General features: G+C 39.1%; 3 protein-coding genes and 1 non-coding gene across 6 annotated transcripts; 2 read left to right on the top strand and 2 right to left on the bottom strand.

The window, feature by feature from the left end:
• Positions 1 to 55,911: 55,911 nt before the first annotated feature.
• On the bottom strand, positions 55,912 to 62,530 carry utp11 (UTP11, small subunit processome component). The gene is given in 8 exon segments (NM_001172278.1): positions 55,912 to 56,288; positions 57,365 to 57,475; positions 57,856 to 57,986; positions 58,374 to 58,467; positions 59,949 to 60,062; positions 60,444 to 60,546; positions 61,185 to 61,246; positions 62,440 to 62,530. Coding segments are annotated over 8 exon segments (762 nt in total). The 5' UTR covers positions 62,503 to 62,530; the 3' UTR covers positions 55,912 to 56,204.
• Positions 62,531 to 71,018: 8,488 nt separating this feature from the next.
• Positions 71,019 to 96,259, bottom strand: maneal (mannosidase, endo-alpha-like). Of its 2 annotated transcripts, none has more exon segments than NM_001102908.1 (5): positions 71,019 to 72,425; positions 77,382 to 77,458; positions 78,629 to 78,738; positions 85,372 to 85,922; positions 95,775 to 95,862. In NM_001102908.1, coding segments are annotated over 4 exon segments (1,299 nt in total). In that variant the 5' UTR covers positions 85,847 to 85,922; positions 95,775 to 95,862; the 3' UTR covers positions 71,019 to 71,788.
• An 11,321-nt stretch (positions 96,260 to 107,580) lies between these two features.
• Positions 107,581 to 129,806, top strand: ppp1r8 (protein phosphatase 1 regulatory subunit 8). Of its 2 annotated transcripts, NM_001017079.2 has the most exon segments (8): positions 107,643 to 107,698; positions 109,954 to 110,014; positions 113,449 to 113,602; positions 115,681 to 115,898; positions 120,637 to 120,781; positions 122,200 to 122,264; positions 126,109 to 126,622; positions 129,276 to 129,806. In NM_001017079.2, coding segments are annotated over 7 exon segments (1,041 nt in total). In that variant the 5' UTR covers positions 107,643 to 107,648; the 3' UTR covers positions 126,457 to 126,622; positions 129,276 to 129,806.
• LOC116409397 lies at positions 111,394 to 111,552 on the top strand. The gene has a single exon (XR_004221838.1).
• Positions 129,807 to 144,179: the final 14,373 nt, after the last annotated feature.

The raw sequence follows: 144,179 nt of genomic DNA, 5'->3' as shown, positions 1-144,179 counted from the left end.
TATGACTAATACTATTGTTCAATCCCACCAAATGGGACTTATTTGCGGGCACCCCTAGTGCACTATAGACAATAGAGCAATAGAGCAGAGCTCTGACAAGTGATTCCTCTGCATAGCGTGGTAATGTACAATTAGGCCACAGCTATACTGTATGTAAGTACTTAAAAAGGAGCAATATCACTATAAGTGCACCCATATTTGCACATTACTGCTTTGAATAAATTTAGATACGTAGGCACATGTTTTTTGGATATGAATTCTTTGAAAAAATTCTATCCAACCACAACTCAGTTTTTGCCATCTCTTTCTGGTCCAGTAGATCACATGTTGTCATTCAGATGGACACATGCTTACGTTAGAAGAAGTTATCACATTGTTTCACACACAAACACACACAATAATTCAGACACCAGTGGTGCTTAAACAAAGTGATAATTTATTGCTGGAAATTGGTGTACAGATGTCACACACATTTCTACAAGATGTTAAATTCTAGACATGATTATTAGTTACAAACTCCCTCTGGGTTTCCAGCCAAAGCATTTAGGGTCCCCCAAGGTAAACTCCAAGCCTAGGCATGGGTCCCCAACCTTTTATAAGCATGAGCCATATTCATGCAACACAAGGGAAGCAACACAAGCATGAAGACAGTTCCAAGGATTTAGTAGCCCCTATGTGGACTGGCAGCCTTACAGAAGGCTTTGTTTGGCAGTACACCATTTTTTTAATGCAACCAAAATGTGCCACTAAGTCAGAAATTCAAAAATAAGCACCGTCTTTGAGGCCACTGGGAGCAATATCCAAGGGGTTGGTGAGCAGTATGTTTCTCCAGAGCCACTGGTTGGGGATCACTGAGGTAATTTCAAAAACACTTGTTCATGAGGAGCCCCTCCCTGACTTGGTCTGAAGTGATTTCTTATACCAGGTTCCTATTCAGTGAGGCCTTCCATATGACAGGATCCAGGCACCATCCACCATTCTTCATGAGAAAAGTTCTAGAGAACTGATTTGCCTACCCATTCATGTTATATATCAATAGGGGGAAACAACCTTGCATCTCAATACCAATACCTCCTTATTATACACAAGGAATGCCTATAACTAGATGCACATTATTATCTCCTGTCCTTGCATACCCAGACAAGCCCTCTATTTAAGGCCATTAACCAATTAACTTGAATGGGGTGCTAACATCCATAGAGCAGTTTGAACCCCTAGTCATCTGATTTGCAAGGAGTCACACTAAATTATCAGTGAATTTTATAGAGATTTTGTGGAGAATTGTGTTTGAACTTCTAATTTGACAGAAAGAAAACACTATTAAAACCTGTGTACAAAAATTAATTGTAATAGAAGGAGTACAGTTTTGAAATGTGCTTATACGGTGAACCACTCTTTTAAAAATTAAAAATTAACTGGACTAGAGATGAATATACCGTAGTAAAGCTGCCAGGAACTCAGTAATTAAGGTGGGCTATGTTAATATATCTTAAGTACATAATTTGCAAAACACTTCTAGACAAGCTGGTTAACAGAACAAATATATGGGGCTTCTGGCAATTCATGTGCACTTGTTTAAAAATACCAATCTCAGAATCATACTGTATTTTAATCATAAGCCAAATAAGTCACTTGATATAGAATGGAGACATAGGTCACTGCCACTGTAGACCAGTAGTCCTGTTTTGTAAAAAAAAATCTGACATGTTGCATTTCTGCATGTCTTCAGGCTAAACGTATTTAAGGTTTTATCACTTCTTCTAATGCCAAGTGTCCATGTGTTGGAGTTTATCAACATATGGGCATTTGAATTTGAGTGGCACTTCTTGCTTGCTTTGCCAAGTCATCCACTTTTATGTCGCCTAGCTTTAAAGAACTAGCCATGGTTAGAAACAGGTCCTTTTTATAATAGAGATGTTTAAAAGCTACTGCTTCCAGAGCAGTAAAGAAATAGATAGGAAAAAAAATATTTTTTTACCATGAGATAAACATTGTTTCCGATTATTAAAAAAAATTGGAGCATGATATATCCCCATCCCCTACATTTTTGGGGTTTTTTCCCAAGTTGAATTCTTTGATAAATTTGGAAAGTATAACAGAGCTTAGGAGTCATCTTGAAGGCAATTTGTATTCTGACTACAGAAGACCTACATTTAAAGAACGTCTCCTAAAACTGCCCCATATCTTCACCCTGTCACTGAAATATTTAGTTCATATTTGTAAGTCCCCTTTAGGTCCAGCACCAGAAACTCAAATAACCTGGAAAGAATTCAGGGTTTCATGGCATGAACCACTGGTGTGTCTGTGATAAGTTTGTATTTCTTCCATGTTGAGTGCAAAATCTAGTTAAAGGGGAACTGAAACTATTGTGAAAAAAATCCACTGGACCCTAGTTTTAATCTGGTTCATAAATAGTCATTAATTTTTTTTCCGTAAAATATGTATTTATTTGTGAGCTTCTCTGCATTACATTTTCTGCTAGCAGCAAACAGCATGCTTATTCTATGAGCTGTTTACAGATTTCACTTTATCTTACTGACTGATTCCAGCATGGTTAGGTTGTCTGCAGTAGGAGAATGTTGAGGGTAGGCTGAGGAAGCAATAAACCATTTTTTCATTTTCATCAGACTACTTATATGATGGAATATAATCAACGATCAAACATGGGCAACCACATGATTAATTTAACCAGTGGCTCAATGGTACCAAAATAAAAAGAAGGAGAGCACAGGACACCCCTGCTTGGTTTTGTTCTCTCCACAGGAATTACCCTAGTTTGGCCCTAGGTCCCGGTGCATTTTGTTTTAATTTTGGATCTTTTATTGATGTTTTTGCATTATGTCTGGAGTGATCTCTTAATGTAATTACCTACTTTTGCTTCATTTTTTTGTTAATAAATGATTTACCGTTTACTCATTTGATTTACCATGGTCAAAGCAGGTTAAGTTACCAGCAGAGCTTTGTTCACAAGAGTCCAGTAGCTTGTAGTAACTGCCCTTGGTTGAAGGCTTTCCTCCTTGGATCTAACATTCCAACTAGATTCCTACTAAATGCTTTTTTCACCTATGCAAACATTATCAGGGCAAAGAACATTTGAAAGAGAAATGATTATACAATACCGTGCAATGTATTCAGTCCCAAGAGACCACTATTCATTAGTCTCATTTGTCATATTTATATTTTCTTGCTGTGTTTCACATATGAATGTTACTATGTAATTCATTACAGACCATATTAATGTGTGTGCATGATATTCATGAAATAGCAACTATAGGATTATCAAATGTGCTTTGTAGAAACCCCTTGAAAAATTGTGCTCTGACCCTCCTTCAAATGGATAAGCAGAATAAGGTAGGCATTGTACATTTATATTAGATAAATATTATATTAGAAGATAAGAACTTTGTTGCAGTTAACTGCATGGTGTTTGTAGGGCTGATGTTCATGAACTGAGCTTCCTATGCAGTCCTGATGTGAAATTAAAAGTAGAGCATGTGACAGCAAATGTACGAAAGACATTGTGAAGCCACTGAATTTTGAATCTAATTTTGCAGAAATTCACAGCCAAATTATGGCCAACTGATAACGCATATTTACAAATTGCATGTCTTGAGTCAATTCAGATTGTTGCCAATCTTTACATTTTCCTTTGGGGGCTATGCAGAAATAAGGAGTGCACAAGTGCACAAAATAAAAGCAAATCTGTAGTTGATTCTATAGCACACCTCACAACATTCTTATTGTAAATGAGATGATTGTGCTCAGGTTCTCCTATGCCAGGTCTCACTATACTAAACACATGATGCACACTTGCCGCACCCCATTGTTTGTGGGCAAAGCCTCATATATAACATATGCATCATAATAACATTTTACACATTCAGTTCTGTTTCTGGACCAAAAATTTACTGTTTTAGCAAACTAGGCAAAACTATGATCCCAACTTGATCCTTTACCCAACTAAGACATAATTAATTTTCATTGGGGGTTATTTATGTTTAAATTATATGGAAAATTATGTAAAAATCCCTTATCTGGAATACCCCACGTCCTGAGCTTTCACAGTAACAGTTCCCATACCTGTACTATCACAGAATAATATGCTCCAATTAGTTTTAGAAAATGTGTAATTAAGTTCCCTAATCTCTTCTACAAAGCCAACAAAATTCACCGGCTTGTTTTGAGAAGGTCTCAAGTTTAGTTGGAGTCTGATACCATCTTCAAATGTTTTATAATTCAGTTCCTGAATGCAACAATCACAATTAATCACAAATGTCATTTCATGAATTATTTTTAAAATTTTTGAGATTAAGAGGCAGATTTATCAAAATGTGAGTTTAAAGCTGAATACATAAAAACTCACCCTTGTTCTATTCATTCCTGTGTGATTTTTAGAAACGTATTTATCGATTGGTGAAAATTAGAACTCACCATTTTGAAAATATGCTTCTAAAAATCCCATAGGGATGAATAGAACATGGATGAGTTTTTATGTATTAAGCTCTAAACTCACATACATCTTCACATACATCTTCTCCTGTGTGTTTGGGATAGGATCTTAGATGAGCAGAGATCTTCAAAAGAGATCAGTTGTCTTCCAACTATACCCTGCTCACTTATTCCTGTTGTAAAAATGTGCTATTTGGGAGAGGTAAAGGTAATCTAATTCTAACTATATTTTCTTTTTATATGCTCTCAGAAAAACAAAAACTAATTCTATAGCGACAAAAAGAAAACAAAAATGTTGCAAATGTTTAATTAATGTATTTTGGAAAATTCGGTGGAATTTAGTGCAGACTTACATTTAAGTGTAATACTGTTTATCCGAGAAATAGTAAATATTTTTATAATTACATAACATCAGTGGCATTAATTAATTAATTAACAAATCAGTATTACAGAAAAAAATGGAAATACCTTTTCTAAACTCTAAAGAAAGGACAAAAGTGGAAAAAAAATATTTTTCGGTAGACCAGTGCTTTTAATCTTACATCTGTTTTTTGTTTCTTTTTTTTTTTTAATCCACAGTGAGACCACATTCAATGATAAGTACTTAACTATACATGTTAAAGGATAAGGCCCATAAAATATGGTGTTTCTTTGTGGCTCGAAACCAGGCTCTAGTGTCACAGAAAAGTGTAACATAAAAGAAACTGTTTGATTCCTCATCTGATCCTCAGGTCTTAAAAGAGGACCACCCCTGTGTTCAGAGCTAGAAGTTTAAGTTGGCATAGGGGGGAATTAAAGTGATTCAGATTATACAAGGTTTAACAGTGTGAATGCTGGGGAAATCTCACTTACACACAGCTGTCAGAGCTTTAATGCCTAGAAAGCTTTGGATTGTTCATTTAAAAAGCTGATCTCATTAAAGAACGGTCTGGTGGAAGCTGGGACATATAGAAAAGATCTAGATACTTTCTGAAGTTGTAAATTATAGACAAACAAGTGTCCACATTCCTATTTTGAGAAAGTTTCACCAAAAAGAAAAACAGTACAAAAATGTGCTTGTTATTTTCTGATTTCTGTGCTGGTATATTTAATATTTAATCGATCAAGCCATGAGCCACTGGTAACAAGCACAATTCTAACTTCTGTGCAAATTGAAAAGCACAGCTGATTTCCAGCAGGATCATGCAGGGTCACAGGCCCAGTTCCTTTATTTTAAATAGCTTGTTGGACCAATAACTTAAGTGTAAATACCTTTACATGGGCAATTTAAAGTGCATGTTATAAAGAAAGGGTATATTTGAATTCCTATTATATAAGATTGCACTTAGAGATAAGAGATATCCCCACTCTGCCCCCACTAATATGGTTCCTGAAGCACAGAATAGTTTCTCCCCATCACAGTCAGCACATGTACAACTCACCGTGTAAGCAGGTGTACATGTACCCTGCATTCTGGGACATCACAATACGTATGTTACATTGTATGCTACAAGCATAGGAGAAGAGGTCACAATGTGGAACCCAGAAGTTAAGTTAGGAGAGATGGAAGGCTCTATCTTGTATGGCATAGGGCAGCTGACTATAGAAAGTGGCTTTAGCTGCCTAGTATTAGACCAGCACAGTACATCAGCCCTGTTAAAAATGTTCCAGCCAAGCATTAACATTGCAGTTTGGAGTGCCATATTACATTAGATCATCCTAGCATGACACTTAGCAGTATTAAAGAAACATTGGCTTACCCTGTTGTTGTCAAAGCTGCAAAAACAAATATTTGTGATTCGGTAGTGTATGTAATGCTTTTACCCTTTCACTTACACCAGGTTTGGCACAGATGAGACCTAGGTATGGCAACACGCAGGCCCACATAGTTCCAAGATATCTGGGAACACTACAGTGTGTCGGCACTCTAGATTCTACAGTGCATTCCACTAAAGGCTTAAAGCTAAACAAATTATAAAATGTTATTTTAAAATGTGGTTCTTTTTGCTCAGCAGCAGAGCATGTTTTATGAATAGTCTCAAGCAGCATGGGCGGCACAAGTGGATCCATATTGCTGATGGATGACAACAGGTTTGAGATCTAGTTTGTATTATAGTAGTTCTATACCTTGAAATTAAAGAAAAGGGAAATGTATTATTTATTATTATTTTATGCATAACAAACCATTGAATGTAATTCATTGTTTGTTGCTTTAAAGTAAACCCAAGTATAAACTGTGAAACAGTGTCTGGTGAAAGGTTTATGCTTACAATTTTTGAAAAGTTTGCACCACATCTGGCATCCCATATCGACCAAACAAAAGTTTTCTTTGAAACAGCGAAATGCTGCCTGATGATTGGTTGTTATAGATTACACTGACTCAATCTTTGCCCTTCTTTTACATTACATACTACTTGCATTGCCTTGGTTTTTAAAAATATGGATACATTTGTATATTTTTGCATGCAGGAAAAACAGTTTTCTTGGATTACTACAAGATTACACTATTCAATTTCTTTATTAGCTTTCTGTTAAAGATAACATTCTTTTTTAAACTGCCACAGATTATTCAAATGTATATCACTTATGCAATAAAAACTTGAAGTATTTTGTAAAAATAAAAGAAGCTTACTAATATGTGCAGATAGTTATTTCCTCAGAAAAGTGACTTAAAGCATTCATAACCCTCTTTAATCTCTATAATCATATCAGCATTAGATGTTTGTAACAGGGTGCCATTGTTTCCCAATTCTTGCAGAGAATGGCACTCTGCCCCTTATATTTTGCCTTCTTTGCACTCAGGAGCATTCTACATTCTGAGGCAGAGGCCAAAAAATGATTGACGTATTAAATGGAATGTGGGTGTATTGGAATGTGGCAGGAAGCCAGACTCATACAACACACACCACTGATCTGGTCAGTCTTTTCTCTACCAAACCCAAGAGGGCCCATTCACTAGAGAGCTGCACTTGCGTGCTATCTGACATTATCATTGGCCTCTGGAGAACTGCTTTGTCTGTGTGCTCAAAGAATAAAACTTCAGAAGATGAAAAACTAATGTTTGGAACTTAAGGCCTTCATTCAGTGACCTAAGCTTTGGGTTGTATTCAGTAATGTACATGCATTGTGTAGACTGCCCAGTATAAGATGTGCTTAAAGAAAGCTCAGAGCTGACATAAAGACAGGGCAAAGAATGCATTTGCCTCCATCTTCAGAAAATGCCCTTATTGGCATTCATTATATGAAAGAAATTAATAGATATTAGGGTGACATATCAGCTTATTGTTATGAATCTAAAGTTCTCTGCTAGCTCTGTCACTGATTTTCGCTGCCCCAAAAAAATCAATGAGTACACTGATATCACGAAGCACTGGAAACACTTCATGTAGTTAAAACCACATTTTTATTTCTTCCATTAAATTTAAAGTCATTAAAATCAGTGATACATGAGGACAAATCAATGTAATAATATCCCATATGCTGAACGCATTTCGTGGCTTTTATCTTTAGCTGATAGCTGGTCAGTAGTTAGTCAGATTAGAGAAGTTTTCTTTCTGTGGACTGTTGTGGCCTGACCCAAAGTGTATGGGTCCAACAGGTTATGGTCATAGAGGAATAGTGTCAATCAGTAAACTAAGCACTAAAGTAGTTTAAAGAAGAGGAAAGACTAAGGTTGGGGTTGTTTTTTTTCTGCAGGGGAAATGATTACTCTATACATGTACATTATAGACAGAAAGCAGGGATTCTTTATTAAAGAGGCCACTTCCTTAGATTAGAGGAATGGTAGCTTTTCTGCCATTTTAAATCCTAAAGTCTGTCCCTCTGGCTAGTATGAAGCACTGGGCTCACACAAAAACCAGGGGCACACACATGCTAGGTTACATCAGCCAATGAATGGACAGAGCTCTGTCTTTTACTTCAACACTTCTTCCAGTTAGAACCTGCAGAGCACAGAACATCATAAAATGGTGGCTCAAGGTAAAATATATGAAAGCAAAATATTTTAATACATATTGTATAATAATTTTATACAATTGTGATAAATTTGATATTATCATATAAATTACCTTCAAAATATATAGTTCTACTTTAACAATAACAAGATGTTTTAGCTTCCATTCATGATTAAACAGTTCTTTTTGATCTCCCTGAAAATGAAATCATCAGCTCATCGTAATGATGGCCCATACACCCATTGTTGTACAGGTACGGGATCCATTTTGCAGAAACCCATTATTCAGAAAGTTCCAAATTACAGAAAGTCTGTCTCCCATAGACTCTATTATAGGAACATAATTCTAATTTTTAAATATTATTTTCTTTTTCTCTGTAATAATAAAACAGTACCTTTTACTTGATCCCAACTAAGAAATATTAATCCTTATTGGGGGCAGAAAAGTCCTATTGGGTTTAAATGATGTTTAAATGATTTTTTTAGTAGACGTAAGGTATGCCAACCTCACCAAACAAGCGTATCTTAATGTGTTTGGTCACCTTAACAAACAACCTCATTAAATTACTGTCCTGTTTGCTCATCTTATACTTAAAAAGAAAGGTATTCTGTTTGTCTGATTGTACTTTATGCAGTATGAGCAATGCAATTAAACTTCTCAACATTCCTCTTACACACAAAAAAACAATAAGTACCTTTGGTTCAGAAAATATTTGGCCCCCTCATTCAATGGCCCTTAATATCTCATGATCCAGTCTCATTTTGTTGTTCAGTTTAAACTCTAATGGGGTTATGTACAGTAATATTGGGTTCTAAGGTTTCCCAGGAGCAGTAACCCATAGCAACCAATTAGCAGGTAGCAGTTACTGGCTGCATGTTTTAAAGAAAACATCTTATTGGTAGCTATGGGTTACTGCTTCTGGGAAAACTTAGTGCCTCTTATTACATATAGGGGTTAGACTTCATAGAGTAATTAGCCCTTATTAGTAAATCATGCAAATAGCACATTAACCTTGGCCATGTTGCAAGGGGCTTAGCTTGAGCTCTAAGTGGGCACATACTTACCCCTTTTTAGACATCATACACAAAGCAATTGCACCTCTGCCCATTGCTAGTGGTGCTGCACTTTTTGCCTTGCTAAGGACTGAAAACCTTATCAAAGAGAGCTCTGACATTTTCAAGGGAGCCATTAGAAGTTCATAACTACAGGGGTCTTTACACATAAAGTTTATGCATACCTATTTATAATTTAAACTCATACTGTTACCAGTTTCTACAAGTTATTTTTTCCACTAATATATTGTCTGCTGTAATTGTCATAGCCAAATTGATGAATATACATTTGGTACAACAAGTGTAAAAAAACACAGAAGAGCAAGGCCTTCAGAAAATGTGACCTTGTACACGTCAGCAGGGTTACTGCCTGGGGACCTTTGGCCAGTGTAGGCTGTAATGAGTGATTTGGCCAGGATCGTACAGCGGCCTCTTGGAATTCTGGGAGATCTAACAGATTCCAGAGAACAAGTGGCTTGTATGGAGAAAGGCAGCTCCTGTGTAGGTGGGCAAGAACATGAGAAAGAAATATTATGGTCTTCTTTAGGCAAGTTCACAAGGGCAAAATTAAGCCGAGCTGGCACGAGCTATGACCTTCAATAGATATATTCTTCTTGCATGGAAGAACACAAAGTTGTCGTTGTACAGGCATTTTAGCTTTGTTCACTTCTGCTTTTTTTTCTATGTCCCAGGCTACAAAAGTTCATCATGAGACACGCGTTGACTATTAGACTCTACAAAAGGCTGATTTGAGTCCATAATTTAGAGACTCATAAAAACATTATTGTCTCTGCTGGGACATTTATTTACTAGCTCAACAATGAAAACGAGTACTGTAAGACAGAGGGTCAATGGGCACTTTATGCAGCAGTGCTATGAATGGATAATAAACAGTGCAGTGAAAAAGTGGGGAGTTTCTACAAGGAGATAGCTTGCAGAAAAACTTTGCATAGTTATGAATGTGGCTCTTCTGTCCTATGTAAACAATGCTACTGTACCTGTATTCTTGATTTACAAAACACTTTCAAATATAATTGCCAAAACCTGCCAGAAGAACAATCATTTTTATTTAATTGTACTGTGTATAGTGCACAATGGGCAAAATATTGTGGCCACCATGTAAGGGGTTAGGAGTAGTACACTGGTGGGCAACTACAATCCAACTGCACCGATTACTTGTACTTTATATTAAACAAGTGCACGAGAGCAGCTTGAGAGGAGTACTTAATGTTTGTCTACAGCAAGTGTTCGGTGCTTTCTTACATCTATTTGCACTGCCCTTTGATTACAAACAAAAGCATAATGGTTTTCAAGGACGAGAAATGTAGAAACATGCAGGACACAGCAGTACTGAAGTCTGCCATTCCCTTTTTATTGGTGCATATCACAACATATTTCAGGAGCTAGTCCCTGTTTCTAGCCCCCGAGACATGTCATGATATGCACCAATAAAAGGTGAATTGCACACTTCGGTACTGCTGTGTCCTGCATCTTTCTACTTTTTTGTCCTTGGAAGTAACTATTTGGATAGTTAGAGAAGTTAGAGGAAAGTTGGGTTTCACTCCACTATCAGTTCAATACCATTCAGTAATTTTGCCAATGACTTTTTATTCCACAGGTTAAAATTTAAAAATGCAACCTGTAAAAATAGATCCCATAAAATAGAACCCTCGTAGTCTGTGTGTTGCTAGAGTGTTTGAAGGCTGGAAATCAGCATGCTAATATTTCCACTAGCATAGAAAATAAATATTTAAGGCCAACAGATACTTTGCTCAAAATAGATCACTTTATAACATAATAAAAAGTTCAACCGTAAGTGAGACACACCATTGAATGTACAGTGTAGGTATAGTATAGTTACATACAGTACATTTCCACAACATGAAGTTTGGTTTTACTGATTTATTCAGTGCCATGTTGCCAGTAAACATGATTAAGAGAATGTAGCACTCAAAGGGTTCAATGAGGCTCTATTCTACTGAATCATAAACCCACTCCCAGATTTGGAATATACATACTTGTTATAGACTGGATCTTAAAAACTCTTTAAGGCAATTGTCCTACGGAGTGGATTAGTCGCCCATGAAAGATCTCTGCTACCATGGGCGACAAACCACTCCGAAATGCCTTTCCACCAGCAACAATAGGGGTCGCCAGTGGGAAGGCCTACACATGGCTTTAACTTTCCGAAGTTGCACGAAGTTGCCTTCAAGAGCAAAGTTCACGTGACTTCGGAAAGCCGAAAGCCTTTCCACCGATGACTCCTATTGTTGTTAGTGACCCACAGTAGCAAAGATCTATCGCAGGTGACTAACTCGCTCTGTCGAACATTAGCCTAAAGAGTCTTTCTTATTTATTGCTTTTTATTTATTTGCTTTCTTATTAAACCTCTTTCCAGAAGTTTAAATTGCTATCTGGATTTTTTTTTATTGTTATTGTTTGTTTTTATTGGTTATCTTTCTAAAGAAGACATCTTCTGTTCATTGTCAGTTCTGACAACCAATCCTCAATTGCTAGGGAAAGTGGGACTTGTGCAGCCAATGAAAGAGATCTTCAGAAGAAAAAGTTTAACCATTTTAAAAAAACACAAAAATGAAGAACAATTTGTAGTTGTCTTATAATACCATTGCTTTCCAAGCTCTAAACCCAAAAATTGAATTGGTTTATACTTGCTTAGCCGGATACTCGAAACTGGGAAAGGGGATTTAAACCCAGAAAGTAAATTGATTTATACTTACTTGGGTGCCACTTTTTCTACTTATATTCATTTTCTATTTTTAGCGGTTGATATTTACATTTTTAGACTAGTAATAGATGGCTTTTAGCGCAACTAAAAAGTTTAACTAGATTTAGGAAGTTAGGACAGTTAAGGTCACGGATACTCTGGGTCTTCAAAAAGCTGCAGAGCTGAAGCCTGCCTAGCAGTATAAATCTGTCTAAAATTATGTTTATATATCAAAAACCACTGATAATAGGAAATAAATTTTAACTTGAAAAGTGGTCAGAGGACCACTCTGGGTAAGTTTATACAAATTCATTTTGGAGGGCTTAGATCACCTTCTGTAGGCTGAGTACAGTGTGATAGTACAGAAGTAAATTTCTCTGCTCATTACTACTTGGGGTTAGTAAAAAAGAGGCAACTCAGAGTCACTACTGCTAAAAAGAAGATTGCACTGCCTTATTACTACTAATCCTAACACATTTCTCTCAAGTGTAATGTGGCTGTATCACTTTTATATTACTTTTTTAAATCACCTTTTAAACTGACCTATACATAACACCATATTTACAGGAACTGCTTATCCAAACAGTAGTACTTCATGGACATTGTTTTAGATTTAACACAATAGGGTTTATGGACACATGAGGTACAAAGTGAATTTTCTTTGGCAAATAATGGCTTTTGTATCATTTTCAGAAGCTGGTCAACTTCAGCATGTAGGTTCAATTGAGAGGGCAAATGGCTTCTAGCAGCTCATCAACACTTAATCCAGGGCTACACCAAGTGCTGGCTAATTCTTTATTTTGTCTGCAAAGTGACTTATAATATTACTTCTAGCTGCCATTCAAATTTTAGAACAAGGACTTCATTACAGGTGTGTATTAATTATCTTTTCGCTACATTAAAGAGTTAAAGAGATACTGACACCAGAAATTAAACCCTTTTTTACATCTATCATAATACTGCTTTGCCTACTATTTATTGTTTTTCCATAAAACTATTTGCCCTATGTTTTTGCATTGTACATCCAATCCACATGGAAGCGGAGGATGCTTGGGGGGGTGGGAGCTGTAGGATGCTGGGAAGGACTTTGGGGGGGAGCTGGAGGATTCTGGTGGGAGCTGGGGGGTGAGATCTGTAGAATGCTGGGAAGGACTCTGAGGGGGGAGCTGGAGGACCTGGGAGGGGGGCCCTGGCTAACAATGTTTTAGGGGGGCCCTTGATACCAGTGTTTTAGGGGGGCCCTGGTTACCAATGTTTTAGGGGGTCCTGGCTACCAATGTCTGTGTGTCCTTTGTACTGATGGGAGGGGCCATTGGGGGCAGGGCGTGGGAGGAGGGGGACCCAGAACATTTTGTTGTGAGGGGCCCCCGTGATTTCTGATGGCGGCCCTGCCATAGACAGTCACTATTTAGTTAGCTGGTGGGGGGCTGTTTGGTTCTCTGTGAACTTAAAATGTTGGGGCCTATTTTGAATCTCAGAACAGGCTTGTTAGAAGCCATAACTAACAGGTTGAGAAGGGAAAGTCAGGTTTAGGAATTTCAATAAGGAATTTTCAATAAGTAAGTGCATCTTGGGCTTACTACTGAGTCACACTACAGTCCACTACAGACGTAGTTACCAATAGCCAGTGTAAGACAATAAGGGACCTTAACATTGCATGTGAGCTTAGATATATTTTTATTATGTTATTTACTAGGAATTAAAAGACCCATTAAGTTGCACCCGCTGCAAAAGTTCCTATCAATGCATTCGTACACCATCATGAAACACCTGCAACTCCATCCATGGCTGTGAAAATTTTCACCAGGTTTCCCACTTTCACCCCTATAAATAATATTCTAGTTCTGCTTGCAGCAATGTTGTACCATGCATAAGCCTTAACCACACAGAGGGCATAGAAGCTTTGGAGGAAGAGAATGAGAAAGGGAAATCCAGATAAATTTGAGGGTCATGATAGGAAAATGGAAAATGTTTTTCCATAGTCACGCAAAGTTTCCTCCTGCAGGCAACTTCATTCAACATCAGAAAAACAAAGAGATGCATATGCCTTTCCACTGGTAATTACTTTTATTACCAGTGGAGAGGTATTTTGGGGAGATTAGTTGCCCTCGGCTGCAGAGATTTAGGGCTTTGGCACATGGGGAGATTTGTCGCCTGCGTTTTTTCCCCCTGGTGCTTTGGCGACAAGTCACAACGACAATACCCACAAAGAGATTTCATGCGAGTTGAGCTCCAGGCAATCTGCTACCCATGGTACACTCAACAGTTAACTCCCCCTCATGTTTACTCAAGTCGCTCAGAAAAGGGTCTGTGTGCGATTTGAAACAGCAGGCGATTTGAAGTAGCCTCGTATGTTTTGATGCTGGCGATTTCCATTGATTTAGCATTGGCTCGTCTTGTCGCCAAATCGCTCTTTTAAAAATCGCCGGCGACAAATCTCCTCGTGTGCCAGAGCCCTTAGGGTGAAGACACACAGAGCTACTAGTAGCAGCTACTTGTCGTGGCTACTAAAATAGACAATGCTGATCATTTACTGATAATTCTCTCTACGTTTGTTATAGCAGAGGCAATTCTCAGTATTGTCTATGGCAGGGTATTTTCTGGAGTTTAGTAGCTATGACAAAGTAGCTGCTACCTAGTAGCTCTGTGTGTCTTCACCCTTATTGTGGGCAACTAATCTCCCCATGGAACATTAGCCTAAGGGCTGTGATAGACGGGGAGAGTATTCGTCCGCGACAAATCTCACGAAATCGCGAAAGTTGCCTTGAAGTTGCCTCCCCGTCTACCTCTTCCCTAAAAGTGGGAGAGGGATAAGATTAAACCAGCTGACTGTGTTGCACATAGTGGTGGTAGCATTCTTTTACAGAAGTTCAGTACACTGAGAATCATAAAACAAATTATCTAAGAAAATATATTTTAGGATCTGTAGGCTTTAGCCTATTTCCAATTTAAAAGATAAGAAAACTAGATTATGGTCAAATCTGTCCATAACCTCCCACCACTACCGCCTTTGCATAGACAATCTTTTTTTATGGCCCAAACTTAAGAACTCACCTGTGGAAAATGTTCTCCTTTATTTATTTAGTAATTTATCTATTTTAAATGTTAAAAACTGGTTAGGTTAGACTAATATGGACTGTATAAATGTAACATGTTTAAATTTATACCCTGCAGTTTAGAATAGGGAAGGGGGCTAAAGTCCTGTCTTGCTTACAGTATTGTCAGAAATATATGTATTTCTGTAATTCCCCCAGACAAGCTAAGCCTCAAGCTTAAAGCCTCTGCTATTTCCAGCTTTCTCGCCTGTTAGATAGAAGAAAGCGAGAATGCAGGTAACTTCAACACCTCCTTCTTCAGCCTGCAGGGAATGTTCAGCAGCCTGGAAGCTTGCACACTGTGGGGGTGAGAGAAATGATTATTTATATTTCACAGAGGCACTCATAATAACCAAGCAAACAAGGCATCAGTATCTGCTAGCATCTGAGACCAAAAGCGGACAGACACAGGCCATATTTTGGTTATCAAAGCAGATTGGATATTTGAGTTCTGTACAAGTAGGACATGCTTCTTTCTTCATATTACTGGAACCACAGACAAAATTCAACACAAAACCAAGAAAAGCATTTTGAAGATGATGTATTTGCAGTATAGTACATATTTGAGGTATAATACATTTAATGATAGTCCCTTATAAATACAACACTCCTCATTCTGGTGCGCAAAGACCTGTATCTATGGGAGCTAAGCAGGGGCATGGTGCAAAGTTTAAAAACCATGGTTGTTTGTACCTTTTATTTACCTTTGCAGCCTTTCCCACATTGAGCTTTATAGTGCTGCATAATACATGTGTAACACTTACAATGCCCAGATATAATGCACAGGATATACTTTGCATTCATGGAATCATTATATGGATAACAGAGAAGCCTGCGTAGGTCATGAAACCTCAAGGTGACTTGTGATATGCTTTTATTATGTTCTGAAAAGGATTCTTATTTCTTTTAACAGATTAGTGAATGTTTAAGCCCTAAAGTATTGTAACGTTTTAATTGTGCAGAATGTAATATAAAAAGCAGTTTTATTGTTCATGTATTATATATCAATAATCATCTTTGGGCATCTATAACCTATATGAAAGTATATTGCTTTTTGTAGAGAACAAAAAAAAAAATATATATATATATATATGTATATATATATATATATATTTATTTATATAAATAATCACCTGTTCCTGAAAATTAATTGATCTGGAAAAAAAATTGCTGTTAAAGTTTCGGTGCAGAGAGTAATGTAAAAGCAGCTGTCCCTTTCAAAAAACATGCTTACAATCCCTTTCAAAGCACATGCTTGCAAGTACTGTCACCCCTCATTATCTCAACAACATTAACATCCATTGCTAAAGACCTAGATCACAGTTCACCAGAGAAGTCCACGGGAAGTTTAAATTTGCACAAACACTTTCACCTCTGGCCCACACCTCCTCCCATCTGCTGTTCACCAAAGCTGGCAGAATGTTGCAGATAATCTCACTAATGTGCCGTTAAGACGATAGATTTATTAGTGAAACCTTTGTTAAAGACCAAGGGAGAGAAAGTGAATTGCACTGGTCTCTTTGCCTGCAGCAGATTTGTAGGTCTAAATGTACAGCCATGTTATTTCTCTGTCAAGTAAAACATCAGTAGGTCTTATTTTTTTTTTTTTCTGCAGTTACTTGGATGGATTTTTTTCTATATGGACCAAGTTCGTCATTCTGAGGAAACATCTTTACATGGTCATCAGCAACATGTTTATTATCTAGAAGGAGAAACACAATGAACTACAATACTACTTTGAAAATATATGAGCTTTAATCTACCCCCTAAATCTTGGGTTTTAATCAAAAAATGTTGGTGAGTTTTTATGTAATAAGCTCTAAACTCACATTTTGATAAATCTGTCCCTTAATAAAGCTTTATAGTTCCCTAAATTTTGCAATTTAAATGTTTAAAATGAACTTCTATGCCAGCACCTCCATCCCACTCATATCAGGTCACTGTGCTGGGGTCTGCAAGGATGGAGTGTAATTTTTAAACTAGCACAGTGCTCTGACAGTAGTGTTGAAGGCCACACCACCACTCATGGAGCTACTAGTAGCAGCTACTTGTCATAGCTACTAAAATAGACAATGCTGATCATTTACTGATAATTGTCTCTACGTGTGTTTTAGCAGTTTTTCTCAGTATTGTCTATGGCAGGATATTTTATGGCATCTAGTAGCCATGACAAGTAGCTTCTGTTAGTAGCTCTGTGTGTCTTCACCCTTTGGGCAGTGGCACACGGGGAGATTAGTTGCCCCGAGACAAATCATCGTTACCGCAGGCGACTAATATGCCATCCCACCGGCAAGAATGTAAATCGCCGGTGAGATGGCATACACATCGCTTCGTTTTCCCGAAGTCACCTCTCAAGGAAACTTCGGGGCAAATCTGGGAAAACGAAGCAACACGTACAGGGCCGCCATCAGGGGGGCACAGGGGGGACTGTTGTCCCGGGCCCGGACACTTCTCGCTTTAAAGGGGGCCCGGCCGTGATACAGTATTAAGTTACGGGCCCTATCATTGGTACATTGGTGGTCAGCGGGTAATTTGATTGGTCGCGCCCCGTGTGTACGTGACGCCAGTACGCACGGGGCGCGACCTTATAAAAGTGAGGCTACAGTGGCGGTGAGGAGGAGATTGCGGCGGGGCCTGGAGTGTGATGGACGCATCGGGAAGCCGGAGCCGGAGCGAGGGAGCAGGAAGAAGTTGGTGCACGCAGGGGCTGGAAGCAGGTGGATGCAGTTGGACGGGGGGGGGGGGCGGTGTTGATAGATGCAGTTGGACATGGGGGGGGTGTTGGTAGATGCAGTTGGACATGGGGGGAGTTGGTGGATGAAGTTGGACGAGGGGGGGTGTTGGTTGATGCAGTTGGACATGGGGAGAGTTGGTGGATGAAGTTGGACGCTGGGGGGAGTTGGTGGATGCAGTTGCACATGGGAGAGTTGGTGGATGAAGTTGGACATGGGGAGAGTTGGTGGATGCAGTTGGACATGGGGGGAGTTGGTGGATGCAGTTGGACATGGGGGGAGTTGGTGGATGCAGTTGGACATGGGGGGAGTTGGTGGATGCAGTTGGATGGGGGGTGTTGGTGGATGCAGTTGGACGCGGGGGGAGTTGGTGGATGCAGTTGGACGCGGGGGGAGTTGGACGATGGTGGGGAGTCAGAGCATGCTAAGGGGGAGCCGGAGGAAGCAGGTGGATTCTGGGGGGGATCAGAAGAAAGTAGGTGGATGCTGGGGGGGGAGTTAGAGCACGCTGGGGGGGGGAGCCGGAGAAAGCAGGTGGACCATGGGGGGGGGGGAATCAGGAGAAAGCATTTCCTCTAAGTGCCTGTGCTGTATCAATAATAGTAATAAATGTGATTTAACAGATATAAAACTCATTTGTGTTCTGTGTAGTGTGTGCCATTTGTTAAAGAGACATTTTATTGCATAGGCTGCTTGGAAACTGATGGGAGGGGTCACTGGGGGAGCGGCTATTGGGGGGTGGGAAAAAGGGGGGGGGCCCAAAAAATGTTGTTGTGAGGGGCCCCGTGATTTCTGATGGCGGCCCTGAACACGTATGCCATCCCACCTGCGATTTACCAGTGGGATGGCATTGCGGGGAGATTAGTCACCCGCGGCAACAAAGATTACAAATGTGTTCAGCTTGGTTAATGCCTACTGATTAAAGGGGTTCACATTTAACTTTACTTTTAGTATGTTATAGAATGTAATATTCCATATAGTCCATATTTATTTGTGATTTTTAATTATTTGCCTTTCTCTCCTACATCTTTATAGCTTTCAAATAGGAGTCACTGACCCCAGCAGCCAAAAACTATTGATCTGTTAGGCTATTATTGTTACTTTTTATTGCTTTCTATTCAGTACCTCACCTATTCCTATTTCAGTGTCTCATTTAAACCACTGCCTTGCTGTTAAGGTAAACAAGTCCCTAGCAACCAAATAGGTGCTGAAATTCCAAACTGAAGAGCTATGGAACAAACAGCTAAATAATTGAAAAACCACAAAAAATAAACAATGAAACCCAACTGCAAATTGTCTCAGAATGTCTATTTCGTACTAAAAGTGAACAACCCCTTTAAATTGTTGTTTTCTTGTTCCACTATGAAACACTTCACTACTGCAAAATGGCCTCACAGCATTTGCAAGGTATATCTGGAGAAATAACTTGCATACCAGTTTACCTTAACCATAAAGAAACACTTTTAAAACACAACAGACCACAGAAATGAAAAGTAAAATACTTTCAACAACCTTATGGAAGAGAAAGCCAATAAGGCTCTACAACAAGAGACACAGGGACACAGCTTATCACAGGAATTAATAAGACAGGCTGCCTCCTGCCTCCTGGTAGCATCTCAGAGTTATCACCTTGCAACTCAGGTTGGGGAGACTTTCCTCTGTTTCTCTCTCTCACAGAGAGTTTCAGGTGAACATGTGGTGTAGGAAGAGAGCTGGGATGATGAAATCAGCTTTTAAACTCTACTTTCCCACCATAGCAGTTCTTCTTTCTTTTTAACGTTATTTTCCAATACATTGTTATTTTGATAACAGCTAATTTTGGGTGTGGGAGTTAGAAGTGCAACAATAAATATAAGGAAATTGTAGCTTCACTAGCGTTTCATCAGTGTTATATGAATTATTTGAGACAGACCTAGTACACCATTGGTCTCTACTGTTATCCATTTATTTTACTGCTTTTTCCCCAATATCTTCAGTTTTACTCTGTTTCCAGTCTTATAAAGGCCAATCCTCCTTCTGATTACTGTATATGTATAGTTCATTGTTCCCACTAATTTCCTCTCCACCTACGATAAATTGACTCATCGGTTTTTGGCATGGCCTGGAATTACATTGTGTGTTCTACTGTTGTCTCTCATTTAATGCATATTTATCTACAGCAAGCTTATCCACCAAAGTGCCAGTGACTAATATAATTATCATCTTTTGAGAATAAGGGGCACATTTATCAAAGTATGATTGGGTCCAAATGGGAAAAATTAGTATTTTTCTAAGTTTTAGAACTATGCGTATTTTCTGCGATTTTTTCGTTAATTTCCACAACTTTTTCGTACTTTGCGACAATTTGTGCAACAAAATCATATTTGTTGCAACGAGTACGAAAGTTTCTGAATTCGTGATCATGCCCTGAAGGATCAAAGTCAGAAAGTTTTTTGTGCCGTTTACGATCGTTCGGATACGAAAATTTGGGAACTTCCGGATCGTACCACAATATGTTCGTACGACCAATGCGAAACGCAGGGCAAGAGAAGTGCAGGCTGAATTAAAGGAACAGTAACACCAATAAATAAAAGTTTATCAAAGTAATGTAAATATATTGTACTGTTGCCTTGCACTGGCTGCCCTCATGGCTACACAGCAAACATAATAGTTTTTCGGAGGCAAATACATTTGTTTTATCAGTGAAGAGCAGCAATGCATAAAATCCCTGTTGTGCTAAGGGTGAAGACACATAGAGCTACTAGTAGCAGCTAATTGTCACAGCTACTAAAATAGACAAAGCTCTCTACATGTGTTTTAACAGAGGCAATTCTCAGTATTGTCAATGGCAGGGTATTTTATGGAGTTTAGTAGCCATGAAAAAGTAGCTGCTACCAGTAGCTCTGTGTGTTTTCACCCTAAAGGTATGGAATCTATTATATATGGAAATGCTTGGAATCTTGGGTTTCTGGGGAAAATGTAATTCCTGTATTTTGTTTCTGGATAATGTTTTGCAAATAATAGATGTCATACCTGTAATGAATCCAAAATGGGCAAGTGTTGAAAGAGCATTTTCAACAAGATTAACATTAGTTTGAATGATAACATTAATCTAACCAATGAGGAGTAATCATGGAAACTACCTTTAACAAGGCAGAAAAGGTGGGGCAGTTTTTACTTTGGATATCACTAACTATTTGAAGGGGCAGATGGCAGCAGTATCTTTATTATATTTATGATTAATGGTGGATTGAGTGACCAGTTACACATTTAATCCTCTATGTCTGTATTACATTTTAATGAATATCCAATGAAATATTGGGGGAGGGTCACTTTTATTATTGAAAATATGATTTTAGCCTCTATTGTTTTATCTTCTGCGTGCCCCAGTTTTATGAACACTTTCCATTGTAAAGAAAGTGATGAGAGGGTTTTTTCATTTCTCCAACCCTTGGCAAAAAGGTATACTGGGTTTCCATAATCAATCATTTTAATGGGGCATGTTTAGCAAACAAAATAGAAAAGTATGTTGAAAATGAAAAATAGCAAGGACGCCCTTTAAAATGGGCACATAGGGTAGCCCAACTAACTTCTCCGGGTACCATGATCCTACAGTGCCTTTTGGAGGCAGTATGCATTTTAAAAGGACACTCTGCTCCCAAACAAATTTGGAGAGATACCATTCCATATGCTGCACACTAAGGAAGATCTGTCTCCTTCTTACCCCGTATGCATTATGTGCTAGACAGCCCCAGTCTGAAAGAGAGCTATGCAAATTTTCCATGTAATCAGCAAAGTACTGAATATGCATGTGTAACTATATGCAGGCATGCATACATTGTTAATACCTAATTATATACCTGCCTCACTGTGCTAAATGCAGCAAGCTGCAATATCTGGCATTAGTCATGTAGGGAACATCCCAATGGTTCTTTGCTTTAATTATCTACCAAAAGAAAATATATCTTTTTATTTGTGCATATACAGTACACAGATGGATGTTGCGAATGCTGATCGAGATATCTTTTTTTGTATAATCCATTGTCCAATAAATGTACTCTCCCCTCAGCCCATTAAGGTAATCTGTCCATGTTTCTACAACAACTGTAAGTATGTTCTCTCTCACATTCCCCATGAGCCTGCTATTTTCCATATTTCCATATTTAGAGACTAGTCTGGTGTTCTATACAGCAGGCGTCTTCTTCGGACTGTGTTAAAATTCACAAGGTAAATGTGTCTGTTAAATGCAGAAGCTTTTGTTTCTCTGATGACGAACCCCCTTTGTTAACCCAAAATAAATGTTAGTCTTCGAATGTCGCACTCCAAGACTGTTTTCTCCGCTGCATATCATTTGGCCGTCATCCCACGCCTTCCAGCTCGTTATAAATATGCATCCGCTGCTGGCGCTACCCCAATCATCTCTGCAATCAGAGCTTTTAATTAGGTTAATTAAATTGTATCAAACCTCACAGGGACGCAGCTCACTGATGCTGATGAGGCAACCACAACAAGACCTTAACTCCGGCTCATAATGAAGGCCCCTCTTGCTGCTTTAGCTAATGACAGTGCATAATAAATTAGATATTCCCTGGGAAGGTACATCGGGGGCCAGCGCTTAAGTAAATGATGAGCCGGCTTCATACTATTTCTGGCTCGGGGTCCTGCTTAGCGCAGACGTATCCTGGGAATGAGAAGGAGCTAAATAATGAATGCGCACCTCGGCCGTCTGACCTGGGGATTTATAGCTGCTAAAGCAACAGACGCTATAATAAATATTGTGCTAGGACAGATAGAGGACTTTTCAAGAACCAGTCCCATTAGCCCACAGAGGAAACTGTAGTTTATTTACATTTATCAGCGTAGATTATATAGATATCCATAAACACAAACAAAAACAAATGCGCACATTTATAAACTGGCACAAAATGTCACCCTACTTGGAGGGGATATTCACCCCTAGCTGGGTGGTTCCATTGTAGATCTCACTGCAGATTATATAAGAAGTTATCGCCTACATTTCAGACCTAAAAAGTAATTTTAGCCAATTAGGTGCCTTGCTTCCCCTAAACTATCCCTAGAACAGCACAGGGAGAAGGAATGGCAGTCACTGGAAAATGATAATAAAGGAATGATCTGTGGCTGAAATCTTCAACCTTTACTACTAGATACAGTCTAGGTCCATTTCAGTTTATTTAATCCTTTACATCTTTTTTCAAGAAAAGAATCTATTTTCTATCCTGCTTAAGCAAAAACTGTTAACCCTAGGATAACTAGAGAGGCATGCTTTTGTTGGCCAAAAGGGATGTAGGTCAAAAATTTCCTTTTTGCCTAATGAAAGTTATAATGCTATGTAATGCTCCAATAAACATTTGTTACACATTTCCTATGGTTTAAAAGCTAGTTGTAAATGTAAGTGTTATTGAAAGCAGTATTTCTCTATTCCTTTTTGACTTTTAAAACAATGAGACAGAAGCTAACTGATTATCAGACCTGTGAAGAAGAATGCATGTGTAACTTTTGCTATATTCGTTAAATAGACAGAACCAGCAGTGCAGGTCAGTAATATTTTAAGTTGCAATTACATTTACAAATAACGTTAAAGCCACTGAACATTTGGAATAAAAGTATATTGGAAATTTATATTGCTAATTCAGCCAAGTTAGGCCAGTGGAGACAGAAGATCACCTTGCAGAGTAGAACTGGTGTTGGCTCTGGATTCATTATCTTCTTCCTGTAGGATAGTGCCAGGCAATCCATTGGTTTTACAATGATGATCCCTCAGTTACAGGGAGCTGTGAAAAGAAATACCATTCCTTATCCTATGGCATTTTATATTTATATAACACCCATCCTCCATGCATAGCTTCAAGTATTTGCCAAAATTACACAAAAAAGGGGGTTGTCAGAGCATTCCAATATATTATTATTATATAATAGAATAGGAGTGCAACTGATCTTGCCAAATTTGCTACAAACCAATTATAAATCCTTACTTAGTCCTTACTTAGTACTTACTTGTATCCCCCGGCCTTCCTTATTAACCCTTCTGAACTTGCAAGTGGGACTCCCTGCATGTTAAGTAATTTTGAAACTGTTTCCACTGAATCGTTATTTCGGAAGTACATTCAGATAATGTGGAAATCTTTCCAGACTCAGCACATTGATAATAATCATTCCTGCACAATAGAAACAATAGCCTCATACTCTCCTTCAGTGGATGCAAACAGCTCCTCATATCTCATGGATTTTGACAAAAGAAAGTAGATTTGATCAAAAACATTGGAAAACATGGTTCAAATTAGTTACTTACTAGTGTAAAGAATAGAAAGATCCCAGGTCCTTCCAGCACATCCTAGGTGACTGGTCCATAATTTGTAAACAAACAGGATTTGGGCACAATAGCTACATAAAGAAAGAATGATAAATAATTATTATTTGGAGAATTTTATAAAATTTCAGTCATGCACAGCCTGTACAGATTACAAATGCAGTTTACTTAAGCATACGCTTGGTGTTTTTAGAACAGAACATTCAGTAATGCCTCAGTGGATTATTGACCTTGGGTCAGTAACTTAACCTTCCTGTGCCCTCAGTCACCAAAATTAAATTGTCAGGGACCCACTAGGTCTGGCAATTTTATGTAAATCATAACATAATTAGTAGCACTATATAGTGTAACACGAGTTATATATTAGAATAGCACCTGGAACTTAGAATTCTACATTTATAACTACCTTTAATATGATGTCCCTGACTTTAGGGTCTTCATACATCTTGAGGTCTGGCATGCATAGTTGGCTCCCTGACCTGTAGTCACCTGGAAAAATGTGACCCCAAGTGAGAAGTAATGAGCTAAATCATTATATTACTTACTGTCTGCATCCAAAAAAGCACCAATGGCATAAGATTTTTTAGCAGAGTTGATTAGGGAAAAGGATACACAGATGGGATCAGGGACAAGGCAAAGGGCTTATCTGTAACCAGTGAGGATAATGGTGTATGAGTACCAGCAGGGTATAAAAGGTTAATAAATATAATAACATAGTGTGTACTTGAACAGGAGATTAATAAATGTTCAGGGAGTTTTTTTTAAAAAGAGGAATAAAAAGCACTTTAATGGGAAAAAATATTAATTTCAATAACAGCTCTTGGAATTCTACATAAGAAAAAAGATGAGTAGTGTACCCATGGGTTCCACCGCAGTTTTTAGCTGTTCCACCATGAGTCACTACAGCCAGGACAAAATCTATCTTGGCACGGCCTGCACTGTCTAGTAGAAGACTTGCTGGTTTTAGGTCTCTGTAAAAATTCATTCGGATTGTTTAATGTTTTGCCCTTATATGACTCCTAGCCTACATTTAATGAATATTTTTATACAGTGAAATAAATCTCTAATTGGGGAGCATGGGATATAGGGAAGAATGCTACCAGCGTGTTTGTCCCTGGCTGAACCTTATTAACAGACACAACACTGACAATATGGGAACAATGCTTCTTACCGATGGATAAATCCCATGGAATAAAAGAAGTTCACAGCTAATTTCAGCAGCCAGGAACCTAATAAATCAGAAAAGACTATCAGACTAAAATAATGTACTATATACACCTCTAAAGCCAGCAATTCCCAGAGCAGCCAAGAGTGGAATTTCATCAGTGCCCCATGCTCTACATAGCATTCCAGCATATTGTTTTTCTCAGATTAACAGTTCTTTGTTATAGTGCCATATGCATGTTACCAGAGGGCTAGCTGCAGGTCCCAAGTCATTTAGCTATAGACCCTGTTACTTTTTGGTGCCACAAAAACAACTTAAAATGTATTTATGAACCTAAGACTCCAGTATAGACTATTGCAAGATCTGTCTTTAAGATCCTCTCACTCCTTTCCCAGGTCCCTTGTCCTTTTTTCCCATAAAGCCAAGTTAGCTTGAGTAAAGCAATAGCTGGGCCCTGTATATTATAAAGTATTACATTACATAATTAGTATATCTGCTGCCTTTTGCCTAGGGCTCACTTTATGGTGCTGATATCCAAATTTTCTTTATTTCCAAAGAGTCTTCTAAGGTCCCTCCAGCTAAATATTCCATTGCAATACAGCAAGGGAACTTAACAGCAGTCACACATTATTGCTGGGCTTTGGTGGTGGTGAAAACTTTCAAAAGGTCAATAACATAAACCCAAAAAATGTAAATATTATTTTAATTAATATATAAATACACATCTGAGCAACTTAACACAAAAAATATAGGGGGTTTCTCTGATCTGCACTCAAGAGCATATCTACAAATGAAGTAGACCCTGCAGTTGAAGGGAGGCCCAGGCATGGTCAGACTTGTTGCTCAGACTAATTGTTTTGTAATTACGTTTTCATGCCAGCAAAACTTAAATTGAAGCGAGAAAATGATGCACATAAAAGAATAAATACATTATCTTCCTGTTGCATCATGGGAAAGTAAGAAAATACAACAAAATTGTATGACTGTCAAGAAAACCACTTCCCCATGCTGGTTTACAGATCATTTGTATTATGCAGGGCTAACATCATTAGGGTACTGCAATCAGGGATCCTGATGCAGAGGGGGGCCCCAAGATAGAAAAGTGTGTTGTGCAGGCCACAAATGGGGTGTGGCTAGTGCTGAAGCGGGACAGAGTGTGGCATAATTCGGGGTGGCCATGGTGGATAAAGGGCATGGCTGTTTGTGCATGGGTCATTTTTTTGGGGGGGCACATTTTAATTATTGGCAGTGTCCACATTCCACAGGGCCCAGGTAACCAGTGGTACCAATAATTGGGGCCCCCCTCAGGGCTGGGCCCCTCTAACTAAGTAGAAGGGGAATGGTGAGGGGTATTATCTATTCATGCCTTTTTGAAGCTGGGGTTTGGGTTTTTTTTTAAATAAATCACTTTAAAATAAGTCACTTGCAACTAGCTCCACATGGCTAATCTTCCCCTACAGAAAGGCATTATGTTGCCTAAACAATTAGACAGATGAGCATTTTATTAATCTGTTTGGCCAATGACCATATGAATGCAGAAATAATCTGAACAATTACAATCAGAATTTATATCTGACCATGAGCGATTTAACCAAGTTCCCTCAGAGTTTTTAAAATTTTCTCAAATTAAAATAGTTTTTTAAAACAGGTTAACTTTTACACCTTAGCCATTAGTACTTTTCCAAAGTATGTAAGAAACATAGACAAAAATTTGAGTCTTTTATATAGCTAAGCCTTATTATTGTGCATTGGTATCATTTATTGTACATAATTAAGCAATCCTGCCTTGCAATGGTCACTAATCTATGACCCAAGGTATGTTTAAAAAAATAGAAATGCTACTTATATTCAAACCTGATTAATTTACCTTTTGCACCATGCAGTACGTACTTATCACAGATATAAGGAACAATTTCAAACAATTAAAAATCAGGGGGCAAATCTGAATTCCAGTATAGATTCATGGTTACTGGAGTGACTAATACCACCAGATAAATAGTACCTAAATTAGAGCTTAGGGAATCTAAACAAGAAGGCAAAAACAATAATAATAATAACATGAAGAACATGCTATTTCATTTTTATGCCATTGCGTCCATCCTGCATCTTCTATGGAAGTGTATGCAAGTGTACCTAGTGATGCTCGAGAACGCTGGAGAAAATATAGTTATGTATTATGTAGGGTTATGTATTAAAAGCACTAAGTTTGCCCAGCAGCAGTAACCCATAGCAACCAATAAGCAGAAATTACTGGTCACCTGTTTAAAAACAAACATCTTATTGGTTGCTATGGGTTACTGTTCCATAGTGCATTTTATTACATATGGGGGCTAGTCTTTTGGGGTGGGTATCATTCTATGCATTTGTTGCCATATTGCTTGCCAGGAGTATTCACTTTAGACACAATACTGTAGGTTAATATTATATTATATTGTAATGTGGTATATGATATTGCTGGTACAGTTACATACATACATTACAATTACAAATCAGTGGATTTTATGCCATGCCCAGCTACTATCTGACATCCTGACACTATGCATCAATTGGGACTGTACCAGGCAGGTTGTGATGGTAAATAAAATTCAAAAGATGCATGTAAGTGTGGCATGTGAATTATACTGCTTTAATGGCACTGACATACTGCAATATAATATAATTATAAGTCAGGGTTACAGTAATGACATCATGTTACTTTTGATAGTAAAGGGATCATTTACACATGCATTTACATAATGATGAGGCTGACTATTAAAGAGGTAGTTTACCCGTAAGTTAACTTTTAGTATGTTATAATATATCCTATTCCCCCCAACTTTTCAGTTCTTTATAATTGTTTGAATTGTCAAAATCTCTGTGTTAAATAAGACTGTATTTTTGGAGGTCTCACATTGCTCACATTCTTGACATAGGATTAACTCTTGCTGCAATTGTAATCTTTTTAATCAATGTTTATTATCCCTAGTTCTGACACTTTTGCCTGCGGTTTTATGTTCTCTGTGATCCATAGTGTAGAACAGTTGACACATAAGTCGTGCTTGTGGGCCCTGCTCTGCCCTGACAGACATGATGTACTTCCTACTGTGTATGATCCACCAACAAATGCTAATCCTCAGTTGCACTGTCCCATAATACCAGCATGGTTTTATGCGTAACAGATCTTTTAATTGACTTTTATGAGGAGGTGAGCAGGAACCTCAGCTCTGGAATGTGATGTACTTGGACTTTGCAAGAATTTGATACAGTACCACACAGAAAGTTAATGATAAAATTAAGGGATATTGGCCTGGAACATACTATTTGTAGTTGGATAGATAACTGGCTAAAGGATAGATTACAAAGAGTGGTGGTAAATGGAACATTTTCTAATTGGACCAATGTCGTTAGTGGAGTACCGCAGGGGTCAGTCCTTGGTCCTTTGCTTTTTAACATGTTTATTAATGACGTGGAGGTGGGAATTAAAAGTATGGTTTCTATTTTTGCAGATAATACTAAATTGTGTAAAGTTCCATGCAGGATGCTGCAGTGCGATTTGCTAAAATTGGAAAACTGGGCAGCAAATTGAAAATGAGGTTCACTGTTGAAAAGTGCAAAGTTATACACTTTGGTAAAACTAATATAAACTTCAGTTGGGGGTATCCTTAATGGAGAAGGATCTGGGAATTTTTGTAGATAACAAATTGTCTAAATTCAACCAGTAGCATTCCGTGGGTACTAAAGTAAATAAAGTGCTGTCTTGCATAGGAAAGGGCATTGATTCAAGGGATAAAAACATATTTTTGCCTCTTTATAGGTCCCTGGTAAGGCCTCACCTTGAGTATGCAGTGCAGTTTTGGGCTCCAGTCCTTAAGAAGGATATTAATGAGCTGGAGAGAGTGCAGAGACATTCAACTAAACTGGTAAAGGGGATGGAAGATTTAAGTTATGAGGTTAGACTGTCGAGGTTGGGGTTGTTTTTTTCTGGAAAAGAGGCGCTTGCGAGGGGACATGATTACTCTGTACAAGTACATTAGAGGGGATTATAGGCAGATGGGGGATGTTCTTTTTTTCCCATAAAAACAATCAGTGCACCAGAGGTCACCCCTTAGATTAAAAAAACGGAACTTTCATTTGAAGCAGCGTAGGTGGTTTTTCATGGTGAGGGCAGTGAGGTTGTGGATTGCACTTCCTATTGATGTTGTAATGGCAGATTCTGTTAATGCCTTTAAGAGGGGCCTGGATGATTTCTTGAACAAGCATAATATCCAAGGCTATTGTGATACTAAAGTCAAGAATAAATATTGATGTTGGTATATATAATTTATGTATGTGACTATATAGATAGGTCAGTATGAGTCTTTGTGTGTGCATCGGGGTTCACTTGGAAGGGTTGAACTTGATGATCTATGTAACTAACTAAAATCATTATTTTACCCAATTTTATCCATATCACTGTAAATAGGCTGTCTAACCATCAATGATGGAAGAACGTTTCTGTGTGGAGGTAGGCATCCTTTTCCATTTTAATCCTGACTCTACCCTGTGCCATTAATACAATGTTTCCCAACTAGCAACCATCTGTCACAGCACAATGTAGCTCTTTATTATTGATTAACATGAGTGAAATGCTCATATATTTTGTGTGACTGGTAATCACATATTTTTTCAGGTACTTATAACCTGGGCAGCTTAATATACATGCTGGGTTATAAACTGTGCTTGGCATAGGGCTGTTATCATAAGTAGTACTAGCCAGTGCACAAAGTAAAGTAATGTTCAGGTAAGTGTACTCCTATAAATTACTGGTCCAACTCAGCTGACTGCATCCAAATAACAGGAGCGTTTTGCTTCCAGCAGCTGCTATAAGCTGTTTGAACTCTTTTTTTTTCAGCCTACAAGAGGCAAGCCTAAGCTGGCACCACACTGAACTCTGAAGCTATACACATTCTTCTCTGTAATTAATGTGATCCTTTCGCTAGGGATGTAAGCAGAACCTTCTCTCTTGGGCTGCTGCTCAGAGCCCGCCACTCAGTTGGACGTAAGATCTTTGATGTGAATCAAAACAGTCCCTGGTGGATCTCTCTGCCTTCCCAAAAGCTCTTTTTAATGAGATATTTTTTGTTCTTTTAATCTGAATATGTAGGGATAGATATATGGATTGATAGACTGACTGGCAGGTAGAAAGACAGATAGCTATGAATGCATACCTTAGGTAAAAAAAATTATGCTGGATTTTGATTGTAGTTTTTTTTTTTCAGTTTACTTTCTTAATACCAGTAAATAAGTAAGAGACAAATACCAGTCAATCATGGTGATCAAAAAATCTGAAATTGCCAACGCCTGCTTTTTGTTATATTCTATGAACAGTAGAGTAACAGCTTCAAGAAAATACAGGTCTCTGTGGTCACAATACCAGTTTTTATTTTCAGTTGTGCAATCTCATTAAAACTTTTTTGGATGTTTTCACCAAGGTCCCTTTTGACACCCAACATTAGGTTGGGCCCCCTTTAACCGCTTACAGATCAATTACTGATATATAAAACATGTTTTTTATCAGCCATAGTTCCATAAATATCTAGGGCAGCAAAGAATTATACACCCAACCAGCATTGTGTAAAGAGTGTAATTTAACTCTCTGCACTAATCATCTTGCCTCCATCTTCCTGGTTTGAGTGCAAGGGAGGTAAATGTGGATAATTAGGTGGGGGTGGCATAAGGCCAATACTGTTAGGCAGCAGGAGAGTCACAATCGCCACTGATCTAACCCAATTACCATCATGTTAGAATTCTAGGAAAAACTAAAAGACCAAATATGCATTTATCCTGAATCTTAACTGAACAGATCTTTAGGCTTCCTTGCCAAGGTACAATTGGAAGTGGGAGGTGAAGGTTCCAGCTACTTTGATAGCACAGTTTAATGAGAATATATTATGTGTCACAATATAAATTGCATTGTCCTTTTGGTAGGAAATATTCCTTTGTGCAAATAGTTCTTCCCAAAACATACAAATCTGTAATCTACATCATCTTGGTACATCTTTGCAAACTAATCTGGTGTCTATCATCCAGCAGTCATTGTTTTAATATGAGCATCAATGAGGGCATGGTTCATGCCAAACACAGTACAAGTAGTATATTGAGCTGTTTAACCCTTTCACTGCCAGCCGTTTTGGACAAAGCAGAACTTTTACTGCCAGACAGTTTTTGAACATTTTGCACTGTATCACTTTAGGGGCCTTTCCTCGGGGGGACTTTTAGTTTACCCAGGAAAACTATATATTGTTTTTTTCAGGACAACCTAAGCTTTTAAAATATGGTAGAATTTTTGTGTAATTCCAATTCTAAAAATGTCTAAAAAATTAAAAAAAATAATATTTTCCATAATATAAACACATGCACCAGAAATAAAAATTAGTTTATGCATGAAATTACAACTGATTTGGAAAGACCCATGTCTCCTAACCGTGCCAATACCAAATATATATAGTTTTATGGAGATTTCTCACTTGTATACAGTGGTGTGAAAAACTATTTGTCCTGATTTCTTATTCTTTTGCATGTTTGTCCCACTTAAATGTTTCTGATCATCAAAAACCGTTAACTATTAGTCAAAGATAACATAATTGAACACAAAATGCAGTTTTTAAATGAAGGTTTACGTTATTAAGGGAGAAAAAAAACTCCAAATCTACATGGCCCTGTGTGAAAAAGTGATTGCCCCCCTTGTTAAAAAATAACTTAACTGTGGTTTATCACACCTGAGTTCAATTTCTGTAGTCACCCCCAGGCCTGATTACTGCCACACCTGTTTCAATCAAGAAATCACTTAAATAGGAGCTACCTGACACACAGAAGTAGACCAAAAGCACCTCAAAAGCTAAACATCATGCCAAGATCCAAAGAAATTCAGGAACAAATGAGAACAAAAGTAATTGAGATCTATCAGTCTGGTAAAGGTTATAAAGCCATTTCTAAAGCTTTGGGACTCCAGCGAACCACAGTGAGAGCCATTATCCACAAATGGCAAAAACATGGAACAGTGGTGAACCTTCCCAGGAGTGGCCGGCCGACCAAAATTACCCCAAGAGCGCAGAGACAACTCATCCGAGAGGCCACAAAAGACCCCAGGACAACATCTAAAGAACTGCAGGCCTCACTTGCCTCAATTAAGGTCAGTGTTCACGACTCACCATAAGAAAGAGACTGGGCAAAAACGGCCTGCATGGCAGATTTCCAAGGCGCAAACCACTTTTAAGCAAAAAGAACATTAAGGCTCGTCTCAATTTTGCTAAAAAACATTCAATCAATGATTGCCAAGACTTTTGGGAAAATACCTTGTGGACCGACGAGACAAAAGTTGAACTTTTTGGAAGGTGCGTGTCCCGTTACATCTGGCGTAAAAGTAACACAGCATTTCAGAAAAAGAACATCATACCAACAGTAAAATATGGTGGTGGTAGTGTGATGGTCTGGGGTTGTTTTGCTGCTTCAGGACCTGGAAGGCTTGCTGTGATAGATGGAACCATGAATTCTACTGTCTACCAAAAAATCCTGAAGGAGAATGTCTGGCCATCTGTTCGTCAACTCAAGCTGAAGCGATCTTGGGTGCTGCAGCAGGACAATGACCCAAAACACACCAGCAAATCCACCTCTGAATGGCTGAAGAAAAACAAAATGAAGACTTTGGAGTGGCCTAGTCAAAGTCCTGACCTGAATCCTATTGAGATGTTGTGGCATGACCTTAAAAAGGCGGTTCATGCTAGAAAACCCTCAAATAAAGCTGAATTACAACAATTCTGCAAAGATGAGTTGGCCAAAATTCCTCCAGAGCGCTGTAAAAGACTCGTTGCAAGTTATCGCAAACGCTTGATTGCAGTTATTGGCCAACCAGTTATTAGGCTCAGGGGGCAATTACTTTTTCCCACAGGGCCATGTAGGTTTGGATTTTTCTTCTCCCTAAATAATAAAAACCCTCATTTAAAAACTGCATTTTGTGTTTACTTGTGTTATCTTTGACTAATAGTTAAATGTGTTTGACGATCAGAAACATTTTGTGTGACAAACATGCAAAAGAATAAGAAATCAGGAAGGGGGCAAATAGTTTTTTCACACCACTGTAGGTCAAAAACTCCCAGCAGTACCCTACCAAATTTCCAAAGCACTGCTTCAGAAAGCTGCATACTTTAGATTTCAAGGCCAAAAATTCCACTAAAAGAAGGTTTATCCCAGAAAATTATACATTTTTAAAAAGAACAGATTCTGCGGAATCCATAATAGGTAGAACTGTCTACTCCAAACTACCAAGTCGCAATGCTTTCCTAAAGTTATTGGTTTTTATCAAAATTTGTGAATTTTTTTAAAAATCACTTCAAAGCTTCCAGTCTATAGTATCTTATCTACTACAGGTCATAAAGTAACCAAATAAAACACCCTAAATATAAACCCCAGAGGTCTACTGAACAGTTTGATGCCCACAGTACATAGGTTTATCAAAGCACATAGCACTTAGAGACCCCACTTAGAGACCCCATAGCACTTAGAGACCCCTTGTGCACACTAATTTCATGGCTTACATTTACCTAATTCATAAACACATGGCAGTTTTATGAGGGATAGAAGCTGCAGAAATGTAGGGTAACCCCTAAAAGCCATATCTTTTTGGAAAGTACACATTCTGATAAATCCAACATGGGTAAAGAGGACTTTCTATGCCAAAGTACTAATTTGGAAAGCCTTCCTAAAGTTGATGGTTTTTATGACTTTTCTGAAAAAGGTCTAAAATTGTTGCAATTTGCCATATTTATCTTACAGCATTTCTTACATATAATGACACATCACCCTAAATATGAATGCCAGCGGTCTACTGAACAGTTTGATGCCCAATATGCAAAGATTTACCAAAGTATGTGGTGTACAAAGGCACCCAAATGAAAATAGTGCATAGGAATTTTCTCAGCTGCCAACTCAATTTCTGCAAAAAAAAGCCCAATGACTGTGTATTATGTGCCGTAAGACACCCTAACTGTACAGAAAAACCCAGAAAACCATATATTTTTGGAAAGTACACGTTCAGACAAATCCAACATGGGTAAAGAGTCCTTTCTACACCAAAGTACCAATCTGCAAAGCTTTCCTAAATTTAGTGGTTTTTATGACATTTCAGAAAATCGTATAAAAATGTTGCGATTTACCGCATTTATCTCACAAAATTACTTGCATACAAAGGCAAATCACCCCAAATAGGAACACCTAAGGTCTACTGAACAGTTTGATGCCCAAACTTTTTTCTCTGCAAAAAAAGCCCAATGACTGTATATTATGTGCCGTAAGACACCCTAACTGTACAGAAAAACCCAGAAAACCATATATTTTTGGAAAGTACACGTTCAGACAAATCCAACATGGGTAAAGAGTCCTTTCTACACCAAAGTACCAATCTGCAAAGCTTTCCTAAATTTAGTGGGTTTTATGACATTTCAGAAAATCGTATAAAAATGTTGCGATTTGCCGCATTTATCTCACACAATTTCTTGCATACAGAGGCAAGTCACCCCAAATAGGAACACCTAAGGGCTACTGAACAGTTTGATGCCCAATATGCTTAGATATACCAAAGTCTGTGGCATATACTGAACCCTAAACGAAAATAGGGCTCATGCATTTCTCGCCTGCTAGCTCAGCTTTTGCACACAGAGCCCCCTGACAGCGTATTATGTGCCGTAAGACCCCCTAACTATACACAGACCCCCAGAAAACCATATATTTTTGGAAAGTACACATTCTGACAAATCCAACAAGGCTAAAGAGTCCTTTCTGCACCAAAGTACCAATCTGCAAAGCTTTCCTAAAGTTAGTGGTTTTTATGAGATTTCAGAAAATCGCATAAAAATGTTGTAATTTGCCGCATTTATCTCACACAATTTCTTGCATACAGAGGCAAATCACCCCAAATAGGAACACCTAAGGGCTACTGAACAGTTTGATGCCCAATATGCATAGATATACCAAAGTCTGCGGTATGTACTGACCCCAAAATGAAAATAGCACATATGGATTTCTCGCCTGCCAAGAGCCCCCTGTCAGTGTATTATGCGTAACACCCCTTAACTATACAGAGACCCCCAGAAACCCATATATTTTTGGAAAGTCGACAATCTGAGGAATTCAAAATAGGTAAAGTTATTTTTCTACACCAAAGTACCGCATGGCAAAGTTATGCTAAAAACAGATTAGGAACAGTTATACAGGGATAAAAATGCAATAAAACCACAAAAATTGTGTAAATCGATGAAACAACAAAATAAGTCACACAACAGTGTAATTAGTGGTTAGAATAATAGATCCAATAGTCACGCTGCCAAAATAAATTTTTTAGGGAAAAAAACTAAAGACAAAGGGGTAAAAAAAAAAAAGTTAAAAAAAAATTTTGTATACACAAAAAATTGTGTATACATGTGTGCACACATCTAAAATTTGTGTGATAGTGTGTAAGTGTGTATATAAGTGTGCTAAAGTGTGCAAAATCGGGAAAAAAATGCTTTTGCCGCCGGTGCAGAGAGAATGACACTAGTCCAAAAACGTAGGTACTACGTCGTTGGCATATAACTGCTTTTTTTAAAACAACGTAGTACCTACGTTTTTGGCAGGGAAAGGGTTAAAGTGATTCTATTATGATTTTACAGTGTACTTTTTATTTCTTATTTACACTGTTTCATAGCAAATAATTCACTCTGTCATTTTAAACTTTATTCTTGAACCAACTTTCAGAAAGAGCCAGCGCTGCACATTAGAACTGCTTTCAGATAACCCATTGTTTCTCCTACTCCCATGTAACTGGAGTCCCAAGCCGGATTTTTTACTATTGAGTGCTATTGTGATCTCTACCACATGCAATGCAGGTGTCAGGTATCTGCTAACTTGCTACCTTCCCATTGTTCTGCTGATTGGCTACTGGGGGGGAAAGTGAGGTGGTAATATCGCTCCAACTTGCAGCGCATCAGTAAAGTGTGACTGAAGTTTATCAGAGCACAAGTCACATGACTGTGGCACCCTATAATGAAGAACATCGCTAGTCCCATGTGAAATTTCAAAATTAAATATAAAAATTGTTTGTGCTTTCAAAAAACAGATTCAATGCAGGATTCTGCTGGAGAAGCTCTATTAACTGATGCCTTTTGAAAGAAACATGTTTCCCCATGACAGTATTCTTCAGGGCCAGAACTGCTTCTGTTGCCAACCCCTAAGGGTTGATTACTAAAGTGCGATAAAACGAGCGCTATTTATAGCATGTGTTAAAAATGTTATTGCATCTTATTTTTCGAGTCTTAACGCACAATTCACTAAAAGGATACATGCGATAATACTAGCGAATCGCACATTTTTTTTTGCGTCAATTTTAACGCAAAAAAGCATGCGATAATGCTTATCGACCTTTAGTGAATCAACCCTTATGTCTCTTACCCCCACATTTTATTTCTGGGCGCTCCCTTCCTGCACTGCATATGCGTGGGGGTGGGGGGGAGAGGGGAATGCGATGGGAGGAAGGTGACCAGCCAACTTGGTCTACCTCTCGTATTCCTTTAAGGTTTAAGGATAGATCAGCATCAGCTTCCTGGAAATAAGTGCAACCTTCTAGATGATGATATATATATATTTTTTTTTATTATTTTTGTTTGTTTTTTTGTTGCATGAAAGTGGAAAAACATATACAATGTCCCACTTGCCAAATGTAGAATAGCACTTGCTGGATCATATAAAGAATCACATGCACTAACTTACATTGTAGATTCAATCTAACTGTGACTAAAGAGCCAAACCAAAGTTGCACCCATAATATTCATAAATTCCTTTCCTGAATGTAGCATAAACAGCTTTAAAATATTTTATGTGGTTTGTTTTGCACCTCTTTGCCTCTCGCTGATAGGATTCATAGGCTACATTATAATAAGAGTGGCTAACAATTTATTTTAATGGCCCGATGAGCTAAAAACACACTGTACAAAGTACATTGTTCATGACAGAATAAAGTACTGATAATAGACTTGTTGAATTATTGTAGAAAGGCCAACAAATATAATCATTATTGTTTCTATTACTGGTAGGGCTGGTGAAACAATGAGACACAAATATATATATATATATATATATATATAAATATATATTTATAATTTGCTGGAACTATTTTTAAAAAAATGATGGTTTTCTTTTTGCTTTATTGTCCTCTGTTTATAAGTTGTACTGGCTTAGTTTGCAGCTTTAGCCTTATCTAATGTTTGTAGCTGGCTAAATACCCCAAATCACTTTCTATTCAACTATATGGCAATTGATTGGACCCAAACAGTGCAAGGCAGGTCACTCACATCAGTTGCTTCACATTTACCATGGGTCACTGTGATCGATAACACATAAAACAGTTCACGGTCACTTTACATGAACTGTCTGGGACTTGGGGGTGCTTGCTTGGGACCTGGGGGTTTCTGGATAAGGGGATCTTTTCATAAGATGCCTCATCCATTTCATATATATAAATATATATATTTTTTTATTAATATATATGCTGTAAATTTATATCAAATCAGATTGTTTTCATATTGGTACATAAGGGCTTAGTTATTAAAGAGTGAAAATAGAATTTACCATCAGAGGGAAATTTCACAGCTCTATATTCCAAAACAGGATATTTAGGGGCAATCTTTATTTTCACTATTTGATAAATATGCCCTTAAAAGTACTATGCAAGTAAATAGAGAGTCAGGTAGTTCCCCTCTGATGAACTGCAGTAAACTTTATGTTCACTTTTTTGATGCCCTTTGTATTGCTGTAATCCAGTATATATACTTTGACTTTGTAACACCGTGCACTTTAAACACTATACTACACTACACTATAGAATACTACTGTAAACATTCTCCTGTACACATTGTAGCTCTATGGTAGTGGAAATGAATCTTAAGATCGTAACCTGTATATCACAACTGTACTACCTTCAGTCAGTTCTGTTAGATGACCCTTTATTTAGATGTATATAAAATGTTACCTGAGTGCTGTTCATTACATTTTAACAATTTGTACTGCATTTTTTCTCAGGAGAAGTTGTATTTTTGCATGGCACTGTTGCAGCATTGTGACAATACAGCTATGGGGTAGATCTTAAAGGAACAGTAACACCAAAAAATTAAAGTGTATAAAAGTAATTACAATATAATGTAGTGTTGCCCTGCATTTCTACAACTGGTGGGTTTGCCTCAGAAAGACTACTATAGTTTATATAAGTAAACTGCTGTGTAGCCATGGGGGCAGCCATTCTAAGGAGAAAAGGCTCAGGTTACTTAGCAGATAACAGATAAACCCCCATTATATGGGGCTTATCTACTAGTTATCTGCTACATAACCTGTGCCTTTTCTCCTTTTTTCCAGCTTGAATGGCTGCCCCCATGGCTACACACCAGCTTATTTATATAGTAGCTTTTCTGTAGCAAAAACACAATTTTTTTGCAGAGCAACAGCACATTATATTTTAATTACTTTAAAACACTTTATTTTTTTGATGTTACTGTTCCTTTAAAAGAAAACTTGACAAACGGAAGACCCCAACATTAGTAATGTCTGGGCCCCATTAGAGGTGTGCATTGTTTGGAGGGTGCTTTAAGGCTGGATTAAGAGCCAATGGCTTCCCATTAATAATCACTTATCTGTCATAGGGGCAAGTACTTCAGGTTGAAATGTCAAATATCCCATCACTGCTCTGCCACTTAGATAACAATGTCCCCAAGGGATGTTTTACCCTTATATAGGACATTATGACTACATAGCCTAGCTTCCTTTCAATAGTATCGACGCTATGTTATCTTGTGCCCTTTATCAAGTCGCATCTAATAAGGTCAGCCTGGGCTCTGTAGATCAATAGTATTGAATAGACAAGCATGCTCCACAGAACATTCCGTATGCCCTGTCAAGTGGTGCCAGGACCCAGAAGTGGTGGTCAATAATTCTTTAAGTGACAAACATATTGTATCTGGTATCTATGGCACAAGTTCACACAAAGAAGCTGATGGATGAATGACAAAGCTTCCAAAAAATGTTCTACGTCATCAAAAAGACAGAACGGAAGATTATGTTTATCTGTTGTCATTTAGTCTATAATTTAAAAAACTGACCTTTAAAACACATTATTTTGAAAATAATGGAAAAAGTGACATAATAGAGGCCATGACATCTTGTGTCTGTCACCCAGACATCAATTTTACACTTCAATTGTCACTTCATTTCACCATACCCACATAACAACGGATGTAAACACAATAGGACATGGCATTAAGGGCCTGGTTTGCACACAAAACTAAATGCAGCAATGCAATAGTAGCTGTTTAGGAAGTACAAAATTGGCTTTTTCTGCAAATATTGACTTCTTTGTCTCTATTTGACTTGTTTAAGGACTCAAAAATAAAGAGAAGCAAAGTAATGGAGATGGAGGCTGTCTTATTTTCTTTAAGACTAATGGCACACAGGTTGGCCACTGCCTTTTACACCTTTGTTTGTGTGCACTGACAAGTATGGGATCAGCCTGTCAATGCACATACAGAGCTAATTTTGGTGCAGAAACAATAAAGTATGCACCAAAATCCACTCTGAACATGACCCATGTGCAATTAGCCAAAGAAAGCAGGGTTTTGTGCCTTGGTAGAACCATAAAAGTTTCTGGTTTTTGGAAGGGATTTTTGTAAGAAGTTGGGGACAGCAATTAGAAAGTATGTGGCCCCAGACTATAATATCCAACTTAAAGAAGAAGGAAAGTTTCAGTTACTTGGGGGGCAAATGTTAGGCATCCCCCAGTGACCGTAATAATTTACCTGATACCTCAGGCCAGTGCTCCTGATGGCAGATACCTGCAGCGGCCCAGGATACTTCTGCACGAGCACCACAGAGTGATCCTCTTCTTCCGCTTCGTCTTTCTTCATAATCCCAGCGCAGACACATGCAGCTTTTTTGTTCCACTACCAAGTTCCACTGCATGCACAAGTGCAAACAAAGAAGCAGGAATAGGATCACTTGAACAAAGGTCGTTGTACTTTTTGGGTTTTTTTAACAGGAACACAGGCCCAGTGTCAGGTAAGTGACTGCAATCACTGGGGCATGGCCAGTGCCATTTGGCACCCTTCAATGATTAAAGGTCTCCTTCTCCTTTAAATCGTGGATGTATATATGTCCCTCAGCTATGTCTGAACTACAACATCTGCATAGTTGCCAACAACTCTCATAGGCTAACATGCAAGCTCCACTTTGAGGCCACTGAATCACATAGGTAAGCACTATACAGATATGGGATCCATAATCTGCAATGTTTGGGACCTGAGGTTATCTGAATAAGGGATCTTTCTGTAATTTGGATCACCATAAATTATAACTACTAAAAACATTTAAATAATGTAATGTAATAAAATATTTAAATAAAGCTATTAGTTACCACCAAGTTCACGGTAGTGTTTAAGTATTACAGATTAAAATTAAATAGTTTTTTAAAAACCTAAATTATTTGCTTAAAATGGATTATATAGGAGATAACCTTCTTGTAATTTGGAGCTTTCTGGGTATTGGGTTTCTGGATAAGAAATACCAAAGCTGTATTAGTAAAGGATAATAATTATAATGTGCTTATAATGTGCTATACATTTAAAAATATGACAGGCTGATGTAGGTGGGGTTTTTCGTATGTATCTTCATTGTATAACCCCATTTAATTAACAGTGATAATAATAACCCATTACTACCAGGGGGGGTATATTTGAATTGGTCAAATGGTATTTGAAATGCTGGGATGGGTGAAAAGTGGGAAGAATATTAAGATCAGTGAATACAGATAAAATACATTTTAATTATAATCTATAATCTGTTCACAATTGAGATTTATTAGATAGATAGATAGATAGATAGACAGACAGACAGACAGACAGACAGACAGACAGATAGATAGATAGATAGATAGATAGATAGATGATAGATAGATAGATGATAGATAGATAGATAGATAGATAGATAGATGATAGATGATAGATAGATAGATAGATAGATAGATAGATAGATAGATAGATAGATGATAGATAGATAGATAGATAGACAGATAGACAGATAGATGATAGATAGATAGATAGATAGATAGATAGATAGATAGGTAGATAGATAGATGATAGATAGATAGATGATAGATAGATAGATAGATAGATAGATAGATAGATAGATAGATAGATGATAGATGATAGATAGATAGATAGATAGATAGATAGATAGATAGATAGACAGACAGATAGACAGATAGATGATAGATAGATAGATAGATAGATAGGTAGATAGTCCCCCATCCTGTCAGGGTAGAGTCTAAATGTTAGCTGTTCTACAGGAACCAAAAAATGAGATACAATTCTTTTATTTGGTGTCTCCGGGCAGCTTGCACTGGTTACAGCAAATGTAAAGCCAACTTTGGTGTTTTTTCTAGTCAAAGGACCCTGTATTTTAAACACAAAATAAGAAACATTTTTCAAATGCCAAAAGCAAACATACAGAACCCTGGTAAAAGTAGACAGATTGTTTAGGTGTTAGAATATATATACATATATATAAATAATGTACATATATATTCTAAAATACTTTCAAAAAAGTATATAGTAACTACACAGAAATTTACATTTCTAATTAATTATGGCATCTTACTGGCAAATCTGAGGAATCACAGTAAAGCAAAGAAAGTGAATCCATGATCTTCAATTCTCTTTGATTTCCAAAGAAAGACAGACTTGCCATCTGGGAATTGCAATACCAGATGTCGGTGCTGACAACTGTCTAAAAACAATGTCCGTCGAAATGATCCCCTTAATAACATATAAATTGCAGTTAAGATGGTAGATGTTTTTTAATACAATCTATTTATTTATATTTCAGTTTTTTGGTTTAAGTCATTTTTAGAATGCAATCCACTGTATATATCTGAAAAAGTGTTCATCACAAGAGAACAGACATACTGGTTTCAAATGCATTTCTGTACTCTTGTTTGCGTACTTATGCTGCTTGTTGACTGCAAAAAAGTACAACAATTGGCAGATTAAGGGTTTGCTTGAGGCTGTTTAATCTATAGGTACCAGCTATTAGTTAAGTTATTATTAATGTACATACAGTTACGTGGGTGTGTTGGTCTCTAACTGCAACTTGTGATTTCTAAAATAGCACCATTATTTGCAGCTTTGTATATAGGGGACTAGGAACAAGCCAGTGGACAGGCCAGTGGACATAAGTACACGGCACCCCCCCCCAAAAGGGGCCCAGCGCTTACAGAAACCCATATCTGCCTCTCCCCTTTTGCTGCCCACTAGTGTCATACCACAGAGTAAGTGGGGATATCTATAACTATAGAGGAAGCAGACACTGCGGTCCCGGCACCCGAGTACCCTGCCCCCCCCCAACTGTGGGGTTTGCTTTCTCTATAGTTAAGCCACTGGAACAATATACCACCAGCTGCAAGAAGCACACATAGGCCAGTGCATAACCTACATTCTGGAGATGACCTGCTGCTAGAAATGATTAAAAACCATAATTTTCACACATAGAGCAGATTTAATAAATTTCAAGATTCTCTATAAACCAAAAAAATGTGTAAACTCGCTAAACTTAAATGTTCTCTCATTAATGAAAAAAAAAAACTTAAACACAGCAAAATCACATTTTTCTCTTCATAAAGTCTGACACTTACAATATATATGTAACTATTGCCAATACAATGTAATGGATAGGAAAAGATATTTCTTTCAGATAAAAAAAAACCTTCGTGCCTTCAGTATGAAGTATCTATGTAAAGGGCTTGGAAAACTGTAAGCCAATTAGAGCAGAGCAATCTGTTGAAATCTAATTGCTGATTGGTTGCCCTGGGCAACATCACCGGTAATGCTTCTCTCTATTTTTTACACAGCATGATAACTATACCCCTAAGGACAGAATGTGCTTAGGGCAGGAGGCCTTTTAGCTTGGTGTGTAAAAGCCACCTTTCATTCTGCATTGAAATAGCTAGCACTGTGATTCTTAACCCAAGCTGTTTAAGATGGATGGTCTTTATCACCTTTGTAAGGGGGTGGAAAAGGTTAATTGTATATAATGTGTTATGATTGCATGTGTTTTCTTTAAGTGACCAATAGGTGGCAGTAGAGTTTTGTTAAAACCAATTAAAAATTTGTGACTGTTTGAACATTGTGACTCTTTACCTGTATGCTGTGACTCCTTGTGATGTGTGATTAAAGTGATTTTGCATTACTACTTGGAAGTGCTTTCCTTGGTACGAAGAGTGACATACGTATAAGGGTCCTTCTAAGTAAAAGCAGCATTGTCAGACATATCAACTAACCTGCATTTAATAACTTGGAGATTAGGATTCAAAAGACCATAATCATAAAAAGTTAAGTTCATGGGCCCAAGAAAAGCATCAAGGGAAGCCCAGGACAGATCAAGGGAAGCACTGGCTGGGTATAGAGATTATGCAAAGCCAAAGTTATGGCAGGTGGTAGTCATAGTCAAAAAGCATAAAAAGGAACTGGCAATAATCCAACTGAAAACCCAGCCAGAAAACATTTCACCTGATGATCCATACAGCAGAGCTTTTTAAAAGCACTAAAACCCATGAGAATTTAACATTATACTAAAATGTCCCACTGAGTACACTACTGAAGCACTATTATTGTGATGCTTGCGTTGCCTTGTAGGCACTAATGTATGAACCTGGCATTTGTGGCTTCTCAGTAAAGTGGGAAGAACACAATTGTTTCTTAAAAACTGGTTGACTTATTATTTAACAATTCTATATGAAAAACTGTAATACTTCATATCTCTAAATCCTATTTGAACAATACTCTGGTATTGGAATGTTAAAGGGGGTCAGGGAAACTTTGAGGTTGAGCACATTGCTTTACTGTATGGCCTAAGCCTTTAATCAGCTGATCTGCAGTAACAGTAATAATATCCTTTACCAAAAAAAATCTAATTTGTTTAATGTGGCTAAATATCTATCTTTAAGTACAAAATAACATAACAGCCTCAAATATATAGTTCCCTACACTTGCTTAGCTCGTTGTTTACTGCTTTTTAAAAAGAACCAGCATGTACTTATTTCAAAGACATGGTGTTACAATGCCTCTATGAAATTATATATAATCAAAGCATAGCTGGCACTGAAGCAGGGAAAAGGTCTCTTGCAGTCAGCTGAGAAAATAAGCTTGACAACTGTATTTCTTCCACTATAAGGTGGCATGGCCTCCTGAAATACGCAAAAAGGCAACAAAGGAATTACAAATATTGTTGATTTAAGTCATGAGCTGAAATGTATTATATTCCATGCAATTCTACAATGGAAACCTTCCCATGGAATGTTGAAACATCCATATTCCTCTATTTCCATTGTAAGCCATTTTAAAAATAAAGTAAAAAAATGAATTGGCATGAATGCATTTGCATGGAGGTCCAAAAGAATAACTTCTCTTGTTATAGCAAAAATAGCGAAAATAAAAATCTTTGAATCACCAATAAGTTTCCCACAGTTCTGTCCTGTCCCCCTCTGGCATGATGTGTTTGTATTTCCTCTCGGGACCCAGCCAGGATCACTCCCCACCCTTCTATTTATTGGCGCTTACCGTCGTGTTAAAGTTGGCGCTGTGCGCATGCGTAATAGGCAGTGGCACACAGGCCCGGATTTGGTGAAAGGCCACAAAGGCCCGGGCCTAGGGCAGCACAAATTTGGGGGCGGCATGCTTCCCTGCCGCACCAAGATGTGAAACTTTTTCTCCCAAATGGAGCAATGGGGACCTCTCCCCCACTGCTCCGTATGCAAGTGTAAAGCCCACGCATGCGCGATCACAAGTCCGCGCATGCGCAGGGGGTGATGGTTGTGATGGACGGACAGGGGGCAGACTTGGGATGCCCAGATTACAAATCCAGCGCTGGTGGCATTCAAAATATGGCAGCCAGAGGGGCAGAATCGCTGGGGTGCGGTGGTGTGTGGGTGTGCTGTGCGGCACAGGGAGAACCATCCTGAGGCCTGAGCAGGACCGCTGGCTTAGAGTTCTCTGAATCTCTAGGGGCAATTCTTGATTGCTGCTGCTGGCACAGGTACATATGATTGGGGTCAAATTGGGCGCAATTTGGATTGGCTGCCTGCTGGCATATATACAGATTGGGGAAAATTGGGCAATATGAAGGATTGGCTGCTGCTGGTACTGATGGGGGATATGTTGGGTGCTGGCACAGGTACAGATGGGGGGCAGTTCGTGCGGTGGCGAGGGGGATAGGGGGGTGCCAAATGGGGAGCGGCCTTGGGGCGCCCCCAGTAGAAATCCAGCGCTGGGGGCAATTGGGGGACTTATTTTATGTGGCATGATGATGGCAGCTGCCCATTTATTAGTTCTATCTACTTGTGCTGTGGCTGGGCTTTAGGTGGGGCAATATATTTGACTTTGCTGTGACCGGGGGGTTGTTGCTGCTGTGCTGGAACTGATTATGGTTATGTGTGCTGTGACTAGTGGGTAGGGGCTGCTGTTCTAGAACTGATAAGGGGTATGCGTGCTGTGTGTGGGGTGCTGTTTCATGTGTGCTGTGATTATTAGGTTTTAAGTTTGGGCTGATGTGCTGCCTGTGACTGTTTTGTGAGATTTATTATAAAAAATTATAAAATATAATACTTTAAAATGCAGGAAAAAAAAGATTAAAAAAAACTGAAGCAATATAATGGTAAGGTGGGAAATTGTAATGTGGGGCGGCGCAGCGGGGGGGGGGTGCTGATTGAAGCCCTTGCCTAGGGTGCCAAAATACCTTGGCCCGGCCCTGGGTACCAGTACTAAGTACTAAGGTGCCCCGTCGGTCCAATCTGACCCTGTTCCCACCTGTAAGACCTCAGACTCAGACTGCAGATGCCCCCATTGCTCACCTGTTCACACCTCAGACAGACTGTAGGAGCATTGCTGACACTGTGTCAATGTACGTAGTATAGTTCATGTTTTAGTGGTCATGATCAGTTACTTGGACAGTTATGATAGGTGTCTCCTTCCCTACAGTATGGCATACTGTGTGTGCCATACTCTGCCTTCCCCCTCTGCCTGCCATATGCTGCCTGTGTGTGCCTTACTCTGCCTGCCCCATGCTACCTGTGGGTGCCCTACTCTGCCTGCCCTATGCTGCCTGTGTGTGCCATACTCTGCCTGCCCTATGCTGCCAGTGTGTGCCATACTCTGTCTGCCCTATGCTGCCTGTGGGAGGTAAACCTGGTAGGGGTTTGTTTTGGGAGTAAGCATTTGTAAATAGCTGTTAGGGGTTCCATAAGGTGTGTAATTATGTGCTGGGGGTTGCTGTGCTACCCACAAAGGAGGAGGCATATAGATTTAAGGGTATGTCTTAATACGACATAATAGATACATGTGAGTGAAGAGCAATATCCCTGTAGTGTGGGGGTTTTCCTGGTGTGCTGCCTGTGTGTGCCATACTCTGCCTGCCCTATGCTGCCAGTGTGTGCCATACTCTGTCTGCCCTATGCTGCCTGTGGGAGGTAAACCTGGTAGGGGTTTGTTTTGGGAGTAAGCATTTGTAAATAGCTGTTAGGGGTTCCGTAAGGTGTGTAATTATGTGCTGGGGGTTGCTGTGCTACCCACAAAGGAGGAGGCATATAGATTTAAGGGTATGTCTTAATACGACATAATAGATACATGTGAGTGAAGAGCAATATCCCTGTAGTGTAGGGGTTTTCCTGGTGTGCTGCCACCATTAATATGGGTATAGTCTAAAAACTCTGAAAAAGTCTGTCCCTCAGTACGACAGAAGTTAAACAGCACTGTCCTAGAGGATTTTGTCAGTTGTGTATCCATATCAAATTGGTACAACTTTGGGAATACGCATTATGCTGGAACAACAATAACAGTAGGCAGAAAGGTGGGAGCTGTGGGGTATTTTTGCTGTACCATCCATGCCCATCCCCCCAAAACAATCTGCACGACACCAGGATAGATCAATATGAATGCAACATGTTTGACTTTAAATGTGCAGGACATCTTCTTAAGCCTATAAAAAGAAGAGACTGCAGTTGGAAGTACCATTTTCCACAATGACCTTCTAGATGCCTTGGCTCCACCAAGCCTATTACCCTTCAGTAACTGGTGTGAATCCTTGTTGTGTTTACATATGGTGGATATGGTAAATGTTTGTGTTTAAAGTTGCTTTGTCCTGTTTGAGTTGCTGTATTGTGCATCTGTGCACATTAGCTGGACTGTACACAGTGGCAGAGTTGACACCCCCCCCCCATTTTTTTCGGGAGTAACCCGATTTTGGTGGCTTAGCCCCAGTCTCCCACCCCCCAACAGCATTCTCCCGCTTTTTATGAAATCTCCCGAAGTCCTTAGCCATTTGCACATGCAGGTACAAAATTTCAGCTTCTTCTGGGTTTTTGCGCATGCATGCAATGTCACTTCCGGTGCGTGTCCCTTGTGTTATGTCACTTCTGGGTATTGTGAAAAATTTCAGTGGCATGCTTATGCGAACTGCTTCTGCATGTTGACAGCTCTGCAGTGGGGATGAAGCAAACAGACACAAACAAAAACACTAGTTACTCTGTGGCACATAGATAATTAGGGTGCACCCTGCACATGACTAAACTCACTTTTTAAAAAGGCACAAATGTCTACTCATTAATAATAAAAAAAACTGAACATGGAATGAATACGGAAAACCACAAAATCCTTGTTTCTGTAAGAATTTTCATGCTATTACAAACAAAAAAAAATCCCAAAAACCCCTTAAACCTCAAATTAAATAAAGATTGTTAATTGACAGCTTCCATTGACTTCTAAAGGACCTCTTCAGCTTTTAGATGGCAAAGTTTTATATTAGACATTATTATATAGCACACACAGGCAGTATTGGGCAGGCAGACTATGGCACACACAGGCAGGTTAGAGCAGGGCAGGCATAGTAGGGTGTACCCAGGCAGGGTAGGGCAGGCAGAGTATGGCACACACAGGCAGGGTAGGGCAGGCAGAGTATGTCACACACAGGCATTGTAGGACAGGCAGAGTATGGCACACACAGGCAGTATAGGGCAGGCAGAGTACAGCACACACAGGCAGCATAGGGCAGGCAGAGTATGGCACACACAGACAGTATAGGGCAGGCAGAGTACAGCACACACAGGCAGCATAGGGCAGGCAGAGTATGGCACACACAGGCAGGTTAGATCAGGGCAGGCAGAGTAGGGAAGGAGACAATTAAAACCCATCATGTCTATGTAAATTACAATGTTTTTCACTGCTGTATGTACAGTGACACAATGCTGGCGCTGCTCCTACAATCTGTCTGAGGTGTGAACAGGTGAACAATGAGGGTACTTACAGTCTGAGCCTGAGGTGTGAACAATGCAGGGTCTTAGAGGCCTGACTCTAAGGTGTGAACAATGCAGGGGGGCAGTTAATCTCAGAACTGATACCATTTACAGTTTACACAAAGGTAAGCAGTTAGAGCAGCCAGACAGGTGGGGGGCCCATGGAAGGTGGGGCAGGCTGCCAGTTGGACAGCACTGCTGTAAGCATCCGTTCAGTGTTTTGGTCTGTAAAAGGAATGCAAGACCTATGTAATGTCAGACTTCATAGAACAGTTACACTATTAGTAGAAGTCATGATAAGCCCTAGCCCAGCACTTGTATTGAACTTTTTTCAGCAATATACATATATTGGCACAGGGATGATCATCAGTCCAGCACTTACACCGGGACTGTAGTGCCCCTAAAACGTAAACTGAATGGTCCCACACTAATATGGAAAAGAAGCCTGTCTCAACCCCAAAAAAATAGTATTAGCACTTTATTAACCCCCTATTGCTCATAGAATGGCTGCATCAAACAGAAAGGCCTAAAAGCTCAAAAACATTTATTAGATCTATCTTAATCAGAAAGCAAAATCAGACAGCGGTCATACCTAATGACAACAGCCTATTTATACCAAAATCCTGTTTACCATGTCTAAATATAAAGGCTAAATTAAAAGACTTTTTCTGTACAGTTATAAATTCCATGGCCCCTTTTTATCTGATGGTATTTTTAACATAGCTATCAATCCCACTGCAGGGCTAAAGTGTGAACTGCAATGTTCTTTCAGCTAGCCTGGGGCTTGCTTGTGTGCCTAGATACAACACCTAATTGTGCTACTTTTCCCACTCTCTCTCCCTTATTGTAACTGTTGCAGTAAGGGAAAAGCAGCATGGTCCATGTTTGATTATAAAGCCAATTCTCCTCATGGGTTCTGCAGCGTTCTGGACTTAGGTTGATTCCAGCCAGAGCAACCTCTGCAAGGAGTTTGTGTGGGTTTCTTCTGGGTACTTCAGTTTCCTCCCACACTCCAAAAGCATACCAGTCCTGAGTCAAGCTGGCCGAGTGCCCTAGGCAATCCAGCTGACCACCTCATCCTAAATGCACCCCCCTCCCCCACTGGCAGGGGATGTAAGATGATCAACGGGTGGTGAGGGGACAAGGGCCCAGACTAGGGGCAGGCAACAAAAAAGGTACATAACTAGCACCCCACACAGTTGCACCCTAGGAACGTGCCTCTTCTGGCTACCCATAGTTCCGGCCCTGAAGCATACAGGCAGGTTACATGACTCATGATAAACAATTGGACATAACATGTGTGAATGTAATAGGGTTTTTAAATTGTAAGCTCCAGAATGGCAGGGACTGATGTGAATTGTAGAATCTGTGTAAAAAGAAAACTAAGGAATATGGTGGTGCTATAGAAATAAAAATATGTGCATAAATTTAGCAATTTATACAGCAGATGCCCAGTTAGAGAGTATACAGTAACCGTATTTAACATGCTTTCAGCTCAACTTGTTTAGGGAATTCGAGGTAACAAACCAAAAAGCAGGATCAGTATATTTAGAACCTAACATCCAAGATAAAATAATGGAACATTTTAAGCTAATATGGTTGATAACCAGGATTGTAGCTGTACATATCTGGCTGCTAAAAACCATGCAAATTTGCTCTCCATTGCTCTCTTTTATTACTACCTAAAAGCTATAGTTCAAGCACTTGTCAGGTACAGAAATACATTTTTAGCCACTCCTTATAGAAAGACATAAATGGAGATTTTAGGCTTGGCCCACATCTTTGGACTACTAAAATACTGTATGTGGAAGACAAAGCTTTCAAAAGTGGCCTATATGCCACTGGCCATAGCCATCATCCTGAGGCTTCTTAAGCAGCAACCACTCATTCATTGGCCCAAACTAAAATCTTTTTTACACTCCAATCCTTTTCTAATGTTCTTGACTGAGGTATTGCATTCTATCTACATGGAGTCAGACACAGTGAATGAAGCAGTCTCTTGAATACCTTCTGATATCTACTGGAAGCTGCTATCTTGCTTCCTTCCCATTGTTCTGCTGATCGGCTGCTGGGAGGTGGGGTGATATCACTCTAACTTGCAGAGCAGCAGTAAAGTGTGACTGAGGTTTATCAGAACATGAGTCACATGACTGTAGCACCCTGGGAAATGAAGAATCTGACTAGCCACATGTGAAATTTCAAAATTAAATATAAAAAAAAAAATCTGTATTTTTGAAAAACGGATTTCAATGCAGGGTTCTGCTGGTGAAGCTCTATTAACTGATGCATTTTGAAAAAAACATCTTTTTCCATAAGTTTTCCTTTAAGCCACTATTGTCTGTGGTCAGGGAAGTCAGACAACAACTGATGACAAAGCCCTGTGATACACTGGTAACATTTTGGTATAAGGGTAGCTGAAGACACAATACTGCCTTCAAACCACATGCTTAACTCTAAGGCATGCACCAGAGCAAGGGAAGACAGGCTGACTATTCTACAGAGAGCAAATATACTCTGTTTTTTTTTGTTTTGTTTTTTTGTTATGCCAAGTTCTGTTTGAGTTTCTCACCTTGGGGCAAAATTAGTTCAAAATTAGAAAAATGTACTCACTCTACTGAATTGACCACTGACCCATTACAATTACTATACAGACTAGTCCAACACAGATACTGTACAGTCAACTGAACCTATACAGCAGGTAATAACCTACCAGTGTTTACATTACAAATAAGTTTGACTTAAGTCATATGTCACTAATCAGTCATCAGAGAATAAACTAGTAGCAAACCATACACCACATGCATTAAATAGAACACACGGTTCACTGGCCTGTGGCACCAGTCTCTATTTGGTCTAGGTAAGAAGTGGTTATGGCCAGTAAATAAAGCTGACATACATGAAGGACAGAACATGCAAAATGAGCTATTGCTCCACATAAATCTATGTTCCACATTTACACAGCAACATACATAGGATTTATTAGCATGTTTATGCTGCCACCATGTGGACAATATTGTGCAGCGCTTTTGGCTGTTTCAAAGGGAATTAATGAAAGCACTTTTTAAATTTGAATCATATGAAGGTTACATTAAAATCTAAACCATCATCAACATTGCACTGCAAATAACAAGAATAAATATTGTAGCCTACACATAAATTGCAGTGGTAAATCCAATTCCCCTTTCATGGCTATCTGGGATTCCTAATTCAAGTGGGCGACTGACAGGAGTTCTTCCTGTCCTCTGATGGTGACAATGGTGATAAATATCTAACCAAGGAGCTCAGCACTCTATATAATTATGTGACTCAGACCAACCTACATTGTTTCTGAGTTCTGGGGAGAAATATTTATTTATTGCCTAGTATTATAAGGACACTGCTGTAATATTGGCCTGACTTTAAATTTGTAAGGGATTGTACAGGTAGTGTAAAGGGTTTACTGCTAGAAAGTCCAGAATTTTGAAAACACATCTTTACAAAACCTATTAAATGCATTTTAATACTATCCTTTATTTATATAATACTGTGCAGTCACTTATTTTGGAGTATTCTGGAGAGTTAATAGATCCAGTAGTTGTATTTTTGACCCCTAAGCCTGGCTGCCCTTGAGATATGCAGGTAGCTTGCACACAATATTTTTGTTATACATGAGAACTTGACAGCATGCCAATGAAATTTACTCAATCCCTTAAAGGGTAGCTGAAGCCCAACTAAATATGGGCTATTTCTTTATTATCCTTAGTACACAAGGATGTTGTGCCGCTTTCTACAGTCCGCCATTGCACTCCACAGCCCCTGTACCAATTTAACTTACTATGTGCATTCTTCCTGTGCACAACTCCTTCAATGCAGCTGATGTGCAAACTCGGAACAGAGGACTGGAGAAGGATGAAAATAGAAGTAAAGGCATTCACAAGTTGCATTAAGCCACAAAAATAAAACATATTGCCACATATGAAAAGAAAAAGTTTCTTTTAATCTAGTTGAAGGTAAAAAGTGTAGCCTTAAGAATCAAATTCAATATTACAACCTTACAGCAGTTCTTTGCTTCTTACCATTTATCCAGTCACTTATTCCCTAAGCAGTAATGTAGGTGAGTGGCAGCACAATAACACTGATTACAGTGAGTAACAGCAGGATGGCTGCCAGATTTCTCTGTTGCTGAACTAAAATTAGCAGCTGCCTCTCCGTCTTATTCTCATAGATTTCACAATGCTACCTTTTCTAAACATTTTCAAAATCTAGCTAATATTTACCCCATTAACCAGATCTCTTCTGCTTTGCAACCTGAACATAACCACTTTTTTCTGTTAGATCCTTTCACATCCCCCTATATCACTCTGCCAAAATAAACACTGCTTCACCACAGATTTGAAGGGTGCTGCTGCCTGCTTAAATGCAATAATTTAAGGGGCTTGAAATAAAATGATTTTGGAGGAGTGAAGAAGTAATGCTGTGGCATTTAAGGATAAGATTGCATAATAGAAATGAGTCAGGAACTACAGCATATAATTTCTTCCCATAGCCAGTATACGTTACATATTTGTTTTCACCTTCAACTTCACTTCAACCTATACCTATCAATTTTTAGAGGTCCTTAACACAATCTACATTAAATGTAGGTCTTGTGTAATAATTCTTTATTTTTAACTCAATGGATTTTCTTTATAAGGCTAATGCCCCACCTACATAAAGAACAATATGAATCTCCAGTACCTAAACAGACGATACTACTTTGAATCGCATATCGCTCTGAATTGCTACCAGACCATTTTATTATTATTTTATCAATCTTACAAAGAATTCATTGCCATTCAAAACTATTGGTATTGCTTAAAGGAAAACCCATTTGGCGGGAAATCACTGCGATTTTTGCAAATTTCCCCATTGGAAGTGCAAGAGAATATGATGTGCTGACTTGCGGGAAATAGAATCACTCCGTTGTTGAAGTCTCTAGTAATCGCTTGTTAGGAAAAGACGAACGACTAGTCACTGGAACTTGCTTTTTAAAAATTGCAGCGACTAATCTCCCCTTGGGACATTAGCCTTATACAAAGCCTGGTGATGATAAGCAGAATATATATCCATACTGATGGCAAAACGCGATTGCACATACCTGTTCTATAGGTACAGCTATCAATTTAGGGAGGATTTGTTCAATTTGGGGTAGATAACATTAGCTGTGTTCTTGTGGTATACATTATCATGCAAATACCACTGTAAATATATGTAAAAGGCAGAAAATGAAACACCCATTTTGTTTCTTTCCAGCCAGAAATTTCTTTGTAAAGCACCACAGAATACGTCATCACCATATTAAAAAAAAAAAAACACAACACAATAATTTTGGCCTACCTCTGTCCAGACCAGTCTTGCACAGTGCAACATTAATGCTGCACTGCTTAAACCCCTTCTGAAACTACTGCCCCCTCTGTTCCTCTTCTTTGCTTACTACCTACCTAACTTCTGATTTACGCCACATGGGGTGATCCTTAGCACACTTTCATATAAGGGAATAAATTAAGAACAGCAATGAGTTATTATTTTAAATGACAACAATTTCTGTTCTGTTTAAAAGAAACATTATTGCCCTGCAGAGTGACCTTAAAGGACAATGAAAGGTTAATATAAATTAAAAGAAAGTATAAAGGCATTCTTTTTAAGTACTTACTGCATTTCTAAATTCCCAGATCCCTGCTTGCTTCTCTGAGATATGGTGCTGGCAGGCTACAGCAGTGTGAAGACTACAGTGACATCACTGAAATCTGTCTGTCCTTCCTGTAGGTGCCAGCGGCAGCCTTCCTATTCTCTGAGCATGTGTGTAACTTGACCCTGTCTCCTGTTCTGAGCTACACATGCCCACCAGCCAATCTGAAGCTGATCTGGCAGAGGGGAGGGGGGGGGGAAGGGAATGAAACACATGTGCAGTATGAAGCAAGGAGGGAAAGGAAGAGAGAATACCTTTTTAGAGATGGCTGCCTGTTCTAGAAAATGTGAAGTAAGTGTGACTGAGTAAATATTTGATTAGGTGAGCCAAAAGTGTGGCGTTTTTACTAAACAATTGGAGGACTATTGGGCAGTATGCTTTTTAAATTTTGGCTTGCATTCTCCTTTAAGGTACAAAAATTTACTTTTCTGAAATTTAACTCACTCAGGATTTCGGGAAAAAATACCTTGATATTTGACGCTTTTTTTTTCTAAGTGGGCTCTCTTGAATAATGCAAAGGCTTGAGCAATTATAAATGTGCCCCTTAGTATCTTTATTCCCCCAGTGTATATATGCTTTTTACATCAAAAATTAAATAATGGTCACTATTACCCAGGGGTTCAACTACTTATACATTTGCTATATGTTCTGGGTTAAGATTTTACTAGATCCAGTATAACATGACTTTTGGTTGGCTCCACAATAACTTAAAATTGTCATGCAACAAGTTTATACATTTGTTTCAATTAACTACATTTCCATTCAATATCTGGGTAATGAAAATGCGCCATTATCATGTATTGCCTCAAATAGCAGCCCTTCCTATTTGCAACAGGAGCTAAGCCTCTTCCTCTTCACTAACTTGAGGGGGTCTATAGCATACCCATACAGGTAATTTGCTAAATTCTTTACAATCTGTGAAATTCATTTCCCACCATTACTTCCTCCTTTATATTGGCTTATAGATTTTGCTTAACAAAGAGACACGCAAGCTAAGGAGGAACGAGCAAGCTAAGAGATGCTGTTGTACTAATTTGGGAGCGACTAAAGGGGGTAGCCAATATGGGACGTTTTTAGATATGCCATTTTATCTACAAATAAATGTGAGTGTATTTAGAAATCTTTTTTTTTAACCAATAAAAAGGTATTTTACACTATTTAGGGCTATAAGTCCTGCAGTTTACACCTATCAAGAAATACATCCACATGATAAAAAATATACAACGCAAGTTAAAAAAGTGCTTTCTGTAGCCACCCATTTAGCAGTTTAACCCCAAAAGAGGTTACAGTGGGATATTTTTTTTTTTTTTAGAATTCAGTTTTTTGTTTCCTAACTGCAGAAAGATATCTGCTCAAGTCAAGGGAGAATAAGGAAAGATCGCTTACATTATGACCAAGTTACACATTTATTGAAGAACTCTACAACTGTATCAGTTTACAAGAAAAGAGTGGGTCTTGGCTAATACGCTGTACAATGAGCAGTCTTATGCACTGCACATATTTCAAATTCACTCTCTGTTGAAGAGATTGTGCAATAAATAAAGTCCACAGTGGAAAAGTGTTTTGGGGACTACAGCACTATCTTTTTAGACTGTACTGTAGAGAAAAAAAGAAAAAAAAAAAAAAAAGATCCCAGTTAAATTCTCCTCTTGCTGTTCTCTCTCTGAAGTCACGGTTATCTTTGGCGTTGCATTTTAAACTTGTATATTGCAGGGGAATTCACAGTTTCTTTCTTAACTTTGACTTTCTCCTTTTTGTCCTGTGAGGGAAAGAAAGGAACTTATGAGTTAATTGTGTTACGGGCATAAGATTCTCTCTACATTCAGGACTTAACTTCTATACACTCCTCTCCCCTGGTCTCATTCTATTCACTTCATGCCCTCATGATTCTCTCCCTTCCCGTTTCTACACTTCTGCCTACCTATTTCTTAGTCTATTTCTAAGTTTCTCTCCTCATTCAGCTAAACCCTGCTTTTGCTTTTCTTATTTCCACTCATGTTAACTCTCTCTCTCTGACCTGTATTTATACCCCAGTATGGCAAGACAGGGGGCATGATCTGAACAGAATTGAAGGCCTAGGTTCATATTTGGGGGTGGGGTTAAAGTCTATGCCCACTGTCTACTACATGAAATAATCTTATTCTACTTGCTTTATTCCAAGGCTAATGGCACTCAGGATGATTTAGCAAGTTTTGTCACTCTGTAGATGGGAGAAAACACTCCAAATTGGCCCTCCATTAACTCTGAATTGCACTTGCTTGAAAGAGTCTGGTGCAGTTCTGCACATGTTATCATAACTCAGACATACAGTGCATTGTGTATTTCAACTAGTTTTTTGTCCCTGACCCACAGAGCTAAAAAAGGCTCCCAAATTGCCAAGTGTGCTTATCAACGTTTTTTGCCCTACCACTGATTGAAAGGGCTCAAAGAAGTGCAGTGCACTCACTTTCAATACTTAAATAATGTGCACACTTTTAGAACTTTGCAGAAACATCCACAATTTCATAACTCAGATGCACCAGCTATACATGACACATGGAACAATGTTATAGCACAATGGCCACATCAATATAAACCAAAGTGCAGCACTTCATGACTGAGTGAACGAGTGTGAGGAAAGGGCAACCAGATAAAGTTCTAAAGCAGATGTGCTTAAACACACACATCTGCCATATATGCTGTCACTGTGAAGTGAAAAGCATTTATTTCCAGAACAGAGTAAATTAAGTCTGCTCATCCCACTCAACCCACCAAAGAGAATTTTGACACAAGCCAATGCCAGGGAATAAAACAAATTTTGTTAATATATTTTAAAAAATTGAAAATATTCCTTACCAACAAGTCTTTACGTGCTTGAATCTTCTGAGTTATGACAAACATTTTCCTTTCTCGTTCAATTCGCTGCTTTAGAACATCATATTCATGCTGTCTTTTTTTTGCTAGTTGCTGGTTTAAAACAGAGAGAAAGGTACACAAACTGTATGTCAAACAAAGTTTCAGATGCTGTCTTTCTTTTGAGCAGATCATCATACTGAAATCGTACTACACCATCCTTATTTGTGGCCACCATTGTGACAAATGAGGCACAATTGTACACATCATCTATCTGCCATCATAGAACAATTCTCCCCAATGTGGAGTCCTTTTTCTCCTATCAAGATAAAAATACAGATGATAGCCCATCTCTCACTACACCATAAGCTACAAGCAATCATTACTTCCTTTCAGCCACTGCCTAGTCTATACCATCAAGTAATCACAATCCACCACTTTGTCTATTATACTATGCAAAAAAAGGAAGAAAAAAAAAAAAAAAAGCTTCTCACTTTCAGTTGCTGGGGGGTTGCTACTCCTTTTACAGACTCCTTGTGCAGTGTTTCTAATGTAGGTCTGTTGTACACTCTGTTCACAAGCTCTGGGGCTGTTTTCAGTTGAGCTGCCAGATCAAACCGGAGCACTGTAAAAAATAAGAAAATATTTGATCAAAGTGATATTTTGTTTTTTAACTAAAAAGGGCTCATGTCACATGGGGCTTTTCTTCAGGATTCTGAAGATTCTGTACTCACTTCATCTGATGTAATTATTAACATACAACTTTGTTTTACAAAAACCATGCCATTTTCAAATTATAGTCATGGAGAGAAATACAAAATCATGTAATTTAGTGCTTTGGCTAAAATCAATCTAGGAACCCATTGCAGCAATGTAACAATAATATACACTGTGCAGCATGGTGGAACTTTGCAGTAGATCAATAACTAATTAGAACTACTCCAGTGTTTGTTTCAAATACTAAAAATTTATGGGACTGGAAAATTAGTAATGCGGAAAGGGCCAGTCTTACCTTCTTTCTTACTGTCACAGAAAAACGTATGAGTGTTTCTTTGGCTCCCTTCCTTATCCAGTAGATGGAGCTCAGACTTCAGCCGTTCGATTTTCTGCAAACAGCAGTCATACTATGCATTAGGTAGTTCCTACTGGCCACCACAGTACACTTGCAATTAAGATAACACAAGTGAATAAAATGTTTTTTTATTGAGTTTGTACTGATATGCTAAAACAAAAAGGCTGATGACTCTCACACAACTTTCAAACTAAGCAAAAATAATTTGTTTCTCAAATTTATTTTAAAAATTATTTTTAAAAAAAAAAATGTACATTTTCACAAAGCTAGGTCAAACCTAAAGTGCAAACATTTATCAAAGGACAAGGTAAGGCTAAGTAACAAGGTAAGCGATTAAAGTCACTTGGGGGTGCCTAACATTTTGGTGACTTTAATCGCTTACCTTGTACCCCAGGCTTTTTCACTCTACTGTGCATGCGCGCGCACGAGAAGCAGGAAGCACTGCAGCTACCCCAGGCTGGTGCTGTTCTCTCCGAACAGGGGCACCAGCCGGGGTAAAAGGTAGGCGATTTAAGTCACTTGGGGGTGCCTAACATTTTAGCACCCCCAAGTGACTTTGCCTTTCCTTGTCCTTTAAGCAAGTTGCTTATACACTTAATGGGGATAGGTTAAGCTAATCTTTAAAAAGGGATCTAGAGGTACTTGGGATAATAAATGTAGCTGTAGCCAGCAATGCCAGCAGCAACTGTAAGGGCAAACAAGGGTCTAAGCTATATTAAACAGGATACAGATTCACAGTAGGGGAGCCTTTACAAAGCAATGGTAAGGCCCCATCAAAGATAAGCATTAAAGTTTTGGTTTCCAGCTCTCAGAAAGAATATTACAAAGTCCAAAGAAGAGAAGCTAAGCTGGTTAAGGGTATGGAAATGTTTTTGTAACGGAGCCACACACACAATTATATGCAGTCGGGGAGTTTACCCCATTTATTGTGACCACCTTGATCAATGTTTTGGGGGGTTTACACCCTCCCTTCGTCAGTATCCTGACGAAGGGAGTGTGTATTCTCCCCACCCTGAAACATTTATCAAGGTGGTCACAATAAATGGGCTCCCCGACTGCATCTAATTGTGTGTGCGGCTCCATTACAAAAACAGTGTTATTGAGGATATGGACCTGCCAGTCCTATGGAAGGCTTGCACCACTAGTGCAGCGGATTGAATAGTTACAGGTATGCAGCTGAAATAAGTGTGTTGGTAAGGGTATGGAAAGTCTGAGAACAAGTGCTTAAGGGATGATATGTAAATAAATATTTAAGGGGACCATTTAATAAACTTGTGAAGCTATGGAATTCTCTCCCTGGGGTGGTTGCATTGGCAGATACATTAGATAGATGAATCCTAACAGTTTTGAATCATGAAGTGATGTCAGACTAGTTCAAAATCATTTTACAGCCTAATACAACTATATCATTCCAGGTACAGCCATCTGTAACTTGCTTCTATCTTCATAAGTCTATGAGACAAAAGATTGCATCTTACACCATAAAATCAAATATATGTGTGTCACTGGTCTCACCTTAGCCTCTGCTACCCTCTTCATCTCCACATACTTTATATCCTGTGTCCGCATCAATTTAGCCTGTTCATCTGTGACCTCCTCAGGCTTTTGCTTTATAATATGAACACCATCCTGAGAAAGCAAATTAAAATTCAACCAGTGTGTGTACAATGCAAAGTGTTTTCTAGAGAAAACTGACATGTGACACCAGAAATTATGCATCTATTAAAAGTCGGTTCACTCATTTTAGTATCCTTTTATTAACCATTCATAACTTATTATCTACTAAAAGTTGGAAAAGGAAAGTACTTTTGTATATATGTAGCAACTTTTAGAATTCACAATTTTTTTGCAGAATTTCCATTATTAAAGAAAAGCTAAAATTACTGCAAAATTGGCAAGTTGTTATGCACCTGTTACACTGGCCTATAAAAGGCACAGATGTAAATATCTGATATAGATTTGCATTTTTTTAAGAGAAAAAAACTCTTTATTCACAGCAGCTTTACTTACCTGCTGTTTGGATGATGTCATCTTATAGTAGAATTCATCTGGGTTTTTATCAAGGGCTTTCTTTCGCAAGGCATTGAGAGTGTTCTGTTTCTTCCGATGGTCTCTGAATGGTGACAATAAAATATTAGTACATAAAAATATTTCTAAGTACAACTATTTTGTCAGGCTGCTGCTGCAGTAAAAACTTGTTTGAATTCTTATGTTACATTGAAATATACAAAAAAACATGTCATTTGTTCCAGCTCCAGCACCCATGTTATCTGTTAATTAAAAAGCAGGACTAAGGCCAGTGTCACATACGATGGATCTTCTGCTTAGTGTATCTGCTCTCACCCACATCTCCATGTAGCTGCACTAATAGGCACACTTTCGACCTAAGTGCAGGTACATGGAGCTGAGATTGGCCTGAAAACACCTGCTTTTGGATTTCTTTCACTTCACTTTGCTCCGTGTAGCTGCATTCAGACTGACGCTGTGCATGTCAGTGCAGATATACAGAGCTGTGAATGAGAGAGGATCTGCTTTTTTTTAAGCTTGCTTTGCATCAAAGATAAATCTTTGATGCATAGCAAGCTAAGAAGGGTTCTTAACAGGGTGTTTCTCCTAACATCTGCTCATGAGGCAAGCACAAGATTGAAATCATGGCTGAATGCAATGTACTGGAGCCCAGTGTGACAATTATGACAGAGTGCTATTTTCTCTAGTGCTATGTTGTCTTCACACTGATTAGAATTTACTCACTCAGCTCGAAGCTTGTAATCTTTTTTCTTTTCCAGAAGTCCCAGATTCCTGCGGAAACCAGGCTAAAATATAGAAAAATGCAACATTTAATCTTAGAGCATGCATTCACTTATATGATTATTGATATAATACTTTCCCTCTCACACATGCACACACTTGGGGAAAACTAAGAATACCCAGATAGGACAAAGCAGAAACGTAGACCAACACATCACCAATAATATATTACTAGTTTAAAAGAGAATACATCACTATTCCTAGGGGCACATTTACTTACTCACGAACTGGCCGAATGCGTCCGATTGCGTTTTTTTCATAATGATCGGTATTTGGCGATTTTTTCGGAAAATTGTCGCGACTTTTTCGTTGCCATTCCGAATGTTGCGCAAAATCTGGCGATTTTTTCGTAGCGTTACTACTTGCGCGAAAAGTCGCGAATTTTTCGTAGCCTTCGCGCTGAGTACGAAAGATTCGGATTCATTCAAGCTTCAATATGGTGACTTTTCTTGGGCCAGGTTGGAGCTGCAGGGTGCCATTGAGTCCTATGGGAGGCTTCCAAAATCATGCTAAGTCTGAAAGTTTCGCCCGCCGCTTATGAGCGCTCAATACGAAAAAGTCGCGACAAGATACGAGCGAATCGTAATGGCTACGAAAAACTCGTGTTTATTCGCGCAAATTGTATTGGTAACGAAAAAGTCGCGACAATTTCCAAAAATACAAAAAAGTTGCAAAATGTTTGTTTTCCAATCGGAATTTTTCCAATTCGGATTCGTGGGTTAGTATATGTGCCCCTTAGTGTACTAGTCAATTAACTAAAACACAAATTAAGAGTTTAAGCTTCCCCAACATCAACAATGGGCTGATAAAAGAAGTGGAGAGTTGTAGTTAAAGCTTGGTTGTATTAGTCGTGCATTATATTAGTCTGTTAGATTGTGGTAGTGTTCCTCAGAAGAGGTGTCAAACAGCCCCATGTATTTAGGGTGAGAATGAATTAGTCAGTATAAGTGCAATACAACATAACGGGGATAGGAGATTTGGCACAGTACAGATGTTTGGCAGAAGAGGTGCAATCAATACAGCAAATAAGGAGCTTCAAGTGGTTTGTTACGCCTACAACAAAGGCTCTAACGGTCACTGAACTACAACTCCCATCACCCCCCACCCCGCAAGGAATGCTGCAAATTACAGCTCAACAGTTGCTATAGAACATTCCAGTTCTTTCCCCACTCCAGGATCCTTCCCATCCCATTCCCACCTGAGACCTCTCCTTATGTTCCCTTTGACGGGATTTCAGAGCTTTTCTAAATGCCGCAGACATGTTGCTAATACAGCCGGCTCCACTACACACGCCACTTGTCGATCTCGCACTGACCCACGTGACTAGAAGGGAAACGGAAGTGCTGCTCTTTTCAAACAGGAAGAGCCGTGCCTAGAATAGGAGTGCAAAGCTTGTATTGGTCGTAGCAACGTTCTAAGGCGCAAGGAGTGAAACACTGTACTGACTGTGGGGGATACGAGTTGGAATTGTTTGATACGTTGCGGGGAAGCAGGCAGGGGAATGTATTGTGGGGCTAGGGAACAGAGGAAAGCAAAGAGCCCTCCTGGAGAGGCCGTGGGGGGAACCATGATCTCCATAAGGGATCTGTGTTTAATGTATCTCTGAGTAGCGTTTAAGCATTAGAAACGGGCAGTGTTAGAGGTGCGCCGCTTTAGAAGTCCCTGCACATTGGGATTTTGACAGTAACCCATGTTAACTAATCACGTTTGCTTTTATACCTGCGGCTGGCTCGAAAAAATGCTAGTTTGTGATTTGTTACTAAAGGTGGCCATACATGGGCCGATTTCTGAAGGACTGATATGGCAGCTTATCTGCCCCTGTATGGGCACCACCAAGCAATATGTGTCCTGAAATTGGTTTGATATTTCACTCAAATCAGGGACCGCATCGGCTTGTTGATGTGGTGCCCGAATCAACAGTGCCCGTAGGTGGGCATATCAGGAGAAGATCCACTTGCTTGGCAGACAAGTAGATCTTACAGTGTATGGCCATCTTAAGGGTTACGGCTCAGTGCCTGTTTGCTCATCCTTGATAAGTCCTATGCAAAAAGCTGAGTGACAACCAGATGATAGGGGAAAATCCTATCATACTTACCGTGATTTTCTTTTCCTGGACTGGAACATGGCAGTGGGCACCAACGGGTTAATCCCCACGTCAAGTGAAGGACAGGAAATGACATCTCAATCTATAAATCTCTCCCCACCCCATGTCTGGTCTCCTATTTTTGACTGAACAAAAGCTTTCCCCAAGGGCTGGGAAGTGTTGCCCACTAGAAAAATAGAAATTGAAGCAGAGCACCGGGTAGCAAATTCAATAAAAACACATATTTATTTCATTTTTAATGAAAAGAGCGTCCTCACCCATCCAGCTTGACGCTTCCTCAGAAGCTGAGTTAACAGCCCAAACCACCACCAGTACTTATTCACTTAACCCCATAAGGGATCACGCCCACCAATCAACCATTAACCCCATGAATACCTAAAACCAGAGTATACATGATTAAAAACATAAACAGTCAGAAATTAAGAGGAGAAATATGAAGAAAAGCACATAACTCCCTCTAGCCCAAAACAGTCAGCATAGAAATAACCATATGACAAAAAAGAAAAAATACATGAAAAAATATATATATATAAAGAGATAAATGCAATAAATAAGTAAATATATAGAATAATAGTACAATAAGACCATATATATAGCTTATGATAGTCACAAAGTTACATTATTGCAATACATTGTAAAAAGGGGGAAGGTGGGTTAAAGTATCAATAAGCCAATGTCGCACTTAACTCAATAATGTATAGGCACATAGCATATGTTGCATAGCGCATAACGCACAAAAATTATCGCTGCATCCCGGTTATTCATTCATTATCTACAATAACATGATGTCTCCCATTCACGGTTAAGACCCCCATACTGTTCTGATGTTTTCAAACGGTAGATCCAATAGACTTCTCTCTCCAATAGCCTATTATCCAAATTGCCTCTCCTAATGTTAGCCCTTGGTTTATCAATAATTTGGAAGGTCACACGGCCACCATCGCCATGTTTCTCTCCCATGTGCTTAGCAATCGCCGATTTGGAATCATGTCTTTCCACAGCCGACAGGTGTTCCAAAAACCTGGTACCAGCCCTTCTAATAGTCTTACCGACATATTGGCCCCCACAATCACAAGTAGCTAGATAAATGATCCCAAGGAGGAACTCTATTTTTCTGCCTAGGCTTAATTCTTTTAAGGGCTTGGAAAAATCGAATGATTAGTGGCTTAATAACCCAATTTTCCCCAAATAAGATTGACAAAGCTGACACTTGCCCTTTGTGGGTTGAAGCACTGAGACCCAAATCCAACCCAGATTGCAGAAATTCCACGACAAACTCAGGAGATGACAATACAGGAGACCTTCCTGACTCCAAACACCATTTAATGTAAATCTCCCAAATCTTATAATACTTCTGCGACGTGGATGGTTTTCTTGCTGCCAGCAAAGTATTAACTAAATTATCTGATAATCCTTTGCTTAATAAATTCAACCTTTCAGTCGCCAGGCCATCAATTTTAATTTCCCGGGATTGGGGTGGATCAACGGACCTTGTTTCAATACACTTTGATGAACTGGGATTCTGAAAGGTGGCAAAATTGTCATCCTGAACAACTGGGGAAACCAGCTTCGTCTGAGCCACCAAGGCAGTACTACAATCACCTCTGCCTTGTCTTCCTTTATCTTCTTCAGGGTTTTTCCAATTAATGGAATGGGGGGAAACACATAGGCCAACTTGAACCACCACAGAATCCTGAAACAATCCTAAACCATCGCTTCCCTGTTCTTGAATCTGGAACAAAACCTGTTCACTTTCTTGTTCTGCGAGGTTGTCATAAGGTCTGTTACCGGATACCCTAGCTTCGCAACAATCAAGTTGAAGGATTTTTGATCTAGCTTCCATTCTCCTGGGTGAGGCTTCCTGCTGAGCCAATCTGCTAGAATGTTTTGTTTCCCTGGAACATGAATTGCCGCTTGGCCTTCTAAGTGTGTTTCCGCCCAGGCACACACCTGTTGTGCAATTTTTAACAAAGACTTGTGCCTCCTTGCTTCATCAGATATCTGACATTTGTCATGTTGTCTGAATTTATCATCACTGACCTCCCTTTGATCAACAACTTGAAATTCATGAGGGCCAGTCGGACTGCCATAAGTTCTTTCCAGTTCGAGGAAAACCGTATTTGAAAAGACTTCCACTTCCCCCAAACTGTTTTCTCTCCCAAATGGGCACCCCAGCCCAACTTGCTGGCATCCGTCGTTAGGTAAACCCAATTTGGTTCTTTCAGGGATTTGCCTGCTAAAAGATTCTGCGGTTTCGCCCACCATAGCAGACTGTTTCTGACCTCTGAACTGATAATTATAGGCTTATCCTCCTGGCCATTGTTCCATTGCTTTAAGAATTCTATCTGAATTGGTCTGATGTGGTACATAGCCCAGTTTACTGCTTCTTTGAACTCTATCAATTGTTGGCATACCAGAGCTGTCGAAACTTGAAACCTGGAAAATCTGTCTGCCAGATGAACAATCTCCTCCACTTTCTCTGATGGAAGAAACAACTTGAACTGGATTGTATCTATTATCATCCCTAAATATCTCATCTTTTGAGTTGGGATGAGAAAAGATTTTTGTGTGTTCACGATCCATCCATGTTCTTCCAACATCTTCAATACTACTTGAGTATGCTGAATGAGAATCATTGGACATGCTGCTTTTATCAAAATATCGTCCAGATAGACAAAGATCTCTATCCCTTGAATTCTGATAGCTGCAATCAATGGGGCTAATACTTTTGTAAATGTCCTTGGAGCTGAGGCCAGCCCGAATGGAAGAGCTGTATACTGGAAGTGATGACCCTGTAGGCAAAACCTGAGGTATTTTTGATGGACGAATCGGAATGTGCCAATAGGCATCTTTCAAATCTATCTTTACCATCCAGTCCAGAGGCTGAATCACTTGGCACATTGATTTGATGGACTCCATGCGAAATGACTTTATTAGTAAAAACTTGTTTAACCTCTTCAAGTTTAAAATGACTCGAAATTCTCCTGAAGGCTTCCTCCTCAGGAATAGATAAACACCCAGTCCTATTTGCTGAACCGGGACAGGAATGATCACATTTCTTTCGAGAAGTTGAAACACAACGTTTTCTAATGCATTGGCTGCTTCTTGATTCTTTGGGAATTTTGATACGAAAAATTTTCCTTGTGGAGGCTCTACAAACTCCAGACAGTATCATCTTGACACTGTCTCTAAAACCCATTTGTCTGAAATAGTTTGAGCCCAAACAGCTTGAAATTCGAGGAGTCTTCCTCCGACCTTTCACTGTAGGGCTCGCGCACCTTCATTGGTTTTTGGATTTATCTTGTTTTCCTTCTTTTTTTAAGTGTTTTTAAGTGTTCTTCCCTTTCCAATAATTCTGTGTGGAAAAATTTCTTCCCGGCTTATATGATCTGACTTCTTTCATTGAAGATATAGGTGTTCCTGACGTCTGTCTATCTGTCTGTTCCCCCTTCTATCCTGGAGAAGAAAAGACGATTTCCCCACCGATGTCTTTAGAAATGATGCTGTCTAACTTAGCACCAAATAAAAGATTTCCTTCAAAACGGAGAGAACATAAATTATGCTTAGATGGAGTATCCGCCATCCAATGTCTCAACCAAAGAGAAAGTCTGGCTGCGACCGCCAGACTCATGCCTTTAGCTGCAAAAGAGACCTGATCCAGTGAAGCCTCACATACAAAATCATTCACAGCCTTAATTTTTTCCAGTATCTGAAGCATATCTTCTGTACTCGTCTTACCCTTTAAAGCAAACTCTATATCCTGTATCCAGATCTTATTAGCTGTGTGAGATGTGATAGCAATAGCTGGCTTGCAAGAAGCTCCTGCAACTACAGAAGACTTCTTCAAAATTGAATCTTGTATCCTCTCCATAGCATCGCGAAGGGACACCCCTTCATCTACCGGTAAAGTAGTTTTCCTGGCGATTCTTGTAATTGAAGCATCAACTTTCGGGACTGTATCCCAATCTCTAACATCCTCCTTTTTAAAGGGATACATTTTCCTCACTGTTTTATTCAAGTAAAACTTCTTCCTTTACTAAATCTTTGATGACCTGATGTACTGGAAATACTTCAGACTTTTTGTTAACGGATTTGAACATAAGGTCATAGTCCTCGAAAGACTTATCTTTAACCTCCAATTTAAGTGTTTCTCTCATGGCACAAACTAACGGTTCAAATAAATCCACATTAAAACAGATTTCTTCTCTATCATTTGATTGCTCTGCCATAGAAAACTCCGAATCACTGGAAATAGGGGAATCAGAAAGAAGCACTCATTGACTAGTAACTGATCTTCTTTCTTCCCCTTTAGGTTGTATAGCAGAAATTCTGGATAAGACATTGTCCGTAACTTTATTAATCACATCATTCATAGACTGATCATCCACTCCAAAAGCACAGATGCATCCTGAGAAGCTGATGTTCCAGCCACTTGATCTAGGCAACCTTGACATAACTTCTTATTATGTAGTGCTGGATTATTGCAAGATAAACATTCTTTTCTACATGATTTCTCCCTTCTGGCATCCTCTTCTCTCAGTCCTCCTGGAGAACTGTATAACAAACAAACTTGTAAATATAAATTTTAGCAATAAGCTAAAAGGGCTCTGCATGCTGTCCACTCACCCACTTGATCTCCTCCCAGAGCTCATAGCTGAAAAGGGGAATAAGGCATAATTATTATAAGCCAACAGCCTTCCAAAAGCAAACAGTCCCCAGGGAGCACTTACTGCAGTGACTTAGTCCCTTACGGAGGCCCAGTACCACTCCTGTCAGAAACGCCAAGCAGCAGCAAGGAGAGCAGTCCAGACGTGCACTTTAAAGCTTGCGCGCAAAAGTGGCGTCACACGAGCCACTTCCGCCCACAGAGCATCGTCCGGAATCAGACGGCTTACTGCGCATGCGCCCCCACCGGAGCATTGCGACTTACCACATCTTTTGGCAACGAAAGGCCATGGCCCAGGGGATAGGCCCTGCAAGGACTCACACAGCACCACACCGGTCCTGCAGCATCAGCGGTAGAGCCAGATCCGCAGGGTTGGGGTGAGCTTCCTGACGACAGGAAAAAATAGGAGACCGGACATGGGGCGGGGAGAGATTTATAGATTGACATGTCATTTCCTGTCCTTCACTTGACGTGGGGATTAACCCATTGGTGCCCACTGCCATGTGAAGGACCAGGAAACATAGACCTATGCAGTCGTGAGGCATTACAGCAGCACAGAATCAGTGTAATCTGTATATTAGCATTCAGAAACACTCTTATTCTTGAAGAGGCAATAATTTGTATAGCAAACAATATGCCATCATTTTAACATTACAATCTATGTAGAGATCATATTGGGGTTGAGGGAGTGCACTTGATTGCGGAAGACCTAGATATCCCAGTGGTCTGTGTACTGGGCACCATATGGAAGGGGGACAACAGAATGATCATTATACTTCTGGATAAACACTTAGGGGCACATTTACTAAGCCACGAACGGGCCGAATGCGTCCGATTGCGTTTTTTTCGTAATGATCGGTATTTTTTGCGATTTTTTTCGTCGTCTTTACGACTTTTTCGTTACCTATACGATTTGTGCGAAAAAACACGAGTTTTTCGTAGCCATTCCGAAAGTTGCGCAAAATCTTGCGCTTTTTTCGTAGCGTTAAAACTTGCGCGAAACGTCGCACCTTTTAAGTTTTAACGCTACGAAAAAGGCGCAACTTTTTGCGCAAGTTTTAACGCTACGAAAAAATCGGCAGATTTTGCGCAACTTTCGGAATGGCTACGAAAAACTCGCGTTTTTTCGCACAATTCGTATTGGTAACGAAAAAGTCGTAAAGACGCCGAAAAAAATCGCGAAAAAGTCGCAAAATGTTCATTTTCAAATCGGAATTTTTCCAATTCGGTTCAGATTCGTGTCTTAGTAAATGTGCCCCTTATAATGCATTAATGAATCCTCCAGATGTGCAAGACATAAATGATATTAAACCTCTGCTTAAAGGGTAATGGCACATAGCTTTTCTTGGCTTATTTTAGCCAGTGAAGAGACACCATTACTTCTTGGTGCCTGTCATTAGCAAGCTGCTGAAAAGTTTTGAGAGTGGCTTAGTGGAAGGTTATAATGTTGCTGTGTAAATAGGCACGCCTGCTTTTAACACCACTGACCGCTAACTAATGCGCTCCAGCCCTTCCACTGTGATGTAACCTGGGAGGACTCCAAGAATCTGAGGGATTTGCATATACTGACCTGAGGTGCAGTCTTCTACTCTTGTTCATTAAGAGCAAGATGAGTGTGAATCTGTACAACACTTTATCAGTGGGATTTTAAACATTTTGTGTAGCAGTGATACACTAGTATTATGGCAGAGCCTCTGATATATTAAAGGGGACCTGTCGTCCCTAAGAAATATTTCCAAATCTTTTTTTAGTTTGTTTGCTGAGTAAATAAACTTTACTTACAATATACACTTAATTTAAATCTTGTTTTCGAAAGTCTCGGAATTCACAATCACAGCAAGCAAACAGGAGCTATATATAAAAAAACCATATATACTGTATATATATATATTTATATAACTCTATAAGCCTGGTGATAGGTGCCCTTTAAGGCAAGGTTTGCATCATTCCAAAATCTTGTATATGCACCAGAACGGGGGACCTGATGCCCATGCAAATGCCCATAGACCGTGAGGAGTGAGGGAGAATGTAAGGAGTGCAGTGGCGTAGTAAGTGCAGAAACTGACTGCTATGCTTTAAACAAGGAAGTGGGGAAGACAGTATATACGATTGACAGCTCAGATTTAAATACAGATATGGATGTTTTAATTAGAAAAAAAGAATTTGGTTTCAGTTTGAAAATTACTGTTATACAGCCTCTTATGTCTGAGTGAAAGGTCCCTTTGAAGGATACAGTAAGGAACATTGTGATATTTAGTACAGACACTGGCATAGAAAAATCTCTGGTTCTCTACAGAGCATAATAAGGGAGAACTGGGTTTTACGACTGGATTTTGTTTGTAGAAGTAAAGATAGGTTTGGCATAAGGCAATCTAGCTCAGTAATGTTAGAAATGTCATGCAAATCAGAGTCTATCAAGAATATCAAAGGCAAACTGTGCAAAAATCTCCCTGTATAGATCCCACAGCTTCTTCATTCTTCCTCGGAACAGATAACACGCTGAGAGTGAATGTAAGAAGAATCGGTATGATCTAGTCTAGGGGGCTCTGCAGGAGCTGTTGTTTGATTAATTGCAGTAGACATAAGAGGAGATTTTGAGTTATCCATTAGAAGTACTACACTACTACACTAATCATTAAGATACAGTTCTTGAGGCAGTGGAGTAATTCTGTGACAGGGAGAAGCATTGTGATATACTGACTGAATAGCTATGTGATCATCTACAAGTGGGTGAGGGGACACAATTGTTCTATTAGTATAAATGCTGTGCTTTGGTGCATTATGAAAGCCATGTGATTTTAAAACAATGTAAAATCCAATGTTTGCTGTGCACATTAGGAGGAAATGTGAGATGTCATACCCCTGTACCAAGAGTTAGCCCTTGCTTTCATCATTGGGCACTAGTCAAGTCATAGCCCAAAGGAAACTGTTGCAGCTATGGTTACTTTTGAAACCATTGTGCTAATATAGAAAGTACTGTAATATATTTTTAAATGATCCAGCCATATGATAGTTTCCAAAGTTTATTTTTAATGTTACAAAAAAAATGAAAGGTCTCAAACAAAGTTAACTTTACAGCATAAATCCCACTCATTTGTCATGGAAGGTTTTAGCTGTACCCCAGAAAAACTCCATTAAGGAATTAAAGTAATTTGGAGAACAGCTCTGAGTATAACACGAAGGCTTAAATCAAAAGGTTTTCATGTAAAATAACTGCATGCTTTTGGCTTTCTGTAAAGAATTAAAAAATTATAGAGTCTATATAGAATCTGTACATATATGTAACAGAATGTTTTCTGAAAGGTTCAGCTTCAAGAACAAAACAGATTTAATTTGGAATCCCCTCTACTTTATGTGGTCTGTAGATTATGGATTTTAAAAAGCCAGTGTTTAAAATGATACATTGTTTATAATTTGAACTCTACTGGATGCAATAAAAGTCAGCCCAGGTATAATATTATAAATTTGTAAAACCTACCAATAGTTTTCTCCAGTTTGCCATGTGGAAAATAATTGCAGGTAATATTACACATCTATGAAAGGCTCACAACCTGCAAGGAATAAAGGCTTGATAGTGCATAATTTATGTTTATAGCTTGTGTTAGTACTAGATGACGTACATCTTTGGTACACCTTATGCCAGAATCTCCTGTGATTAGTGGAGTCTATATCAGATCATCATCAAATGATCTTGTTTTCAAAGAAAGAACTTCTTGTTAATGAACTGTTTTGTTTTTTCTTGGTAAAACCTGTACAGTGTGAAGCTATATTACACATTTACATCAGCCACTGCTCTTTTTCCTTATTGAAATGTTCTGCCCACTTTCTCGTGAGGACCAAGTATAAGTCAGGCTGGTGAGGCGTATAGTCTAGATAGAGACGAGTCGCCGTTTTCTTTGGCTTTGCCTTCTCAATTTGGGTCCCTTCGTGCCACTCATTAAAAGAGGTTATAGACACTATCTCTGGCCGAACCGTAAGAGCGGCCTGAAGGGCAGTCTCAAAATATTTCCCATTGACTCTGTTCCTGGTGTTGTGGTTGTTCCACGGCCGGATGCTGGTATCTATATAGCCTGGTCCAACACTTGGTATAAACATGAGGTTGTTTGTGTCACAGAAGCTCTTGATGGATTTCCAGTTCTGATGGGAAGATCCATAAGAGAACCCATTTGAGGCAAAATATGTGTAAATTCCATCGTATCCTGCTGTGAGTATGTCATGTTTGTGTCCTTCCTCTACCAAAAGACCAATGAAGACTGCATCATAAGGTGTGTTACGTACAGTGTGGGAACCAGTTAGCGTCAAGAGGTTGGCCCAAGACTCAGGTGGAGTCAAGTAGGAGTCATAAATATAGAAAAGTGGCAGGCTTTTGCTGGTGCTGGTTTTATACCTGTAAAATGCAGGATGGGATCCAAAGCTGGAAAACAAAAAGAAAAATATCAACCTGCCATTGAATAAGTAATCTAACAAATTGTAATAAAAGTATAACAATATCTGTCTATGAAGATTTTCATTCATCCAGGTCATGGTATATCTAGTATAAATAAATTTGAAGCAACTGGACTTGTTTAGTAATCATTGAAGATGTTTCACTACTCATCCGAGCAGCTTCTTCAGTTCAACTGACTGGTATGGGAAGTCCTCAGCATATTACCATTCATTTGCCATTCATTTTGCCATTCATTTACTCTAAAACTGGTTCGGGAATATGAAAGAACAGCAAGAAAACTCGCAGACTATCGGAACCATCTACGCTTCAATCTCAGATGCAGACATCAGGGACTCACTCCTTGTAGCCTACGCCTGGGTTCCACCGTAAAAGGTCACAGAGCCAGCAATATCTTACAGAAGGCCCAAAAACATCTACTAAATGAACGGGTTAGACAGATCAACTTCACCATTGAGGCCCTTAAACAGAAAATTGAACAACTGAAACAGAGTCTGACAAAACAGCTACCTGATGTAACTCTGGAAAGGGTGGTTCAGTTCATTGAAAATGCACAGATGGCCCAACACATTAAGAGTAAGGAGAGGCAAATAAGCAAGTTCGCCAGCTTACTGTCACGTAGCAGCGGTTTGAGGACAGAAGAACTAACCTGGAGGCAGAAAGATGAGACATCCAAGAACACCAAAGATACATGGGTTAAGAACCTATCAGCCAAGGGGCTAAACTATGCAGTGACACCACAACACATCCCAGTGGTTGAGCTCATCACAGCCACAGAATCTGCCATCAATAACAACCATATAAAGGCGGAGGAAGCAGAACAACTCAGACTAAAAGTGTCAGCTGCATTGTCAAGTGCCAGAGCACCCCCCTCTAACCTTACTACACAAGAGAGGAGAGCTCTCACATCTCTCAGTAAGGACCCGAACATCACCATCCTGCCAGCAGATAAAGGGCGATGCACAGTTGTGCTAAACACAACTGACTATCACTGCAAAATGACCTCGCTACTCAGTGATAGCAATACATATGAACCTTTAAGGAGAGACCCAAGCAGCCGTTACAAGAAAAAGGTGATAGATTGCCTACAACAACTTGAAAAGGAGGAAGCCATTGATCGAGCTTTATACCACCGCCTGTACCCCAGAGAAGCTACACCATGCTTATATGGACTCCCCAAGATACATAAAGATGGAGCACCACTCAGGCCTATTGTCAGCAGCATCAATTCAGTGACTTACAGCATTGCAAAATACTTGGCCAACATCTTAGCCCCATTGGTAGGTAAAACAGTGCATCATATCCAAAATGCCAAAGAGTTTGTCACCAAGATTCAAGGAGTTAAACTAGAGGCAGAAGAAACTATGGTATCATATGATGTCACTTCACTGTTCACATGTATACCTACCACAGAGGTTACTGAGACTGTAAGAAATCGACTGCAGAAAGATAACACCCTCAGCAGCAGAACGAAACTCAGTCCCAACCAAGTATGTTTATTGTTAGATTTGTGCCTGAACACCACATACTTCAAATACAAGGACCAATTTTACAGGCAAAAACATGGCTGTGCAATGGGTTCACCAGTTTCTCCCATTGTAGCAAACTTGTATATGGAAGAAGTGGAAAGGAAGGCCCTACTCACATTCAATGGAACTACACCAAGTCACTGGTTCAGGTATGTAGATGACACGTGGGTTAAAATCAGATCCAACGAAGTGGCAGCCTTTTCAGAACACATTAACTCAGTGGACAACAACATCAAGTTCACAAAGGTGGATGTCCATGAGAACAAACTTGCTTTTTTGGACTGTTTGATATCCATTCAAGAGGGGGGTATCTTGAAAACAGAAGTATACAGGAAACCCACTCACACGGATCAATAGCTGTTGTTCGATTCCCACCATCCGCTGGAACACAAACTGGGTGTCATTAGAACTCTACACCACAGGGCGGAAAGTGTAACAACTGATACAGAGTCCAAGGACAAGGAATGTAAACATCTCAGAGGAGCACTGAAAGCTTGTGGCTACCCAGACTGGGCCTTTGTCAAAACAAGAGCAACTAAGCCCAACAGGAACACCAAAAGGAATAACCGTCCTGAGGCAGAGAGAAGGCGCAATATAGTCATCCCCTATGTAGCAGGAGTGTCGGAGAAACTCAGGAGAATTTTCAACAAACACCACATCCCTGTGTTTTTCAAACCTAGCAACACACTGAGACAAAAACTTGTACACCCAAAGGATCCAACACCAAAGGAAAAACAAAGCAATGTTGTATACGCAGTCCAGTGTAGCGAGGAGTGCACAGACCTTTACATTGGTGAGGCAAAGCAACTGCTCTCTAAGCGAATGGCTCAGCATAGGAGGGCAAACACTACAGGCCAGGACTCTGCTGTCTTTCTACACCTAAAAGACAAGGGACACTCCTTTGAAAATAGCAATGTCCAAATTTTGGACAAAGAAGACCGCTGGTTTGAAAGAGGTGTAAAAGAGGCCATTCATGTCAAAGTGGAGAAACCATCCCTTAACAGAGGCGGGGGACTTCGACACCATCTGTCTGCTACATACAATGCTGTTCTAACATCTGTACCCCGGCAGTTTCAGAACTCTTCACACATCCATTCATGCAACTGTAACAAGTAACACCTGTTTGAAGAGTTGCATGATACTTTGGTAATCCTTTCAAAGTAACTCCACAGCATTCACACCTCTGTGAGTTTCAGATGTCACCTTTCTGAAGAGTTACATAGTGCCATTGTGATTGGATTAGTGGAAGAGTTACACAGTGCCATTGTGATTGGATTAGTGGAAGAGTTACATAGTGCCATTGTGATTGGATTAGTGGAAGAGTATATATGCTGAGGACTTCCCATACCAGTCAGTTGAACTGAAGAAGCTGCTCGGATGAGTAGTGAAACGTCTTCAATGATTACTACTACAATGATTACAGTTGCTTCAAATTTATTTATACTAGATATAACAATATCTGTACATACAGTGGATATAAAAAGTCTACACACCCCTGGTAAAATGTCAGGTTCCTGTGCTGTACAAAAATGAGACAAAGATAAATAATTTTAGAACTTTTTCTACCTTTAATGTGACCTATAAACTGTACCACTCAATTGAAAAACAAACTGAAATCTTTTAGGTGGAGGGAAGAAAACCAAAAAAACTAAAATAATGTGGTTGCATAAGTGTGCACACGCTCTTCTAACTGAGGATGTATCTGTGTTCAGAATTAAGCAATCACATTCAAAATCATGTTAAATAGGAGTCAGCATACACCTGCCATCATTTAAAGTGCCTCTGATTAACCCCAAATGAAGTTCAGCTGTTCTATTTGGTCTTTCCTGACATTTTTTTAGTTGCATCCCACAGCAAAATCCATGGTCCACAGAGAGCTTCCAAAGCGTCAGAGGGATCTCATTGTTAAAAGATATCAGTCAGGAAAAGGGTACAAAAGAATTTCCAAGGCATTAGATATACCATGGAACACAGTGAAGACAGTCATCATCAAGTGGAGAAAATATGGCACAACAGTGACATTACCAAGAATTGGATGTCCATCCAAAATTGATGAAAAGACGAGAAGAAAACTGGTCAGGGAGGATACCAAGAGGCATACAGCAACATTAAAGGAGCTGCAGGAATATCTGGCAAGTACTGGCTGTGTGGTACATGTGACAACAATCTCCCGTATTCTTCATATGTCTGGGCTATAGAGTGGCAAGACGAAAACCTTTTCTTACGAAAAAAACCATCAAGCCAGGCTACATTTTAGATAGACTCATACCCAAAAACACTGAGTGCTGTAATAAAATCAAAAGGTGCCTCAACAAAGTTATTAGTTTAAGGGTGTGCACACTTATGCACACAATATTATTTTAGTTTTCTTTGGTTTTCTTCCCTCCACCTAAAAGATTTCAGTTTGTTTTTCAATTGAGTGGTACAGTTTATAGGTCACATTAAAGGTGGAAAAAGTTCTGAAATGATTTATCTTTGTCTCATTTTTGTACAGCACAGGAACCTGACATTTTATCAGGGATGTGTAGACTTTTTATATCCACTGTATGTGTAACTTAGAGAAAAAATGTGCCCAGTTTCCAAACAAGAAAAAGGGCAAACTTATCAATACTTTACTGACAGTCAGGAAAGGGTTTAAACAAACTGACACACTTATCAAAATGAATACATTTTGTTAGTTCATCAGAATGCGCTTGACTGCTTTGACCTAACACAGACTCTGCCCTGTTGGGTATTAAAGCTCAGCAGCAGTAGTGGGTGATAACACCTCTATGAATTGTTAATCCCCACTGCAAATTGCAAGCAGGGATTAAGGATTCCAAAATTATTTCTGAACTGAAATGGTCCAAGAATATAAAATCTGAAATTAACAATTGATTTTATTTATTTAAGTAAAAAAAAATATTGTGTATTCTAAATCTGCCCCATTAGACATCCCAGAAGAAGTGAAAGGGCATTTTCAAACTAAAAACAAAAAAATATATATGGACATTAATCAGGAAACTCTAAGCACGGGACTGGACGAGTAAATCAAATGCGTCTCAGTAGCCTTACTTTTAAACTGAAACATGGTATTACAGGGCATTGCATGTGAATGTTGATGATTTATAATTTAGGGGACAATTTATAGAACTTTAATCCAATCTTTATGGATTAAATCTTAACATGTAACAGTTGTTATACTAAGTGCAATGTAATGAAAAGTCTCAAGCTTGCCATCTTATAACCCACAGCAACAACTCAGATGTTTTCAAACAGCTAACCAGTAAATGCTGCCTGTTCATTGGTTGTTATGGGTTACTTGACAAGTAGTAAACTTAAGACATTTATTAAATTACCTTTATTAATTACCTTTTATGCAGCATTTTTACAACATGGGATTACAAATAACACTTACTTGTCAATGATGTACTTAATGTTATCGTGCAGCGTGCGATCATCTCGCCCTTTGTAGGGCTGTATATGAAAAGCCACCTAAAACGAGACAAACACAACAAGCCTTTTCAAAGCTGCCAGTTCTCAGATTTGCTCTGAGCTCTGTTCTGAATCTTTCAGAAGCTATCACATAAGGTGGATATTGGATTCCAGTGGAATGGCATTTAGTGGGTCAGTGCTGTCTTTAATGTATTATTTTACTGTGACTAAAAGCAGTTGTATTTAAATTATATAATGGCATGCTGTCCTGCATTCATGGACATCTCCTTTTGTCTCCTGCAAAAACATTGGTATATTCAATGCACTTTTAAGTGGCATCTGTTATGCAAAAAAACAGCTGGTGCAGAAAAAGGGGCAGTGCCAAATATAGTAACATAGTTAAGTTGGGCTGCAAAAAAGACCATCAAGTTCAACCCTTCCAAGTAAACTTCAGCACACAAATATAAACCCATACCGACCTATCTATACACTCACTTACCTAAATTGTATTTACCAACATCAATACTAACTGTAGCCTTGGATACTATGCTTGTTCAAGAACTCATCCATGCCATTCTAAAAGACAATAATCTACCATCACAACATCACTAGGAAGGGCATTCCCCAACCTCACTGCCCTCACCGTAAAAACCCACCTACACTGCTTCAAATGAAAGTTCCATTCCTCTAATCCAGGGGTGGCCAAACTGTCTTCGGTCGCGATCAACCGGGCCAACGCTGAATGCGTAAGTGCAACGTGAATGCGTACGTACGCATTCACGGAGCACTTCTGCATCCCTGGCTTGAGCGCGGTCCACCAGAAATCCACGGGGGATCGACTGGTGGACCACGATCAACATATTGGCCACCCCTGCTCTAATCTGAAGGGGTGGTGTCTGGTGTGTTGGTTGTTTTTATGGGATAAAAGAACATCCCCTATCTGCCTATATTCGCCAGCGCTACACCTATTGTTTCTCCTACTCCCAGACTTGGATCTGCTATTCTGATATCTACTGGGAGCTGCTATCTTGCTTCCTTCCCATTGTTCTGCTGATCGGCTGCTGGGTGAGAATGTGTGGCGGGTGATATCACTTCAACTTGCAGCACAGCAGTGAGTGAGACCGAAGTTTATCTGGCTGAATCAAAAAATATATATTTACTTTGATATTCCCTGGCCATGTAGCCTACTGTGTAATTATTTGAGAAATGTTTGTGTTGAGAAAGTATTACCTTAATGTTATGCTTGAGGGCAGCCTCCAAAATAAGGGGAACTAAGTCTTCCACAGCTTCTCCATTTTCATCAGCTGTGCCAGGAGGATACCAAGACAGTACAAGTACCCCTAAAGTGGGACAAAACAGCAATTCATTGGTAAACCACATATATGAAGGATATAGACACATGTAACACATTTAAATGTTAATAATTCTTTAACACTTATGGGTTTATCCATTAGATTTCAAGTTTGTTTTCTAAATTGAATAAACATGCACATTGAATGCTTGCTTATTTATTAATAAGGAAAACTTGAATACCAGAAAAGTTTCAAGTTTACAAACTCAAAAAACTTTGACTGTGAATATATGGCTTGACTTTGCCTAGAACAACTCCCATTGCCTTCCATAGAAACTCAGAAAGCTTTTATATGACAAATTTTTACATTTGAGTTTTTGTGTTTTTTGCACATAAAATACCTGGCATATACGTTTTTGAAACATAATTCAAATTCAAGATTTCTTAGCACAAAAACATCAAACTTGAACTTTGATAAATCTCCCCCTTAATGAAAGAGGATCATGCCCTATCTCCTCTGCGTGGACACCCACCTTCCAGTTCTTTTAGTTCAGTACTGAATACCTGATCAACACTATTCAACCATCTGATGTTACATTAGAATGTTATTTCAGCTGGCAAAATCTACACTGGAATATCTGTTAAATAACAGTGAAATTAACGATTTAGCATTGGTAAACATAATTTGTATTGGGGAATCCTTTGAAATTAAGTTTGTGAGTAAAAGATCCAGTGCTGGATTATGTCACCATTAAAGGTTAACTGTTAATATTTTCCATAATTATCTAATGTATATATACATTTGTATGTGTATTTTCCTGATTAACCTTTTCTTTTATGAATAAGGTTACTAACTTTTCCCCCTAGCTTACTGGCCTGTGTTGAGGAAGGGAGGTGGTGACGTCACTGGGGGCAGGGAGTGGGTGTGTCAGGGTGGGTTGGGGTCTGTGGGGAGGTCCTGGTCCTGGAGAGTGTGACGTTGCATTTAGGATATAGAGGAAATTACAAATTTTAACGGCAACATTACATTGTTGGTAAATTTGAAATACCTGCCCTAGTCCCAGAAAGTGATATACAGGCTAGGCAAGTGAATTACCAGCCAGATAGCAACCCTATTTATGACCCACCTTGCAGACTGACTTTTGAAATTCTTCATTGTTCTCTTAATATTTGTCACATTTGTTTGGATGGAGTTCCCCTTTATTCAAAAATGAATGAACCAGTTAAAAGAGGACGCACAGGCCAGCACAGAGATATACTCTTATGGTACCCAGAAGAAATAATTTTTCATACTAGGGACAAAGAGAGCAGTGTACTGCTGTCATGGGGACTAAGCCTGCAAAAGAGCCCATTAATGCCCCTAAAACTGTTTTGTCCAGCTGCATCTGCATTTGCAGTGAATTTCTTCACTGATTCAAAGCAGAGTTCTATGTGTGGTCAGCTTATTGTAAGATTGCAAGGAACAAAAAATGCTGGGTTGACCCTTCAGTACAATTGTACAATATCCCAGTGTCAGCACAAGTATTTCTCTCTAGTAAGCACAAATTAGCAACATTTTTAACTATATAGGTCTTTTCATACCATTTAAGGGAAAGGTGAACAGAAGAATGTTCTGACGGGTTATAGAGCTCTACTAAGGCTAATGCCAGACGAGGCTTGCTGAAAATACCGCCCCATGCCTCCTACATGTGCCTGCACCCGAATGAATGGAATACGCTCGGGTGCAGGCACATGTAGCCGAAATACGCATAAAGACTTTCAAACTCTTGCATTTTTATGCGTATTTTCGCTACATTGCGTATTGCCAAAAATAAACTCAAATTTATCTCATATTATCTTGTTATTATTATTTTTGGAAACACGAATAAACTCATTTCCACAAATGTCAGACAATTATCAAAAAATCAGAAGCATGTGCCATAAAAAGTCACCCGATAACCACAACTTTTTTGAATTGTTGCACAAAATCCAGCATCAAAAATCTGAAAAACTCAAAAAGTTTGAGGCAAAAAAAAAACTATTCCAGGGAAGGGACATCTGCTATTGATTTCTACATGGCAACAGGTTTTAGGTGGAGAGTTTTTGGATTTGGGATTGTCTAAAAAATAAAACACATAATAAAGTTGCGACTTTTTTCCCCACAACGTTTTCCATGTTTGCAACTTTTTCCGCATCAAACACCCCAACTGGAAAAAGTTGCAGGTTAGTAAATGCCCCCCCACATGTACTACACAAGAGAAGTGTAGTACACAGTGTTTTTGGGAATGTTATAAGCCTGTATGTTTGGCTCCCTTAAGGAGAAAAAATCTATATTCATTCTAGTAGTGACTGTGTTGTTTTAGATTATCTCAAAATAAAATATGTTATGGCAGGGTATAAATTTTGACGACAGATGATTCTTGCAGATCATGAAATGAATATCATATGGAATCCATTCCATGCAATTAACAAATTCAGGCCAAATAATAAAGCCCTATGCACAGCTGTGTCACGCAGAAGAACCAAATGCCTGCACTGCCTGGTGTTTAGCTCGAAAGTCATTTAATAATACAGCTTTTTTCCACTGCCCTGAAATATGATCCGGTGCTTTTGCCAAGACACCATCTGTTACATTTACTGTAAATACCATGCTTTACTCTAATGCAGCTTTTTTAAAATTGGATTTATTTTTTTATTTACAGGGGCTTTGTACACTCTTGAAACTTTTACACAATTCTGCAACTTCTCCCCAATATTTTGAAGCATTTTTCTAAAATTGCCAAAATTGGAATTATCTGGCTCATTTCTCAAGCATGTCCACATTGTCTCCTTTGTTTTTTTCCTCAATAAAATGTTTTTCAGGTTTGAGCAGTCAAAAACCTTTCAGGGTGAAAACACACAGAGCTATTTAGTAGCAGCTACTTGTCACGGCTACAAAACACCAGAATATACCCCTAAACACACGTAGCGACAATTATCAGTAAATGATCAGCATTGTCTATTTTAGTAGCCACAACAAGTAGCTGCTATACACATGTTTATTCCCTTTGTGTGTATTGGAACAGAACAAAAAAGGGAGGAAAAAAAGCAAATTGGACATAATGTCACACAAAACTCCAAAAATGGGCTGGACAAAATTATTGGCACCCTTTCAAAATTGTGGATAAATAAGATTGTTTTAAACGTGATGCTCCTTTAAACTCACCTGGGGCAAGTAACAGGTGTGGGCAATATAAAAATCACACCTGAAAGCAGATAAAAAGGAGAGAAGTTCACTTAAGGTGGCCATACACGGGCCGACTATAGCTGCCGATATCGGTCCCTTGCACCGATTCGGCAGCTAATCGGCCCGTGTATGGGGAGAGCAGATCGGCCTGGCCGACCGATATCTGGCCTGAAATTGGCCAGATCTCGATCGGCCAGGTTAGAAAATCTGCATCCGCATCGGCTCGTTGATGCGGTCCCCGATCCGACTGCCCCATTGCCGCCCACATAATCCGATCGTCTGGCCCCAGGGCCAAACGATCGGATTATTATTTTTTTTACCTAAATGGTCCCCGATATCGCCCACCCGTAGGTGGGGATATCGGGGGAAGATCCGCTCGCTTGGCGACATCACCAAGCGAGCGGATCTGCTCGTGTATGGCCACCTTTAGTCTTTGCATTGTGTGTCTGTGTGTGCCACACTAAGCATGGACACAGAAAGAGGAGAAGAGAACTGTCTGAGGACTTGAGAACCAAAATTGTGGAAAAATATCAACAATCTCAAGGTTACAAGTCCATCTCCAGAGATCTAGATTTGCCTTTGTCCACAGTGCGCAACATTATCAAGAAGTTTGCAACCCATGGCGCTGTAGCTAATCTTCCTGGGCGTGGATGGAACAGAAAAATTGATGAAAGGTTGCAACGCAGGATAGTCCGGAGGGTGGATAAGCAGCCCCAAACAAGTTCCAAAGAAATTCAAGCTGTCCTGCAGCCTCAGGGAGCATCAGTGTCAGCGCGAACTATCCATCAACATTTAAATGAAATGAAACACTATGGCAGGAGACCCAGGAGGACCACACTGCTGACACAGAGACATAAAAAAGCCTACAGTTTGCCAAAATGTTCTTGAGTAAGCCACAATCCTTCAGGGAAACGTCTTGTGGACAGATGAGACCAAGATAGAGCTTTTTGGTAAAGCACATCATTCTACTGTTTACTGAAAACGGAATGAGGCCTACAAAGAAAAGAACACAGTACCTACAGTGAAATATGGTGGAGGTTCAATTATGTTTTGGGGTTGTTTTGCTGCCTCTGGCACTGGGTGCCTTTAATGTGTGCAAGGCATCATGAAATCTGAGGATTACGAAAGGATTTTGGGTCGCACTGTAGAGCCCAGTGTCAGAAAGCTGGGTTTGCGTCCGAGATCTTGGGTCTTCCAGCAGGACAATGACCCCAAACATACGTCAAAAAGCACCCAGAAATGGATGGCAACAAAGCGCTGGAGAGTTCTGAAGTGGCCAGCAATGAGTCCAGATCTAAATCCCATTGAACATCTGTGGAGAGATCTTAAAATTGCTGTTGGGAAAAGGCGCCTTCCAATAAGAGAGACCTGGAGCAGTTTGCAAAGGAAGAGTGGTCCAAAATTCCCGGTGAGAGGTGTAAGAAGCTTATTGATGGTTATAGGAAGCGACTGATTTCAGTTATTTTTTCCAAAGGGTGTGCAACCAAATATTAAGTTAAGGGTGCCAATAATTTTGTCCAGCCCATTTTTGGAGTTTTGTGTGACATTATGTCCAATTTGCTTTTTTTCCTCAATTTTTTGTTCTGTTCCAATACACACAAAGGGAATAAACATGAGTATAGCAAAACATGTGTTACTGCAATACTTTTCTGTGAGAAATACTTGATTTTCTCGAAAAATTTCTGGGGTGCCAACGATTTCGGCCATGACTGTATATGGGAAAATCAAACCTGCTCAATTGATATCTAAATGATTTTCAGCCAGATATTGGTCAGGCAAGCCCGTCAATGCAGTGTCAGCAGCTTTTAGTGGCCTGTGTTTGTCTGCATTAAGGGGCAGATTTATTAAAATTCAAGTTTGTGAAAATAAAAAACACAGACATGAAAAAATAACCGCAAAAAACTTGTGCAACTTGTGCTAATGTTAGCTTATTTCAGAAAAAACATGACAGAATATTCCCTTGTGTGTTTTGTCTGAAAAATTGTTCCATTTATTTTCAAAGAAGCTAAAAAATTCAAATGTTTTAAGAACTGGGAAAATAAGTAAATAAAGTTGTTAGAGACAATTCTAGTTGACTCCTATTGAACCTAAGGGCAGGGGGACTAATCCCCCGCAATGCCGTCCCACCGGCTACAATGTAAATCACAGGTGGGATGGCATACGCGTTGCTGTGATGGCCCGCAGACACCCGCAGTTTCCTCTGAAGACAACTTCGGACTACTGCAGGACATTGAAGCGATGTGTATGCCATCCTACTAGTGGCATTGCAGGGAGATTAGTCGCCCGTGACAACGGAGATTTGTCGCGGCACCACTAATCTCCCCATGTACCCCTGCCCTTATCAGCTTTCATTTGAGTTTCTTCTGGTGACTTTTTGAGGATTTTTTTTTCCAACTATTTGCTGTTTTTAAGAATATTCTTGTGTAAACAAAAATTGCAAATCCTAATTTTGATAAATTGGTCCCTTAGAATGGAAAAAATCAGAAACACTTTTTACATCATTTACAGAAAGGAAATCTTATGGACAAATCATTTTCACTAGTGATAAAATACGAAAGAATGTTTTTTTTCCATCTTTTGATAAATCTGCCCAAAAAAACATAGAGAAAAAAAAATGTAACACTAAGGGCAAGGGCATTCAAAAAATCTTTGCCGGAAGCATTGGATCTGCCCAGCTGCAGGCATAACTAGAAAATTTTTAAGTGTAGGGGCGGATTCTCAGCCTGTGCTTATCCGCCCCATTTGCCCTTAACCTAAGCAAATCTTTAATATAAGTTAATTACAAATTGTCAGTGATTTTAAAGTTATTTGTAAATTTAATCTTTATGGAAAGCAGTATCTATCAAGTTGTTTACATTCTGTGCATTCCTGGCTCTGACTCTTGAAATAATGTTGCACGCAGCTGATTAAAGCTCAGTAAAATACCTAGAAGAGAACTGACTCGTGTTACGTTGTTTTCAAACAGAGAACAGAAAGGGATAAACAGACATTGCTTTTGGTAGCAATGATATTTAGAAATAGTGATTGAACACTTATATTACATATGTGTAAATATCCAGCTTTCTGTCAAGACTATGCATTATGCAAAACATCACTAAATGTACTTTAAATTAAATCCCTTCCTAAAACATTTGGCCACAATATGTATGTTATGCATTTTTATCAAAACAGGAAGATAGTTTCTTTTTCAAAACATTGGAGGAACGACCTGGTCACAAGTGTCATTATGTGGGCCTGCAAGTTTATATATGTATATTTTTGTATATGTTCTGATTCCAGCAGATGGATTATATACCTATAGGAATATTGTAGGTGCTCTGTCTCTTGTATGTAGTTCTCAATAGGATTAATGTGAAGGTATCACAAGTTTTGCAAATGTCTGCAAGGCCCAAAATACTGAAAGACATTTGTGGTAGCATGCTAAGCATGCCTTTTAATAGGATTTAATTTATAAAATGGCATCAGAAATGTACTCACCTATAGCTGCTGCTCTTAGCTGTCTCATATGTTCTTCCAAAACCTCTGGATCTTTGGAACTGTAGGGCCCTAACTCTGGGTAGAAGCTAGAGCCAATGTCTTCTGGGGGGCTGTGCCTGCCCTTTGGGTAACTTGCAGATATCTTTGGGTCCCAATGAGGTACCATAACATGGTCCCAGTGAATGTAATTTCCATCAAACTTGGGGTTGCCATACCACATATAGTAGAAAATGTGGATGTCATTGTACACATTAGTGTGGTCTTGTGGGTTTACAGTTCCCTGGGGGTGGGAGATAACTTCACTAGAAGCAGAACGTTTTTCAGGCTGTTCAGCAAATGGCATAAGCTCCAGACCAGGTGCTAAGTCAGAAAATCCATCAGAAGGCTTCAAAGTTCTCAAGCCCATCATGGTTCCAAAAATAAATAGAGTAAAGAGAAAAAGAGCAATGCATGCCTTCCGACGAAGCCTTGCCATCATAAATTCCAGTTGATTATTATGTTGATTTGAGCACAATGTCTGTATTCATATAATCAAGGGGAACACCTGTAAACTGATATTATCAATAGTTAGTAGATGTCATCATTTTCTGTGCATTGGTTATTTATTCACCAACATAAACAATAAAAACATCAATCTATTTACTAGATAATAAATATACTCTCTGTTTATCACATATTTCTACTGCTTAGAATCCCTCCTGACTATATTCTTCTATTATAAAATAAAAAAGCTTTCAGAACAAGACAGCACCTGCCAAAACCAGACTGTCTGGGTGGAAACCAGACATGAGGCAAGCCTATATGGATAATCAAACTCTTACTAAATAGCTATTGCGCTTTAGAATAACTTGTTCTTCTTAGGCAAGCCATGGCAGCTCAGGATATTTGTGTGGGTGTATATGTATGTGTGATGTATGCCCATATATAGAGCACTTTTGTCATATTTCTCTGCATACTGTATGCTTTATTTATGTGCATATGTATATGCTTACATTTTTGTGTGTGTGAGTGTGTATATTTGTAGTATTTTAAGAAACTGTGGAACCCACCATTCTAATTTACATTGTTTCTAGCATTTCAGGAAAGAGCCTCAGCATTCTGAAATGGTGACCCTAGCATTTTAACACACAATAAACCCACCAATATATGATACAGTGGCTCCAGAATTTCATAACACACGACCCCAATGTTTTATGACAGTGGCCCAAGCATTTCATGATAGTGGATCCAGTAATATATGAAACACTGACTCCAGCAATGAATGCCATTTTTCAAATATATTTACAACTTTTACATATTTCAGAAGTTTCCATCACAGTAGGAATCTTCTGTTTAAAAAACTTCAACAAGTTTTCATCCCATTCAGAGGCATAGTGATATAACTGCTCATACAATAATGAAAATGTTATTAACATAGAAAAAAATATTTGGAAGAAATTTAAGAGAAAATGTATTATTATTTTAGTAAAAAAGCATATCACCTTGCAAAGTTCTGTATATTAGCGGAAAAAACATTTAAAGTAGGACAGAAAAGGCAGACAAGTGGTATTTTTCTGCTTCTAATATATACATACCCCTGTTTTAGTATGAATCCACAGTCACCATCACAATAAAAATAAATGCATAATGCATTAAAAATTACACATAATAAATAACAGGGAGGAATCCTATTTCAGCAAATAATCTCTAGCTCATCTTAATAAAAAGACAGCCAGCTATATGAAACATTGTCAGGATTTAACCTACCTCAGCAGTGTTCTTTCCACCGCTGTTCACTTTTAGACATTCTCCTGTCTAATGACCAGAGCAGAATGAAATCAAGCAAGAGTTGTGTACAGAGCTACAAGCTCCCTTTGGCTTCATAATCTACTTCTAAAAACCTGTATATTACACATAGAGCTTGAATGGTGCTTTTTAAGTGAAAGCACACTCTAAAAGATACCCAATCCTTACAACTCCTTGTTCAAACAGATCATCTGTTTAAAGGTTTATATTTCAGCTTTAAGGCTACAATTCCACTAACGATATTCAATTTCACTGAATTTTTCAAAAAGGTACCACATAGCCTTTATTCTCAATGAAAGAATATAGTCACTTTAACCGAGTACTCCCTAAATATGACAATACCCATCCTGCCTGCAAGTTATTTTGTATTTTAATGCAAAAAAGAGTTAAAGTGAGAGTATAATTTTTTTCTCAAAATAAAGGGCAAGCATAATGGGATTATTTGTAGGAGATGTTTTATTTTCGTTTATGCATTTAAATATTGTTTTGCCTGCAGCATATCTATAGGGGGTTGTGTGAAGTGCGGCGTAATACCTAGTCATTGCAGACCCAGGGCATGGAGCAAGTTTTGCCTTTGCTTCTGTATTATTCCCTTTTGGTTGCACACTTTAAGGAGGGTGTATCTTGTATTTTGTTTTTAAAACTTGGTGGGATTTATTTTAAAGTAGCTAGGGCTTATTTGTGCAACAACAGTACAACACCCCTTTTCCACTGGCTTCCCCCAATTAAAGTATCTGTTGCTGCCACAGAACTGGAATGGGTTCTGTCTACATTTCTATTAAAAATGTATTTTTTTTTATTACGTTTCTAAGCACATCTACAAGACTGAGATTATTTCTATGGTAACTGAATTATTTTTATCAAATGTATGTCCAGCATAGACATTCTGAATCTAATTTTATCTTGCTTGATTTCTAATAATGTATACTGTTTTTAAACATTTTTGCTTTAAATTCCTGCTTATTAAAGGGAAATTGTCAAAACTACAGACAATCTGTATATCAATAGTGGATGTTTAAAGGGATACTGTCATGGTTTTTATGGTGGACTTTTTATTTCTAAATCACACTGTTTACATTTTATTCTTGAACCAACAAATGTATTTTTTTAGCTGTAATATTGGTGTATAGGCGCCATCTCAGTGCATTGTGCCTGAGTCTGAGCTTTCAGAAAGAGCCAGCGCTACACATTAGAACTGCTTTCAGGTAACCTATTGCTTCTCCTACTCCCATGTAACTGGAGAAGTCCCAAGTCGGACTTGGGTTTCTTACTACTGAGTGCTATTCTGATATTTACTGGGAGCTGCTATCTTGCTACCTTCCCACTGCTCTGCTGCTGGGAGGGGGGTGATATCACTCCAACTTGCAGCTCAGCTGTAAAGTGTGACTGAAGTTTATCAGAGCACAGGCCACATGGCTGTGGCACCCTGGAAAATTAAGAATATGGCTAGCTTCATGTGAAATTTCTCAAATTAAATTTAAAAAAATCTGATTGTGTTTTTGAAAAACAGATTTCAATGCAGATTCTGCAGGAAAAAGCTCTATTAACTGATGTGTTTTGAAAAAACAACATGTTTTCCCATGTTTTATTATTTCTTTAATAAATCTATTTCACAAATAGTCATTATTATTTGTCTCATTACATTGTAAATACATTTAATGATTTGTTTTGTGAGTTCCTCAACCCAACTTTTTTTTCTAGCAATAATCACACTCATACTGTGAGCCGCTGCCAGATTCACATGCTTTATCTGGCTGATTCCAGTGTTAGCAATTTGCAATGTAATGTTAACAAACTGTTGCTTGCAATAGAAAAACAAATACTGTTATTTTTAGGGATGCACAGAATACACTATTTTGGGATTCGGGTGAAAGATTTGGCTGAATACCGAACCGAATCCAAATCCTAATTTGCATGCGCAAATGAAGCTATGAGGGACTAAAAAGAACCACGTGTGCGTCAAACATTTTTTACTTCAGTATTTATGTGGTTCTCCTGGTGCTTATCTGGACTTATTAACAGATCATTAAGCCAGAACACCAAGGGCCACATTTTAAGTAGTAGACATAGTTGTATTACTGTGAATTAAGTAATATACCTTATAAACTTGAAACATTCAACACCAATACATCCAGATATACTGGGGGATGAATCCTCCCTATCTTCTTGCGGAACTGCGACAGGGAACAAATGCCCCCCCTATATTAGGGAGTACCAAACTTGTTTGACAAACTTTGTGGCATACATCTTGATCTGTCGGTGGGGTCTCCTATATGTGGGGGAGACCACTCTGCAGATCAAGATGCATATTTCCAAATACTGCTCCACTATGAGGAAGGGTAATATGAAATTGCCTGTATCAAGACATTATATGAAACATGGGCATAATAAGAATCAACTTAAGTTCATGGTCTTGGAGATAGTCCCCACACTTAGAAGGGGAGGTGATAGGGAACAGATTCTAAGGAGGCGTGAAGTGTGGTGGACACATAGGCTTAACACTCTGGCACCACACAGGTTAAATTAAGATGATAAACTGCATGTATATTTATGAAGCATTTACTCTGTTCCCAGGGGATGTAACTGTCTGTTACTCTTTTCCCAGGGGATGAAACTGATCCCGCAAGTTTACGATATATATATATATATATATATATAGAAAGAGAGAAAGACCAGAGTGGGGAGCACACCATAATAATGCGATACCTAGGTGCAAGAGCGTAAAGTCAAATATACCATAGGTTGTCAGCACTCATAGGTTTTTCAAAATAGTAGAATCCCTCTGATGGTGGCTGGGGGGTGATGCTTGCCACACAGGATGACCTGATTTTGAAGAAAAGTACCGATGAGAACCTGACTACCCCTTTGATTTCCACCACTACGTACAGTTCCACATCACTTTTTTTGTCCAAAAGCATTCAGAAAAATTGGCCCATAATTAGCCAGGCTGACGCTGTCCCTGCATCTCTCTAATAAACCAATGATTGGTTATCAGGCACTCCTCCAAAAAAAGGCCAGATGGATTTACAAATTAGACTGTGTGACTCCCAGGGGACTCAATGAAACACTTCCTCTGTGTTGCTTTATCTAAAATGTGTCTCTTTTGTTACATTATGCCAGCTGTACTTGTTACTTTGTATTTAAGGCTGTTCTGATGATGTTACCAGGTGTATATATTTCTTGCAAGCGTATAACTACTGCAAGAACTACTCGTTCGTACGGGACGTACATCCATACTATGGTAGCACACCGCATCGTATGTTTTGCGATTTTTTCGGATTCTGTACGAATTTTTCGGATCCAATACGATTTTTGCGTAAAAACGCGAGTTTTCCTATCCATTACGAAAGTTGCGTAAAAAGTTGCGCATTTTGCGTAGCGTTAAAACTTACGCGAAAAGTTGCGCAGAATCCGAAAAAATCGCAAAACATACGAAAAAGTCGCAAAATATTCGTTTTCAAGTCGGAACTTTTCCAATTCGGGTCGGATTCGTGGGTTAGTAAATCAGCCCCTAAGTGTGTGCAACCATTGGAGTCCGGGTCAGGGGGCCGCTAGAATACCCTGCCTTGGGTAAGTGCACTAACTATAAGGAGTTCTTTGTCTGTTCAAGGTGCGGTGTTTCCATGGCCCACTACTACTTGGCAACGAGCATTATATGATCTGCCGTCCCTGCTGTGCTGAGCCCCGGTTACACAGGGGATGTCCCATGTTAGCCATATAAACAATGCAAGCGTGATCCTACTTGTGGGTAGCAGTCTCGGAAGGGTTGCACTGAGTAGGCACAATAATGACACCCTTTATACGCTTGACACAGTCCCTCCTTTCTGTTTTTTACTTTTTTTGTTTATTTACTCACGTATACTGTATTGTATACTGTACTTGCCACTAAGCAACACGCTCTGTTGGCACCAAATTACGCCTTTAAAACGCTGTGCTGTACGCTGACGAAAGTCCCAGTATAGGACTGAAATGTCAGATCTAATAAACTTCACCGCTTGAATTTTGATTTTTGTTTTGCCTTTGTGCTCTATTTTGAAAAACCTATGAGTGCTGACAACCTATGCTATATATATATATGTAGAACATAGGTTGGAGAGCACACCAAAAAACTCATAGCAATACCTGCGTGCCAGAGCTGAGGAACTCATATAGCTATGCGCAGTGTCAGCACTCACAGGATTTCATAAACGATTTAAAAGGACAAAAAAACAAAGGTGATGATATGAGGTGAGATTTATTAGTCCTACGTTTCAGTTCCCTACTGGAACCTTCGTCAGGGAAATCCTGTGAGTGCTGACACTGCCCATAGCTATATATATATATATATATACCCTGTAAATTATATCCCTATAAACAGTGCTTAGTGATGTCATCATGTATAATCAGTGCTTAGTGAGATAATTATTGTCACATGACTAACTGAAACATCTGTATTATAATAAATAATGTGTGCTGAGGGGACACACTTCTGCATATATGTTTGCAAATTATCATTTTAGCTAAGACCAATAATTTCTCATTAGGCCACTACATCATCCCATGCATAGCATCAACATGCAACTCTTCAGGATAGACTTCCACCACAAAATCTTCAGCCAATGCTGTACTTAGTATTTCCAGTGCAAATAGCTACATGTTGCCTACTGTTTATTCACAAGTCATTGTCATGGTACACAAAACAACCATTGTTTCCAGTATATGTAACACACTCAGCAATCTATAGAGAGCTTTCCACTCAGCAAGAAAAATCATTTAGAGGAAACAAGCAAAATCAATATAAGGGCTTCTTTCATTATTGTGTAAAATAAAGGCAATGGCAGACTACGAGCACAGTGCAGTGCAGTATTCTAGTTTCATTTTGATTATTCAGGGACTGACTTGTACACATATGTTCTGGTTACCCATAGAAACCAATTAGGTCTTTGCTTTTATTTTTTAACTTTTGGAAGACTTTTTAAAGCTAGTTGCTGATTGGTTGCTATAGGCAAACACAGGTAATCAGCTATGTTAGTAAATTAGTCCTTCTATGAATATTAACACACACTGGTCATATGTGGGTAAGATATAGAATAGTTGCTTTACTGGATATTGCTGACATGGGCATAAAAGGGCTCATTTACAAACACAGGGTATTAAATTAGCCACTTTATGCCCATGTCAGCAGTGTCTGCTCTTTCTCTTGAACTGACACTTCATCAAAGCAGATATTAACTATAAATAGTTATTGAGTACAATGGAAGTCTGCATTCAAAGAAAACTATGACTTCATGACTATGTCTTCATTCTTCTTCTGCATTTGCAGAATTTTTCAAATTTCTGAATAGAAAGCAGAGATAAATGGTGAAGTATTTACGAGAATATCCCTTAGAGAACACCATAGGAGTCTAAAAGCCACATGCGCCATTGGGCAAATTTAAAATATAGTGTGGATTATTGTCAGTGTGCACTGCTGCACGCAGGATTAATTGAGACCATGTGCCTGCAGGGAAAATGCAAAGATACTGGAGGATACTATTACAATAACTGCAAGGATACTGGGAATTATTGATTAACATATCAGTATAATCTATCCCTTGCAACACTGTGTACCATTGTATCATGTAAATATTGTTTGCTGTTGGATACAAAAAAGGGGATAGCCATTTAATCTTAATCCTATACTTATAAACAGGATCCCATTATTAGATATAATTCCCTGGGCTTTTCCACAACGAAGTTGCCCTGGCAATACTTCTGAGTAAAAGAATATGGTTGGACCACAACATATAAAAACATGAAAGCTTGCAATTAAAGCCACAGTAGTTAAACTATAGAAAATGCTATATAGTTTTGGTAGACACACAGCAGGGAATACTGTACATTGTCTTAGACATTATGAAAATGGTAGAAATTGCCAAGTAGTTTTACTACTGTATATAAAACCAGAGACTGCTGGCATAATTATTTTAGCAAATTTCCTTACTGATTTGTAAAATATCCTGATAAAGTTCCTTGAGCAAGGTGATCTTCTTATAATGTGAAAAATCAGTGTTGGACTGGGCTGCTTAGGATTTACCGCCACCAGCGAACTTGAAATCCATGCCCCACTCAGTTAAAGCCTGTGCTTGAAATGTAAATAATGCATAATGTTATAAGTGTTAAAAACTGTGCTGGAAATAAGCAGGGTCGGAGTTGTAAGCCGGGCGCCCCGAGGCCGCCCCCTGTCCGTCGCGCCCCCCCCCCCCCGCGGGTCTTTACAATCGCATACAGAGCAGTGGGGGAGAGGTCCCCATTGCTCCGTATGCAAGAAAAACTTTAATATTTTGGTGCGGTGGGGTGGCATGCCGCCCCCCAATTTGTGCCGCCCTAGGACCGGGCCTTTGTGGCCTTTCCGCAAATCAGGGCCTGGAAATAAGAAGAGTACATGGAACTTGTCCATGGCTGGGACACACAGGGAGATTCTTGGCACAACAGTCTAATGCTGAGCAAAATCCCCAAAAAACTGTAAAATATATACAGGTATCGGACCCCTTATCCGGAAACCCATTATCCAGAAAGCTCCGAATTACGGAAAGCCTGTCTCCCATAGACTCCATTATAATCAAATAATTAGGATTTTTAAAATTGATTTCCTTTTTCTCTGTAATAATAAAACTGTACCTTATATTAAATCCTAACTAAGATATAATTAATCTTTATTGGATGCAAAACAATCCTATTGGATTTAATTAATGTTTTATTGATTTTTTAGTAGACTTAAGGTATGAAGATCCAAATTACGGAAAGACCCCTTAACCGGAATACCCTTGGTCCCGAGCATTCTGGATAACGGGTCCTATACCTGTACTTTAAAATGATGCTTTGTGATGTCACTTATCTTACACCCCTTGAAACTTTGGTGACAAATAATAAAACTGTAAAATATAAGAAAGCTTGCTGCCTTATACCTCTAAATCTTTATTGAACAACTCAGTAACTTCTATTAATCATATTTTAGGAAAATATTTTTTCTATTCTAGCCCATATATTTAAAAAAAAGGTTCTAAGTTTGCCCACATGCATTAACCTATAGCAACCAACAAGATGTTTGCTTTTAAACAGGTGACCAGTAAATGCTGGTTGGTTGCTAAAGGTGATTAGACCAGCAGCAAACTTTGGACCTTTTATCACATTTATCTATAGGTGCCTGGTGCTTTTCAAAAGTGGAACTATTAGACCCTTTAAAATATGAACCATGCAACATAACTATGCTCCAAGTATCAGCAATAACATAAATACTCCTCAAATTTAAGACTACATTTTATGGAAATATTTTCATGTAATTTGCTATATTTGATATACATACATTTCACCATACTGTACACATGTAATTATGCTATATTAAAAACTATGTTTAAATTATACATAGTAATATAAATAATAATTACTCATAAAGCATTTAACTGTTTGTAATAATATGCATCATCATTCATGACAAATGAGGTATTCATTAGTGGCTTTGGCTGTGCTCGGAGAGTGTTTTGTTATAGTTATTTTGCTCATAAGCTGAATGAACATCAATAGGTCTATTTCCTAACGCTAGTTTTAATTAGGTTAATTGCAGTTTTTAGGAACAACCATTCAGGCCTATGTTTTCATTTTGTAAGTGGTAGTAAACTGTTTAAAACATAATATTCATTGGTTGCTATTAGCAACTACACCAGTGCAAATTAGAACCTCTTTTTATAAATCAGCAATCATTTGTAGAGTTTATACTAATCATGAGTGACAGAAGTTGTAGATGTTTGCTGCATGCATTGATCTTCTTGCAGTTGTGTATGTACCAAAGTTAATAACTACCAACATGAATCTAAAGGTAGCCATACACAGGCAGATTTAAGCCCCCAATTCAGCACCTACAGACTGGCAGCTTATCTTTCCGTATATGGGACCCTCAGATGGGCCTGCCCTACAGCTATCTGTCTGAAAATGGGACAGATATCAGGGCAGGTTTAAAAATCTTGTCGGGGTGAGGGCCGCAGCAGCTCGTTGATGGCTTGCAATTCCTGTCACTGTGATCTGATTGTTTGGCCTGAGGGCTAAACAATCAAATCAGCCCAATATGACCCACCACATCAAGGAAAGATCGCTTGTTTGGCAAGCTTGCCAAATGAGCGGTTCCTTCAGTGTATGGCCAGCTTTATTTTTGCCTTCCAACATTAGTATACTCTCTTGCCTCAGAGAACAGATTGCACATACCAGGCATACCAAAAGGTCCTTGTGAATAAAAATTTGCTTAGAAAGGGAATTTAAACCCACTGTAACATATAACTCCAAATATGTGAATCATCTGATGGAAACAGCTTTCTTTAAGCAGTATTTAAACATCCCTGAGTTGGGAAGTTCACTTTTCGAGAGTTTTTGCATTTCACCATGGTACAACCTGCATAAAATACTTTCTACTTGTATTAGTAAATATAGGTTTGGTACAAATGAAACACATGATGATTACAACTAAAAATAAGTATTCTACATGAAATTAAATCTATATGTTGCATAATCCACATTACATAATTTTTTATATCCATATATATCTATTTGTTGTACCAGGGTTAATGAACAATATTTACCTTAAAACTCTGGGATCTTTGTGTTCTTACCCATTAAGTTGTATAGGGTCTTCATCATGTCCTGTGCAGGCTGTCCATTAAATCAGCATGATACTATACATCTGGCCACAGCTATGCCTCCACTGCTATTTCCTACTTTGCATCCTGGTATAGGCTGCTATACTACTGATCATCTCATGGAGAATTGGGTTTTCTAATGTTTCAGCTGCAGCTATGCCTAAATAAAAATGTAAGATTCTCCAGTTAGCTTTCTATACAAGGATCATCTGCCTCTGAATCTCAGTGCTGAGGATGATGCTGCATCCTGTGGCAGTAGGTGGGGCTGTAAGGACCACTCTGTATCCTTACTAAGCGCAGAGCAGGGGCGTTCAAAGTGCAGAATCACTGCCCATAGAGGATAACACTCAGTGCCTTCGATTATCTGTTGCTGGCCCTGCCGAACCCCATGGCAATTCTACAAAGATCCTACTCTCCATCCAGCACAATGCATGCACAAAAGCAATGTTGGGTTGAAACCATTATTACAGGACGGGGTGCATCAACAGGTGCATATCTAAATAGAGCTGTTTATTGTATGCACAGGAATATGGCAGCTATGTACTGCTGTAAGCTTGGAATGTGCATATTATATACATCAAAATTGTGACGGCTTGCTGTATCAAGAAATGCAGACAAAGCATCAATGCTGTGTGTCCACCCCCTCCTGATGCTTAATGGAACATCCCAAGCAGAAGCAGACTGCAGTGTGAACAGAAGGCAGATTTGCATCACAGCTGTTTAACTGCTTCATTGCCATGCAGGGTAAATGTGACCCTGGTCAGTTTGGGTAAACAATTTTATTTGGCATAAATACAATGGAATGTGGATTTAACATTTATAATACAGAAATCATACAAAAAATTGGCAGTCTGAAATACCAAGAGTTCTTTAACAGACTCCATAAACAGAGATAGCAGGTCTGCAGTGATTTCTCACACACTGCACTCTGTTGTTTTTATTATATAGCTCTTTAATTTGACAGCAGTCTGTTAGAAACTATCTGATGCAGGTGCTCGAAAAGATTTACAACTATACATATGTGGAAAAGTGGTCTGGTATATATGTATAACTTTCCAGTGTATAATTCCATGTTAAAATATCAGTGGGCACAGTGGGCTGATGCTAACAAACCCAACACAGACAGAACACCCATACTACTAACACTATACCTTCATTGAAATCACCAGGCTGTAATACAAAAGAACTCCCTCTATTATTGGGTGCTGGGGGTGGGGTTCTGAAAGAATGAGCCATTCACATGCTGAAGGACTATTGGTAAGTGATTAGAGCTTATGCTGGTGGGGGGCTATGCAATTTCTACACAATTATATGTACCTTCTTTTTACAAATATGAAATATATCATTAAAACTACTATACACAATTATGTGCTACCATAGGTCCATGCCTATGTATGCAATAACAATAACAACAATAATACAGTATGTACTTTTTTCTGTTGTGGCAAAGGACATGTTTAAATAACATCACTCTCCATGGGAGACTTTGTAGGATGGTGTCAATCAACAAAACGCATCCTGTAACTTGGGTTATGCATGGTGCATGGGTTAATATACTGTACAATGGGACTGATACAAAAATCTGATGCTTAAACTACATCAAAAGATTGGCATCTGATGTGACACCTGTTGGGAGGGAACAATGCATGCTGCATCTGATGAGATAAAATCTGATGATGTCTGAAAGACTTTTTCTTTCATTAAAATACATTTGTTGGATGTAGATGCAGGGACAAAACACTGCAAAGGACTTTTTCTGATCTGACTTATATTAGAGCTGTGGACATCAGATTTTGTAGAATCCTACAAAATCTTGTGGAGCCGTAATAGAATTGGTACAAATACAGTTTAAAAACGGACCAATGATTAACAGTAATACTTAAAAAGGGGGAGTACTGCAAGGCTGAGTAAACTATATAAGTGCAATGGAAGTGCCAATGTAGCTACAAGCATACAACAGAAAGGGGTTTGATCAATACATGTCCCCTGTTTCACTAGTATTTTATTTTCTATGTAAGATTTGTACAGTTATCAGTTTAACGTATGAGACAAGCATTCCAAAAAGAAAGGAAAGACATCACAATGAAAACAAACAGGCCTTTAAGGAAGTGCAATGATTCTGGTGATGCGACCCACTCCAACTGAAAAAATGGTAAGCGGGGTAGAATTGGGGCTTCTGCCTCAGGGGGTAGTAGTCCCTGGAGCGCCTTTCCACATTATGCCTCTTTTTTGCATAATGAAAGAATGCAATTCTAAGGAGCTTTTTAATGCAAATTAATTCAAACCTTTTAATGGTTATAATACTATTAACAAATGTTATTGGTATTTAAAGCCAGGGATATATTGGGCATGTTTAAAGATCCTGTCAGGCAAAGATTACATTCAGCCATGAATGCAGTTACAGATCTGCACATCTGGTGGCCGTACAATACAAGTAGATTTGCATCTATATGGCCAATTTATACTCGTACCAAGCTTCAGCTGTATCTTGAGCATCAGCAAAAAAATGCTGTTCACCTCAGATGGTGGAGGAATAGCATCCTCACGGTATTAATGTGAATCTGATTTGCTTATTCAAAAGTACTGATTTAAATTGTCACGGATTGCAAAAAGTCTGGCTTAGTTCCGGCATGCAGGGGCAGGAAACACATCTACCCCAAGTCTTAAAGGGGTGCAGTAATATACCTCCAAGTTTGATTAGTATTCATGTGAAATACTGGCTCCAAAGAAGATTATTTCTAGGGTTGGAGAGTTCAGTAGCAGGGTTGAAGTAAGCCCATCCCGCTACACCAGGAAAGGTGTAGCTATTTATATGGCTGGAATGTTTGTATCTTTCAGTGTGTGTGTTTATATGCAGATGTATTTTATTAAACCTGGTTTGTATATAAATGAGTAGCCATGTGTAAATGTTTATGTAAATTTATACAGTACAGGTATGGGACTTGTTATCCAGAATGCTCGGGACCAGGGGCGTTTGGGCCCCTCTTGCCGCCTGAGGCGGCTCCTGGATGCCGCCCCCGCTCCCCAGCGCTTACCTCTCCAGCGCAGGAGCGGGTCCGGGGGCGGTCTTATCGCTAGTGCAGAGAGCGCAATTGCGCTTTCTGCACTAGAAGAGCCGAATTTCCGGTTTAAAAACCGGAAATTCGGCTCTTAAAGTTACCAGGAGCGGCTTTTTGCCGCCCCTTGTAACTGGGGCGCTTCTGCCGCCTGAGGCGAGTTTCTCAACTCGCCTCATGGCAGAAGCGCCCCTGCTCGGGACCTGGGGTTTTCCGTAAAAGGGATCTTTCCGTAATTTAGATCTCCATACTTTAAGTCTGCTAAAAATCATTGAAACATCAAATAAACCCAATAGGATAGTTTTGCATACAATAAAGATTAATTACATCTTGGCTGGGATCAAGTACAGGGTACCGTTTTATTATTACAGAGAAAAGGGAAATCATTTTTAAAAATTTGAATTATTTGCTTATAATGAAGTCTATGGGAGATGGCCTTTCCGTAATTTGGAACTTTCTGGATAATGGGTTTCTGGATAAGGGATCCCATACCTGTATAAGGCACTATAAGCTATACTATAGACATAACTGTAACTGAAGCATCTTATACACGATACCTTGATCACAAGAAGATAACAGTCATAGGAAAACATGTTTTTTTTTAAAAAAAAAAACACATCAGTTAACAGAGTTTCTCCAGCAGAATCCTGCATTGAAATCCGTTTTTCAAAAACACAAACTGATTTTTTTTTATATTTGATTTTGAAATTTTACATGGGGATAGCCATATTTTTCATTTCCCAGAATATCATTCAATAGTAAGAAATCCAAGTCCAGCTTTGGACTCCTCCAGTTACATGGGACTAGGAAAACAAAAAGCTTACCTGAACTCAATCCTAATGTGTAGCGCTGGCTCCTTCTGAAAGCTCAGTATACGTGGAATGGGGCCTAGGGCAAGCTAAAAGAATTGTATATACACAGACAAAAGTATCAGGGGCTGCAAAGATAAGGAAGACAAATTTAAAGGGGGAAAAAGTGAAATGATAAAGATAATGGTTATACACCCATAGGTAATAAAAGGCACTAAGTTTGCCCAGTAGAAGTAACACATAGCAACTAGTAAGATGTTTGCTTTCAATCAGGTGACCAGCAAATGCTAGTAGTTACTGCTCATGGACAAACTTAGTACCTTTTATTATATATACCCATTAAAGTCTAATGATGGCCTAATAAATGATTAACATGAATCAAATTGCAAAATTAATCAAATATACTTTAAACATGTATCCAAAATGATTTACAATGGCAAGATGATGGTAAATCGTGATTTATATCATACATACCAGTTTAGGCTGTCTGATCAATCAGTTCATAAAAGGGTTGTAGTCACCTTGTAGCAAGTATATCTCAATGCAAACTGTAAGAGCCAGCATGCTTCAATCAAAGGGAGACATGAAGTGAGAACAGAATGATTTAAAAATTAATTTCTGAATAGTCATAAAACATGGGCACAAAAATAATGATAACATATAATTCCACTTGTTTTTGTATTGGATCTCATACTCAAAACAGTGACTGATAGTAATTAATACAGATTTTGAATAGCACAGTTGACAAAGCCCTGTTGCAGTAAACATTTCCCTGCATGTCCTCCCGCAATCAATTGCTTCCAGTGTAAACTTGATAATATGAATAGTCACAAACCAGTCTATAAAAATATTGGCATCTGCCTGTCCACTATCTCCACTTGGATGTCCAAACGTTACCTTAAATTAAACCTCTCTAAGACTGAATTGGTTCTCTTTCCCCCATCCAACGTCCACATTGTTCCCGAGGTATCTATAAAGGTTAACAATTCTACCATCACCCTATCTTCCCAGGCCCGGTGCCTTGGGGTTATCCTTGATTCTGCCCTGTCCTTCACTTGTCATATCCAGTAACTTATCAAATCATGTCACTTTCAGAAATATTTACAAAATACGATCATTTACCACCCAAGATGCTGCCAAAATTCTTATTCACTCTCTTATAATATCTCGCCTGGACTACTGTAACTCCCTATTAATTAGCCTTCCCCTCCAAAGACTGTCCCCACTCCAGTCCATAATGAATACTGTTACCAGGCTCATACACCTCTCCAACCGGTCCTCCTCTGCAGGGCCGGCCCTAGGCCGATTGGACCTATTGCTGGCAATCGGGCCCCGCCAATGGGGGCCCCGCCGCGATACACCTCTCTTTTTTTTTTTAGTCCGGGTCCCCTTTAAAAATCACAAGCCTTTTCATTGGTGGTCAGCGGGTAATTTGATTGGTCGCGCCCCATGCGTACATGTGACATCAGTACGCACAGGGCGCAACCTTTAAAAGTGAGGAAGCAGTGCCAGAGGATGCAAGCAGCAGCGGACAGCTGGAGGAGGAGCAGGGGGATGCTGAGCAAGAGCAGGATGAAGCAGGTAGGCGCTGGGGGTAGAGTTGGGGGAGCTGGAGGAGGCCTGGGGGAAAGCTGGAGGAGGCCTGGGGGATAGCTGTAGGAGGCGTGGGAGATAGTTGAGGGAGCTGGTAGATGCTGGGGGGAGAGTTGGGGGAGCTGGAGGACGCTTGGGGAAGAGTTAAGGGAGCTGTTGGATGCTGTGGGGAGAGTTGGGGGATGCTGGGGGGGAGAGTTGGGGGAGCTGGAGGACGCTTGGGGGAGAGTTGGGGGATACTGGGAGGAGAGTTGGGGGAGCTGAAGGACGCCTGGGGGAGAGTTTAGGGAGCTGGAGGATGTTGGGGGGAGAGTTTAGGGAGCTGGAGGATGCTTGGGGGAGAGTTGGGGGATGCTGGGAGGAGAGTTGGGGGAGCTGGAGGACACCTGGGAAGAGTTGAGGGAGCTGGAGGATGCAGGGGGAGAGTTAAGGGAGCTGGAGGATGCTGGGGGAGAGTTGGGGGAGCTGGAGGACACCTGGGGGAGAGTTGAGGGAGCTGGAGGATGCTGGGGGGAGAGTTGGGAGAGCTGGAGGATGCTGGAGGGAGAGTTGGGGAAGCTGGAGGATGCCTGGGGGAGAGCTGGAGGACGCTGGGGGGAGAATTGGGGAATGCTGGGGGGAGAGTTGGGGGAGCTGGAGGACACTTGGGGGGGAGCTGGAGGATGTTGGGGGGAGTGGGGGAGCAGGAAGGAGCGGGCCATAGTATGAGGACACTGGGGTAGGACTAGCAATGTTTTGGGGGGCCTTGGGCTGGCTACCAATGTTTTAGGGGGGGCCCTGGCTACCAACGTCTGTGTCCTTTGTACTGATGGGAGAGGTCACTGGGGGAGGGACCATTGGGGGCAGGGTGTTTGCTTAGTTTGCTCATAGCCTGTACAGAGAGATACCATAAAACTATGGCAGCATAGGGATTCCCCTGTACTAAGCACAATTCAGCAGGAACAGACCCCTGAGTTTGCTCTATATGATGGCTACATGAAAGCTGGTCAGTGCTGCTCTGTTCTGCTAGTATTGGGTGAGTCAGGGAATTGGAGTACACTGCAGGGCAAATTGCATTCTTTCCATAGGCATGGCAAAAAAAAATTTTTGCCGCGCTACGCTCACCAGAGCTTTTTATCCCTATTTACATTTTTTTAAATTTTGGGAGGTGTGCCTGTATTAAGCACAATTCAGCAGGAATAGCCTGAAAAACTATAAAGCTATGGCAGCATAGTGATTCCCCCTGTACTAAGCATAGTTCACAATGTACTAAGGGGGCCCCGCAAAAATGGTTCCAATTGGGCCCCGCAGTTGGTAAGGCCGGCCCTACTCCTCTGCCATGCCACTCTGCCAATCCCTGCTCTGGTTGCCCCTACCATCCAGGATAAAAGTCAAACTAATGACTCTGACATTCAAAGCAGTTCATTACTCTGTCCCACCCTACATCTCTGAACTTATTTCTAGGTACCATCCAACCCGATTGTTATGCTCCTCTACTGACCTGCTCCTCAACTCCTCTCTCATTCCCTCCTCACACACTCGCATTCAAGACTTTGCAAGGGCTGCCCCCCTTCTCTGGAATTCGCTCCCACAAACTGTCAGACTTTCTCCCAATCTCTCTGCCTTCAAGAGATCTCTAAAAACGCATTTATTTAGAGAAGCTTACCCTAATCTAGTTTAACATAACCTCAGTGTGCTGCTAAAAGCAATACCCTGTGCCACACCTCTCACAACTCTGGTCATGCCCATTCCCACAACCTGTGTCTCAACACTTTTTCCTTGTAGATTGTAAGCTCTTTTGGGCAGGGCTCTCTTCACCTCTTGTATCAGTTATTGATTGCTTTATATGTTACTCTGTATATCCAGTGTATGTAACCCACCGATTGTATAGTGCTGTGGAATATGTTGGCACTTTATAAATAAAGGTTAATAATAATAATATGCCGGAGCCATATTAGCTCCCATGGTGCAGCCTTGGAGTTGTAAATAGAAGTCAGAATCGTAACAAAAATAGTTATTAACCGCACCAATTCAAACAGGTTACATATAAAGCTGATATGGTAATTGGGTAATTTAGTGTGTGCTAAATATATAATTCAACTCCTTCCCCATGAGGAATGGATGTATATAAATCCTTTACATCCAGGAAGCACAACAAAAATTTACCACTAGGCAGTGCTATCTTACCAAGTTTGTTTAAAAAGTCAATGGTATCTATCAAACAGGGTTTTAAGATGGGTAGTGCGTGCTGAAAAAATGAATCAATATACAGTTAGGTCCATAAATATTTGGACAGAGACAACTTTTTTCTAATTTTGTGTACATTACCACAATGAATTTTAAATGCAGTTGAAGTGCAGACTTGCAGCTTTAATTCAGTGGGGTGAACAAAACGATTGCATAAAAATGTGAGGTAACTAAAGCATTTTTTTAACACAATCAGGCTCAAAAGTAATTGGACAATTGACTCAAAGGCTATTTCATGGTCAGGTGTTAGCAAGTCCGTCACTATTTCATTATCAATTAAGCAGATAAAAGGCCTGGAGTTGATTTGAGGTGTGGTGCTTGCATGTGGAAGATTTTGCTGTGAACAGACAACATGCGGTCAAAGGAGCTCTCCATGCAGGTGAAAGAAGCCATCCTTAAGCTGCGAAAACAGAAATAACCCATCCAAGAAATTGCTACAATATTAGGAGTGGCAAAATCTACAGTTTGGTACATCCTGAGAAAGAAAGCAAGCACTGGGGAACTTAGCAACACAAAAAGACCTGGACGTCCATGGTGAAGAGAACACTCTCCAGGGAGTAGGCGTATTGATATCCAAGTCTACCATAAAGAGAAGACTGCATGAAAGTAAATACAGAGGGTGCACTGCAAGGGGCAAGCCTCTCATAAACCTCAAGAATAGAAAGGCTTGATTGGACTTTGCTAAAGAACATCTAAAAAAGCCAGCACAGTTCTAGAAAAACATTCTTTGGACAGATGAAACCAAGATCAACCTATACCAAAATGATGGCAAGAAAAAAGTATGGAGAGGGCGTGGAACAGCTCATTATCCAAAGCATACCACATCATCTGTAAAACACGGTGGAGACTTGGGCTGCCAGTGGCACTGGGACACTAGTGTTTATTTATTATGTGACACAGGACAGAAGCAGCCGAATGAATTCTGAGGTGTTCAGAGACATACTTTCTTTTCAAATCCAGCTAAATGCAGTCAGATTGATTTGGCGGCATTTCATGATACAGATGGACAATGACCCAAAACACACAGCCAAAGCAACCCAGGAGTTTATTAAAGCAAAGAAGTGGAGAATTCTTGAATGGCCAAGTCAGTCACCTGATCTTAACCCAACTGAGCATGCATTTCACTTGTTGAATACTAAACTTCGGACAGAAAGGCCCACAAACAAACAGCAACTGAAAGTCGCTGCAGTAAAGGCCTGGCAGAGCATTCAAGACTTCAGGCTGTCATTGCCAGCAAAAGGTTTTCAACCAAGTATTAGAAATGAACATTTTATTTCCAGTTATTTAATTTGTCCAATTACTTTTGAGCCCCTGAAATGAAGGGATTTTGCTTAAAAAATGCTTTAGTGGCCTTACATTTTAATGCAATTGTTTTGTTCACCCCACTGAATTAAAGCTAAAAGTCTGCACTTCAACTGCATCTGAGTTGTTTCATTTAAAATTCATTGTGGTAATGTACAGAACCAAAATTAGAAAAAAGTTGTCTGTCCAAATATTTATGGACCTAAGTGTACATAACCCAAGGTTGTAGCATGGACCCCACATTAGATACTATGGGTCTACCTGGTGGATTTGCAAGACTTTTATGAATTTTTGATAGAAAGTATATGTATGGTGCTTTAGGGTATTTATAATATAGTAATTTATATAAATCCTTTGTGAGAATCCCTTCCACAACAGCATTTAACATAATGTTAATGTCATCTTTCAGTTTTGCTGTAGGATCACCATCAAGTTTTTTGTAATGTATATTGTTAGCTTTATATTTCAGAGCTTCCCTCAATGAGACTTTTCTAAAAAAAAATATCTTTGCAATAATACAGACTTACCAGTGCAACCACCTATGCAACTCATCTATGCAACCTATACTTCTCTACAGCTATATCCCCCTAAAATATACAAGGATTCCACAAAAATGACTTTTCCACATCTTTAATGCAGCAGCTACCCTCATAGCTAAACTATGGAAAACACCTAATCCACCTTGGATACATCAACTTATTCAACAAAGTGAGCATATAAATGTTATTTACAAAGGAACTTACACTAGAAAACAAATGTAAACATTTTTATTTCCTTTTATTACAGTTTAAGAACTTAAATCAGTGTAACATACAAAGCAGAACGATACAAAATTTCTAAACAAAAATATGAAACAAGTGACAAACCTCACCTAGGTAAACAAAAACAGGCTAAATCTTGGACACATCTATATAGTCACCTTTTGCAAGGATAGAAATTTGATGTATGCTTAGAATCACTTTCCTATTGCATCACAAAAGGCTGCTCAATAGGTTTCACATGAAAGTTTATGAAGAGTACTATGGTAGCTCCTTTTCTTCAGCATTTCAGTCACTTTATGCAGGTCCCCAATTTAGAGCAACCACAATACCCCCAAACCATAAAACTACCTTCTCCATGCTTAACTGTTGGTTTTGAACACTGAGAATTAATTCTCTCACCTAATTGATGATATGCAAAAACTTGGGATGACAGTTCAGGAGTTCAGTTCTTGTTTCATAGCTCAAGGCCTTCAGCAAGCAATTTCTATTTCTAAATGACATTATTAAATATAATTGTACATTGGTTGAAATTCTATCATAAATGCTAAAAAAAAAATTAAAAAACACCTGATAAAACTTGGCTTCCGGTCAATTTAAATAAGGCAATACGGCAATGCAGGAGCAGCATCCACTATGCGATGATCGATTGATCAAGCCTAGCCCAACTCCTTCCTATACGGAAAGAAGGCTAGGCTTGATCAATCGATCGTTGCATAGTGGATGCTGTTCCTTCCTTCGCCGTATCGCCTTATTTCAATTGACCGGAAGCCAAGTTTTATCAGGTATTTTCTAATAAAGCATTCAAAATACTAAATGGTTTTCAGGATAGGGCAATTATTGGGGCAGGTAGACTAGATTTTTTACTTAAAAAATTTTAGTGTTACTTTTCCTTTAATAGTAAGACTGCATTGTCCCCTTAATCACTTAGGAGAAGGAAATCTTCTCGGCCCCCCCTTTGCTTTGCCCCTTTGCTTTGATTTCTGGCTTGTGGGCATGCTCAGTTGTTCTAAGCTCAGATTACTAAACACGCCCCCCAGTCTAGCAGCCAGTAAAGAGATGGCATTGCTGGCTCCCATAGAAACTCAGCTCTAGCTGTCTGCTTCAATTTTTTTCTCCTAAACTCAGCTCAAACAAAGCAGAACTTTTATCAGAGACAGTTCTGCCTGTGTGGGCCTGTATTCTTGATGAAATGTATGCTGAATAAGGGTGTGTGTGTTTATGCTGTTTGCAGATTTAAATGTATCTGATTATGTATCAGAGGAAAATGGCCACCGGGTGAAAGCTGCTATTTGCTTTAGGAAAATGTGATGGTGCTGGCAAACTGAGGGGATAAATGCAGTATAAATGATGCCATTTGGGCGGGGGAGACGTGCCCAACTGATATACATTGTAGGCAAATGTAGGCTTTACATGTCCTTTAAATGCAAAAGTAAACAAAGGGACATATAACAATCACTTAATATATGTGTGATTTTGCAGCCAAAGATAATTCTCCACAATATCATTTACTACTGATAAATCTTTTGCTAAAACAACGGTCTACCTGATAAGATTGCTCACAGGACGCTGACAAAATCTGCCCATGTATGCCCATCTCAACACAAACTATGCAATAAGTATATGTGAAGCCATAAATATCTTATGACTGCTCCCTTAATTGTACACTATAGCCACTCACCAGTGTACCAAGAATTTACATTGTTTCCCCCGTTTTGTATTATTTTTCCTTTATCTGTTATACGATGAAAAGGCAATAAAATGTATGTAAAAAAATAGTAAGCCATCATATAGGTTTTAACAGAAGAAGAGCAGCTTTTTGTGGATCTTATAGTGTCTGTATTACGTTGACCGCTGACTGGGTGTGTAGTAGTTTGTTAGGTGGAGCTTTAATTTAGCCCCCCCGCTAAAACGAAATGTCAACAAACCGAAAATAACAATACGAGTTCGAGACATAGTCGCTGCAGCTTAATGACGTAACGGAGTCGCAGAGTAATTACACGCTGCTTCGCGTCCAACACAAACGCACTGCGCATGCCCAAAAGCCACTCGGCGGATACAGCGTCAGAGGCTTCCCATAATGCTTAGGGAGGAGGACTAAAGATGGCGGCGAATCCGAACTCAAGCAAACCTATATTTGAGTGCCCGAGCTGGTAAGTAAAGGGGAATTAAAAGGCGCAGTAGTGCGTTGCTTTTCGCAAGTTAACATGAAGAAGGTAGAAAACAATGTTGGCAACTAGAAGTCAGGAAAAGCAAGACCGAAAATGCATTTAAAGCTACTGGGTATTCTAGGAAAACATACTAGTGATAGACACGCTGCGGCCCTCCTGCAGCTGCTGCTGATATACAATCCCAAGCATTCCGTGATAGCCAGGAGATGCAGGCAGTTCTTTTTCCTTTAAAGTCGGGGGCCGAAGATTATAGTTGAATGGAACAGTGTTAGTATAATGAGAATTAAAGAGATAAATCATGGCTCCGACAGAGTTTGGATCTTAGCACACTACCATATAGTGAGCATACCCTGGTGTGCATGTACTTACAGGGGATCTCCACCCTAAACAGTTTTTTGCATAAGAAAACAAAATGTTTTTCTAAGCAACATTCATTGATAAATTTGTAATGGTTTTGTAAATGTAACATCTGCAAGGAGTTTGCACGTTCTCCTAGTGTCTGTGAATTTCCACCAAGTACTTGGGTTTTCTCCCACTCTCCAAAAACAAACAAAGTGGTTTCTGATTACATTTACTGTAGTGTGTGTGATTGTGTTAGAGATCTATATTGTAAATTCCACTGGGGCAGGGACTGATGTCAGTGATGTATAATCTCTGTAAAGCACTATGTATATGTGTGTGTGCTATATAAACAGCAGATAATAAATACATTGTTTATTTCTTTCTCTTCTGATTCTGATATTTGAAACAGTGTAGTACAAGTCAGTTTCCTAGGTTTGTTATATCAACTGGCTTCTATTACATCACCTCCGAAGTCAAAACCAGTAGTGCAGAGAATATAAACAGCCAGGCCACTGATACTGATTTCAACAGCAATTTGAATTTCTAAACAGCTCTAAAGCCACTAAACTGTTAAAAGATTGTGCAGAATGACATTTCTTCCTTTATGAAAAAACATTTTTTGGGTGGAGTTTTTCTTTAAAGGACATGTAAACCCCTACACAAAAAAATGTAATCCGTGAACAGCCTTTCTGAAATCTTTCAATACCTGCCACTCTGGTTGTCCAGAGGCTAATAATAAGGCTGCAGTATCCCCTTAACCACTTAGATTTCCTTCTCCTCCTGTAACTCACTAGCCCCCCCCCTCTGGAATTTTCTTTGATTTCTGGCTTGTGGGCATGCTCAGTTGTTCTAAGCTCAGATTACTAAACACGCCCCCCAGTCTAGCAGCCAATGAAGAGATGGCATTGCTGGTTCCCATAGAAACTCAGCTCTAGCTGTCTGCTTCAATTTTTTTTCTCCTTAAATCCTCTCCTGAGCTCAAACATAGCAGAACTTTTATCAAATTAAGAAAATGTAGGCTTTACATGTCCTTTAATCTCTCAGAAACTCTGCATAATATTTAGGGCTCTCGTCAGTTCTTCAGTGTATTTTTTTTTAAGAGTTCAGTTAAAAATTCAAGTTATGAAACCGTAAGTTCTGGAAAGGAAATGGCATGTCTTGGCAAATTATTTTGTTTTCTTAAAAATGTAATTGCTTACATCCACTGTGGGTAAGGAATGCTCAGGAAATATAAAGTAGGATGGACCGTGTAGTCCAGCTATGCTTTAACAACTTTTGATAAATGACCTTTATAAAGATATTTTGTTAAAGGGAATGTAAACCCCCAAAAACTGTTGACAAAAATTGTATTTCTAAGCATCTTTCCAGTGGCTTCACATTTTATTAAATATAAGTGCTATTGAAAACAGTTCATTTCTGTTCTCTGCCCCGGTAGTTCTGACTTGTAGGATATAGCTGAACATACATGTAAACATCTATTTATTTGGCAAAGTTACCAAATGAACATATTTGCCCAACTTGGTCACCTACCGGCTAGGCCAAATGAGACAGAAATCTTTAATTTCTCTGAGCAAATGATTGGACCACATCAGTGCAGTCCTCACCAAATGGTATTTTGAAACCAAACTGATATCTCTTTGGGAGGCAATCAGCCAGGGACCCATACACATGCAGATAAGTTACTGAAGTCGGAAGGGGCTAAATCTACCCATGTATTGCCAGCCTAAGCCCGCTGGATAACAGACCTGTGATGAAGCATATAAAGCCGCTTTCTGTTACATTGTTTAATTATCCTGGGCAGGTTGTGGGGACAAGCCAAAGAACTGAATTAATACCAAGACTGAGGATTTCAGAAATGTTGCACTACTATAACAATGTACCCTCTTTACATTTAGGGCAGGGAAGCCACCCCAGGGTCTGCACCTTGATGTTGTGAAAGGAGACAAGCTCATTGAGGTAGGAACATTAAACCATGTATATGCTTTCGCTGAATGTTTTAAGATGTAAAGGTGCCCATGAAGCTATTCTCATACATTGTTAGGCCAGTTTGGATATTTGTAATCAGATCATCCAATATGAAGCGTGAGATAGGGCTATCGCAAATCTTAGACATGAATGGTTCCTTGGCACTGGTTATAAGCACACCAACCTTCATTTTTAATAATAAGCACAAAACATTAGCCCAGTAACCCTGGCGACTGTCTTCACAGCTAGGAATATTGATTGTTGGTGTTATATACAGTAAGTAGCGTTCCACTTCCAATCTGTTTCTCTCTCTCTCTTATATATATATATAAGAGAGAGAGAGAAACAGATTTGCAGAATTAGTGGAAGTGGAACGCTACTTACTGTATATGACACCAACAATCAATATTCCTAGCTGTGAAGACAGTCGCCAGGGTTACTGGGCTAATGTTTTGTGCTTATTATTAAAAATGGAGGTTGGTGTGCTTATAACCAGTGCCAAGGAACCATTCATGTCTAAGATTTGCGTGTGTGTACACAGAAAGGAGCACACCATATACAAGTCCAAATGCCCTTGGTGCAGGTCAAAAACAAAAATATAATTGAAAGAGTGCCGCACACACAGGGGCTTGATACAAAAGAAAAAAAAGTGTTTTTATTGAAAAAATTCCAACGTTTCGACCAGTGCTGCTCCTCAGGGACAGACCAAATGCCCACACCCACAGTAAATACCCCCACCACATAAAATGGTACCAAAAAACAGCCACAGTAACCATGGCAACCAGTGTACACAAACCCCCACACCCACCAGAGCAGGATAAATTCAAATATTAACATACACAGGCAAATGAAATGGGAGTGCAGTGCTAGAAAACAAGGTTAAGTTTAAAATTATGTAGCTAGTAAGCAACAGATATGTTGTTAGTTATATAAAAATGTCAATTATATAAAGTTAATTCTGTCACCTTTACCTTTTCCACCAGTTCTTTTTGCGTCAACAGTAATTGATTGCAAAGTCTTATCTGTCAGAAGGGAAGTATGGTGTTCATGTACACCTACTTGCAATAACTATTAACAGTTGCAGCTGCAGTATGTTCATTGTGGCCACAATGCTGTGCATCTCAGCTTCATTACATACTTCCTTTGAAAAGGTATAAGTTATACAGTAAAATATAATCCTGAGACTAAGGAACAGGTGTATTAGGCTCTACAACAATTAAGTGAATTTATAGTACAGGTACCAGAAGATCTTATTATATATAAATGGTCAATAAAATGGCAAGCATTACGAAAAGGTTAATTCCTGTGGTATATAAGAAGCTTTATACAAATAAGGTGCAACTGATTAACATGTTGAGTCTCCTTTAAAAGTGCACTTGATACGAGCCAGGATACCCACGCTTGTCTGTTCTTTCAGATGAGTGTATGCCATGGTATCTGGGTTTCCATGAGTGCCACATTAACCCAACCTTAAGCATTTAAGCTCAGAGTGCAGAGAGACACCTTGAGTTATAACTTATGGTACAGATCCAAGGGATACACTGGGTGTGCACTGTGACTATGCGTTTTGTGTGAATGTGTTAGATATGATCATGGTTAAGTTACATAAGTAATGATGTGTTTTTGACTTGCCACAGTTTCTAATTTGAAATATGGACATTTTCTTTAAAGCATTTTTAGTATGACATTGCTTTTTTAAATTATATATTTGTTGTTGTTAATCAGGCTACTCCTATATCTGGGAGCTTCTGTGCTTAAAAGTAATCTTGGTAAAAGCAAGCAAAAATCTGCATTCCTCCTGCCAATTCTAGCACTAGATGTCACTGTTTTACTAGATTATACATGAGGTGGAATTTGTTGCTCTGACTTAGAACATAATTGCAAATTATGCTCATAATTTGCTCAGAAAACCACATAATCATAGGTTATTTTGTTCTTCTATAGAAAATTAATGTCATCCTTCCTTTCACTTGCCCATTATATAGGTCACTCAAACAACAAGAAAACCTATTGTAACTTAAGCGTAAAGCACCAACCCAGCCTCTTGAACGGCCAGATTTATTTCCTTTTAAACTCCTTACTTGTTCATGTGGAGTCTTTGAAGACACTCATTTGTATGTAGGTGACAGGCATTTTTTGACAGTCACAAGAAGTGTGCTTTTTGTAGGCATGCAAATGATTTGGTCTTTTGCAACTTTGCATGCACAAAGTCTGAGTCGGAGTGACCGATAAAAGAAGTGACTTATTACTAGAGTTAGGAATCGGGACAACTATTGAGGCAAGGGTGGCATTCATAGATAGTAAAGAATCACGTACAAATATTAATTGAGATGGATAATGCTTACATTTTCCTACAGGTGATTGCAAAAAAAAGTACAGGTATGGGATCTGTTATCTGGAAACCTGTCATCCAGCAAGCTCCAAATTACAGGAAGGCCATCTCCTATAGACTCAATTTGAATCAAATAATTCATATTATTATAAAGGATTTCTTTCTTTCTTTGAAATAATAACAGTACCTTATACTTGATATCAGATAAGATATAGTTAATCCTTATTGAAGGCAAACAATCCTATTGGTTTTTTTTTAATGTTAAAATGATTTTTTAGTAGACAGAAAGACGTTACTTGGAAAACCCCAGCTCCCAAGCATTCTGGATAAGTCCCATACCTGTACTTTAATAGTACTTACTATAGAATATTGAATATGCAGCCCCACTGAAATGACCAAACACACCAGCAACAACTGTGTTTCTTTTGAACTTGAATTGCACCCCTAATAGCAGATGGAGAGATTTGTCACCTGCGGTTAGATCTGGGCTACCGCCGATGTCATCTTCCCAACACGCTTTCCTGTTGGCAATAAAGTAAATGCCATATTTAACCACTGGCGACAAATCTCCCCATTAGCTTTTAGCCTAAGGGCACATGGGTCAAACACAAGGACCGCAGGCTGAATACGGCCCTTCTGGCTGTTTTATTTGGCCCCTGGTGACTGTGCCTGATCGTGCAGCACCAATCGCCTGACTGCAATCTGACTGTGCCTGACCGTACAGTATATTAATAAAAAAATTTGGCCAGCGATTTAGCCTGGGTTTTAGATTTCAGCCCCCTTATGTGATTGAGTTTTACAATTTATGCAAGACTAATTTGGCACAGATATAAGAGGGAAGTTAGGCAACACCTCACTTCTGCATATGATGGCATTGGTAGAAACTTTTTTTTTAGTTTAGACAAACCAGCTGTGATTTAGTGATCAATTCCAAGTGTTATACACTCCCAGTGTAGTTAACAGTCGCATCTTTGCTTTCATTTTCTAACTTTGTATTAAATTGATAAAATAATTATTTTTGCTTAGTATTCGTATAAGATATGTTTGTTTTTTTGGAATTCTTATCTAAGAAACTGCTTTCATCATCTTACAGAAACTAATTATTGATGAAAAGAAATACTACCTATTTGGTAGGAACCCAGATATTTGTGACTTTACAATTGATCATCAGTCATGCTCCAGAGTTCATTCAGCCCTGGTGTACCACAAGCATCTGAAGAGGGTCTTTCTGATAGACCTCAACAGCAGTAAGTATAATCTATACTTTTGCAACAATGCATCACTTCCCAGGTCAAGAGTTTCACTCAATGTAACACACGGGCACAATACTACAGGTGTCCTTTAATGTATACCTTAAGGGCAGTGGCACATGGAGATTAGTCACCCGCAATAAATCTTGACTACCGCAGGGGACTAATCTCCCCTGTATGCCATTCCACTGGCAAGAATGTAAATTGTCTGTGGGATGGCATATGCATCGCTTTGGTTTCCCAAAGTCGCCCAAAGTTATGTTGCAAGGCAACTTCCAAAAGGGATGCGTATGCCATCCCACCAGCAAGTTATATTCTTGCCAGTGTAAATGGCATATCGGGGAGATTAGTCGCCAGCGATAGTAAAGATTTATCGCGAGCTATTAATCTCCCCATGTGCCACTGCCCAAAAGGTATGCTTTAGACTTGTTAGATTGAAAAAATAATTATGTGGCAGTACTTTAACATTATGGTCATGCTATATGCTTTCCTTAATGTATATAGAATATTAGCTTGTATTTACGTTGCTGTGTCCTATTTTCATCCATCAAAAAGCAATAATCCTAGTAGTAATAGTGTAGCTATATTTAAGACATATATATGCATATAAGACAGACTGTTTGTGACTGCGGTCCTAGTTCTGGACCATTAAAATGCACTGTGTATCTCCGATGATTTTACAAAATTTTAATTTTAAAAAGCTAAATAAGCATATAACTATTATATATAACTATTGTTACCCTGCGCAGGTAAAAAAAAAATTAGTTTACTGTAGACATTGGGACAGCCATTCAGTCTAAATAGGACAAAATGGCACAGGATTACACAGCAGATAAAAGAAGAGCAGTGTAGAATACAGTGGGTTTGGCTCTTACAAAGAAGATAAACAAAATTAAGATATAATTCATAACTCTATACAAGATTAGTGAAAAGTTTTTCATATGATTTAGGACATTTGTTGTCAAGAAATAATTTATTTAAAGATGGTAGATCACCAGATAGCAACTTTAAATGTAAAAAAAAAAAACTTTTTGATATTTACTGGTCTTTTTAAGCAACAGAAACCTAGCTCTAATTAAACTTGTAAAAAATGTAGAATCTGGTTGTGTGAACCTTGTTTCATATTATGTTGCATAACTTTGAATATGAATTAATTACAATTTTTTAGTAGTTTGAAAGTTGTTTGGAAATGTAATAGCCATTGAAAGCAGCATTTGCAGTAGCTGATAGCATAACTCCTGGTTATGATTTTTTAATGTTGCAAATGCCAGTCTCCTTCAGTAAGACGGGTCTGTCAGTCTGTGTGTAATCGTGTTGATGGAAGCGCATGGAATTAAAGAAAAACAAAAGCAAAACTAGTGCAATACGTACAAAACTTTCTTTGTGACTAAAACGCTAAAAGATTTTTAGCGTTCTAATTTGGTGCAAAATGTGCAAATATATTAAGTGAATCGAACAATCAAAAGTGCTTATAAATCAGCCCAATGCAGTGTATCACACCCACACGATGTGTCCAAAGTAAATGCTCACCAGATTTAATTAAAATAAGAGCATGTAGAGAAGTCAATTCGGCTATTGATTGCAGTGCATCCTTAGTCCTCAGAGTATATGGAATGAAGAGGAATCGAAAATAGTATAAAATCGTTTAATATGTAAAATAAAGCCCCTGCACAATGCAGGCTACTTACAGTGTGAAGCAGTATATCAGACACAACAAAAAGCCCAACGCGTTTCGCGTGCTCACGGCACGCTTCCTCAGGAGCAAATGAGCCCACCATCAATCCCCCCCCGTCAGTCTCCTGGTTTGTGTTACATTGTTTCAAATGCCAGGGCAGAGAATAGAAAAGGACAAACACTGCTTTTAATAGCAATAACAATAATAAAACAAATACTTTAAAAAACCATTACAAATTTGTAATGAATGTATATTGCAATGTTGCTTAAAATTATGTTTACTTTCGTTAGGCAAAACTTTATTTTTGTGTCGACATGTCCTTTAATATAAGTGTAAGTGCATTAACCATATAATCTGTTTTAAAAAATAGTTGTTACCTGCCATATTTCCTCTTTTTTAGCACATGGGACCTTTCTGGGCCATATCCGATTGGAGCCCCACAAACCTCAACAGATCCCTATAGATTCCACAATTTCGTTTGGAGCATCGACACGCATGTACACGTTACGAGAAAAACCTCAAACACTTCCATCTGCCTTAAAAGGAGACGAAAAGGCAGGGGAAGATGATGAATTAAAAGGCCTCCTGGGCCTTCCAGAAGAAGAGACTGAGCTTGATGTGAGTGCCAGCTGCTTTAAGCAGTATAAAAAAACGGCTAACAAAAAGTTACTTGTAAATGTAATTGCTTTTAAGTGTTTGTAATAGTGTTTGTTTATCCCTTTCTGTTTTCTGTTTTTAACTCATGTAGCCAGTACTCCTCCAGGAATGGTAACCAGCTGCCTTTTGCTAATAGCCAGCCAGATACTGCAAATAGAACTTACATTTGTTTTAAAAACATTTGATGATACACATAATGGAAAGTTACTTTTCTTTCATTGTTCAAAAAACTGTGTCTGTGGGGAGATCGTCTTTATAGTGACAAAATGGTTAAAAAGAGCCCTTATTTAAAACTAGGAAATATTTGTAAAAATCTGTTGCAGCATTTGATTATTGCAGTAGCGGATGGCAACTAGACATTTTGGTTTTTTTAACCATTTTACTGCCAACAACGTATAGCGTATATTGTTGCAGTAAAAGGTTTTATCTGCCAACAATGTGCACCATACGTTGTTTGGCAGATAAAGGTACTCTCTGCAGAAGCGGCAGCGGAGTGACTCGATCGTCGCAAGGCCGACCCCCAAGCAGCAGACGCGATTGCATTGCGTCTGCTGCTGGTCTTCACTTCCTGTTCCCCCCCACTTACGCACAGTCATACTCACTTACATACATTTACACACACTTACAGCACACAATTTAGCAGGTTTTTTTCATTTTGCACACTAATATACACACTTACACACTGTCACACAACTTTTACACATGTACAAACACTTTTTTTTTACATTTTTTTTTTACCACTTTGTTTTTAGTTTCTTTTCTCTAAAAACTGTATATTTTGACAGCGTGACTATTGGATCAGATATTCTGACCACTAATTACACGTGTGACTTATTTTGTCGTTTCACTAATTTGCCCAATTTTTGTGGTTTTATGCCTGTATTAGTATTCCTGATCTGTTTTTAGCATAGCTTTACCATGTGTAACTTTGTTGTAGAAAAATAACTTTACCTATTTTGAATTCATCAGAATGTGTACCTTCCAAAAATATATGGTTTTCTGGGGGTCTCAGTATAGTTAGGGGGTGTTACAGCAGTCAAGAGGGCTCTGTGTGCAAAAGCTGAGCTGGCAGGCGAGAAATCCATATGCGCAATTTTCATTTTGGGGTCAGTACATACCGCAGACTTTGGTGTATCTATGCATATTGGGCATCAAACTGTTCCGCAGACCTTAGGTGTTTCTATTTGGGGTGATTTGCCTCTGTATGCAAGAAATTGTGTGAGATAAATGCGGCAAATTGCAACATTTTTAGGCAATTTTCTGAAATGTCATAAAAATCCGCAAACAGGAAAGCTTTTACGGCTTGGTACTTTAGAGTAAAATGAAATGTGTACCCATTATAGATTCAGGGGAATGTGTACTTTCCAGAAATATATGGCTTTCTGGGGTGAGTGTACTTTTTTGTAGCATTATCCCACATAAAGGGTGTAAATGTGTTGATTTTGCAGGAGCTGAAATGACAGATCATATGGGGGTATGTTCCCATAGGGGCCCCTACATGCCACATATTTGGGTAAACCTATACATATTGGGTATCAAACTGTTCAGTGGATCCCTGGCGTTCAGATTCAGTGTGTTTTATCTTGGTACCTAATGCTATGTGGGAGATGAGATGCTGCAAAGTGGAAGCTTTAAGGGGATTTTTGGAAATGTCATCAAAATTGCTACATTTAGAAAAGCTTTGCGTCTTGGTACTTTGGAGTAGAAAGAAATGGGTATCCATTTTAGATTCAGGAGAATGTGTACTTTCCAAAAAATATGACTTTCTGGGGTGAGCATACTTTTTACTAGCTTTATCCCACATAATGATGTAAATGTGTTGATTTTGCAGGAGCTGAAATGACAGATCATATGGGGGTATGTTCACATTTGGGGCCCCTACATGCCACATACAAACCTAAACATATTGGGCATCAAACTGTGCAGTGGGCCCCTGGCATTCATATTTAGGGTGTTTTATTTGGTTACTGTGTGTTAGTGGATTTTTTTGTCCTTGAAATCTTAAGTATGCAGCTTTCTGGAGCAGTGCTTTGGAAATTTGGTAGTGTACTGCTGGGAGTTTTTGACCTATACAAGTGAGAAATCTTCATAAAACTATATTTGGTATTGGCACGTTCAGGAGACATGGGACTTTCGAAATCAGTTGTATTTTTGTGCATAAAATAATTTGTTTCTGGTATGTGTGTTTATAGTATGGAAAATGTGACATTTAGAAGCCTATATCTTGTTACAGAATTGGAATTACACCAAAATTCTACCATATTTTGAAAGCTTAGGTTGCCCTCCCTGATAAAAACAATATATTGTTTTCCTGGGTAAACTAAAAGTCCCCCCCCCCGAGGAAACAGTGCAAAATGTTCAAAAACTGTCTGGCAGTAGAAGTTCCGCTTTGACCAAAACGGCTGGCAGTGAAAGGGTTAATCCATTCTGCATACCATTCAACTTTAACACTATTTTTAAAGAACTGTGGCAGAGGGTTTTTAGAAAAACAGTGAGTAGTAGTGTTATTTAGTGCTGAAACATAAAGCTAAGGTAGTGCAACGTGCATAGATGAAAAAATATCAGAGGATATTTAGGTATTCCTTTTTTGTTAACAAATACAAAGGGGAAAATTTAGTAGTAAACACCCTTGACTACTTTATGTAAGCAGAAAACACTTCATTATAATAAATACTGTGATAGCGCGTGGTCTGGTATTATCTATAAGTAATTACTCTCGGTTAAAGTGATTGTGATACCTAAAATAAGTATACACCTAAGGGCTGTGGTAGACGGGGAGATTAGTCGCCCGCGACAACAAATCTCCCGTGTTGTGGGGGGCGACTAATCTCCCCGATATGCCATCCCACCAACTTTAATGTAAATCGCCGGTGGGATGACATATGCGGCGACACAATTTCCCGAAATCGCAGAAGTTTCCTCTCAAGGCAACTTCCGCGATTTTGGGAAATTGCGTCGCCGCATATGTCATCCCACCGGCGATTTAAATTGAAGCTGGTGGGATGGCATATTGGGGAGATTAGTCGCGGGCGTCTACCACGGCCCTAAAAGTGCGCAAGAAATTGCCTGTGTTACGTTAACCTTTTTTCTGTTAATTGCGTCTAAAAGCATTTATTGGGAAAATAAAAATGAGAACACAGAACAGCAGAGGAGCAGAAGGTTGGGTCAGTATCTGATATCTACAGTTCCTGCAAGCCAAGTATTTGTCAAAGAACAAACATAGCCGAAACTGTGCTAACGTAAGAAAGTCTTGTGTGTCAGATTTATGGCAGTGTTAGTTTACATTTGAACTCCTAAAGCTGGCCATACACGTGGCGATCTCACGATGTTTCGTACGACCGTCGGTCGCACGAAACATCGTCAGATCCGCCACACACCATTCAGGGCTGAATCGGCAGGTAAGGAGGTAGAAACAATAGGATTTCTACCTCCTTCTGCCGATTCAGCTCTGAAGGGAGAATTTTGGTCAGGCGCCTTCTATGGCGCCCGATCAAAATTTTCTAACTTGGCCGATCGGCGAGCCGACCGATTTCAGCAGCTTCCTGCGATATCGGTCGGCTCGCTGACATGCCATACACGCACCGATTATCGTACGAAACGAGGTTTCGTACGATAATATCGGTGCGTGTATGGCCACCTTAAGAATGGAGAAATAGGAGGCAGAGAAGGGGAGTCTTTCAATCCATCTACCACATCTAAAGAGGGCTTTTTCCACCCATTTGATACCTAAATGCTTGAAAACATAATGTGTCCCCTACAAAGTAAAAGATGGAAAATGATGAAAACTGGATGAATACAATTTTTGCATATCTTTGGACAACATCTCCCTGCCTTCACATACAAATATAGAAAGCTCATCAGAGCTTGTGTTTCACAGTAGGACTCTTTTAAATTCCAGTCTGTAGCGCTGCCCTTCAGTGAGTTTGTTGTTCTTGATAAAAGCTGACTTGCGAGTGGTGGCTATCCATTATATGCAGATGTGCATGCAGATCGCCTATGGGTGATTACTAAATAAGAAGTCCGCTTTGGATACTTCCAAGAATTCATTATCTTGGGCTTTCCTTAAGAGATCACACCTTTACAGAAGTGTTCAATTTTGAATACAGGTCTGAAGTCCTGTACTTAAAATTGCACTTGAGCCAACAAAAGGGATCTTAAAGGAACAGTAACACTAAAAAATGAAAGAGCTTTAAAGTAATAAAAATATAATGCACTGTTGCCCTGCACTGGTAAAACTGGTGTGTTTGCTACAGTAACACTACTATAATTTATATAATAAGCTGCTGTGTAGCCACGGGGGCAGCCATTCAAGCTGGAGAAAAGGCACAGGTTACATAGCAGATAACAGATAAGTTCTGTAGAATACAATAGTGTTTTATCTGTTATCTGCTATGTGCCTGTGCCTTTTCTCCTTTGAATGGCTGCCCCCATGGCTACATAGCAGCTTATTTATATAAATAATAGTAGACTTTCTGAAGTAAACACACAACTTTTACCAGTGCAGGGCAGCAGCACATTATATTTTAGTTACTTTTATACACTTTCATTTTTTGGTGTTACTGTTCCTTTAAGAAGGTAAATTCAGGCGATCATTGCATCAGTAAGCTAATGCAGTCCTGGCCATGACAGGCACAGTTTTTAGCCACATATCAAAGATTCAAAAGGAATTCACAATTTTTTTTTTTTTACTCTTCTGCAGAATCTCACAGAGTTCAATACTGCCCATAACAAGAGAATATCCACGTTAACTATAGAGGAGGGCAATATTGATATTCAGAGACCAAAGAGGAAGAGGAAAAATTCCCGTGTAACTTTCAGTGAGGATGATGAGGTTATTAATCCCGGTAAGCTACACTTTTATTCAATTACCAGTTTTCTACATCCCTGTCTATTTGCATGCCACTCCCACCCCTTAATCTTTTCCTACTCTTCATTTTTATGTCATGCTTCTGTCTGCTTCTTATCCCTTTAGTTTTCTTCGTTCTCTGTCCTTTTCTTTTCTTTCCTCTTCTCCTTAGCTCTTTCTTTTTCTGTTCTTTCTTGCATTACAGTTAACCTTTTTATTTATTTATTTTGCAAATGGTTGAAGCACAGTTGAAAGCACTACAGTAATGTGAAAGAGTTTGGCCCTCTGATTTTAGGTATTTTTGCGTAGTTGTTAAACTGAAAGGTTTATAATCTTTAAAGGGGAAGGAAAGGCTAAGTCACTTGGGGGTGCCAAAATGTTAGGCACCCCCAAGTGACTTAGATCGCTTACCTTGTACCCTGGGCTGGTGCCCCTGTTAGGAGAAAAAAGAACCAGCCCAGGGTACCTGTAGGAAGCGTTTCCTCCTTCCTCTCCCTTCTGCTGGCGAAATCCGTCGGCCGGCGCATGCGCAGTAGAGTGAAAAGCCGACTTACTTGTTTAAGTTCGGCTTTTCACTCTACTGCGCATGCGCATGCAAGCGAATAGGAAGGAGGAAGCACTCGCTGCTACCCCGGGCTGGTGCTGTTCTCTCCCTACAGGGGCACCAGCCCGGGGTAGAAGGTATGTGATCTAAGTCACTAGGGGGTGCCTAACATTTTGGCTTAGCCTTTCCTTCTCCTTTAAAGAAAATGTAAATGGGATAAAGCAAGGGACCAGTGTCAAGCACAAAAATTTTTCGCGCGAGTTCACTCGCAACACGTTCTTAAGTGCGTCCATCTGCGCCTTTATATGTGCAGGGCTGTCATCTCCATCTTTATGCGTGCCTCTATATGCGCGTCCCGTGGATTGGCGCCTCTAAACCCCCGGCGCATTAATTTAATTCCCTCCCGCAGTGAATATGCTGTGTATGCCAAGCGCCGCCTGAAGAAAGGCGTGTATAAAAGCATTGCGCCTATAAAGACGTGACTATTTTATACGCGCCTTTCTTCAGGCGGCGATTCGCGTACACAGCATATTCACAGAGGCGGCCCACTAGAAAGCAGCCCGCGGACCGGCGATTGGGGACCCCTGGTATAAGTGACCTAGGAAAGTCAAGCAGTTGAGCACCCCAATACTTGTGACTCTTACTAATGACTAATTAAAATTCAAGAGATTGCTATAAGTTAGACCTGATTCATACAGCCATGAGGGCCCCAATATGTAAGCATGCATAGAATATATAGATTGTGATACTTAAATTTATATTTATTAAAACTACTAATGTAATAAAGATTAATCAGTTTTTACATGATAGTTATATATATATATATATATATATATATATATATAATATTAATAATAAAAAATTTCTTGCAGAGGATGTTGATCCTTCTGTTGGGCGTTTCAGAAATATGGTGCAAACAGCTGTGGTTCCTGTAAAGGTAAGTTTATTTCCTTTTCTGAAATATTGTATATTTTTTGCATTTTGCACTACAAATAGTCATTACCTTAGCAGAGGCCTTATTTAACTGAACTGAGATGGCATCTATTATTAACAATAGGCCAATGTCAGTGGGCGTACAGTTTCACACAATTACTACTTGTTGATACAATCACGAGTAACAATTGGCAAATTAATGTATTACTAGAGGGTGTGTAGTTATGCATGCTTGCTCTGTTTCCTACAAACACACTTCCATTATGGCCAATATTTATGTTAGGGACTGAGGGCTGCTGGGAGCAGTAAATCTGGGATGTCTGGAAAAGCATTATATAGGCCTTTGGTTTGGTGGAGCCTTTCAGAATTGGCTGCCAGCACTTACACCTGGGGTGGAGTGGCAGCTGTTTTGTGGGGTGAAAAAAATGTAGCATTTTATATAGATGCTCACACTCTTGTGGAGTATGATCAACTTCTGTACTCTCTGAAACAACCTCAGTTTATAAAATGTATATACACATGCTCACCTCTTATTCCAGGTTACTACCAACAAACTCTGTGCAACAGTACAATGCTATTGTGTATAGAAGTTCAGGTGCTTTGAATAGCCCCATCTCTTCTGATCTCATGTCTTTCATTTTTAAGTTGTCTGTTATGGCTGCTGTTTGCCAGAAGATAACTATCTACATCCTTCTGCTTTATCAAGGGCATCATTCTAGTTTTCTAAATATAATCAGTAAAAAATTCTCTACTATTTCTGACATAAGACCATTTTTAGTGGCCCCTTCTCCACTTCTCTTTATGCCAGATTTGGAGTCAGATTTTGACTGAAAGCTAAATAAAAGATAGTCAACTCTTACACATTGTCTAGACAAAGGGAGCACACACCAAAATTTTGAATTGATTATATATAGAATGTTTTTTTATAATATATTAAATATTCAAGGAATTTAAGTACTGTAAAATATAAACTTTGAAAAAAAGATTAAAGCAAATCAGATATTTTACTTGTGGTGGGTAAATATTGCTGTTAAGACAAGGCATCACATGCAGCATCAAATGTAACAGCGCAACCACTAATTAGTACGTTTGCCCTGTGCTGTTATAGACTGCTTAGCAGTCTGAGAGAGAGAGAGAGAGAGAAACAACAACAACAACAAGAGATCCTCTGCACTCACCCATTATCAATATATAGAACATTAAGACATTCGGTGCATTTAAGCTACTAAGAAATGCCCTTCCCTTTAAGCAAAACAGGGATTGTTTGTCCGTATATTGCAATATACTTCAAGCTGGCCAACTGCGTCAAAGTCATCCCTTTTGACCAGTTCCTACAGTATACAGTTAAATATAGAGCTGGGCGGTATGACCAAAAATTGATATCACGGTATTTTTCAAAATTATATCGGTATCACGGTATTTGACGGTATTTTTTTTTCCCCATGCATGATTAGGTGACCACCCCAAACACCCCCCCCCCATCCGCACCCCCCCCCCCCCCACCCCAAACACCCCCCCCATCCCCTTCACATAAATATAAATTACTGGCCAGGCAGCCGCAGGCACCCCCGACAGCTCACATTGGTATCAGACTGAGTGATGCGTCCTAGCGACGGCGCTTTTGTAGAGTGTGCGCGCTGACGTTACGTGCGCGCTGACGTCACGCGCGCAACCCGGAAATACTAAGAAAAATTGCCAGGAGGCGCGCACACCGGTATGCCGGTATGTTAAAAATTTATATCATTTTTTTTTTTTTAAAAACTGTGTTTGGTTTATACCGGTATACCGCCCAGCACTAGTTAAATACAGTTAATAATAAATCCACAGAGAAGGGGCTAATGGTGAAAACAATTTGTTTTTTGGTGGAAACAGCATGAAGCCCACATGTTACCCACAGTCCCAGGAATTCATTTCATGGGCCTGGAAGCTTATAAATAAAGTTGAGTATGTATCACGTACTTTTTGTCCAGAACAATGTAATCTAGGTAGGATGCCAAGAGCCTTGTTTCTAGGCTCAGTCAAAATGTTAAGTGCTAGGAATAGCTAGTGGTAGGCTAAATAGCTCACTCTAACTATCTCAGTGAGGGACAGACAAACCAGGGAGCCTGGATAGTTTGGTGCCTTAGTAAGGAGATAAGGACTTTTCCATGCGATGCCTGGGTCATTCTCTGACTCAGTATGAAGCTGTCTACTTTAGGAATGAGGTGGCTGAAAGGTGTAAAGGGATAAGAATGGGCATTGCTGTAAACTGTAACTGGCATTATAAAATATCTAAAGAGTAGAAGAAAATGTAAATAATAAGTGAATCGAGGAAAACTGATAAATGTAAGAATATGCAGTAACTGTTCCGGAAACATGGTATGTGAAGTAATAAAAGTAGTGCAGAAGGAAAAGTTTTAAAAATATTTAGAACCGAGCAAGGGCAGTTTCTCAGATTTTATTCCTGAACAGTAGAACCTACATGTGGGTGAGAGGGAGGATGTCCTTATTTTTTTGATACATAAATGTGGGCCCCTCCAACATGCAACCACAAGGGTTTAGCTGTGACTGCAGCACCAGAATGCAGCTCTGCAACTGGCTGACCGCTACTGGGTAAAAAGTGACAAGGGGGGAGGGTGAGGATTTCCCCTTTAGCAGATGTTTTGTGACATAAGGCAGCAGACTTAGCAAAAACAAAACTTACACTTGAAAGAAACCAATTAAACTTGAATTCAAATATACATGACAATTTAGATTATTTACTTTTCACAGAAAACTGCTGTCTACACTCTACTAAAGTACTTTTTAAGATGACCTCTCTATTTAAGACGCTTTTGTTAATACTAGTTTCAGTGTAGAAGTGCAGTTATTACTTAAAGGCTTCCATGTACTGTATGAGAGACCATGTTTATAAGCACTTACACAAGTAGGGTTTATCTTGATGAAAGTGTCTTATTTAATAGCATTGATGTAATACATGCATTTGTATTTAGGCCTGTGTTCACATGAGCGCATTATTGGGCCCTTTTGCTCACGCTTCTGCCTGTTGGCGCATGACAAACATACAGCAGTTCCACACTAACTATGCAAGGGTGTCTAAGTACAGTATAACACTAATTTTACATTTTTCCAGAGTTAATTTAGGGAAAGCTTAAAATGCAGTACATGGCGGCACACTGACCATAAGCAATGAGATATAGGCAAAGTAGTAACTATTTTATCTGTTTTGGTGTAATGTAATAAACAGTCTAAGTTTGCTACTTGTCTAGTAACCCGTACCATTAACTGGTCAACAAAATGGAGTCCATACCTGAAATTTGCACTTAAATTTATTAAAGAAATCCTAGGCTAATTGTGTGGATTAAATTGTACTGTCTTAGAAACCCGTGAGGAGAGAAATAATATCTAAGTAACCAAGCATCTGCATGATGATGTACTGTGGTTTAAGTATGTTTTGATTACGTGTGTAATACACTTTGTCATGTTACTAACAAACTTTGAGAAAAAAAACCCAGAGCTATGACACTGTCAAGAAAGAATAGTTATCTGAAAGACAACTTTTCATTTTGCACATGGAATTGTTGGGCCATTTCCATAAACATTCTGAGAATCTGTAAAATTCATCCCTTGTACTGCATACTGATGTATTATCTGCATCAAGGAAAGATCAAATATTGATCAGATTCAGACACTTAATTGTTAATATAATTAAGTGTCTGAATCACAGATTTGTATATTTTTCCATTATCTGCTACTTGTCAGCCATGTGAATACATTAGGTATAGAATGTTTATTTACATTTAACTACTAAGGGAATGTCTTGTTATATTGTTCTGAAAACCATAATTCCCTTTCCTTTTTCACAACAGAAAAAGAAAACCGAAATTCCTGGTTCCCTCAGTCTAGAAGATTCAGTGGGACGGCGTGTCCAGAACTTCCCGTTTACTGGAGGCCTCTATGGTGGGCTTCCTCCTACGCATGCTGAAGGTGGCGCACAGACAGCTGGAGGCCATGGCACAGCCCTGATGGGCGGCATGCCCTTCCCTAATCTTGCGCCAGAGGTGGATCTTGCACCTACCACTGCTACTGTAGCTCCCATAACTGTTGCCCCTGCTCCATCCAGCTTTACTGCTGAAGCTGTTAATGAACCCAAGAAAAAGAAGTATGCCAAGGAGGCCTGGCCAGGGAAGAAACCCACTCCATCATTGCTCATCTAAGATGACTGCTATAACACATGTAGGGAGATACTGGGACAATAAGCCAACACTTTGTTTTTCAGGTGTCTGCCAGAAAGAAGGAAACTGGCACATTTTTTAGCCAGGTTATCATTGTCATGTATGGTCCTTTTTGCTTTAGTTGTATGAAAAGAAATCAGTCAACATAGGGATGTCTTAAAATCCACTCTTGATAATGAACCAACCTCAATTTTTACTGAACATAAATGTTTCACTGGTAAGAAAAACTCCTCCAGAAAAATGACGAGTTCATGCACGCTAAATCAATATATCAGTCACATAGAGGCAGCAGTGATGGGAAAAATATATTACTGACAAAGGGGAATAGAATCAATGTGTTTTATGTTGGCCACCTATATACAGTGTATAGAAATCTGCATGCAACTGTACAGCTTTAGAGATATTTTTATATGTAATATGTGAATTCTATACATTTATGTAAACTTTTCCTCTTGCTTTGTTTTATTTGACTGTGTGTGTGTGTAAATGGGTGAAAGCTAACTCACATTAATTTTCTTTTTATTTGCCCATGCTACTATGCAGTGGCCGCCAGTCAGGGTTACATTTACCAGCAAGAAGATAGTGTATCTCATAAATTCAGTACCTAATCCTCCACCTATTCCATATTCGAATGCAGAGGAGAATGTTTATTTAAAACCAGAATACTCATCAAGCAGACAGTAGAATTCACCAGTAGCTAAAAATAAGAGGATGTTGCTCTATAATCAGGTAGCAGAAGTAGTAAAGTTTTTGTATTTAACATCAGTCTAATGTTAATGGTGTAATTCCTTCTTAACACTACTTTGATTGGTTCTCCCCATGTAGAAAAGAAGGTGCATTGCTGTATAGTGGTGTAACTACTGAGGGAGCAGCGATTGCAAGTGCACCCCCTCCCAATAGGTTTCTTGCATGCACTATATGGAGATCTGTGGTTCCCTCATTATGTGCCTGGTGCTGTATCTAGGATGAAAAAACCTTCAGAAAGAGAACTGTGCTTTTCAGTTTGCTAGTAAACTGCATATATTGCAGCACAGAAATAGGATCCCTTATCTGGAAACTTTTTATTCAGAAAGCTCTGAATTACAGGAAGCCTATTTGCCATAGAGTCCATTTGAACCAAATAATTCTGATTTTTAAAAATACATTTCTTTTTCTCTGTAATAATAAAACAGTAAGTACCTTGTACTTGTTCCTAACAAAGTTGGGTGAAGCCATACTTGTGGCAAATCAATCCTATTGTGTTTATTTAATGTTCAATGTTTTGCACTCTTTAAGTTATGATTATCCAAATTCTAGAAGCTTACCAGATAATTGAGAAATTTAAAAGGCTGACCACACATTGGACTTGTCCAGTTTTTTCAGTCTTCAGTGATAGTGTGCAGGGCTGTGGAGTCGGTAGATAAATTCTCTGACTCCTCAGTTTCTGATATTTCCGACTCTGACTCCTCTGTTTTTAATATGCTAATGTATTTAGTGAAGCATACAGTCAATGAAAAGCATTCTTCATGGTCATTTAACGTGTTCGTTTATGCACTGCGTGCATTGGGCTTTATTCTTATAGCAGAGAAGTAATTAATTATGACTGTTTGTGAATTGGGACATTTAAACTTGCTTTATTTTTTTTATTCCCATTTAAATTTAGTAGGAGTAGGAGTCGGAGTCGGTTCATTTATTTCCGACTCCAGGTACCCAAAATTGCCTCCGACTCCACAGCCCTGATAGTGTGTTCCTTTGGGTTCAGACCTAGAGGGGGAAACTAGTGAATTCCTACATTTACATAAGGTATAATGTGCAACAATCCACAAACATTGTTTGGTTATTGCTTATACAAATAGGGTAAAGTTCAACTGTTTTTTTCCTACAGCTCCATATAAATCCATCTTTTTGAGACTGATCTGTTTGTTACATTGTCTTCTTTAAACTCCAAGTGTATAAAATACGGCTGAATTGGTTTCCATGCAAATTAAGTTACAAGTTAACCATCCAGTTTGTGTATTTTTTAGGTGTGCATTTTGAAATGATTGTTTATCAAGCCCTGTTGGATCCGTGTGCTTTGCACATGCAAATTCTTATTTCTGGCATGTAGTTCTAAAGATTCACTTGCATTTAATCTTGCAAACTTCATGTATTTTTGCCCAGCATTACGGTCAGTTAAGGAGAGGTTATTTTCTGTTCTGTATATTCTTGAAAGTTTATCATAATGACTGACAAAGCCATTCATACGGTTGTATTCTGCACAGACATTACCCACCAATATGTACCATGTATATTTGTTTGGACAAGTTTTAAAGTTTGATTAGCCAGTATGGGCCAAAGGCACAAAACAATGCAAATGTGGGCATACTGAGTATTGCCACTTGTACAGTACCCTTGTGGCCTGTGGGCTAATCACCATCAAGGATCAGCCAAACAAACACGCTTATACAGGTATAGGACCTGTTATCCAGAATGCTCAGGACCAAGGGTATTCGAGATAAGGGGTCTTTCCGTAATTTGGATCTCCATACCTTGTTTAAAAAAAAAATCAATAAGCCTAAAAAATCAATAAAACATTAATTAAACCCAACATGATTGTTTTGCATCCAATAAGGATTCTTTATATATTAGTTGGGATCAATCACAAGGTACTGTTTTATTATTACAGGGAAAAAGGAAATCTGTTTTAAAATTCTGAATTATTTGATTAAAATGGAGTCTTTGGGAGACAGGCTTTCCATAATTCGGAGCTTTCTGGATAACGGGTTTCCAGATAAGGGGTCCGATACCTGTACTTATTAATTTTGCCAATTCATTATCAGGAGGGGAATTTACATTTTGTTTGTCTTTAAGACGATGCACTCAAGTTGAGGTGGTGTGTTTAGCCAGGTTTTGTCATGGTGACGCTTTTCAGGGCTGTGATACACCCCAAATGTGGCAGTATAGTTTAGTGCCTCTCTGCCTACTGCAGTTGAGTTGATAAATAACTGTTATATACAGCCCACCTATTCATTCTCAGTGATAGAGGTTCACAACTGCAATGGTTAATCTCCTTTATTACATAGAGCAGCAGCAGATATTTTTGTTTTTTTTAGAAAACTTTGCGATCCCATCAGTAAAACTTACATTTATATTATTTTCCTCTTTTCCCCTTAACAAGAAGTTTTATTTAAGCCAGCAATAGTGATCCATCAGATATCAAAATGTTTTGTATATAGATTTCTTTTCTGATTGTGCAGGTTTCATTTGATAGATTATTATGTATTTTAACACTTTGTATTTCTTTAGTCTGAGTTTTGGCTATTAATTACTTTTAAAATGAGAAAAGTTCAACTGAAATAAAAAACTCAGATCTACTCTTCAGTTATCCTTTTTTTTTTTTTTATATTAAGTGGTCATGCATAGTACCTGTCTGGGTTAATTTTTGTTCATTATTTAAAAAAGAAAAGTGGTTGGTTGTTTGAATTATTGCTGCAATTCCATTCTTTCATTGGCTTGAAATAAGCAAGTATATGTGTGCTTTGCATACCACTTTTTTACTTGCTTAGTGGCATATGGGGCAATAGAACATTAGATATATTTACATTAAAAATTAATTGTACCTACAACCTAGTTTCCAAAAAAAAGTTGGGCACTGTGTAATATTATAAAAACAAAATTGGTAGAACATATTGAAAATGGCAACAGGTTAGTAACATGATTAGGTATTAAAAAAAAAAAAAAAACCAGAGTCATTGGGTCCATCAGAAGTAAAGATAGAGGGGGGTATCCCACTCTCTCAAACACAGTCGGCAATTTAAGAAAAATGTTCATCAACTTAAATTGCAAAGAGTTTAGGGATTTTATCATCCACACTACATGATATCATTAAAAGATTTAGAGAACCACGACCAGTCTCTGTACAAAAGGGACAAAGCCAAAAGCCAGCATTGGATGGCTGTGATCTTTGGGCCCTTGGGAGGCACTGCATTAAAAACCAGACACTGACTGAACCCAGCTTATTGCTGCATCATCAAATGCAAATTTAAACTTATTTTTATATATATATATATATATATATATATTTCCAAGTAAATGCCGGCACTCATGTATAGATAAGTTGCTGTTGCCTGGGTGCAGGTCCAAATAATGTTCAAGGTGCTTGAGAGAGGGTCAGCACTCACAGGACTTATATAAACAAATTATTTTTATTACAGAGAAGACTAACGTTTCGGCTAGCACTCTAGCCTTTATCAAAGTGATGAATACAACAAACACAGTGTCTAAAAAAAGCACAAAGTGGTGGGAAAAAGTGGAGAGGACGTCATCATACGTCGCCAGAGACAGGATACCAGAGATAAACCAATAAAAAAAAAAAAACATGCAATAAAAACAAAAAATACAAGAGAAATAATAAGTACAAGCAAGTAGTCAAAAGGTCTAAGCAGCAGCTTAAACAGAAACAAAAGTATCAAAGTTAACATGCTACTGTAGCTAGCTATCAGGGGTGAGCCGACAAAGTAACAAGTTTGTATCGACACAGTTCTGCTTCACATGAGCCCCATGAGTTGAAATAGACTCATAATCAAGAAAACTTAGTCAGTAAATGAAAACTTAAATAGGGCTGAAATGGGTTGCTATGGTAACTGGTTGCCTTGGTAACACTACATTTTTATTTTACACCACTCCCCATTGGGACAGTACGGGTAAAATATTAGTAATCAGAGGTTCATCACAATAAGTTCATTTGATTACAAATCCATGTATGTGGGGTGTGAATGTACATACAAGGGACAGGTTGCTAGGTTGCCGGCATCATAGTAACCAGAGTCAAGTAGGTTAAAATTCCAGGTTAATCACCAAAAACACTTGTAGTTCATAGAACATCGGAGTCATTATTCTTGCAGGGGATAACACATCCCTATCTACAAAGGCAGGAGAGAATACGCAGATGTGATTTGATATGGAAAGAAAGTGACATGTTGAAAGCTTTCTCAAAGTAGAGCAGCACACCGTGAGAGAAGTAAAGATAAAATGAAGGTAAGTGGGTGAGGAGAGGAACCTCTGATTGAAAAGGCCAAAGAAGAGGTATTGTTGGAGTTTCGCAGTCTACGGCAGAGGGTTAAGGGCTCCCATTGGACGGTTTCAGACTCAGGTGACCAACTGACCATGACAACTGTGTATGTAGTACCTACCTGAGTCTGAAACCCTCCAATGGGTGCCCTTAATCCTCTGCCGTAGACTGCGACACTCCAACAATACCTCTTCCTTGGCCTTTTCAATCAGAGGTTCCTCTCCTCACCCACTTACCTTCATTTTATCTTTTACCTTCATTTTATCTGTGTATTCTCTCCTGCTTTTGTAGATAGGGATGTGTTATCCCCTGCAAGAATAATGACTCCGATGTTCTATGAACTACAACAAGTGTTTCTGATGATTAACCTGGCATTTTAACCTACGTGACTCTGGTTACTATGATGCCGGCAACCTAGCAACATATATTGAGGAAAAAACCCCGCACTACAACTCAAATATAGGGTGCTCAATGTGTAATGATAATTGAAAGCGAGGAAAAGAAGAAAGAACACATTTAACCTGGCACACCTATAGATAACCATAAAAACAAATCTTTATTGTATTCCAATTAAAAAGGTTTAAAATAAGGGGAAGCAGGAAAGAGAATTAAAATCAATACCCTATACCTGAAAAAAGGTCATACTGACAGATCTGTAAGTCAAGATCTCTCTTTTAAGCTATTTCAGGGTTTATTACTACCTTGATTCAATATAACAGGTAAGTAGCAAATGTGTTACAAAACACCAATTCCCTGATTAGAATGGAGGGGACTTGTACTTTGTTGCAACAAATGTATCGGGTTCGCACCATTCAGATTAACTCGTCAAAAGTAAATATCCTGATCTATTTCCCAAATTTTTATTGTTGTGCTTCTTGTATTTCAGTTTTTATATGTAATAAAAATAATACCACAGTTTGTGTGAGGTTAAATGCTCACCAATTATTGTTGTCCGGGTTGTGATTATGTATCTTGGTCACAACATATTATAGCTAATAGTGTAACATATTATCCCCACACACCAATAAGTTTGTGGGATGTATCATATTAGTAACACTACTTTAATTCAAGGTATCAGGTAAGTACCAAGTGCACTGGAAATCAAAAGAGTCCTGACTTCACCGTAAGTAGTGGCCAGAATGCCACCATTAATTCACTGTGTCAGGTGAGTGATAGATGTACTAGGGATCCAGCTACTTGGACTCCACCGTAAGTAGTAGCTGAGCACAAATAATTTAAGTGAAACTCTGACTATGGCGGCATGACCTGTTTCCAGGTCCTTATACCTATTACGCTACAGGATAATATAGAGCCGTTGGGCAGTACTTGTTCCACGTAAGGTTAGTTGCTGACAAAACGTTACTACCACCTATTTACCACTATTCATGAGGCGCACTGGTATTGTAAAATGTACGAGCATCAAGCCCTCATGATACCCAAAGTTTGGCAAATCTCACTGGGTGGCAAGTTACATCAACCTTTGCCTCGCTCATTACCCTGACTTGATCATACAGGAATAAAAGAGCAGTACGGTACTTTCAATTCACAGCCCCAGTTATCCCCTAAGATGTACCGTCTTTATATCAAGCAGGGCAATTTGGCGATCTGGATGTTCGGAAATCGTTAAGCAACTAAACGGGCTGAGCCCACTATGAAAAACTTCATCAAGCCCGCAAAGCACCGGGCACGCGATCAACGCCCAAAACTGTCACTTCTCATTGTTTGACTTCCGTTACTTTATAAATTACATATGGTATATTTATTAGTTGACTAACTTAAAATTTTAAGGCAAATTACTTTTATCGCTGTTCGGCTTTCCCCACTGCCCTGGTCATACAGGGGGTGATTGTTAAGTGCGGTACTGTCGGTGCTTGAGCTACGAACTCACACGGAGCTCAGACAGCTCCCAGCCCTTCCAAATAACACGGAGCTCAGGCAGCTCCCAGCCGTTCAAAATTACACGGAGCTCAGGCAGCTCCCAACCGTCCGAAATCACCCGGAGCTCAGGCAGCTCCCAACCGTCCGAAATCACCCGGAGCTCAGGCAGCTCCCAGCCGTTATCTAGTACACCCTTGATTGGCGCTTCCGTGCCTGCACCTCAATGTTCGTACCTCGGCATCAGGATCGCATTAAAACAACTAAAACTGTGTTCTACATTAACACAGACACGAACAGCTAATCTATATTATTAGTTAGGGAAATAGTGTTCCTGTGCCTACTACTTAAACAGTTTACCTCGGCACAGGAATTGTTAACAGAAGGATACCCAATCGGTCCCGTATCACATCACACAGAATACAACAAACCATCCCCACAATTAAGGTCAGTAAGCTCCTTGTGCCTACTACTCAGTATTTGTTACCTCGGCACTAGGATCATAGGTATAGGGTATAAACGCCGACGCGTGTTTCGCTTAAAAAGCTTTATCAAGGCAAATCTCTTTATCAAGGCAACCTAGCAACCTGTCCCTTGTATGTACATTCACACCCCACATACATGGATTTGTAATCAAATGAACTTATTGTGATGAACCTCTGATTACTAATATTTTACCCCTACTGTCCCAATGGGGAGTGGTGTAAAAATGTAGTGTTACCAAAGCAACCAGTTACCATAGCAACCCGTTTTAGCCCTATTTAAGTTTCCGTTTACTGACTAAGTTTTCTTGATTATGAGTCTATTATATTATTATTATATATATGCTGAATGATATATACAGGTTTTGGAGCAACACATGTTGCCATCCAGCAACAGGGAAGGCCTTGTTTATTTTAGCAAGACAATGCCAACCCTTGTTCTGCCTCGTTCTATTATAACTTCATGGATCTGTAGAAAAAGGGTCCAAATCTTTTTATTAGTAGTTTACAGTATCCCAACTTTTTGAAAACATTGTTGTACATGTAAGAATCTGCAGGTTTGACAACTTTTAAGCTATCTTTTGAGCTAAATCCATTTTTGTTTAAAGTTTTAATAAAACCATTATCATTCCCTTTTACTTTACCATATATTCTCCTATGTGAGATTTACTGATCTTCAGATTTTCCCTCCAAGCATCCTTCCATGGGTAGCTATGCTGGTGTCTCTGAGACTAGCACACACTACCTTAGATTAGAAAATATTTTTTTTTTTCTAGGGAAAAAAGTGGATGTGGAATGTGTCTCCTGACCGAAATAGGTTGGATACTACATTGTCTTTGACTCTTACGGCATGAAGCAGTTCTCCAGAGAAAGTTTCCCTGCTATTGAGAGTAGTCTGTTGCTTAACCAAGCGCATCAAATTAATTTGATGTATGATGGTCCTGGGAGCTACGAAATAACAGTTCTTAAATGAAAATTTGCATTTTACCCACTACATTCTACAAACGGATATGCTGGATTTCAACAAATGTATTTGTTTCAAAACCGCCAGTGGGCCAATGTGCTGCCTGTGTGTGCCATTGGTTGCCTGCCCTATGCTGCCTGTATGTGCCATACTCTGCCTGCCCTATGCTGCCTGTGTGTGCCATACTCTGCCTGCCCTATGCTGCCTGTGTGTGCCATACTCTGCCTGCCCTATGCTGCCTGAGTGTGCCATACTCTGCCTGCTTATGCTGCCTGAGTGTGCCATACTCTGCCTGCTTTATGCTGCCTGTGGGAGGTGAAACTGGCAGGGGTTTCGTTCGCATTTATAAATAGTCATTATATGTTCCCTAAGGTGTGTAATTATGTACTGGGGTTGCTGTGCTATCCACAGGGGAGGAGGAGGCATATGGATTTAAGGGTATGTCTTAATATTACATAATAAACTTCTTTCACATATAAATGAAGGGTGATATCCCTGCAGTGAGGACCAAACTTTTGGGTTTTTGCTGCACTTCTACCATTAATGTAAGTATGGTCTTAAAAGTTCTTGTGATAACATGGGTGTGGTTTGAAGTGGGTGCAGTTTGAAGTGGGTGCAGTTTAAAAAAAGGAGAGTGGTCAAAAGCGGCCCTCCACCATGTAGGCCAGAAAAATTCTGGCACCTCGGTACCACAGACGTTAGATGGAACTGATGTAGGCAATGATGAGTAATATGTTACCTGATGCCAATCTTGGCTAGAAAGGATTGTTACCTTTAAAAATGACACTGTTATTGGATCCTCTGTGTTCCCTGTCTGTGTTACAAATGATAGGTGGGTGTGATGTGTCCTAACATTCCTCCTCAAGAATGGATGTAGGTAGCCAATAACAGCTCAGCCATTACAGAGGAGAAGATAAACTGTAGTTCCCTATCTGGTCCACGTAGCTGCCGATTGACTGGAATCCTAAATGTTGAGGTTCTAATACACAAAATAAATACTAGCCACCACTGGGCATGAATATGTTCCCCCCTTTAAAAGTTGTTGATATATGCATAGCAGCCCTAAATATATCCTTTAGGTCAAGGATATAGTTGGATAATGTATGCACAGGATCAAAGCCATTGTCCCACAAGAGTGCTGGTACCCATGGCCACACTGGCTATCTGTGCACCACAGGTAGATTTTTAGCTTTAGTTTCCCTTTAGTTTGGTTAGTGCATGTGACAACGCTATTATTGCATTGCTTATATTTGCCATAAGAATCCTGCATTTTCCTGCAGGCTGCTACAGTTTGACCAGTTGGTGGTCTGAGCGCATAGAAGACTTTCCTACATCAGGCTAAAGCTTTGCTTCTCACTTAAACAACTTCCACATTTGAACTTCTTTTTATTGTTTGTCCTCTACTAAAAGCATAGTTATGGGAAAACATACATAAGGGTGTGAGTAATAGGTCAGAGTAGGTTTTATTGGAAATGGTTTAGTCATTAACAGTTGCCGTTGGCAAGTAGTAAATATATGTAAGAAACAAAAAACCCACTCACTCTGCTCTTCACTAGATTTTAAGCAAGTAAGTTACACGACTCGCGAGTCTTTTTCGGCGATGTGCGCGAAATCGCGTCGCCGCGTCTGCCATCCCGCCGGCGACTTACATGTTCGCCGGTGGGATGGCAGGGGTAGGCAACTCGGGGAGATAAGTAGCCCGCGAACAGGGAGTTTTGCCGCGGGCGACTAATCTCCCCGTGTGCCAGAGCCCTAAAGCACAGAATGTTTTCATGTCCTATAGATATTGATAATGGGTGAGTGCAGAGGATCTCTTGTTTCTGTCTATATCTAAACACCCCATGTGCCAGCTGCTGGTTATATTTCTCACACACAAGTAGTACAATATAATGGTGCCAAACAGATCATCTTTTTAAAGGTGTTGGCACAAAAGTGATATTATACAGTAAGGTTCTAGACACTTTGGGGCACATTTACTAAGCAATTATGAGATAAAGTCGGATGTTTTCTTACTTCTACATAATTTCAAGAATTACAAGTGGGTTTTCACCAGAACTCATTTTTTTTTGTTATTATTTCCAGAAAAATTTGAGTTTTTTCAAAATAACTCCCATAATTTGGGATTTGTTAATGTTTAGTTAACTTTTTTTCTGTAAAATGAAAATTTCGAAAGGTTTGATCTGTCGAGTACCATTGAGTCCTATGGAGGCATAGAATAGTAGAGGAATAGAATAGTCAGTGACAGCCTGTCCTTGACACATTTTCAAGGAAAAATTAATCCTCTCATTGTTTTCAGTTTCACCCAGTTCAAGGGGAACTTAATCCCCTCATTGTTTTCTATTTCACACTTTTCAAGGGGAGTTAATCCTATCACTGTTTTCAGTTTCAGCCACTTTTTCTCCAAGAGTGCCAATGCTTCTAAAATGGCTGCTGGAGCAATTCCTGTTTGGGAAAAATAAAGGGGATTCATGGAAAGGAATGTCCGTTTATACAGGATTTATAAATGTAAGCTCGATATTTTCATTAAAATGATTCAAGCAATATGGTGACATTATATAAATACAGCAACAATCAAGTTTAATTTGAATTCATACCATGTCATTTATTTAGTTTATACGACTTTCAAGGCCAGAAAAAAACAAATTTTAGTAAATGTGCCCCTTTGTGTGAGCGCCAGGCATGTGCTCTTACTTTACAGTTGACAGTAATGGAGATGAAACTTTTTTTTTTACAACAGAAAGCCACATAGCTCTTTATTTAACTTATTTTATATGTGATGAAATATCTTGTTATATGAAGCTCTGGTTTTCAATTCCTTACGCAATTATAGTTTTCTGTTCCTTAAATACTACTATGCAATGAGGCTGCAAGAAACCAGCTGCCATACTTTGCAGAGGAACTGAGTTGATTATATTAGATTATAAAAAAAGACAGTGGATGAATGTGGTTCATGTACAGTGAGCTAAAAAAGTACCTACCAGTTAGGATATTTATATATTTAAGTAGGTGTCAGTAGTAGTGATAGTGATGCCATGCAGTTACAGGACAACTGGTGTAAAGTTTGCTGCGTTTATTGCCTGACTCCTTAGATGGGCAAATGTATGAGTAGAGCAATCATTTGCTAACTATGCTCTATCTCTCACAGCAGTACATTAATACTACTTGAGGTCACTTTTCATGGTAAGAAAAAGATAGCACTTCTGTAAAATTAAAACAACTCTGAAGAAATTGCTCTATTTTTAGCCTTTCGGTTCCTATTTTATATCAGAATATCTTTTTTTCAGGTTTCAGGCAAAATGCATATATATCATGTATACTGTACATATCATGGTGATATGTATAACAGACCTGCACTACAAGTGCAACTTACAAACAAGCAAACAACCTCCTAGATTCTGACTTGTGGCAATTACAGTCATCTGGGCAAGATGGGTTGCAGTTAGGCAGGTAGAAACAAATGTTGACCTTAAGGATTGTGTTTTTGAAAAATAACATGTAACTATGAAGTGTCACTAAAAGTTACTTTTCTATATCTGTGCATCACAGCTACTTGGGCCAGACTAGTGCTATTGTTCACAGGTTGCCAGCCCATGTTTGTGCATGCATATAACTAGCAGTAACACACATACAGCACAAAAGCGGGCATATTCTGTGTTTTTCATACATATGAGCAGGTCTCTTGTACACAGTATCTAGGCATCCCACAGACTTCCCTCATAACAGCAGGCATCTTTGTCTTATCTTTCCTACAGCTCCATGTATCTAATGTGATGAGGTCTGTAACCCTAAGGAGTACCACTTGCTGGAACCAGAATTATGCTTACAGAAGAGGCAAAGCACTGATATGAGCAAACATTTCACTATTACCAGTAGGAAGTCCTCTAATATGATTGTTACACAGACTTTTTCACTTAAAGTAGCCGGCACTTCATTCTCCACTTCATATCTCACAGGAGATGGTATTCTACATACTGTGTATGATGGTATTCTCAGCATTAATATAGTAAAAAAAAAAAAATATATATATATATATATATAGAGTGAGAGAGTGAGAGAGTGAGAGAGAGAGAGAGTGAGAACCTTTCTCTAGATGCCTCATGGTATCCAAACCACCATTTAATACCCTGTGATTGAATTTGGTGCCAAATGACATCACAGTGATGTCACCCATCCCCCACAACAAAAATATATTGATAAACTAATTAAACATCAAAAAGAGATAGACTAGAAAGAAAATGTACAGGAATAAATACAAGTATAAGTGTAAGTGCCAAGTTGAAACATATTATCACACAGGAATTGGCTTGTAGAAATGTAACCAATAAAGTATCACACATGTAGGACGGTAGCTGTGCAGGACTGCAAAGGATTACTTACAAAATACTTCAGATAGCAGGAGGAGAGAAGCGTGAATACCAAGCCCTGTACAAAAGGCACATGAAGGCAGGGGCGGATTAACCATTAGGCAATCCTATGCTCCTAGGGGCCCAGTGCAAACAGGAGCCCATTTTATTAGCAAATTTATTTTTTTTTAATTTGTGCTGAATTGCTGATGCAATTGCGAGTAAAATGGGCCCCTGTTGGATGTTAGCCACTAAACCAGACTAATTTAACTTGGCTGCCACAACCTCAACCTGTCAGGTCTTGTTGCATGCATGGACAGCCACTTTGCCTAATGGATAGGTTTTGAATGCCTTGTCAAATTAGCTTATAACACAGCAGTAATTAGAGCTAGTGCTTTTAATACAGGTATCCTTCCTTCTTCTGCTTGCTTCTCCTGCACGGACATTCATATGGGCCGCTGCTGCCACAAGTTTGTCTAAGTTGTCTATAAAAATAGACCTGTGCCACCTGCCTGTTCTTCAGTAACACAGTTTTTGTCAAAAATGTCAGAAAAAAATGCCTTAGTGGGGCACAAAAACGATAAGCTCAAAGGCTTAAAGAGCAGCATCAGGTGGCCCTGCTTAGGAACATTGCTAAATTGACTGGGTATTTTAAGTCTGCCGAATCGTCATCCAGTCATACTCTTGAGTCAGGCTAGAGCTTTCTGTCAGGAAAGCACAAAGAAAAATATTCTAATGGTAAGAACTGGTTTTGTATTTTTTCAAGTTTTTCTGTCTCTATCTACTCATTATTATTGTTTTGTGTTCTGTTGAGTTGCTGCTTTTGAGATATATTCAGCCAGGTCTTTCTTGTTGCATGTGCGGTATAAGCTTACTGGTTGGTTGTTTTTCTGATGTAGATTGATACTGCATGATATTTTGATTGACTTTTTAGGAATTAAGTAGCCTAGAACAGGGCCCTTTGGAAAGAGTAGCCTAGGGGCTTCACATCTCATTAATCCGCCACTGCAAGGCAGGTGGTGTTTGGCCCATTTAGATAGAAGCACTTTCCATGATTTCCATGAGGGATCATTCTCTTTATACATTTCTGCAAGTGATAAGGAAATTCTGATTATACATTTGCAACTAAAAGGGGATCTAAACGGAAATATTAGTTGCAGTTATATAGAAGTTCCCAATTACTATAAAACCATTAAATGTTTTTTGTTAAGGTTTAGATATTTTTGTATTTTTTCACCCATTGGATTTAGCCTTTTGGCTGGAAGTGCAATAAAAAGAATTTTCAATGAGGGGAAAGACACCATGTGGGTACTGTGGGTACTGTGGGTGCAGTTGAACTATGTTATTGAGGTAATGTTTTTAGTTAACATATATTAGAAAGTTGCTTACAATTACATTTTCTTAATATGCGTCAGCAGTTTTTAGAGTTCCCTTTAACCATTCACCCTTTAATCGCCTCGTTGTTTGACTTTTGGATACATTCAGTTTCATTTTCGGCTGAGTGCAAGTGTTGAAGCATTGACCTACTTGCGCTATAGAAATCAATTGGAATGACTGAAAGATAGCTTACAATAGGACAGACACAGAAATAACATTTTAACACATCAATATTTTAGCCTATAGACAGACTGCCACATGACTTGGAACCTTTCTTCTTGTATCTTCTTGGAAGTTTCATGCTCAGACATTCTGTACAACAGATTCTGGTCACGCTTGTATCACACACTTATTCTGGGATATGTTTAGCAGAAAGCCATATATCACATTCACGATGGATGTCTTGATAGCCTTCTCTCATTAGTTTCTGGATATCTGCATGCTTGTCTGTGGCAATCATCTGAACATCTATTCCCTTAACAATAATGCTACCCTGGCATGACATGTTCTCACTATGGGGTGATTTCAAATTTGACCACTTTCTTACTCACCCTGTCCATCATAAAGTAAGTTCAATATTTTGTGCTTAACCCTGGGCTGTCACATTGACCATTACCCAATTAACAGATTGTAAACAGCAGGAAAACCCCATTTCTGACACAAAAGAGCCATCCATTTTCTTTCAAATGGCCTCACAATGCCGTTACAATGGGAAAATGCCTGGCATTTCACTTTTAAAAGATATTTTAAAATTCTACATTTTCTTTTGAGGGCCAAATTTGATTCATTAGAATCAGGAAAGGATTGATTCATTTGTATCAGGTACCTGTAACATCTTCCTAGATTTTAACCAGTGACCTGCAGTTTATTGTGCAGACTGTTTTACCTCTGCTCTTTATGAGCAGACAGCGAAGGCAATGTTGGTAAAGCTTGCTCTGTTTCCTGCTACTGCATACCTGCCAACAAATGCAAAGCGGGACAAAAAGAAAATCCGCGCATAGAAACATTTTTGACTGCCCCCACTTTTGCGACAACACCCCCTAAATACCACTCCCATTTTACAAAATTTGGCAGGTTATGTAAAGTTTGAACACATTTCTGGGGGTTTTGAGGTCTTGTTTTATGTGTTATTACAGTTTTGCTAATAAATTGCCCTTTAAAGTTCAAGTCTCAGTTCCCCCAAAAGACCTGTTTATCTTATTAGTTACAATTGTATCTAAGTGCAGGTGTTGAGTATTCTGGGCTCTCTGCCGAAAGCCTACTTATCTAATTAAGTTTGAGAAACGTACAGTATATCTTGTATCTTTTATGGCATTCAGTGCAGGAGATCAAAGGGAAACGAGGGACTTTTCAATAAGAATCCAGGACTGCAGGTTGAGCTGTTAAAATTGGGACTGTTCTATGGAAATCGGGACAGTTGGAAAGTATCTACTGTTGTTTCCTGGTTCCTGCTTCCTGTGTCCTGTCCCTTGAATTGACTCCCTGCTTTTGCCCTCGGCTTGTTCCTGACTTTGAGTTTGTCTCATGATTCTATGGTTGTTATCTGGTTCTTATCCAGCCTGTATAACTTAGTCCAGCTCCTTCCCTGCAGTATATGGTTTGGTCCCTTGCCTTCCTTAACATGTAATGGTGAGCACAACTTTCCCTTTTTTGCTATAGTTTATACAGGAATAGTGGCCAGCTCCATGCAATAGCTACGGAGATCACGGATTGCTACGGTCATCTCAGTGGTGGGAAATTAAATTGCAACTATTTGGTAGTTGTAACCTTGAAAGAAGTTTGTTGCAGTAAAACTCAGTCCCCGTATAAAATGTATATTGGAGCAGTAGAATTCTTAATGAAAGTGAGTGTAGGACTGGGCAGCTTGAATTATATTGCAATACATGGAGAATCTCTGTTTTGTTTAAGGGGGGCATTTTAATGTCCTTAGCATATTGATAATGGGTGAGTGCAGAGGATCTCTAGTCTTTGTCTGCTACCATGCCTGCCCTTGTGGGAGTTACTGAATCCTAATGTGGTAAGTGAAGATTCTTCACACATAGCGGGGCCATTTATTCATGCTTGGATGTTTTTTCCGATTCAGATTTTTTAGCACTAAAAGTTGGGGGATAAGTTGTACATTTTTTGAGATTTACTATGCAACAAAATGGCTAAAAATCACTTACTGCCCATTCGCTAAAATTTGCAGAGATCCTGTAGAAGTCAGTGCCCTATGTCCCTTCCCTGGAGCATCCTTCTTTGATTCAAACTTTAGAGATTTTTGGATTTTTTATGCTGTTATTGCGACAGTTCAAAAAAGTTGAGGTTATGGTGCAACAAGTTGAAAAATTCAGTTTTGTAGCAAACTATGCGTAAAACATATTTAACGTCCACTCAATATTTTACTATAGGGAATTTTTGGTGAATTTTTATAAGAGAGACAGTTCCCCATTAATAAAACACTTCCTGTTGAGCTGTTAAAAAGGAACCAGTAGATGCTGTGGTGAGGTAAACATTGTTAATTGCAACAGGAAGATTGTAAAATTATTGTTTGTCTACTTGTAGTACCGGATTTTCAGTTGTTTCTTTATAAAGAAATATAAAAAATCTGATCATATTGAAGGGGTTGTTCAGCTTTGAGATAACTTTTAGTATGATATTGAAAGTAATATTCTGAGACAATTTGCAACTAGTCTGTATTTTTTATTATTTGTACTTCTTTAGTTATCTCATTTTCAGTTCAGGAGCTTTCCAGTTTGGAGTTTCAGCAGTTATTTGGGTCCAAGAAACCACTATTACACCCTCTGTACTAGCAATGCAGCCCCCCCCCCACACACTTATTTTTTCACGTCTGAGGGGGATGAGGAGGGCTGCATCGTTAATGCAGAGGGCGCAACAGCGGCATTAACTTGGCCACCTCAGGCAGCCAGGAACCCTGGGGAGGCGCTGGTGTCTATCTAGCTGTTTTTGTTCTTAGCAGGATAAATTCTTAAGCAATGCAACAGAAGCAAGAGGATTAAAAGACCTGGAGGACTGATTCCTGCTGCCTAGTTTCAAGAGTCAGAACTAGGAGTAAGCGCAAAGTAAAGGTCCCCATACACAGGCAGATTGTAGCTGCCGATATCGGTCCCTTGGACCAATTCGGCAGCTTATCAGCCCATGTAAGGGTAGAAACAACAGCCATACCTGACCGATATATGGCCTGAAATTGCCCAGATATCGATTGGGCAGGTTAAAAGATTCAGTCGGATCGGGGACCGCATTGGCTTGTTGATGCCGTCCCCGAACCAACTGTGCCATTGCCGCCGTTAGAATTTGATCGTTTGGCCCCAGGGCCAGGATCGAATTAGCCAACATTTTCCCGATATCACCCACCCGTAGGTGGGGATATCGGGACAAGATCCGCTTGCTTGGCAACCTCGCCAAGCGAGTGGATCTTAATGTGTATGGGCACCTTAATAGAGGGATAAACAAGACCACTAAACATTTTATAGGGATCCCCTTTAAGGAGAAAAAATGCCTTTATAGTGAAGCAGATACATGTATCTGTGTCCCAAAGAAAACCCATAAATTGACTACTACAGTGGGCATAGGCGCCATCGGATCTAGGACCACATCAACGAGCAGATGAGGTCCCTGATCCAACAAAAAATGAA

Source organism: Xenopus tropicalis, chromosome 2, assembly GCF_000004195.4.
Source record: "Xenopus tropicalis strain Nigerian chromosome 2, UCB_Xtro_10.0, whole genome shotgun sequence".
Taxonomy (NCBI): domain Eukaryota; kingdom Metazoa; phylum Chordata; class Amphibia; order Anura; family Pipidae; genus Xenopus; species Xenopus tropicalis.
The sequence above is the reverse complement of the archived record's forward strand: the minus strand, read 5'-3'. Positions and strand labels throughout refer to the sequence as shown.

Bases quoted from the DNA above. Each gene is read 5' to 3' on its own strand.
- maneal (XM_012956294.3), bottom strand. From the start codon at position 85,849: ATGATGGCAAGGCTTCGTCGGAAGGCATGCATTGCTCTTTTTCTCTTT. The intron at 78,739-85,371 runs GTGAGTACATTT...GTCCCACTTTAG, and splicing joins GCTAAGAGCAGCAGCTATAG to GGGTACTTGTACTGTCTTGG. The intron at 72,426-77,381 runs GTAAGTGTTATT...TTTGTTTTCCAG, and splicing joins ATTAAGTACATCATTGACAA to CTTTGGATCCCATCCTGCAT.
- ppp1r8 (XM_012957029.3), top strand. From the start codon at position 107,649: ATGGCGGCGAATCCGAACTCAAGCAAACCTATATTTGAGTGCCCGAGC. The intron at 107,699-109,953 runs GTAAGTAAAGGG...CTTTACATTTAG, and splicing joins ATATTTGAGTGCCCGAGCTG to GGCAGGGAAGCCACCCCAGG. The intron at 113,603-115,680 runs GTAAGTATAATC...CCTCTTTTTTAG, and splicing joins TCTGATAGACCTCAACAGCA to CACATGGGACCTTTCTGGGC.